The 108,405-nt window shown below is 51.1% G+C and overlaps 1 protein-coding gene and 1 non-coding gene across 9 annotated transcripts; one reads left to right on the top strand and one right to left on the bottom strand.

Annotated features, from left to right (window-relative positions):
- Positions 1–10,140: 10,140 nt before the first annotated feature.
- Positions 10,141–99,854, top strand: SMARCA4 (SWI/SNF related, matrix associated, actin dependent regulator of chromatin, subfamily a, member 4). 8 transcript variants are annotated; one of them, XM_042928449.1, is made up of 35 exons: positions 10,141–10,300; positions 27,374–27,626; positions 29,717–29,849; positions 30,660–31,064; positions 31,391–31,489; positions 32,624–32,882; positions 35,182–35,308; positions 35,825–35,998; positions 37,506–37,679; positions 38,881–39,048; positions 39,166–39,216; positions 43,933–44,063; positions 44,239–44,296; positions 52,387–52,508; positions 54,047–54,197; positions 54,966–55,129; positions 60,689–60,755; positions 61,751–61,861; positions 63,397–63,639; positions 65,623–65,736; positions 66,419–66,526; positions 67,586–67,672; positions 68,661–68,707; positions 69,803–69,969; positions 72,291–72,454; positions 74,792–75,019; positions 75,273–75,371; positions 75,606–75,683; positions 76,381–76,599; positions 81,199–81,461; positions 95,630–95,738; positions 96,212–96,313; positions 97,519–97,651; positions 97,801–97,943; positions 99,337–99,854. In XM_042928449.1, exons 2-35 carry the CDS (start codon positions 27,405–27,407, stop codon positions 99,367–99,369), a joined length of 4,953 nt encoding a protein of 1,650 aa, XP_042784383.1. In that variant the 5' UTR covers positions 10,141–10,300; positions 27,374–27,404; the 3' UTR covers positions 99,370–99,854. The 8 variants fall into 8 exon arrangements, with proteins under 8 accessions (XP_042784383.1, XP_042784382.1, XP_042784384.1 ...); XM_042928448.1 differs by having other exon boundaries at positions 27,377–27,626; XM_042928450.1 differs by having other exon boundaries at positions 27,377–27,626; positions 95,633–95,738.
- On the bottom strand, positions 50,315–50,430 carry LOC122214737. The gene has a single exon (XR_006200092.1). It is a non-coding gene; the product is annotated as a U5 spliceosomal RNA (small nuclear RNA).
- Positions 99,855–108,405: the final 8,551 nt, after the last annotated feature.

Raw genomic sequence — 108,405 nt, forward strand, 5'->3', positions numbered from 1 at the left:
CAAATAAATAAAATTAAAAAATTAAAATAGTTCACTCCCTTTTATTGCTGAGTAGTATTCTATAGTATGGATTGACCAAGGTCTGTTCAATCATTCACCTGTGTGAAGGACACCTGGGCTGGTTCCAGGTTTTGTCTGTTCCATACAAAGCTACTATGAACATTCACCCTCTCACCCATAGGTTTCTGTGCGAACATGTTTTCATTGCTTTAGGATAAACGCCAGGAGTGCAATTAACCGGGTCATGTGATAGTTGTCTGTGTCCTTCTTTCTGAAGCTGCCAAATTGTTTTCCAGAAAGGCTGCAGCATCTTACATGCCTGCCTGCAGAAGACGTATCAGCCACGTGTATGTTCCACGTGTTTTTGAATGTATTCCAGTTTTTCCATGTCCTCGCCAGCATTTGGTGTTGTTAGTCATTTTCATTTTAGCCATTCTGATAGCTGGTAGTGATTTCTCACTGTGGTTTTAATTTACATTTCCTGAACAGGTAACGATATTAACTAAGCATCTTGTCACGTGTTTATTTGCCATCTGTATATCCTCTATGGTGAAATGTCTATAAATATTTCAAATGTAGCTCAAATTTTATGTTATACACACACACACACACACACACACAAACCTATCATGTGTACACATATGTAAAACTGTAAAACTCATATGTAAAACACATATGTAAAACTCTTGATGGAGGCCTGAACCGCAATAATTCCAAAAAGTTTAACAAAGTCAACCTAAAATAAAACATACTATAGCTAGAATAAAACACCAGTAGGGGCACCTGGGTGGCTCAGTCGGTTGAGGGTTTGACTTTGGCTCGGGTCATGATCTCACGGTTCGTGAGTTCAAGCCCCACATCAGGCTCGCTGCTGCCAGCTCAGAGCCCGCATCAGATCCTCTGTCCTGTCTCTCTCTGCCCCCCTCACCTGTGCTCTCTTTCTCTCTCAAAAATAAATAAAACATTAAAAAAAAAAAACAATAAAATTATGACGAATGTGGGTAGTTAGGTATCCACTGTTAGTGCCATGCTGGTTATTTCCTAAGTTCAGTTAAAAGCTGGGCTGCCTGCTAAAAGAACTCTATTGCCCTGGGTTTGTATTTGGAAGGACTGTTTCCTGTTTTCTATACTAAACATCTCACTGCTTGATCTGGGGAAATTGCTTTCTTGTGAGGCTTATTTTTCAGGGCAGTAGGATATGCTTGAGGAATAAATATGTTTCTTTAATAAATAAACAATTTCAGGGGCGCCTGAGTGGCTTAGTCGGTTAAGCGTCCGACTTCGGCTCAGGTCATGATCTCGCTGTTCATGAGTTCAAGCCCTGCGTCGGGGTCTGTGCTGACAGCTCAGAGCCTGGAGCCTACTTCGGACTCTGTCTCCCTCTCTCTCTGCTCCTCCCCAGCTCATGCTCTATCTCTGTCTCTCAAAAATAAATGTGAAAAAACTAAAAAAAAAAAAAAAAAAAAAGCAATTTCATGTTCCAAGGGAGGTCCGAAGAGGTTACTGAAAAATTATTCACTTTACAATTGCAACTGAAGGAGATGCATTTTACATTTTCACACACTGGACTTTGGTAAGCTTTGTAATTCAAGTCCTACAAGAGGGAGGTCCAGTTTTCTTGGCAACAGTTAATTTTATGTATCAACTTGGCAGGCCATGCCTTCTAGTTGTTTGGTAAAACACTAGCCTAGATGTTGCTGTGGAGGTATTATTTTGGTTGTAATTAACATTTAAAGCAGTCAACTTTGAGTAAAGTGGCTGTGACCCCAGACAATGTAGATGGGCCTCCCTCAGTTGAACGTCTTAAGAGTAAAGATTGAGGTTTCCCCAAGAAGAAATTCTCTTCGAGACTGTTGTATAGAAACCCTCCTTGAATTTCTAGCGTGATGCCCTATAGAATTCTGACTCAAGACCGCAACATCTACTCCTCCCTGAATTTCTGACTTGTTAGCCACATATGTACGTATATGTGTATATAGGTATATGCATACATATACGCTACCATAATATCATATACTATAATTTTGCGAAAGATTACCATTGGGGACTTAAAAAGATACTTGCACACCCATGTTTATAGCAGCATTACTTACAACAGACAAGATGTGGAAGCAACCCAAGTGCCCGTCAACAGATGAATGGGTAATGTGATGTATACACGATAGATTAGATTTTGACTTGTCAGCCCCTACATTTATGTGAACCAAATCCTCCAAATAATTCTTACCCCCTTTCTCTGTCTCTGTTTTATACACACACACACACACACACACACACACACAGGCATACCTTGGAGATGTTGTGGGTTCAGTTCCAGACCATTATAAGGTGAATGTCACAGTAAAGAAAGTCAAATGAATCCTGGGTTCTCCTCGTACATATAAAAGTATGTTTACACTATAGTGTGGTCTGTTAAGTGTGTAATAGCATCATGTCTAAAAAAAAAAAAAAAAATGTACAATGTACATACCTTAATTAATAAATACTTTATTGCAGTGGCTTAGTTGGTTAAGCGTCTGACTTCGGCTCAGGTCATGATCTCGAGGTTTGCGAGCTCGAGCCCCGTGTCAGGCTCTGTGCTGACAGCTCGGAGCCTGGAGCCTGCTTCAGATTCCGTGTCTTGCTCTCTCTTTGCCCCTCCCCTACTCATGCTCTCTCAAAAGTAAATAAACATTAAAATAAACAAATAAATAAATAAATAAATAAATACTTTATTGCTTGAAAATGCTATCATCTGAGCTTTCAGTGAATCATAATCATAGACCACAGAACAAATATAAAAATAACGAAAAAGTTTGAAATATTGTGAGTACCGAAATATATAACATAGAGACAGGAAGTGAGCAAATGCTGTAGGAAAAATTATGCTGATGGACTTGTTCAATGCAGGGTTGCCACAAGCCGTCAATTTATAAAAACGAAGTATTTACAAAGTGCAATAAAATGAGGTATGCCTGTCTGTGTTCATAACAAAAGCAAGAGAACAAACATATATGTACATATATACATGTATATGAACTATCCTCATCTCTGGAAAACTCTAACATATCTGCAGAGGCACGTGAAAAACGTCCACCTAATAAACGACAGATTCATAAAAATGTAGACGTGACCATGCAGACTCCAAGGTTGCTAAAACCCACTGGGAATTTTATTTTTGCCATACAGGGAGTGATGCTGCAAACATTTTCTCATTCTTTTTTTTAAGTTTTATTTTATTATTGTTTATTTAAGTAGGATTCACGCCCAGCGCGGAGCCCAATGTGGGGCTTGAACTCATGACCCTGAGATCAAGAGTCAGATGCAAAACTGACTGAGCCACCCTGGTGCCCCGCCCCCTCTCTTTTTTTGAAATCTATTTTAAAAAATATTTTATTTTTATTGTAATATTTATTTTGGGGAGAGCATAACTGGGGGAGGGGGGAGAGAGGGGGTCAGAGGATTCAACGAGGGCTCTGTGCTGACAGGCTGACAGCATTGAGACCGATGTGGGGCTTGAACTCACAAACTGTGATATCATGACCTGAGCCGAAGGTGGACACTCAACCGACTGAGCCACCCAGGCGCCCCCAAAGATTTTATTTTTAAGTAATCTCTAGGCCCAACATGAGGCTCAAACCCACAACCTGAGATCAACTTTTGGTGTTGTAGGTTTCATGGGTTTGGGCAAACGTATAATGACATGTTATCCACGACTACAGTATCATACAAAGTAGTTCCACTGCCCTAAAAATCCTCTGTGCCCTCCTATTCATCCCGCCTTCCCCTGTAATCCCTCAGATCCAATGACCTTTTCACTGTTTCCAGTTTTTCCTTTTCCAGAATGTCACAGAGTTGGAATCATACAGTATGTAGGCTTTTCAAATTGACTTCTTTAATTTTAGAATATGCATTTGTGGTCCCTCCATGTCTTTTCATAGCCTGAGTACATTTCTTTTTAATGCTATTATCCCATTGTCTGGATGTCCCACAGTTTATATATCTGGTAAAGGACATCTTGGTTGCTTCCAAGTTTGTTTGTTTGTTTTTTTAATTTTTAAATGTTTATTTGAGAGAGAGACAGAGAGAATGAATGAATGAGCGAGGGAGGGGCAGAGAGCGAGGGAGCCACAGAATCCGAAGCAGGCTCCAGGCTCCGAGCTGTCAGCACAGAGCCCGACGCGGGGCTCGAACCCACTAACCAGGAGATCGTGACCTGAGATGAAGTTGGACACTTAACTGACTGAGCCACCCAGGTGTCCCGGTTGCTTCTAAATTTTGATAGCTATGAATAAAGTCACTATAAACATTTATATGCAGGTTTTCGTGCGGACCTAAGTTCTCAGCTCCTTGGAGTAATTATCAAGGTATACAAACGCTGGGTCATATGGAAGACTATGTTTAGTTTTATAAGAAACTGCCAAACCGTCTCCCCAAGTGTCTGCGCTCTTTTCCATTTATACGAACAGTGAAACAGAGTTCCTGTTGCTCCACATCCTCACCAGCATCTGGCGTTTTCCAAGTTGGACTTACACTATTCTAATAAGTGTACAGTCGTATGTCACTGTTGCTTTAATTTGCAATACCCTGAACATCTTTTCATATGCTTATTTACCATCTATAGATCTTTGGTGAGGTGTCTGTCCAGGCTTATCCATTTTTTAGTTGGGTTGTTCATTTTTTTTTAAATTGCTTTTTATTTGTTTTTGAGAGAGAGAGAGAGAGAGAGAGAGAGCGAGCATGTGTGCAATTGGGGGAGGGGCAGAGAGAGAGGGAGACACAGAATCCGAAGCAGGCTCCAGGCTCTGAGCTGTCAGCCCAGAGCCCAACGCGGGGCTCGAACTCACGGACCGTGAGATTGTGACCTGAGCTGAGGTCGGATGCTTAACCGACTGAGCCACCCAGGCGCCCTACAGAATTAGACATTTAAAAAAAATTTTTTTTTTTTTAACGTTTATTTTTGAGACAGAGAGAGACAGAGCATGAACGGGGGAGGGGCAGACAGAGAGGGAGACACAGAATCGGAAGCAGGCTCCAGGCTCTGAGTCATCAGCCCAGAGCCCGACGCGGGGCTCAAACTCACGGACCATGAGATTGTGACCTGAGCTGAAGTCGGATGCTTAACCGACTGAGCCACCCAGGCGCCCTACAGAATTAGACATTTTAAAATGAACAATTCAGGGGCGCCTGGGTAGCTCAGTTGGCTAATTGTTGGACTCTTGATTTCAGCTCAGGTCATGATCTCATGGTTCATGAGTTTGAGCCCTGCATCAGGCTCTGCACTGGTGGTATGGAGCCTGCTGGGGATTCTCTCTCTCTCTGCCCTTCTTCCATTCGCTCTCTCTCTCTCTCTCTCTCTCTCAAAATAAACAAAAAAAAAAAAGAAAAGAAAAGAAAAAGAAAATGAGCAACTCAGTGGTATTTAGTGCATTCACAATGTGTAAGCTCCGCGTCTATCTAGTTCCAAAATATTTTCATCATCCCCAAATAAAACCCTGAACCAATCAAGCAGGTATTCCCTCCCCCTTCTCCCAAGACCCTGGGCAATCTGCTTTCTGTCTGTATGGATTTGCCTATTCTGGGCATTTGCAACAGACTGTCTGATTTCTTTTATTTAGCACGGTTTCAAGGTTCACCCACCTCATAGCATGCATTAGAACTTCATTTCTTTTTGTGGATGAACATTCCATCGAATGTGTACACCACAGTCCATCCATTCATCTGTTAACAGACACTTGGACTGTTTCCAACTTTTAGCTTTGGTGAGTAGTGGCACAGCAATAAATATTTGTTTTCAAGTATTTGTTCAAGTACCTATTTTCTATTCCTTTGGGTTAGATACCTAGGATGTAGATGGTTTCTTACGGTCACAAGACTGGAAGCTAAGGGTGTGAATACAGATAGGGGACCAAGTCCTGGGGTAGTTCGTTACCAAGAGGTGAGTGGGAAGAAGAGGAAGCTACAAGGGAGCCTGGGAAAGAGCAGCTATTGGCATGGGAAGAAACCCAGAAGTGTGTGAAGTGTGCGGTGCGTTGGAAGCCAAGTGAATACAATGTCTTTTTTTTTTTTTTTTAATTTTTAATGTTTATTTAGTTTTGAGAGAGAGAGAGAATCCAAAGCAGTCTGCAGGTTCTGAGCTGTTAGCACAGAGCCCGACGCGGGGCTCGAACTCGTGAACCACTAGATCATGGTCTGAGTTGAAGTCAGACGCTCAACCGACTGAGCCACCCACCCAGGCGCCCCATGAATAGAATGTTCTAAGGAGGTAACGTGTCAACTGTTGCCAGAGGGTCAGGGAAAGTGAAGATGAGAATTGACTCCTGCGTTTAGCAACAGGCAGGTGCCTGTGAGCTTGAAGAGTCATTCTAGTGGAATAGGAAAGGCCTGAAAAGAGCAAATTTAATAGAAGTTAGAGAAGACCTAAATAAACAGATACACCATGTTCATGGATCAGAGGATGTAATATTAAGGTAACAATTCTCCCCAAATTGGCCTACAGATTCAATGCGATCCCACTCAAAATCCCAGCAGTTTTTGGTAGAAATTGACAGGCTGATTCTAAAATTTACACGGAAATGCGAGGACCTAGAGTAACCAAAACAATTTTTAAAAAGGGCAAATTCGGAGGAGTACCTGATTTCAAGACTTATTATAAAGCTACACTTACCAAGACAGTGTGGTCTTAGCATAACGTAGACTTATCGATCAATAACAAAACCTGGGAATCCAGAATCAGACTCATGCTTCAACAGTGAATCGATTTTGACAAAAGTGCCACAGTAATTCAATGTGGGAGCAGACATTTCAGGACTGGGGCTGGGACAATTAGATATCCCTCCAGAAAACAATGAACTTCATTTTAACTCACGCCACACATGAAAATGAACGTAACACGTATCGCAGACCCTGAGCGTTAAAGGCACCAGTTTTATTTACACTGGGATACCAACGTACAGCCACGAAGCACTGGTCTACGAAACTGTTCCCGATAGACATCTTGCCCTTAAAGCAGGACTCTAGCTCCTTCCTTGCCGCCATTCTCATGTCCTCATGGTCTCCCCTGCAGAGAAAGCTGCTCACGCTTTCACCTCTCAGGTCTATTCCTTCAGCTTCTATCCATTCTACCTCCAATTTCCTCCACCTCTCTCTACGTCTACCAACCTCACCCTACCGTAGGCCACCATCCATTCTACCCCGGGCCGTGGCAATGGCCTAAAGGGACTCATCACCTCCCGTCCTTCTTCCCCTTCAGCCCAGACTCCACCCTGCAGCATGAGTAACTATGGGACTCTCTTGATTAAAGCCTTTCGAATACTTCCCCAACGTGGTCAGGGAAAAGCTCAAGAGCCTCACCGTAGGCTACGAGGCCCCGCCCAGCGTAGCTGTCGCTGATCTGCCCTCCTCAGCCAAATGGGCCTTCTTCTGTTCCAACGCTCTCTTCCTCCTCGGGGGCCTGGTACATCTTGTTCCCTCCACCTAGTGCCCTCCTCCTCCCGGCCCTTGCTCATCTTTTGCGACTTGGCATAAGCGCGTCTTTCTCCGAGAGGTCTAGCTGACTTGAGTGCTCAACTCCAGGAGGGTCCCCTGTTATGATCTCTGCGCTGTGGGCCTTTCTTCCGTTGCACTTAACATTTTCCTATCATGTATTAGCTGATCAATATGGGAGACGGTCACCTGAACTCACAGATTGTCCACATCACGACCAGGACACTGTCTGCTCAGCGTACCACTGGAGGCCAGGGACCAGCTCAGTGTTTAGTATGTCAAGGACGTTTAAGAAACACCACCTGAGGGAACGAGACTGAAATTCAGACCCCACTTGCCCATTTCATGTGCATTATTCAACATCATGAGCTAAGGTTCAGAAAACTCCCAGGTGGCCTGCTTCCACAGATTCCTCATAAGGAATCTGTGGAGGGGAGTGTTGTTATTGTTTCCATCGTACAGCTGAAGAAAGGAAAGTGCAGAAGAGTCCAGTAAATGTTTCTGGCAACACCCAGCTACTACCAGTGGAGTCAGGTTTTGGGTCCAGGTCTTTTCGGACTCCAGCATTGAGATCTCACGATCTACCCAATATTGCAAGTGTCGTGGGGAGCAGTATGGTGACCGGGATGGGTGGGGTATGGGCTGCCCCCGTTGCCAGGGCTGGACCAGCCTTGTCCTACTGGCCATGGCTGAAGATTACTGAACGGGGAGGATGAGAGGGGAGCCGGGTCCCCACTCTGAACTAGAGGGACCAGGTCCCTAGCTTCTGCTCCCAGCCTTCAGATACTAGTGCTTAACGTTCCTCAGCTCATTTCAGGTGTCTCCTTACTGTCATCCCACGTAGCCCCCGGGGTGAACATGAATTCAGAGTCTATTTTTCTAAATAAATTGGAAAACCGTACCAAAAAAAAAAAAAAAAAAAGCAGCAATGAGCTAATGCAGCCATGATACACACTTAATTGGCAATCCATCTGCATTATTCTTTCAATTAAAAAATTTAGGGGCACCCATGTGGCTTAGTCGATTCAGTGTCTGACTTCGACTCATGTCATGATCTCCTGATCTCCTGACTCATGAGCTTTGAGCCCTGTGTTGAGCTCTGTGCTGACAGCTCAGAGCCTGAAGCCTGCTTCAGATTCTGTGTCTCCCCCTCTCTCTGCCCCTCCCAAGCTCATGCTCTATCTCTATCAAAAATAAACATTAAAAAAAATTTTTTTTAATTAAAGTATCACATAGGGGGCGGCCGGAACACCACAATGATTTATCTGTATGTAGATGTAAATGCTAGGTATTCAATAGTGACTAAATTGGTAACATCTTTACCATTTATTTTATTTTAAATGTTTATCTTTGAGAGAGGCAGACAGACAGGCAAAGCACAAGCGGGGTAGGAGCAGAGAGAGGAAGACACACAGAATGTGAAGCAAGCAGGCTCCAGGTTCTGAGCTGTCAGCACAGAGCCGGATGCGGGGCTCGAATCCACACACCGTGAGATAATGACCTGAGCTGAAGTCAAGAGTCCCACGCTTAACTGACTGAGCCATCCAGGTGCCCCACATCTTTGCCATTTAAATTGAGGGTAAGAAGGCAGACAATAAAAAGGGCACTCAAACATGAAGGAAAGAAAAAGGAGGCAGTGATCAAAAGGAGGTGAGGCTTGAGGTGATTCTGTCGGCTGAGACCTGAAGATTAAGAGCAGGCTTGAGGGAGGCAGGAACAAGGACAGGCTGTGGGCCCTGACTTAGGGGAGCACTTGACCACTCGGAGAACTGAAACAACTGGAGACCCTTTCAAAACACAGAGAAGAGGCCTAGAGGCTCAGGTCCTTCACACTAAGAACAAGGCTCTTTCATGTTTTGACTCCAACATCTTCCCAGGGACGCCTTCTCTGGCTGCTCCATTTAAAATTTCCACGACTCTCCACGTTTCCGTCCCAACACAATGTATTTTACTTATTTCTCTTGCCTCTCGCTTGCCTTCCTAGTTCCACAACGGTTGAGATCGTCTGTGCGGTGCCACAGCACTTGCGTCCTAGGACTCAGTAGTAGGTCAAAAATTATTTGCCAAACCAACAGTGCTAGGTAAGTTCTTAAAAAAAAAAAAAAAAAAGGCCACGATCGAAGGCCACCTGGCTTTGCTGAACAGACCCCGCCATCCCCCAACCAGAAATAAAAAAAAAGCAGCTCCCAGACCCGCCCTTGGCCCCAGTCTAGCCTGCCCGCCTCCCGACCTTACGCACGGCCTCGGGTCTTCATCTGCGAGTCTCAAAGCCCCTCGGCCAACCCTTCCCTGCAGACCCCGCCGCCATTCCATCCCATCCCATCCCCCAACCCCCCGCCGCAGCCGCGGGAACCAACGCAGCCACCGCCGCAGTGGCGCCGCTCTGCGCATGCTCGGCAGCGTGGGGACGCAGCGTGAGGACGAAGACGCCGGTGCGCATGAGCAAGACCTTCCCGGATTGAGTCGGGGGGGAACATCTGGAGCGCCAGCTTTCTCTGGTCCCGCCTACCTCCGCTAGGCCCCGAGCGGACGCGCACGCGCGCTGGGAGCGGAAGGGCGGACGGGCGCGCGCACGAGGCCGGGCGGGCGGCGGAAGCGAGAGAAGCCGACCGTAGGGGGGAGGGGAGCTGGCGAGTGCGCGCGCAGCGGGGGCGCGGGCGGCGTGGGGGGGCGGCCGAGGCGAGCGGGCGCGCGCGCGAGACTTACCCTCTCTCGGCGGCGGTGGCGGCGGCGGCTTCTTTGTTTCGTGAGGAGAGGCGAGACGCCCACTCTGCCCCCGGCCCCGCGCGGAGGGGCGGGGGCGGCGCCGGGAAGGCGACGGCGCCGGCGGCTCTCGGTAAGGAACGCGGGCCGCGGGGGGAGCGTGGCGCGGGGCTTGGGAGGACGGTTTGAATGGAGCCGGGGCGCCGAGGGGGGAGGGGGCCGCCGGCGCCCACAGCGGGGCTGGGGTACGGCGGCGCCCGAGGGTCAAGAAGCCTGGCCGGCACCGCGCGCGCGGAGAAGGCCACAGTGTAGCGAGGCCGCGGCGGCTACAGCATCCGCGGGCCGTGGGGTGGGGGCCCGGGCCGCGTGGAGGCCGCGCGCGCGCTCTCGCCGGGGTCGCCGGACAAAGCTCTCCGCCTCCTCGGCGGGCCGGTGTCCCGGCCCCCCAGTCGCCGTATCCGTCGCGGCAGCAACAATAGCATGGCGTTGGGGCTTCTCTGGCTACGTTGTAACGGGTCCGACCCAAATGTCTTTTGGGGGAGGTGGCGGCCGGGGCTCAGTAGGAAAAACCCCAAATGAGTCTAGTGTCGCCTGGAAACGAGCATTAGCAGCCCCTTTGGGTTAGCCGACCTAAAATTTTATTTAAGAAAATCACGTAGTCTAGATTTTTCAAGGAAAAGTAAAGAACTCCCCCAACCTCTTGCAAGCGGCGACTTCAAAAATGTTTGCCCTAAAGTGGGGAGTCTAGAGCGAGTGAGGGAGGACGGGTAGAACTGTTTGCTCTTGAAAGCATTGTTTTTGTTTTGCATCCTTTCGCCTTCCTTCCAATTGATTTTCCAGATTAAGGCTTTTATTTAAAACGTGGGCCTTTCGGAGAGTGTTTTGTGCTGGTGTTGAAGACACGAGTCTTGGTTTTTTTTGCCCCCAGTGAATCCTTGGGGGAAAAGTAGGGAATACGTGCAAAAGTCACTTCCTAGGAATTTGAAACAAGTTTTCAATTTGAACTGACAGACCGGATTGGAGTTTGCTTATGGTCGATGTCGGTCACTTAGCTGTGTGATCTTAGATAAATAGCTTAATCTCTCTGAACCTTTTAGTTTCCTCATTTGTGAAATGGGGATAATGCCACAAATAGAGTTGGTGAAAACCTGTAAAATGGTTTCTGATAAGTGGGAAGTGCTGTTGTTAATTGTCAGGCCCAATCTCCTTCATTTTTTTTTTTCCATGTTTGTTTATTTTAAGAGAGAAAAAGTGTGAGTGGGGAAGGGGAGAGAGAAGGAGAATCCCAAGCTGGCTCTGCAGAGCCTGAAGGTGGGGAGAGGGGGTTGGTCTCCACCTCAGCTGAGATGCTTAACAGACTGAGCCAACCCAGGCACCCCCTCCTCCTTCATTGTTGAACAAATATTTGTTGAGTCCCTACTGGGTGTTAGATGGTTGGTGATTGGATGCCCTGAGGAGCCTCTCCAGTCTTGCAGGGGAACAGATGGTAAAGGTGGGAACAGCTCCCTGTGGCCTGTCATGGAATCCTCACTACCCTTCCTGTGCGAGGAACACAGTAGATGCACGGGGGAGCGATGGGGGCCAGAGATCAGCGAGATTGTGTGGAAGAGGGGGCCTTTACTCAGAATCAGGGCCAGTGCATTTGAGCCCTTGGACGGTCGTTGCTGTGCAGTGCTACACTCGCACATCACCTTGATCCTTTCTTGTGTAGCAGTTACCCCAGTTTGTAATTATTCATTCTTCTCTGAGGGCCATCAGAGCAGGGATCATGTCTGCTTGGTCTCCCAGAGTGTCCCCTGGGTCTGGCACATAGTAGGTCCTTAGGGAACATTTGTGGAGTGAATGAGGAGAGCCCCGGGGAGGATGGAGTGGATTTATGTGTGAAATGCTTGACGCAGGACTGGGGGTGGGTTGTAAGCAGTAAGCGTTCGTTGCCCGTGTTGGTTTAACAGGCCATTGTCGCCAGGGAATGAGGGTGTGGGGCGGTGGTCAGGACTGCTAGTTCTGGAATCAGACCTCCTGGATTCACACCTAGCTTTCTAAATCCTAGTTTGACCTCGAGCAAGGCATTTACCAGCAGGTCCCCCCACTTGTGAAACAGGTATGACAGCAATGCTGCCTCAAACAGTTGTCAGGGTTGAGAACATGACATGGGGAGCCGCTTCACACACTGCAGTCACTATAGGGAACACTCACTTCATTGGAGGTAATGTTGTTTGTTGTGTGTACGTGTTTATATATACGTAGACATATATATGTTGACTATCTAAAAAGTGAGCAACATAATTTAGAATCATTCTATATCCCAAGAAGCCCAGGTTTGATGAGCTGGTTATATATATATTGTCGTTTCTTTAAAATTGGTGCATACATACTTATGGCGATCATAAATGCTCCTCTCTGTGCCACATACCTTTGTCACACCTTATGGACCCTCAGAACACTGAGAGGTAGCCCTAGACCAGCCCCTTGTCTTCTCTGTTATGGGATGAGGTGTGTTGGGTGAGAACAGCATTCTGCCGGTGAAGCAACTGACATTTAGGGATATTTCTTCACCAAGGGTTCTAGTCAGCCTTGTGGGTTTGACTCCTGGCTTTGCCACTTTCCCTCTTGGTGCCTCAGAGAAACGGAGGTGACAGTTCCCAGCACTTAGTGAATCCTCAGATGTGCCAGCCAATTTTGGCCTCAGTTATTAAGGCTGCCATCACACAGAGGGACCCATTCACACCCACCATAGACAGAACACAACATGAATGGCGCCCCCTGGAGTTGTGCAAGAAGTTCCCCAGCCTCACATTCCCCATTCGAACAAGTGGGCTTTGACAGCCTGCCACAAGCCAGGCCCTGACGGAGGCTGGGGATTCAGCCAGGAACAGGCAGACAAGGGCCCTGTTCTCATTCAGTCATATCTATCTCCTTGTTTGCAAAGGGAGACAGTAATGGTACCCAGCTACTAGGATTGTTGCAAGGACTAAACAACGACAACTGTATAGTGCTCAGAACAGTGCCTGGCACATAGTGCTAAATAGTTGGTAGCTATTGTCACGTGTTAGGGTTCCTACAACACCCTGGCAGGTTGAGATACAGAATACATTTTTACCCTGTTGTGAGAGTTCTGTATGTTTTCAAAGTGATTCAAAGGAATCAGCTCTTCTGTTTTGTCTTCCATCATTGAAAAATTGTAAGCGTGTGATTTCACCATAATGCGTTGGAAAGAGAGGCGTGTGTTCGGTGGCCGTGGTTTTGGAAGATATCAAGTGTTTGTTTCCCATCTCACATATTTCCTCATGACTTGTAACATTGATTGGAACACTTAAGAGAGAATTGAAGTTAAAAAAAATCAAATCAAAGGGATGTGCAAAACCTCCAATAAAGGGGAGGTAACAGCTGCCAGAATATTGGGGGGAAATGTCTGAGGGGGAGCACATCAGAATCAGGTCTGAGGCTAAATGGAGTTGCCATTGCTGTCACCCTTACAGAGATCATCCCTAAGAAGTATAAGGCTCATTGATATGATTGGTAGTATCTTAGTTGGAGTTTTTTGTTAACTGCATGCTGATGATACTAATTTTTCAGGACATGGATTTGATGGGTATGAGAAATTTGACCTCGAATCATCTTCATGTAAGGGAATTGGCCTTGAGGGTAGTGCCGGGTACCCAGCTGGGTTTGCTGAGCAGTTGGATTGCACAGGGCAGAAAGAACGGAAGGGATGCATCCATTTCCTTACATTTCCCTCAGAGAAGGGGCTTTCTTTAGAAAAGAGGTAAGTGTTAGCAGGGCATAAACCAGCCCAGGCCCCTTCGATGCCTTTGCAGCTAGACTGGTCTCCAGAGCTTTGCCTGGGGACTGTTACTTTGTTAAATGAAGCATGTCTTCATTTTCGCCTGTGGATACTTGTTACTGTCTGGGTTTTGCTCAGTGTGTGAGATAAAGGAGGACGGACCCCATTTTTAGTAGCAATGGGCTTTAAAATGGCTCCTTGGGATGGTTTAAGTTCTCCTTTCGCTGGTAAGTCATGCCCCACTGGCTCAGGAAGCAGGTGGCTGCGTGGCAGTTGCTGCCTTACCTGTTACAGAGGGGACGGGATTTGACGTGTGCCACCTTGATTTGCACCAAAAGTCCCAGTAAAGGGGCACGGTGGGTGGTGTCATTGTCTTAAAGGTGACGATGCAGCACAGGGGTCTGCTTGTTGGGCCCTGAGAGCTACATCTGGCCCTGATGACTGCTGGGTGTGCTTTTGGTCACAGCCTGGTCTGCTGTTGTGCTGAATGCCCGTGCCCACCTCCTGGGAACACGCTGTGGATATTCCTGCCTGTCAGAGTGCTTCCATTTGCCTGCACTTTGCACCCTTCCGGGCTGTCCTGCCTTTTGATACTTAGACTAAATTCGTTACTCAGGCTTTGGAGTCAGACAGACTTGAGGCAGGACTCTACTTCCTGTGTGATGTTGGACCAATGACTTAACCTCTCTGAGCAGAAAACCCTTGGTCCTCCCATAGCCTCCCCAGTTGGCACCTCCAGTCACCAGTATCGAACCAAAGGATGTGAGGTGAAATCCAGCCTGTCTGGGCTTTGCCAAACCTGGCTCAAGGCAGGGGCAGGGGGGGGGGGGGGGGGGGGGTAGGGGGTAGGGGGCGCCTTTTATATTTCAAAAGATATGTGCTGAGACCCTGTTGGTTACCTTGGTCACCACTGACTCCTTTCATTCTTTTACCCTTACATCTGTTCCATCACTGTGTCCAGAGAAATCTTCTAAAACCATCATCAGACCGTGTCACTGCCCTGCCCAGAACATTCCAGAGGGTTTCCCTTGAACCTAGAATAGACTCTTACCTCCTCACTGCTGCCCTTCAGGCCTGCGATCTGCTCTCCCCACTCATCTCTGACTTCGTCTCCTGCCGCATCCCTCCTCTGCTCTAATCCAGCACAGTCCCGTCCCGGGGCCTTTGTACTTGTTGGTGGTCCCTTGCCCACCCACTGGATGGTTGGCCTCCCTTTCCGCTTCAGGTGTCTGCTTAGATGTATCCCCTCACTGAGCCCGTCCCTGGCCACTATGATTGAAAGAGTGATTCCTGCCAGCTTGATGGTTAACCCTGCTTATTTTTTTCACAGTGGAAGTTCATACCACTTCCACCCCCCCCGTAACATCGTGTCATACTTATTTGTGTGCTCGCCTCTGTCACTCTGTTGTCAGTTCCACCAGGAACCGTCAGTTCCAACGAGGCAGGGATTTTGTTGGCTGCTGGATGCCCAGTACCTGGTACTTTGTTCAGCACAGAGTTGGTTCTCAGTCGATATTTGAGGTACCTGGCAGGGTCTGTCACAGGTAGAACTCCACAGGTATGGCCACCATGCCTCCCTGGCCATTCTTGCATTTTGTGTGCCGCTGTTATTGGGGGGACTTCTCTCCTGCCCTCTCCACAAGTTGTGTGTTGTGCTCTGTGTTGACTATACAGCAGGTACCACAAGAGACCCAGCAGCAGGTCATGACATCCACCCAGTGTGACTTGATCAGCCTTAAAAAGAGAAAAAGGAGACAGTCTATCCATGTTTCACAGGGAACGTGGTCAGGACAGATTTGTAAAATTGGTCGGATTTACTTGATGTGTGTTTGCTGGGTCATGTCGTGACCGACGATCGTGGTCAAAAGAGTTTGACAAATGCCCGTCTAGTGGATAGATCGGAAAGTGTTTGTGTTCTCTCAGTGGAGACACTGCATCTTCCTGCTGGATTAGAGCATGAACTCCACAAGGGCAGAGAACCGGCCAGGTTGTCATCATGTCTTCACATCTTCTGGTGTGTTTTATTTTTAAAAAAAATTTTTTTTTAATGTTTTTATTTATTTTTGAGACAGAGAGAGACAGAGCACGAGCAGGGGAGGGGCAGAGAGAGAGGGAGACACAGACTCCGAAGCAGGCTCCAGGCTCTGAGCTGTCAGCACAGAGCCCGACACGGGGCTCGAACTCACGGACCGTGAGATCATGACCCGAGCCAAAGTCAGACGCTGAACCGACTGAGCCACCCAGGTGCCCCTCTTCTGATGTGTTTTTAGATGAGGAGGTGCTCTTCAAAAAAGTTTTTTTTAATGTTTATTTATTTTTGAGAGAGAGTACACGTACGGGGGAGAGTCAGAGAGAGAGAATCCTAAGCAGGCTCCACGCTCAGCGCAGAGCCCCACTCAGGGCTCGGTCTCAAGACCCTGAGATCATGACCTGAGCCAAAATCAGGAGTCAGATGCTCAACCGACTGAGCCACACAGGTGCCCCTGAATGAAAAATTTTTTAAAGGGCAGGAGGTGTGGATTCCAATGAATAAAATGATGCATAATTCCTAGTGTTAAAAATAGTACAGTAGACTCCCATATCCATGAGGCATACGTTCCAAGACACCCCGCCCCCAGTGGTTGCCTGAAACCATGGATAGTACTGAACTCTATCTGTACTGTGTCTTCTTATACGTGTATACTTACGGTAAGGTTTAATTTACAGTCGAGGCACTGTAAGTGATTAGCAACGTGAAAATTAATGACAGGAAACCTCATTTAAAGTGAATGGGGGAGACAGAAGGGGGGGCTCTCAAACCCCAACGCTTGTCATTGGTTGCAGACCCAGCAGGAACACACCTACCTTGCAAGTCAAAGCTTGCAGGTCACAGTACTTGACTACCCCAGCTGAGGAAGAAAGGTTTCTCTTCTGCCCCAGCAACAGCCCAGCCAATGAGAGACTGTCACAACTCAGCCAATGAAACACTACTGCACTTCTACCTGCCCCTTTGCTTCTAGTTTATACCAGCCCTCCTGACGCCCCCCATTCCTTCCATAAAAGAGCGTTCTTCTTTGTTCCCTAGACTTGCTTATGGTTTTGCCATAGTTTGCTTGTCCGGATTGCAATTCCCTGCCACTCCCAAATAAACCCATTTTTGCTGGGAAGTTAACTGACAGTTTTATTTTTAAGGTAAACAACAACAACCGATAATAAAATGGAGCAATTGTGACAATGTACTGTGGTAAAAGTGTGTCAATGTGTTCTTTCTCAAAACACCTTATCATACTGTACTTACTGTTCTTGTGACCATGCGAGGTGATAAAATGCCTGTGTGATGAGATGAAGTGAGGTGAGTAATGTAGGCGTTGTGATGCACCGTTAAGCTACAATTGATTTTCTGGCAAAACCCAGCCCAGCGGGGTCAGGGGGGCGGGGGGTGCAGGGATCATCTGCTTGCAGACCACGATTGACCCTGGGTAACTGAAACTGGAAAGTGAAACCTGGATGGGGGGGTTTGAGGAGAGGAACTACTGTACTTAGTAACATACAGACTTGGTGTGTTTACGTTTTAGGTAGAACTGATAAGACATTGTAATTAATTACCATGACAGAGGTTTTTGTTTGTTTCTGAACTATATTCCTTTTTAAATGTAGGGCAAGGTTTTGCTACTTAATTATATTGCAAGGAAAATGCCCAACAGCCAGCTGTGGAACAGCCAATGTTGAGGAAGCACCGGCTCAGGAATAAGCTATCCATATGTTCCCTGAGACAGCGGATGCCTCGTCCCATACGTCCTTTCAGGTTCACAGACCAGTGCGCCCCACACCATCCGTTCGGGTGTGGACGCTTTGCTTAGTAGAGTATGGGGGGAAACCTCATTTTGTAGTTTTAATGTAACAAATAAAGCTGCTTTTGCTGAAAGGCATCCTGCCCAGCCTCCTTGATGAGTCTGAGAACCCTGCCATGGCTTGACCACAGTGTGTCTGCTGATGAGACACGTAAGGGAACAAATTTCTCTGTGCCCAAAAAGCAACGTAGCAGCTTTCCTGGGGCCAAACTTAAGGACAGTGCTGATTTCCAGGCAAGATGGGAGAAGAAAACCCACATACCATAATCCCAGCAAGCAGAGTTTAGAGGGTCCTTATCGCCTGTTAGCTGCCGTCTGTCTTGCTGCAGTGGGTGGCCACCACCATTCTTTTTACTAATTTTCTTTTTTCAATTTTAATTCCAGTATAGTTAACATACAGTGTTATATTAGTTTCAGGTGTATGACGTAGTGGTTGAAGTGGGGTGCCTGGGTGGCTCTGTCCGTTAAGCATCTGGCTCTTTGGCTCAGGTCATACTGTCACAGTTCGTGGGTTTGAGCCCTGCATCGGGCTCTGTGCTGGCAATGCAGAGCCTGCTTGAGAATCTCTCTCTGCCTCTCCCCAACTCCTGCATTCTCTGTCTCTCTCTCAAAATAAATAAAGTTAAAAAAAACAAGAATTACAAATTACTCAGTGTTGGGGCGCCTGGGTGGCTCAGTCGGTTAAGCGGCCGACTTAGGCTCAGGTCATGATCTCGCGGTCCGTGAGTTCGAGCCCCGCGTCGGGCTCTGTGCTGACAGCTCAGAGCCTGGAGCCTATTTCAGATTCTGTGTCTCCCTCTCTCTGACCCTCCCCCGTGCATGCTCTGTCTCTCTCTGTCTCAAAAATAAATAAACGTTAAAAAAAATTAAAAAAAAAAATTACTCAGTGTTCATCAGGGCAAGTATATTAATCTCCTTCACCTGTCCCACCCATCCCCCCACCCCCCCTCCCCTCGGTAACCACCACTTTGTTCCCTATAGTTAACGAGTCTGTTTTTTGGTTTGTCTCTTTTTCTTCATTTGTTTCGTGTCTTAAATTTCACATACGAGTGCAATCCTATGGTATTTGTCTTTATCTGACTGACTTCACTTAGCATTATACTCTCTAGATCCATCCATGTTGTTGCAACCATGGGTCTTTTTTATAAGAGCAAAGCGAAGGGGGGTATGAAAGAAGAAGACCTACTTCTCAAGCAGTCTGGTTCCGCATTTGAACGTCAATAGATGTTTCTATTTTAAATGATGATTTTGATGAAGTTGAAAGTAGAAAAGAATGCAATCCTCAAATCCTTTCATCTCTTTTATTTCCACAAAGGCACCCCCCTGGCCATCTTCTTCTGGGTATTTATTTCCCAGGTCTTTTTCTGATCTAGGTAGGTTGGTTGGTTGGTTGGTTTTGGTGTTTTTTAAAAAGAACACATAGGATTGCAAAAGTAGTAGAAGGTTATTGTAAAAAAACAACAGCACACCGACACAAAAAACACCAGAGCTCTGTGATGTGGAAAGTGTCAGTTCCCCATCATACGCCTCCTGAGAGAGCTGCCGGCCGCTGCCAACCACAGTTTGGCACGTTTTCTTGGGACCGGTCTCTACGTGCAGATGAGCTCGCGTACGTTCTTCCTCTCAGCAGAGTGGGGCTTGGGCCAAGCACACCTTACGTTGGTGCCCCCTTCTTTCCTCTGCTTCATCGCGGACCTTCCTCCACATCCGTGTGCACGAAGCTACTTCATTCATGTTTGATAGCGTCTTGCTTCTGGGGCGTGGATAGTGTGGGGGTTCTGATTGTTCAGCACTTGGGGTGCTCAGAGAAATCAAGGTGATAAGACCGCGTCACTTCTAGACCCGTTGGCCCTGGGAACCCATTTTTTTTTCATCCTGTAACCTGTCGAATGTCTTAGCTTTCAGGGTTTTGATTCTTGCCCCGGAGTAGTATTATCTGCCATCACATTCCTTTGGGCTGCCTACCCAGATTCCCAGGTTCTGTTCCCTTCTCATGGAGCCCCCAGACGCACTTGACCCACAGGCCACACACACTTAGGCTCCCAGAAATACGTGCTAGTGGTGGTACTGTTTGTCCCCTTGTGCTGCTTAGGTGTGGCTGACTGGTCTGAGATGGATTTCAGTGTTTGTGTTTAATTACCTTCTTTTTTCCAGCCCAGACACCAAGTGACTCATCACAGGGAGACTTGCAGGAGTCTGGTCTGAATGATGGAAGCCACCTGAAACCCTAGGACCATAGGACAACCTTGGGGACCCAAGGAATTTGCTGAAAATGCCAAATCCTCAGTTCACTGTATAGGAAAGGTGGAGGTGTTTGGTGATGAGGGAAGAAGGGGTGGGGAGAGGGCTGGGCTGGTCCTTGCCCTCAGATCCACCTCCCTTCTGAAATTTCTGGCCAAGCTTTCAGGCCCTCCTGAGCGGGCACCACGCTGGATCGCAGTAGTGCCCTGTCCCATATCATACGCAGCTCTCTCGAGGGCCAGGCCCACCCCTGCCCTTTAAGAAGGGTTGGCTGGCCAAAAGGGGCTTGATGGTGGGTAACAACACCGCATTTGTGTCAGCGGGATCCGAGAGGGCAAGGGAGAATTTGCAGCAGCTCAGATCTTGCCTGTCGATTGCCGGGGCGGACCTCATCACTTGGGACAGCCGGTCTTTACACGGGGCCGCACGGCCTTCAGGCAGCCAGTGTTCCTCCTCCGGTTCCGCAAAGCTGCCTTGTGCAACCTCTACTTCCTGGGTTTGTTCCTGAGCACTTCTGGACAGGAGCATCCTTTGAGGTTTGTCCTGCGGGGGAGGCTAAGTTTAGGAAGCACGTTCTCCAGAGCAGATACTTACTCCGTGGCTTGGTTTACTCGTGTCTTTATGAGAAGAGGAGGCCGCTGCTTCTGGGTCAGTAGTGACAAGCAGTAAGCGACCGCTCGGTGAATGTGGAGGCCCTGGATTTCGCCTGCGGTGCGGCATCACTTTCTGCCCGTACGAGCCTTGCTTGCGTTCACTCGAGGGATGCCGGCTGTGACCCCTGAGGGGGGGATTGGCCTCCGCACCAGCCTACGGAGGAGGAAACGGGCTGGTGGAGGTTAAGTCGCCCACCTAGGATCATGTGGTTGGCAAGTGGTAAAGTCCACACGCAGCCCTGCCTCCCCGCTCTGGCTGGGTCATCTTCCCTGTGGCTTCTTTGTGACTGGTAACATCCTCAGCAGTTGTAAATCCCTAGGGAGCAGAGCAAGTCACAGTCTCTCTCGAGTTGAAAATATCCCTTTCCTTCCTCTATCTCCGTGACCTTGAGATTGTAAAGGAAAACCGATTTCCTCTGCTCACAGCACTCTAGCACCAAATGTACGGGTTTTCCACACCGAGCAAGTTTCTGCAGATACCAGCTGAGTGTCCTACACTTCAACTCTGACACTGATTACCCAAAGTTAGTGCAGACCTCAGAGGTTGGGGGCTCAGTCCCACAAGACTGCCCCCCCACTGCAGGCACCGGTCTCAAGGAGTGGGTCCCCAGGTTACCCGCACTTCTGTCCAACTTGGTTACAAATGGGGTTCCCATGACCCTCTTCTCAGGTTTAATTATTTGATATAATAGCTCACCAACCTTGAGCCATTTACCTATGTTTGCCAGTTTATTATAAAGGATATTGTAAAGGATAGGGATGAATAGCCGTATGAAGAAGTAAATAAACTGAGATCTAGAAGGATCCTGATCCCAGGAACTTCTGTCCCCATGGAGTAGGAATGCACCATCCTCCTAGCACATGGATGTGCTCACCAACCCATAAAGCTCTCCTAGCCTCTTAGAGTTTTTATGGATGCTTTATTATGTAGACGTGTATTAATTCACTTTCCAATTCCTCTCCCCTCTTTGGAGGATGGGGCTGAAGCTTCTAGTCATGGTTTGGTCTTTCTGGCAACCAGCCCCCATCCTGAAGCTATCCAGGAGCCACCCAGAGTCCCTTCATTAGAATAAAAGACCCTCCTATCCCTGAGGAAATTACAAGGGTTTTAGTCAAAAACTGAAGGCAGAGACCAAATACATGTTTCTCACGATCTCAGGGAGACAAAAATTTTCTTGAACAGGACGCCAAAACCATTAGCCATGTAAGGACAAACCTGATAAATAAGACGCCATTAAAATAAGAACTTCTCTGGGCACTGGGTGTTGTATGTAAGTGATGAATCATGGGAATCTACCCCCCAAACCAAGAACACACTGTATACGCTGTATGTTAGCCAACTTGACAACAAATTATATTAAAATAAATAAAAAATGAAAAGGCAGAAAATAAACAAAATAAGAACTTCTCTGCGTCCCGAGACACCCTTAGGAGAATGCAAGCAAGGGTGAGCCCCAGACTGGGAGAGGAACCACATATCCCCAAGTGAAGCATTAGTGAGAACAGGGCCTCTGCAGAAGTGAGTATCTCCGTGGCCAGTCAGCATACAGAAAGGGATTCGATGCCATTGGTTGCAAGGGAAATGCCAAAGAAAATTATAAGATACGATTATACACTCACTGGAACAGTTACAAGTTACAGGGACCGACAGTGCCGAGCGCCAGCGTTGACAGAGAGGAGCTGGAACGCATTACTCTCTGCTGCGGGGATGGCGGTGTGTGGGACTGTGGTCCTGATTTGGAAAGCTGGCGATACTTACCAGAGCCAAATTTATGCCTTCCTCTGACTAACGGTTCCACTCCTGGGTCCCCAAGGAAAATGAATGCGTGCGTCTGCCAGATGACGTTGGTAGCAGCTTTAGTCGCGACAGCCCAAACCTGGCCGCACAGGGTCTGCGAATAGGAGAGTGGGCAGATGAAGAAGAACGAAGGACCACCGTCCCAGCAACGTGGGTGCCCCTCGCAGAAGAGTCAGAGGATACCACCGTGGGTTTTTCTTTCTTTTTTTTTCCAGATGCAGTTCAGTAACGGGTGAAACCGAAGAGTGGTAGAGGCAGAGCAGTGTTTCCCTCTGGGGGGGGTGGTCTTCATGGGAGGGGCCCAGATGCCTTCGAGAATGTCGGAAGTGTTCGGTCTGATCTGGGATTCATCCAGCCGTATGCCTAGGTGTGCTGACGCTCCGTGCGAGTGAATCCGATGCTCCCTCTTGACACCCAGGACCAGAGAGCTGCTCCCGTTCCACTTTCCTGTCCTCTCCATCATGATGCTGGGGGCCTGCCGGTACGCGTCTGCGTGCAGACGCCAGCACCCTGATGGGGCGCATCAGGGTTTGGGGGGGCCCACCCCACTGTGCTGCTCAGGAAGGTTTTGCATTGTGTCTGTACTTTTTGGGTTCCTTTTACTGTCACTCCCCACGTGTGTCTGAGCTTTCAGTCCAGAAATGAGTTGGCTGCCGGTGACTCCGTGCACTTACCTGCCTCATCGCAGCCTGACGCTTCAGAGGTGACAGCTTCTGAAGCAAATGCCATTTGTATTATTTTTATTACTTTATTTATTAAGGATCATTTATTTTGAGAGAGAGCGCGTGCATGCGTACACACATGTGGGAGACAGGCAGAGAAAAGAGAGAATCCCAAACAGGCTACGCCGTCAGGACAGAGCTGGACTCGGAAATTGATCTCACAAACCATGACTGCATGACCTGAGCCGAATAAAAGACTCAGACTCTTAACCGATTGAGCCACCCAGGTGCCCTATTTTATTTTTTTAATGTTTTATTTGTTTTTGAGAAAGAGAGAGTATGAGCAGGGGAGGGGCAGAGAGAGAGGGGGAGACACAGAATCTGAAGCAAGCTCCAGGCTCCAAGCTGTCAGCACAGAGCCGACGTGGAGCTCAGACTCACAAACCGTAACCGTGAGATCGTGACCTGAGCTGAAGTTGGACATTTAACCGGTTGGCTGAACCACCCAGGCGCCCCGCAGATGACATTTTTAAAAGCCCGTTGTGGGGGCTCCTGGGTTTCTCAGTTGGTGAAGCGTCTGACTCTTGATTTCGGCTCAGGTTATAATCTTAACGGTTTGTGGGTTTGAGTCCCGCATTGGGCTCTGTGCTGACAGCGCGGAGCCTGCTTGGGATTGTCTCTCTGCCTCTCCCCCCACAAATAAATAGACAAACTTAAAAACTAAAAAAAAAAAAAATTTTTTTTAATATGTATTTTATTTTGAGAGACAGAGTGCGAACGGGGGAGGAACAGAGAGAGAGGGAGATAGAATCCAAAGCAGGCTCCAGGCTCTGAGCTGTCAGCACAGCACGATGCGGGGCTTGAACTCACAAACGGCGAGTTCATGACTTGCGCTGAAGTCGGACGCTTAACTGACTGAGCCACCCAGGTGTCCCTAAAAAAATTTTTTTTTTAGGAATGAAAAAATACAGGGGCACCTGGGTGGCTTGGTCAGTTGAGTGTCCAACTTTGACTTAGGTCATGATCTCATGGTTCGTGGGATTGGTCCCACATCAGGCTCTGCACTCTTGGTCGGGAGCCTGCTTAGGATTCTCGCTCTCTCCTCCTTCTCTCTCTGACCCTCCCTCGCTTGTGCTTTCTCTCTCTCTCAAAGACGGAAACTTAAAAAAACAGATACATTTAAAAAAAAGTTTCTTCTGAAACCCTGTACTTCTCAAAGGTAGATGTTGCCATATTTTGGCACAAAATTATTATCTGATGTCCTCCAGCATCTTCAGCAAACTTCATGTGTCTGCTGATGAAGTTAGTGCTTCTGAGGGTGGAGGTAATTAATTTCTAGAGGTACGCTGCATTTTGATGGGAAGAAGGTCTGACACTAAGTATCAACTACTTTTAGAAGAACCATCATTCCAAAGACACTCCCCAGTGTTTGCTCTTTGGCACATCTGCCTTTAGGTAAGCAGATGACATCATCCCTAGATGACGTTCCCTAGATTTTATTTTGCTGTTGGTTTCAGTTGGCTTGACTTAGAATAGAGACCTTCAGGGGCCCCTGGGTGGCTCAGTCGGTTAAGCGTCTGACTTCAGCTCAGGTCACGATCTCATGGTCCATGAGTTCGAGCCCCGCATCGGGCTCTGTGCTGACAGCTCAGAGCCTGGAGCCTGCTTCGGATTCTGTGTCTCCCTCTCTCTCTCTGCTCCTCCCCCGTTCATGCTCTGTCTCTCTCTGTCTCAAAAATAAATAAACATTAAAAAAAAAAAAAAAAAGAATAGAGACCTTCAGTTGAGAAAGCATCCGTGAGCTCCCAGATGCCACGGGACTCCTTTGAGTATTTTCGGGGCCGCTGTCTCTCTTGTCACCTCGCTGCAGTCTCTCTGGGCCTGAGAGGCCCTGTGGGCGCAAAGGGTCCAGAGGGGCACCCTGAGGAGCCATCTTCCTTGACCCCGGCCGTGGCTATGTTCATGTCACTCAGGTGTCCACCTGTGAAGTATGACTGCAGGTGCGTCTTGCCCTAGACAAACCCTGGGCTGGAGGTTTCAGACGTGAGAATCAGCATTTTAGAAAACGATTGGGATACAGGTCAGCCACGTGGCAGAGCCTGGAGCGGCGTCTGGAGGTAACAGGATCCTAGTTCTGTAGCAGAAGGTAGGACTGTTCACACATGTCTGAATCAGGTCTGATTTTGCTTCTAAATGAATTTGTCTCTATTTAAAAAAAAAATTTTTTTTTTTCTTAACGTTTATTCATTTTTGTGAGACAGAACAGAGCGTGAGCAGGCCAGGTGCAGAGAGAGACGGAGACAGAATCCGAAGCAGGCTCCAGGCTCTGAGCTGTCAGCACAGTGCCCAACGTGAGGCTCGAACTCACTAACCTTGAGATCATGACCTGAGCCGAAGTCGGATTCTTAACTGACTGAGCCACCCAGGCGCTCCACATTTGTCTCTATTTTTTAAAAGTTTGATTCTCCCCGTCTCTGGGCTTACGGGATTTTGGATTTGTGAGGAAGGGATTGTGAGCACTTTCTTGAGCAATTGGGTCTGTTCCTAGTCAGGCTGGTGCGCTGGTCACTGGTCCATGCCCTGCCAAAGTTTCTGATTCTCTCTGCTCTGATTATTTAGCCATGAAACTGGGACAAAGACGTTTTGGCTTTTGATCGATTACCCAGGAAAATATGCCCATCTTTCAAATGAAAACTTTACTTTGTTTTAATCAAGAGAATTAAAAATGTTCTTAGACTTCTTAACAAAACTTATCCTTAGAACCAGAAGAGCCCAGTAAAGTTTTGGGACAAAGAGAGTCACTCCCAACACCAGAAAAGTCTACAGAAACAAAGCACATTTGAGACATGCCAACAAGAGAGGGGCTTTTAAATAACTCAGTATGTGGCAGAATGAGAGAACACAGCAGAAATCCACTAGAAATCCTTTTGAAGACTATTACATGTTAAAGGTGGTCCTGGGTAGAATTCTATGAAGAGAAGCATGCCTAGCATGTGCTGAGTAATACTGTTGCGGATGTGTGCGCCTGCGTGTGGAACAGTCTAGAAGGGAGGCAGTGAAGTGTGGTGGGAGTCCCGGCAGCCACATGAGGGCAGCTGTCTGCCCTGGCCGACTCAGCTCCATCCTTACGGCTCTGGTGGTGGCCCACATCTCTGAGGAAACCCCCAGCCCCTTCTTCCCACCCCCACCCCCCATCACCCTGCCTGGCTCGGATAAGGAGGGCTTTGTTGCTCGTTGCTCCCTGCAGGGCTGGTAAGCACTTCACCTCTGCGTGTCTGGTGTGGTGCTGGGAGATTTTAAGTTCTTGTGATCTTGTGTTTTCTACCTTTCAGCTCTGAAGATGTATTCCTCTATCATCATGAAAGAAGTTCTTAAATTGAAGAGAATTGTATTTAAGGCTATATGTAAATATACAACAGATGAAGGGTTACCTGAACCTAGAACCCTTACTGTAGAAAACCGGATGAAATTTACCAGCTCGTGGCCCTGTCTTAGCAAGCATAATTAATCACCTTACCACCATCATTAGATTTTTTTTTCCCCCTTAGCATATGATTGGATCTCGTCGTGGCTCTGGGACGTAGTTCTGAGCATCAATTTTCAGATTATGGAAACTTTCGATGGACTTTAGACACGTGAATATCACTGTGGAAGTATCTGAGATATCAGAGCGCCTTTATTTGTGTAATACTTTAAATGAACCTACATGCTAAACTTGTATTCATTTAATTTAAAAGGGACTTGGTCTCACCGCCTTAAATGGGAAACCGGCATCACTTGCCATGAATATTTGGTTTTGTTGAGTGTCCCAAGGCCCAGGTGGATACTGTTGCCAACAGAGGCTTTGAGTCTTAGTCTTGCTCTCCCTTTTTGTCAAATCGGAAGATGGCAGGTGTTAGGCGTGAAGGGTGTATCGGCACCACCCTGAGACGTTCTCTTTGCTGTGATCAGAATAACAGCAAGGGAAGTGAATCCCCAGGTGGGGCAGTGGCTGTATACCTCCACCTCCGGAGTCCCATTCCTCGGGGGAGACTGTGATCTGATTTTGTATGCCCGATGTATTATCTCCTCTGAGAAGAAGGGAGGAGAAAGGTCCGGGTGGTGGGGGTTGCCCGTCAAAGGTGACAGCTCCCTGTCAGATTGGTGCTGCTTACGATACTACGTGTGGCCCTCCCTTGCCAGCTCTGACTCTCCCTGGTGGTGGCTACGACCCCAGACTGACCAAGACTTCTTTCTAGCAGGAGACCACTGTCTGCAGCTCCTGTGAAGATGTCCACTCCAGACCCACCGCTGGGCGGAACTCCTCGGCCAGGCCCTTCCCCGGGCCCGGGCCCCTCCCCTGGAGCCATGTTGGGCCCTAGCCCAGGCCCCTCGCCGGGCTCTGCCCACAGCATGATGGGGCCCAGTCCGGGGCCTCCCTCAGCAGGACACCCCATCCCGACCCAGGGGCCTGGAGGGTACCCTCAGGACAACATGCATCAGATGCACAAGGTAGGGAGCCCGGGCCCACTGCCCGATTGGCTGGGTCTGCGTGATCAGCCGTGCATCCTGGCTTCTGCTGCCAGCCCGCAGCCTTCCCACCGTGTGTCTCCCACGCCCAGCATTCCACGTGGGAAACGCGCTAACACTGCTCCAGGGTTGTCTTTCGTTAATGAATAAAAAGTGCCCAGCTCCTTAAAAAGTAGCTGTGTCACTTGGTTTCCCGCACTCACCTGTGTAACTTATGAAGCAGAGCAGTGGGTGCCCCTTGTCCCTACTCGATCCTGCGCTTGGGCGCCACTCACTGTCATAACGACTTACTTGAACTGATCAGGGACTTTTTTGCCAATGGGGTGTAAAAAAAGCCTCCCAACACAAATAGTTTTTCTTTCTCCCTGTGTTCCTGGGTGGTGGTTGGGGAAGCGAGGAAACATCCTCTTATATGTATTAGCATCTAAAGGAAAAGGTGATGTGTTCAAGTCTCAGAAACCACAGGAGACCCTCGCGGAATATGCAGAGTGTGTGGCCTGGAGGTCAGGGTTCTGTGTTGACCCCCATAGCCTCCCTACCAGGGCCATCCATGTGTTTGTACCCCATTCCACTTAATCTCCCCCCACCCCCCGCTGCCCCACCCATTAGGTGTAGGTGGTTATTGTGCCCATTTTACAGATGAGGAAGTAGGCTCTCAGAGAAATGGTCCCTCACTGTGTCCATGGCAGAGCCATCTTGTCCCTCTGGGTCCTCCCTGCCTTCCCCATCTCCTACACGTTTTTTATTTTTATTTTTTTTTAATGTTTATTTATTTTGAGAGGAAGAGACAGTGTGAGCAGGGGAGGGGCAGGGAGAGAGGGAGACATAGAATCCGAAGCAATTCCAGGCTCTGAGATGTCAGCATAGAGCCCGACATGGGGCTCGAACTCATGAACCCCAAGATCATGACTGAGCCAAAGTCGGACGCTCAACCTACTGAGCCACCCAGGTGCCCCTCCCACACATTTCTGGCAACAGTATCTTTCTTGTCACTTCCTGGGAAGCTGTTGGTGAACCAGCCCCCTCCCTCCCCTCACTGATTTAGTCTGGCTTCTCCAGCACAGCCTCCTCTTTCCCTCTCTGCCCATTTTGGTTTTTTTTTCTCTTATCACTGGCACACACCCCACACCTACCATTTGTCCTGCACAGTGTTAGGAGCCAGGGCCCAGGGGTAGCGGGACACTCCTCGTCTGCGGAGAAGTTCGCTTCCCGAGGGCTGCACCCTCTTCCTGCGTATGAAGCTGCTCCTCGTGGTCCCAGCCAAGCACCCTCTCTTCCTCCCATCTTCCTTCTCTCATGGCACACACTGAGTTGTAGTCAGCTGGGCCACCCATTAGACTGTTCCCGGAGACCGGGATATTTGGGCCAGTCAGGGCCTGGCAGTGTCCTGGAAGGGTCCCGGAAGATGTCCCCTTCACCAGCTATTGCAATAGGGGAAGTACTTAGTGCTGAGGGAAAATGGGCATCATCGCTCCACAGAGGACCGATGTGCCTCTCAGGAGGGATGGAACCATGCCACAGACAGCTTTCCTCCCAACTAGTAGGCTGGAGGCTGATCTCAGATCAGCGAGGACACCTAGTGTAGTGTAACCATACTTACAGGCAGAAATTTCTCTTTGTCCCTCTGACTTACAGTCTCCCAAGGAAGAGGGTTCCTGATCCAAAGACTTGTCACCAGGTCTCCTTGTGACAATTAATGGGGAGCTTGGTGTCCCAGTCATAAACAGCTCCTCACCAGGAGCTCATGTCCTTTCCTCATGGGATTTTGGCCATCTGAAACTGTCTCCTGGCGTCCTGATCCATCTGTCCCTTCGCCTCCAGACCTCTAGCCGCCTAAGTGGTCAGCCATCGCTGTGTGACATTGCTTCATGCATCTACTTGGCACTTAGTGTAGGTATCAGGACCGTAGCTTGGACCTAAGCTGCTTGGTCACGTTGGCGATTCAGTATATACCATGGCGACCTTGGGTGGACATTTTCAGTGGCCGTGAACTTCTCTCGGGTGGCCCTTTGCCTCCTGCCTCTTCCTGTTCCCTCTCGCTGATCTTGCCTTTTCATCGTCCCCTCTTACAGCCAATGGAGTCCATGCACGAGAAGGGCATGTCGGATGATCCCCGCTACAACCAGATGAAGGGAATGGGGATGCGGTCGGGGGCCCACGCAGGGATGGGGCCCCCGCCAAGCCCCATGGACCAGCACTCCCAAGGTACCGTTTGATTACTCTTCTTTCCTTGTATGTGTTGTCCCCCTGGGTGCCCTGAGGTCATTTTTCTAGTTGGGTCTCCCGTAGGCACAAACAGGGTAGACCCAGCACAGTTCAGCCCTTGGGAGACTGTTGGGCTTGGGGTTGGGCTTGGCTGGTGCCCGTCTCAGGCCAGTCTGTCTTTGAGCAGCCCCGGGAGCGGGGACGCCAAAGGGGTGGATACATGTGAAGCACTGGAGGTTAGATGGGGGCTGAGCAGAGTGGGCGCCTCGGGCTGGCAGCTCCCAAGCTACCCAGGAGCATATTAAGGATACACCTTCCCGGGCCCCACTTTAGCTTCTGCGGCAGAATCTTGGGGTGGGGGTGGGGCTCTGCTTTAACAAGCCTTCCAGGTGGTTTTTCTGAACAGGGCAGCTTGAGAATTGATGGAGTATGTGATTTCCTCTTATCGGTGGGAAGCTCCTTGCGCCCAGGGGCTCTACATGGGGGTCAGAGGAGCATTCTATCCTAGCTGAGGGGCAGGGGGCGGGCCTGAGGGAGGCCTGGATCTGTGTAACATCCCAGCATTGACCCTTGGCGACTTGCTGAAAGCTGAGCCAACACCAAACCAGTTGTGCCGGCCGCTGGTCAGGCTGCCAGCGCGTGTCCTCTCTCTGGGCACTTGTCATTTGAATCACAGGAGTAGAGTCCCTTGGCCACCCCCGTCTCGAGATAGGAGCTGGTGTCAGCGCAGCCGAAAGGTTGCCGTCTTTGCCTTAGACGTCCTAGGATGTGTGTTGCCGAGTTACCACTTGGATCCACGTGGCCCCACAGGTTACCCCTCCCCTCTGGGTGGCTCCGAGCATGCCTCCAGTCCGGTTCCAGCCAGCGGCCCATCCTCAGGCCCACAGATGTCCTCTGGGCCAGGAGGGGCCCCGCTGGACGGCGCCGATCCCCAGGCTTTGGGACAGCAGAACCGGGGCCCGACTCCGTTTAACCAGAACCAGCTGCATCAGCTCAGAGCCCAGATCATGGCCTACAAGATGCTGGCCAGGGGCCAGCCCCTCCCCGACCACCTGCAGATGGCGGTGCAGGGGAAGCGGCCGATGCCCGGGATGCAGCAGCAGATGCCAACGCTACCTCCACCCTCTGTGTCCGCAACGGGACCCGGCCCCGGCCCTGGCCCCGGCCCCGGGCCAGGTCCAGGACCAGCACCTCCAAATTACAGCCGGCCTCACGGTAAGACCCACCGTCCACAGCGCTCGGGGTAGGGAGGGGACTGAGCGAACCGACCGGGATGGGCACCGGTGTCAGCCGGCCTGGGCCGTGCTGCCCGCGTGCGTCCCCCCAGAGACAGCGCGGCGTCGGCCCTCGGGCAGGCGGGGCTGCCAGCGTGATGCAAGTTCCTCCCGCCGCCTCTCCGCTCTCCTCCCCCCACCCCGACCTCTCGTCCACACTGAGGGGCTGTTGTTGGCTGTGTCCCCTGGAGCCAGGACTGCCCGTGCGGGTGGATGCGGGCATAAACACAGGATGCCTTTTATTCTTTTGTTTCTCCCCGTGTGCAGGTATGGGAGGGCCCAACATGCCCCCCCCAGGACCCTCAGGTGTGCCCCCTGGGATGCCAGGTCAGCCCCCCGGAGGGCCTCCCAAGCCTTGGCCTGAAGGTAAGTTTCCTCTGTCTTGGTGGCGTGCCTGTTCCCTGCTCTTCACGAGCTTGCGCCATGCAGAACCCGAGAGGGGACTGAGAACAAGTCCTTGCCTTTTAGTTTTCTTTGTTTTAAATATATATATTTTTATAGTTTATTTATTTATTTTGAGAGAGAGTGAGCATGAGTGGGGGAGAGACAGAGAGAGAGAGAGAGAAAGAGAGAGAATCCCAAGCCAGCTCCATGCTGACAGCATGTGGGGCTCAAACTCACAAACCGGGAGGTCATGACCTGAGCTGAAGTCAAACACTTAAATCACTGAGCCACCCAGGCGCCCCAAGTCCTTGCTTCTTTCTGCCTTCTTGGGTCTATCTGTCCCTGGTCCGTTCCCAGAGGTTTAAGTTTGGTTCCACTGCATGATTCCCACCCCACCTTGTCCTGTGGGTCGTGGTGATCCTGGGCTGTCTTTACCAAGAAGAGAAGGGTACTGATGAGCGAGTCCATTGTATGACTGCAGCGAGGCTGTGGGGCGGCATTGCTGTAGCCATGAATACCAGCCTTCAGAATTTGGGCCTCCGAGCCTGGAGGCCACGTGTGACCCCCTGGCCTCCTGAGAATATCCCCCAGTGCTGTGGGAGGCAGGCAGGGTGACAGGGTGGCTCAGGGTTCCATTTCTTCTGCGCGCAGTCTCTGTGTTCTGTGTAAAACGTGGTCTTAAGTATTGGAGAGGCACATCTGTTGGGATGAAGCATGGGCAAAACGGACTCATTCCTCATCCTCTCGAAGGACGAGGTTTAGTGATGGGCACTGAAGAGCTAATTGCCTCAGTAGGCTTCCTTTGGCACCGGATGACAGTCCGGAAACTTCTGGTCCTAGGAGGCCATACGCGGCAAGACCAAACCTGTGAGCGGTGCTTGAGCAGGCGTGCCTTCAGGAAGGGGCACATACGCTGAGATCTAGAGGAAGCAGGAGGGAGTGAGACCCCTGAGCAGGAAGCAGCGTGGCAGCCTGCACGGGCTTAGTCAGCCACGGGGACGAGCTTGTCACCGGGGCAGGGAGTGCCCGGCAGGCTCTTCATTTACCCCTGGAATCAAGCCAGAATTCAAAGCTCTGTCATCGCCGCTTGACCCCTCTTTCCCCCACCGCCCCCAGGACCCATGGCGAATGCTGCTGCCCCCACGAGCACACCTCAGAAGCTGATCCCCCCACAGCCCACGGGCCGCCCCTCACCAGCGCCCCCTGCCGTCCCGCCCGCCGCCTCCCCGGTGATGCCGCCCCAGACACAGTCGCCGGGGCAGCCTGCCCAGCCTGCCCCCATGGTGCCCTTGCACCAGAAGCAGAGCCGCATCACCCCCATCCAGAAGCCTCGGGGCCTGGACCCTGTGGAGATCCTGCAGGAGCGGGAGTACAGGTGAGGGAGCGGCTGCCTGGGGCCCCTCACTCGGGGCGGCCCTGATGCGTGTCAGTTTGGCTCACTGTTCTGAAAGCCAGTGAGGTATGTGACCAGAGAGCTGTCACCAGCTGCCTGGTTCTCTGTATAAGTACATATCCTTCCAGAGAAATCCGGTGAAAGCCTGGGCAGCCCTGTGGTCCCAGGTACTCCATGGCGTGCACACCGTTCCTCCGTGGGAGCATAGCTTAGATCATTCTCTGTTTGTACAAAGTGAGCTTTTCTTTTTTTCTCTCTTTTTAAGTTTATTTATTTTGAGAGAGAGTGAGTGTGTGCTTTGTGGGGGGTGGGTGGCAGAGAGAGAGGGAGAGAGAGTCCCAAGCAGGCCCCACACTGTCACTGCAGAGCTTGATGTGGGGCTTGAACTCATGAACTGTGAGATCATGACCTGAGCCAAAATCAAGGGTCAGACACTTAGCCGACTGAGCCTCCAGGTGCCCCAGTGAGGTTTCCTTTTTTGCACACATAGTATCTACCTGGGGGCTATACCATAATTTATTCAGCTGTAATAAGGGATGTCAGGTTGTTTTGAATCCCCGCCCCCAATCTTTTGTTAAAACAGTACTGTATGCACATGTGTCAGAATAAATCCATAAAACGGCCATTGCTTGGGTATGGGGGACACATGCAGGGAAATTTTCCGAGAGTCTGCAAAATGGCCCTCTGCAGAGGCTGTCCCAGTAGGTGTGGGAATGGAAGTGCCCGTTTCTCCTTGCTGATGTTCGGCTCATGAACACTCCACAAGCAACCGGTCAAGCTTTGTGATGGGCCCTTCCCAAACATCACTAGTTGTTGGCTGCTTTGCCAAGGCCTTCTGGGTGCCAGGGGCTGGCTGCGGTGCCAGGCACACAGCAGGTCTGAATCACTCTGTCCCATACTGCTGGGGCACCTCAGATTTGCCTCCTGAGCACCCTGTACCTCCCTCCCCCTTTTTTCCATTGCATTGATAACTTATTCAGGGCTGGCCTCCCTTGACGAATGTAAGCTCCATGAGGGAGGGCTGGGCCTCGTTCGCCGTAATCCCCAGATGTATCAGGAAATCTTTGGCCAATAACAGTCTCCAGAATGCCTCCCCAGCTGTGATGTGCTCCGGAGCTCCCACCCCTGTACCCAGGCACCTCCCCTCCAGCTGCATTTAGACAGCTTAAACGTGGCCTTTCCGGATGTCCTCCTGTCCCTCCCTCCACCGTTTCCTTCCAGTCTCTGTTCCACGCACCCGGCAGCAGCTCATTGGGCCAGACCCTGCAGCCCCTTGACTATCGCTCGCCCTCCCTCACCCTCCGTGTCCTCATCTCAGCTTTCCTCCTCCGTCCCAGGAACTGGTGGCCTTCTTCACACTGTGGACGCAGCCACCTGGTCTGCCCCACCTATACACCCTCAGTGGTGCAGTCTGTTTGCCACACGGCAGCGTGAAGTCTCTTCTGAGTGACTTCTTTAGATCTCTTCCCCAGGTTCAAATCTGCCATTAGTGTCCCATTGCCCATCCAGGAAGCGCCTTTTTGTTTTTAGTCCCTGCCCGAGGCTTTGTCCTTGCCTATTCCACTCTCCCTGTTCCTCTCTCTGTTGAGTAAGTTAGACTCATTACTGCTCCAGGGCCTTTACAGAGGCTGGGCTTGATTCTTTGGCTAATTTAGGCCTAATTGCTGAGGTCACCTGCCCAAAGTGGCCCTGTCCACCTCCCTCACTTCCAGCTCCCTTCTCAGAGTACGTGGTACTCTCTGGAATCAGTGTAAACATTTTTAACTGCTTTATGGCCTGTCTTGTTGATAAGCTTGTGAGCTCTATGAGAATAACAAATATCCCTGTTAGTCTTGTTTAGTGCTAAGGTCTAACACCTGGGTCAGTCCCTGGCACACAGTAGGTGCTTAATAAATATGCGAAACACTGCGAAGGGGGATTATCGCATTTGAACTTTAAGACCAAGCCTGTAGGGTTGCTCTGCGCATTCTCCCTAGGCGAATTAGAGACCCAGGGCTGGGGTAGAGACGCTGGTCTGCCTCCATAAGCCGCTCACACTGCTGGGATGTCAGAAGGCAGGTGTGCCCTGTCGGGTTCTGGTTTCTGTGCCTGTCCTCTTTATGTGTTGTGCGCTGTGGCTGGCATCCTTTATTGAGCTATTTCTTGTCTCATCACTGGGATCTGCCTACCTTGAGAGGTAGGTTCTCCTGAAGCTCCACCTTTAAAGAGAGGGAACAGAGGAGCTCCCGTGAATAGACAAGATCTCTCATCACTGCTCTTTTCTTCTGTCTCTGTATCCCAGGCTGCAGGCTCGAATCGCACACCGAATTCAGGAACTTGAAAACCTTCCCGGGTCCCTGGCCGGGGATTTGCGAACCAAAGCGACCATTGAGCTCAAGGCCCTCAGGCTGCTGAACTTCCAGAGGCAGGTGGGCACAGGTGCAGGCCTGCTGCTTGAGGAAAAGGGCCTTTTCTCCTATTTGCCAGGCAGTTATTAAATGCGCCTTGACGTTGAGAGCAGCAGTGTCCTTGCGTCCTCATTAGCTGGCTGCGCATCTCTCCTCTCGTGCCGTGCACAGCGGTGGGACAGTAGCCGTTCTTGGGATGAGTAGTTGTGCGTCTTCCCTAAGACACCACATCGCATTTTGAAACGGTAGACTTAAAAATGGGCCTGTTTCTGAGGGTGCTTTAATTTTGAATGACCCGTAAGAAGTATGTGGGATTGACGATAGGCGAAGCTGGAGACCTCTGGAGGTGTGAGAGAACCTTCTGCTGGGTGTCCAAAAGCAGTTGTCTCCTGACCTGTGCTTGCGCTACCCATGGGCCCCCTCCAGACGGCATTTAGCAAGGATCCTTCCGGAAATCCAGAGCAGCGTTCTGTCTAGCTTGGGATGTGTAGTTACTCGTGGACCTGACGGAGTTGTGCGCGTCTTGTCTTCCTCAAGCTGCGACAGGAGGTGGTGGTGTGCATGAGGAGGGACACCGCCCTGGAGACGGCCCTCAATGCCAAGGCCTACAAGCGCAGCAAGCGGCAGTCCCTGCGCGAGGCCCGCATCACCGAGAAGCTGGAGAAGCAGCAGAAGATCGAGCAGGAGCGCAAGCGCCGGCAGAAGCACCAGGTGCGGGGGCCCCACCCAGCGCGAGGCTCGGCTGAGCTTGCACGCTTTGGAGTCTCGTTTGGTTTGTGTCTGAGCGTGCTGCCTGTTTGTCTTTTCTGCTCGCCCTAACGGTATTCTGGGCACCGAGAGTATGTCCGTGGACAAAACCAAACGGCAGTGGGAGGACGGGCCATAATCACATATACCACGTTGGGAGGTGGTGGAGTATGAGGAGGCGCAAAGCAGGGGTGGATGGAGGGTGACGGAGGGGCTGTTTACACAGTGTGGATCTGAGTGGAGACCTGAGGGAGGGTAGCCACAGGGACATGTGGGCAAGCAACTTTGCAGATCCAGGAGAAGATGCAAAGGCCCTGGGGCTGGAATGTGCCCTGTGTTCTCTGACCAGCAGGGATCCCAGTGTGGGGAGAAGGGGAGGATGGGGAGGTGACGGGCAGAGCTTCTGGGCCGAGGGCACAACTTGGGCCTTTGCTCTGAGTGAGGGGGGAGCCGTGGAGGGTCCTGAGCAGAGGAGGCCGTGATCTGACTTTACTTTACAAGACCAGTCAGGAAGACCAAATCTGTCTGGAGTAGGATGTGGGGATGATTCTGTTTATTTGCTCATTTCCATTTTTTTTTTTTTTTTTTTTTTGGTAAGTTTTTTAAATTTTATTTTGAGAGAGAGTGAGAGAGAGAGTGGGGGAGGGGCAGAGAAGGAGAGAGAATCCCAAGCAGGCTCCATACTGCCATTGCAGAGTGCAACGCAGGGCCTGAACCCACAAACCACAAGGTCATGACCTGAGCTGAAATCAGGAGTTGGATGCTTAACCGAATGAGCCACCCAGGCGCCCCATTTGCTCATTTACATTTTCTAAAGCTTTTTACTCCCTATCTAATACTGGTAACCACTGTTAGCAAGGGTTTTTGGTATATATCATTCCAGGTAGCTTTCTTGTGCGTGCACAGAATAATCAGAAGTAAAGTAGCCACCTGTAAACAAATACGTACACACGTTCTGTCTTTAAGTATTGTGGAAGCGTGATTTTTAACACGTATGTTGTGTTCCTCAGTGTGTCCAGCATCCAGTAACTTCTGCAACCATTTTCCTGTTCGGGCACAGGTAGCATGTTCTCAACCTTCCAGTGTTAAAGAGAACGCTAAACTGGGCATTCTTGTATTTGAATTCTGTTGGCCAATGTCTGCTCGTTTTCCTTAAAGTAAATTCCTGGCAGTGGAATAATTGGTTGGAGGGTCAGAGCGTTTCGAAGTGGTTACGTTCAGTGCCAGGTGGCTCCAGCAAGGCGGCTTGCCCTGTTGTACACGAGGGAGGGCCCTTCCCACCGGTCACCGGCATGGAGTGTTTCCTTGTCCAGAGAACGCCGAACCGCATAGGCAGACGGTGTCCTGGTACTGTTTTGGTTATGTCCTCTTGGTTTTAAACCAACTGCCTTTAAAGTTTTGTCTCGGCTGGGGCAACACTGTAGTGAGCCTGTGGAATAGCCAGTCCTCTTTTCTGTGTGTGTTCCTGCAGGAATACCTCAACAGCATTCTGCAGCATGCCAAGGATTTCAAAGAATATCACAGATCGGTCACAGGCAAAATCCAGAAACTCACGAAGGCCGTGGCCACGTACCACGCCAACACGGAGAGGGAACAGAAGAAGGAAAACGAAAGGATTGAGAAAGAGAGAATGCGGAGGCTCATGGTAAAGTCCTGCCTTCGTGACGTCGTGTCCCTTTGTGTGTGCTTTGGGTGTGACAGACACCAGGGATCGATGACCCTGTGTTCTGCTGAGGCGGTTGACTGCTCGAGTTAGTGTTGGGACGGAGAGAAAGAACGGGCTTGGGTTTGGGCCTCCAAGAGACCTGGTCTGAGACCTTTGCCTCTTCATTCCACCAGTGATCAGAAGACCTTAGGCTGGCTAGCTTGTAGCTCTGTATTCTGCCCAGAAAAGGGAGGGGGCACCGACTCCAGGTTCGAGAGTGACCGATGTGATCCCTGTCCTCCGTCCCACCCTTTGTGTCTGGCTATTCAGAGGCGATTCTCCAGCTGGGCAGATATTGGCAGGCCCTGCTCTAGGCACATGGCCACAGGAGTAAGAAGCGTGCAGTCCCTACCCTCACGGCTGCCCCCACTGGCCCTAGAGAGGCAGGTGCCCAGGCGGAACCAACTAGATCATTTTGGATGGTGTGAAGTACACTGACAAGAAAGAGGCGGGACGAGGGAGTGGGGGTTTATGGGGTGTGCTGGGAGGGTGGCATGACTCCCTGGACGAAGTGCCTCCCAGGGATAGAGGAACCAAGGTTAAGAGCCTGAAGTGGCAGAAAGCCAAGTGCGAGGCACAGCAGGCAGCCCTTAGAATAGCGTGGTGAGGGCATGAGTGATGCCAGAGTCCCTAGGGCAGTCCTGTTGGGCCTTGCAGGCCATGAGGAAGGCTTTAGATTTAATTCTGAGCATGAGTGGGAGCCACAGGAGGCTATAAACTGGGGGTGACATGATCAGGTTTATTATCAGAAAGCCAGGAGGGGCTTGCTGCACGCGTCTGTGACGGTAAAATGGCCCAGACCAGAAAGAGTGTTGGATTTGGGGTGTATCTGTGGACACAGGGGCCAAGACTTGCTGTTGGCCTTTTCAGATGACCTCTGGCAGAAGCATGTCTGTCTAGCAGGCCCCCTCAGGGTCCGCCCTGGGTAGAGGTTGAGGAAATACTGACGGGGGAGTCGATAGCTACGTGGAGGGTGTGTATGCAGCACGGCCGTGGTGGAGGCCCAACACTCCCTTAGTGCGGGCTGGTGGCCAGTTAGCAACCCCCAGTGGCCTTCTTGACCCCGGGTTCCCTGCCGTGGGCGCTAATGGATGAGCATGTGTCACTTGCAAGCAAACGCCATAACCTTGCCGTTCTGCAGGCTGAAGATGAGGAGGGCTACCGCAAGCTCATCGACCAGAAAAAGGACAAACGCCTGGCCTACCTCTTGCAGCAGACGGACGAGTACGTGGCGAACCTCACAGAGCTGGTGCGGCAGCACAAGGCTGCCCAGGTCGCCAAGGAGAAAAAGAAGAAAAAGAAAAAGAAGGTGTGCTGGGACCCCGCCCCGTGCCTGCCCTCCTGATGGGACCCGAGCAGCCGTCTTGGTGCGGGTGCCGCTGCCTCCCCAGGCAGGGAGTGACCGTGTCTCCCTCTTTACTTCCAGAAGGCAGAAAACGCAGAAGGACAGACGCCTGCAATCGGACCTGATGGCGAGGTGAGGAATCAGGGGCTTCCTGGAAATGCCACCCCAGCCCTGGGAGCTTTGATCTATTTCCTCCTTTACATTTTTATAGCTGTTTAAAGCTCACCAGAGCTCTGTGACAGTGGTAAGAATCCACATCTGTCCCCTGCCACGTCCCACCCCTCCTCAACCCCACCCCCAGGAGGGTACGTGGTTAACTCCTGGGTGTGTTTGCTTCCAGACTTTTTTCCTTTGCACATGCCATTGTTTTTCAGTGTTCACTCTCTCATAATTACAGGCCACAGGATTCCTGCCTACTCCTCACCTGGGTTCCCTGTTTCCACACACCACTTTTTCCAAAACCGTTTGGGAGATGCAGACAGGACAGCCCTTTACCCCCCACTATATTTCCTAAAAACAAGGTCTGTCTTTTCCATGGATGCAATAATACTATGATCAGATCCACAGCTCTTATTAAGGTTTGGCCAGCTGTCCCTTTAGTGTCCTTCACAACGACTCCATGGCCGAGCGTCTCATTCAGTGACGGTCTGTCTGGTCTCCTTTGATCTTGAACAGCTCCTCACTTCTTAGCCTTTTCTGACCTTGGCATTTCTGAAGAGAACAAGCCAAGTATTTCCTATAAAGGCTTTTAGTTTGGGTTTGACTTGCTATTTCTCTTTTGGCTAGATTCAGGTTATGTGTTCTTGGCAACAAGACCCAGAAGTGACGCTGTGTTCTTCTCCGTGCGTCACGTCGAGAGTGCATGGCGTAGACTTCTTCAGTCACTGGTGACATTGACCTTGATCCCTTGGTGTCTGCCAGGGCATCTCGGCTGAAAAGTTACTGTTTCTCATTTTGTGATTATTAAGTACCTTCTGGGGAGGTACTGGAGGCTCTTTAAACATATTTTAACTCCTCAAACTTCTACCCACTAGCTTCTGTATCCATTAATGACCTCCGCCTGTATCCGTTTTTGCCACGATGGGTTACGTTATGGTGATTTCCTGCTCCCCCCATCCACCCTGATTTCTTCTGCATTTTGTAGATGACTTTCTACAGGAAGGAAAAGCTTTTTGTCTTCTTTCCCCTGTGGCTCTTGGAACAGTTTGCCAACCCCTTGTACCAACTCATAGGATTCTGTTTTAGTTTAATCCTTACGGTCATTATCTTGAAGTTCAAATTGTTTGAATTTGGGCCAGTAGGAGCCCCTTCAGATTGGCTCACGTATCTTTTGAGGGCTTCCTTACTTCTTGCACACTGAAATGGCCCAAGTTCATCTTCTGCTTTCTCTGCCCAAACCCTGGAAGTCAGTCATTTCTCCACGGTGCCTTGGTTCTTTTTACCAGAGAAGAATATGTAAAAAAACAAGATCTCTCTTTCTTTCTCTGTCTCCATTTCTGTTTATTCTATACGTAAGTAAGGTAAGTTGGCAAGCCCTACGCCCAAGTGTGGCTTGAACTCACGATCCTGAGATCAAGAGTCGCATGCTCTACTAACTAACTGAGCCAGCTAGGTGGCCATCAAGATCTCTCTTTAGATGTGATTATTGGTACAGGTTGTCATTGCTTCTAGGCCCTCTTATCAAAAAGATCTAGGAAATCAGTTTATATCTGCATCACTAGTTCTATATATTCAGAACCTTCAGTTCACATGGATACTTCTGTGTGTATCCTTCTCTCTTTCCATACCGTAACAACCTGAAACCTGGCTTCCATTAGCCATGCTGTATTTCCTTATTTGCTCAGTCTTAGAACATACAGGAAGTAATTCAGAATTGCTAACTTGCACCCTTCTGCAAAGGAAGCCTCCTGGCTACTTTAGTTTGTGTTTGGAGCTATTCAGCCTGAAATTGTGTGCTTCAAATACTGCATTTGAAAGTTACTTGGAGGGGGCATCTGAGTGGCTTGGTCAGTTGAGCATCAAACTCGATATCGGCTCAGGTCATGATCCCAGGGTCATGAGATCAAGCCCCACGTTGGGCTCCGCATTGGTCTTGGAGCCTGCTTGAGATTCTCTCCCTCCCTCTCTCCTCCTCTCTCCCTCTCTCTCCTGCTCTGCGCCACCCCACCCTGAAAGTTACTTGGATTAGTTTTTCTCTGTGCTCCCATTAGTGTGGGTTCCTCCATCCTTGTTGGTTTTACTTATTTACTCATCATTTATTTCGTATGTAAAACGTGACTAGCCTGCTTCTAAAAGTCAGAACTGGGCAAAGTGGCCCACTCAGGGAGGGGCTGCTGTCCCCACGCACCGTTTTTTCTACCACATTCCTACCCGCCTCCCAAAAGCAGCCATTCTCACTCAGTACTCTCATTTGGGAGAAGGACGTTTCAAAGGGACAGACGTAAATAAGAGGCGTTTCCTTTCCCACCGCCCGCCCCCACGCCCTCCTCACTCCCACCTCCCAGAGGAAAAGTGTGAGTAAGCTTCGGGGTGTTGGCTCTGGGGCCTTTTCTGTATGTGAGCCACCAGATGGTTTTCTTTTTCCAGCTTTGCATTCTGTCTCTGACGTCTTCCCACATTAGCTCACACACGCTCTCCTTATTCTTTGCAGTGTTGCCGAAATGTAGTATTTCTCGCAGAAAATACCTAAATGGTTTGATGAGAAGCGGAAGCCCCTGTGGCACCTGCTCTCAGGAGCCTGCATGTTGAGCCCTGGTTGGTCTTCCCTGCACTTCCAGGAATCTTTATGCCTGTGTCCTTTTTTGGGTTGTTGTAAGACCACTTGGGGCAATCTGGACATTAAGCTAGACTCTTTCCATTTAGCACAGTATCTTGGGCCACTGTCCATATCAGGCCATTCATTCTGTTTTAATTTTATCATTTCGATGTATTGGAATCTCATTCAGCTTTCAGACTGGTAGTTTAGTTCGCTTCCTATTTGTAACTGTCTGGAAGGTCCTGCACTGCTTGTTCTTGATGTACCACCCCCTGCTCCTTCCCTACTGGTGGCTCTTTCCCATGTTCCCTTACTCCTGTGGCACACGCTGTTGTGAAGAGCCTTCTTGTACGGTACCTTCTGATGCTCTCTCCTGGGCAGCTTGGCCTGCCCTTACAAAACACCATGGCCTGGCTGGCTTAAATAGCAGACTTATGTTCTCACAGTTCTAGAGGCTGTAAATCCAAGATCAAAGTGCAGCAAGGTCAGTTCCTGGTGGGGCTCTCTTCCTGGCTTATAGATGGCTGCCTTCTTGCTGTGTCCCCATATGAGGCGAGAGAGCAAGCTTTGCTGTCTCTTACGGGGGCACTGTCCCATCCTGAAGGTCCCACCCTTGTGACCTCAGTGAACCCTCATTACCCCCCAAAGGCCACATCTCCATGTAGAGCCACACTGGAAAGTTGGGGCTTCAGCATTCGAATTCTTGGGGACAAGGTGGAGGGGGGACACCATTCAGTCCATAGCAGATGCATACTTTTTCCTGTAGGCCAGATTCCTGATGGGAGTGACTGGCAATGAACTCAGATACGTATTTACTTCATGAGATTTTTATCTTAAATGTTATATTGAAATTTTGAGAATGTGGGCTGGCATTTTACTACAGCAGAAAGCCTTCGTAAGGCCATGTGGGGCATTCAGGGGAAAAAGTCCTAGGGCAGAAGAGTGCAGTAAAGGGAGTTCTGTTGGGTAACCTGTGGCCGCGCCTCCTATTTGCTTACAGTAGCATCACTCAGTGGTGACCATGACTTGTGCTTGATCTCAGCCAGTGGTTCTCAGCCTCGGCACATGTGAATTGCCTGGGAGCTTTTTAAAAAGGCCCAGAGCAGTTGAATCAGAATTTGGGGGTAGGGAGAAGTGCAGGCGTCAGCCCTGTTAGCCACTCCTGGGGAGCATTTGGGGGGTGAAAGCCACTGATTGGGACTGATGCAGGCAGTCCGCAGAGCCTATTCATGTGACCAGTGGTTACTGTCACCTTCCATGGCGGGCAGCTTTGAGGGGGAGATTGGTCGCAGTCTCTACGTAGGAAGCTCATCTCTACCTAGAGTGTGGGCCATGTTGACGGTGAGTGTGACACTTAGAGGGGCCGAGGGGGCGGGGATCAGTTCCTGGAAGATGCAAACGAAAGTTTAAGCAAGAACCTCCTCCTCCTCTTGGAGGTTTTCTCCAGGAAATTCTAAGGAGCAAATGGAGGGGGGAAATGTTCTTCCAATGTTGACATCTCAAAATGAGAAACTGAGAAATTCCGTATTTGTTGGTAAGAGGAAGGTAGTTGTTTTGTTTTTCAAATATTCTAGTTAGCTGTTTAACAGAAAAGGATGAGGATATTTGAGGAGGTCTACAAAGGTAGTATCAGTTGAAAGAATCAAGGGCCAGAAGAATGCGAATAATGTAGTCATTTGTGTATAAAGGGAGAGAAATGAATCGTTGTGTCTTCTGCACGGAATCCGTCTGTAAGGGTGCATGGGAAACAGACACCGGTAGGCACCTGTGCAGAGAGCTGTCAGATGGGGCCTGGGGGGGAGAATGGGCCGGGGGCGGGTCCGCACCTCGTACCCTTGTGGATTTTGAACTACGTGAATGTATTACGTATCTGAAAATGAAATACCGTGAGGAAGCAGCAGTCATCCGGTGATTCTGTGTTATTACTGGATTATTAATATGTCATTAATCCATTTTCACAACCAGTGGCCATGTTTGGTGCCATTTTGGGGGGCATGGAGTTGGGAGGGCGCTTCCCCAGTTGGCCCTAGTTGGCAGAAGCCTGAGGTACGGATACCACAGAATCTCCGGTTACACATGTGACTCTTTTTCAGCCTCTGGATGAGACCAGCCAAATGAGTGACCTCCCGGTGAAAGTTATCCACGTCGAGAGTGGGAAGATCCTCACGGGCACAGATGCCCCCAAAGCAGGGCAGCTAGAGGCCTGGCTTGAGATGAACCCCGGGTGAGTGGGGCCTCACTTTCAGATGCAGCCAGGGGTCCTGAGCTGGCCTCGTTCCAGGGGCACTGGCAGCTGGGGGGTGATTTGGCTTTCCTTTAGAAACAAGCCAGTTTGTTGAGGAAAGTAAATCCTATGGGTTCTGGGGAGATGTATATTAAATCTTGACTGTTTTTTCTAGGTATGAAGTAGCTCCAAGATCTGATAGTGAAGAAAGTGGCTCAGAAGAAGAGGAGGAGGTAAGAGTCCATTTCCTGGCCGTCGTGGCTCTCGGTGCTTTGTTGTGGTAACTTCCACACCTTGGGCATCCGTCATCCCTTTGCATCGTGATCCTTTCCTGCTCTGGGTGGGCACCGTGTGGAGCAGGAAGCAGGCCCAGGGCAGCTGAGGCCCCAGTCTTGGCTGAAATTTGGGGCTTTAGAGCTGCACTTTCTAGTAGGGTAGCCCCTAGCCACATGTGACTCTTTCAATCTTAAATTAATCAAATTAAATAGAATTTAAAACTCCCCATCCTCAACTGTACCAGCCGCCTTTCAAGTGCTCAACATTTGAAGCTCCGCCCTCCAGAAAGATCCGTGCGAAGTTGTGGTCATTAGATCGTGTACGTTATCGCCCATTATAATTCCTTCTTTGGAAACATAAATGGTTGCATTTATTGTGTGAATTCTCTGAGTCATTTAATTATGCCATGTTGAGGTGATATTTCCTTGGTTGCCAAAGCTGTAAACGGAGAGCCTCATTCCTCTCTCCGTTCCAGATTGCCTCCTTGGGAAGGATAACTCAGGGAACGGTTTCATAAGGGGGCGTCTCCATCATTAGCATCCAGATGGGGGCTCTCTGTCACTCCTCCTTCACTTGTGGCTTAAAGTGTCTTAAAAGGCTTTTTTCAGGGCCTTAAAAAGCTTTGCCACCTTTTCACAGGCGTTTCTTTGATTGCTGTTACAGTGGAGCATTTTGTTCAAGTTAACTAACCGTTCTGATATTTTCTGTGAATGTTTTGCATTGTTTGCCCATTTCTAATCAGTTACGAGTGTTTTTTTTACTGATTTTTAAAGTGCTCTTCAGATATTTCCCCCAACCTGAAATCCGCATAGTATTCACCTATAATCTTTTGTTTTGTCCTGTTTTTACTCTCCTTCTTGCCACTTGAGGTATCTGGGGTTTATTGTGTGTAGGGCCTGGGACGGCGCTCCCTCCCTACCCTTAAGAGGAATGCTGCAATTCAGTGATTTGTAGTAAATTTATAGACTTGTGTATTCACTACCACAGACCAATCTTAGAATGTCCTATAATCCACAAAATCCCCTTCCTCCTGGTTTACAGTTTGTTCTGACTACTTCCTACAGCTCTAGGAAACTGCTGATTGACTTTCTGTCTCTGTAGATTTTGCCTTTTCTGCATATTTCCTATAAATGGAGTCCAGTAACATGTAGCATTTTGTATCTGGCTTCTTTCAGCTAAAATGTTTTTGAGGCTCATCCACGTTGTTTGTGTATCAAGAGGTCATTGCTGCTTATTCCTGAGTTCTGTTCCCTTGTATGGTGAACCCCACTTTATCCACTCACCAACCGATGAGCATTTGTGTTTCCGTTTTTTGCTGTTATGAGTAATGTTGCTATAAACACTTCATACGTTTCCATACGTGTCTTTGTGCGGACATATGGTTTCATTTCTCTTGGTAGATACCTGGGAGTGGGATTGCTGGGTCATATGGTAAGTTTATGTTTGCCTTTCTGAGAAACTGCCAAACTGTTTTCTGAAGTGGTTATACCATTTCACCGGTTCCAGTTTCTCCATATTCTCGTCCACAGTTGGTGTTATCTGTCCTTTCGATTATATCCATCCTGGTGGGTGTATAGCAGTATCTCACTGTGGCCTTAATTTGCATTTTCCTAGTAACTAATAACGTTGAGCATTTTTTCATATGTTTATGCACCATTCATGTATCTTCTTTGGTTGAACGTCTATTCACATTTCTTGCCCGTTATTAATTTGTTGTTTGTTGTCTCATCATTGAGTTGAATTCTTTATAAGAATTCTTTAGGGGCGCCTGGGTGGCTCAGTCGGTTGAGCGGCCGACTTCGGCTCAGGTCATGATCTCGCGGTCCGTGAGTTTGAGCCCTGCGCCGGGCTCTGTGCTGACAGCTCGGAGCCTGGAGCCTGTTTCAGATTCTGTGTCTGTGTCTCCCTCTCTCTGACCCTCCCCTGTTCATGCTCTGTCTCTCCCTGTCTCAAAAATAAATTAAAAAAAAAACAAAAAACGTTAATAAAAAAAAAAATTAAAAAAAATTGTTAAGTAATTCCTAGTTTCACTTTAAAAAAAAAAAAAGAATTCTTTATATATTCTTGGTACATGTTCCTTATCAAATCTGTAATTTACAATATCTTCTGCCAGTTCCCTAGTCAGTTTGCCTTTTTTTTTTTTTTTTTTTTTTTTAAAGTTTATTTGTTTTGAGAGAGACAGAGCGTGAGCAGGGTACGGGCAGAGAGACAGGAGAGAAAGAATCCACTGTCTGCGTAGAGCCTGATGTGGGCTCCAACTCACAAACCGTGAGATCATGACCTGAGCCAAAACCAAGATTGAAATGCTTAACCAAGACTGAGCCACCCAGACACTCCAGTTTGCCTCCCCCCCCCCCAAGTAGTGTTTCTTCAGATGCAAAAATGTTTTAATTTTAATGAAATCCAGTTTATCAAATTTTTTTGTTCATGCATTGGTGTTTTGGTGTTACATCTAAGAACTCTCTGAAGTCACAAAGACTTTTCTTCTATGTTTTCTTCTAAAAGTTTTGTAATTAAGGCTCTTACATTTAAGGTCATGGTTGAATTGACTGCCACCTGTGGTCTGAGATACAGGTCTAGATTTTTTTTTTTTTGCGTATGGATATCCATTTTATCTAGCACCATTTGATGAAAAGACCGCTCTTTTCTTCTTTGGTTAGTCTGTGGGAAATCAGTTGACGATAAATTAAGGGTTTTTCTGCCTCTCATTTCTTTTCTATCAATCTTCATGTCTTTGTGTGACTACCACTTTACCTTGATGATTGTAGCTTATAGTAAGTGTTATTCCTTCACTTTTGTGACTTCGATTGTCTATTCTAGATCCTTTAGGTTCCTATATAAATTTTAGGGTCAACTCATCAGTTACTACAAAAATGCTTGCTAGTTTTTTTGTTTTTTTGTTTTTTTTAATAAAATTATCCTGGATTTTTTAAGTTTGTTTATTTATTATAAGAGAGACAGAGACAGCACAAGTGGAGGAGTAACAGAGAGAAAGGGAGAGAGAATCCCAAGCAGGCTCCACACTGCCAGCGCAGAGCCTGATGTAGGGCTCAATCATGAAGCTGTGAGATCATGACCTGAGCTGAAACCAAGAGTCAGACGTTTAACCAACTGAGCCACCCGGGCACCCAGGGAATTTTTTTTTTTTTTTTTTTTAAGTTTATTTAGTTTGAGAGAGACCATGGACGTGCACGTGACCAGAGGTGGGGCTGAGAGAAAGGGAGAGAGAGAATCCCGAGCAGCAGAGTCCAAAGCAATGCTTAACCCCAGGAACTGTGAGGTTATGAGCTGTCAGCACAGAGCCTTATGGGGGGCTCAAACTCACGAACTGTGAGATCATGATCTGAGCTGAAGTCGGATGCTTAACCAACTGAGCCGCCCAGGCGTGCCCCATTTTGTCTCATATTTTTTAACTTTTAAGTTGATTGTCTGATTTTCGTCTCTTACCTATTAATATGATTTATTATGTAAGTTAATTTTTAGATAGTATACCAACCTTGCTTCCCTAGGATAAGTCCTACTTTGTCCTGTTGTATAATCTTTCCTGTGTATCGCAGTGTGGCTACTATTTTGTTGAGGACTTATGGGTCTATATTCATGTGTGACATTTTTGTCTCGCTTTGTAGTTAACATTGGCCTCAGAATGGATTGAAAAATGTTCTCCTGTACTTTCTGGAAGAGTTCATGAAAGTTTGGTATCCTTAATCTTAACATATTTGGTAGAATCACTGCTGAAGCCATCTGGACTTGGCCTTTTCATTGTGAGAAGATTTTTATTTACTGATACAGTTAGCTATTGAAGATTTTTTTTTTCCCCAAATTTTTCCATTTCTTGACTCAGTTTCAGAAATTTATGTCCTTATCGTATTTCTGTGGTTTCATAGTGATCTCTTTTTCATTGCTCATTTTGGTGATTCAGTAATTTGTCTTTCATTTTTTGGTAGTCAAAGTTTAGTTTACTCATTTGAGACTTGTTTTCCTGGTATACTTGTTTAAAGTTACATTCCCTTTAGGCACTGCTGAAACTACAGCCCGTAAATTTTGATATGTTGTTTCTGTTTTTATTCAGTTCAAAATATTTCCTAATTTCCCTTGTGATTTTTTTTTTAATTTTTTTTAATGTTTTTATTTATTTTTGTGACCGAGAGAGACAGAGCATGAGCAGGGGAGGGGCAGAGAGAGAGGGAGACACAGAATCTGAAGCAGGCTCCAGGCTCTGAACTGTCAGCACAGAGCTGGATGCAGGGCTGGAACTCACGAACCATGAGATCATGACCTGAGCCGAGGTTGGATCCTTAACTGACTGAGCCACTCAGGTGCCGCAAGAGTTTTTCTGTTTTTGTTCTCTAATTTAATTTTCTCGTGGTAGGAGCGCACGCCTGGGTGGTTCAGTCATTTGAGTGTCTGACTCTTGATTTCGGCTCGGGTCATGATCCCAGGGTTGTGGGATCAAGTCCCGTGTCAGACTCCATGCTGAGTGTGGAGCTGCTTAGGATTCTCTCTCCCTCTGCTCCTCTCCCCTGCTTGTGTGCATGCACGAGCCGCGCCCCCACCCCGATAAATACATAATAATAAAATAAAATAATTTTCTCGTGGTGTAAGATTACTTGGTATGATTTTTCTTTCAAATTTACAGAGACTCATTTTATGGCTCAGCATCCTATGGAATGTTTCATGTTCACGTGAAAAAGGATTCTGCATTTTTTTGGGTGTAGTGCTCCGTAAATGAGAGTTCAGTTGGTGGATAGTGTTGTTCAGGTCCCGTATATCCTTGCTGACTTTTGTTTAGTTGTTACGATGTTTTTGAGGACGAAATGGGAAAATCTCTGTTTTTGTTGAATTGTTCTCCTTTAAATTCTGTCAGATTTGCTTCATGTATTTTCATGTTCTATTGATAGATATACTTAGTTGTTCTGTCTTCCTGATATATGTGATATTTTATCATTATTGAATATCTGTCCTTGTCCCCAGTAATATTTGTTTTGAAGTCTGTTTTGTCCAATGTTAGTATAGTCCCTCCAACTTTCTTATGGTTACTGCTCGTTTGTGTAGTCTATAGTTTTCCATTCTTTTACTTTAAACCTGTCTGTTCATTTGAATCTGAAAGAGCAGGTAGCTAGATCTTGCTTTTTAGATCTAGTGTGACAGTGCCTGCCTTTTGATTGAACCTTAGACTAGTCACATTTAATGTAATTATCAATATGACTGTGTTTACATTTGCCATTTGGCTATTTCTTTTCTTGGTCTTAGGTCTTTTTGTGTTCCTCTGTGCCTCTTTTTGCTGCCTTTTGTGTTCAATATTTTTTATTGTACTGTTTAATTTCTTGTGTAGACTTCAGTTGTCACTGTACCTTTTAGTTATTTGTTTTGTAGTAGCCCTGGGGATTATAATATGCATCTTAATTTATCATAGTATGTTTCAGATTAATACCATCTCCATTCTGGTAAAATAGAGAAATTTACGTTCCAATGTAGCTCTATTTGCTACCCTTCCTTCCTGCTCTGTTGTCACATATGTTACACCTGCATATGCTCTAAACCCTACAATGCAGGCTTCTAATTCATACTGCATAGAATCTTATGATTTGGTCTGAATAAGTTAGTAGAGAAGAAATAAAGGAAAATGTATTTATAGAGTCTTTTTATATTGATCCATGTGTTTACCATTTTTAATGCTCTTTATTTCTTGGGGTTTGAGTTAGAGTCTGTTAGCAACAAGTTCCCTCAGCCTTGGTAGATCTGGGAGTATGATTTCTGAAGCTTTGACTTTGGAAGGATAGTTTAGTTGGACACAGATTTCTTTGTTGACAGCCTTTTTCCTTGTGCATGTGTCATTGCACTGCTTTCTGGTCTCTGTCTCAAATGAGAATTTAACCACTAATTGTAATGACGCTCCTCTGTACTTGATGGTTCATTTTTCTCTTTCTTGCTTTCAGTATTGTTTGTCTTTGGCTTTTTTTTAGCAGATTGATGGTGAACTCTCTTTATATTTATTCTCCTTAGTGTTTGTTCAGCTTCTTGGCTGGGTAGTTTCCACGGAAATCTTTAGTAAAAGGCGAAAGATTTATACAGTCTGAGAGAAACCAGAGTATTGGCTGGGTAGTTTCGTGTTTTTCATCAAATTTGGGGCTTGCTGTCTTTTATTGAGATTCTGTATTTGTTGACTTATTGTGCTTAAAGATGGTTTCCCATGGTTCTTTGAACATATTTGTAATAATAATTGCTTCACAGATTATATGCTAAATTCAACATCTGGGGAAAGAGACAGGTTCATTTGCTTTTTCACTGAATACTGTAATCACCCTTTCCTCTTTTGCTTGTCTTCTAATGTTTAGTGGAAACCTATGTTTAGCTACGCTGTATTCTGACTCCCACCCCTGGGTGGTGGTTTTTGGTGGTGGTGTTTGTTTAGTAACTTACTTGGGCTAAATCTGTGAAATTCTTGCTCTGGTGGCGTGTGCTACCTTTGGTGTCTCTGCTCAGTTTATTTTTTTGTTTTCTCATTTTCATTTTTAATTCTGGCTTTCTAGGAATAGGCCATGTTTCTTTGTAACTTAGTAGTTATCCAGTGATTGGGCAGTGATTGTGCTCGGACCTCTTGAGCCAATAATACAGCTTCTGTCTCTGGCAGATGGATAGAATGTATAAAGGAACACATTCCAGGTTCAGGCCGTTTTCAGGTCCACCCTGGCTTTTACTTTCTGTGAGGTCCTTTTGCATTTTCTGTGTACCTGGTCACGGGCTCAGCCCGTGATGCGCTTTCCCAACCAAAGTAGAAAAGCTGGCAAACAACCCCACTTTATTTCAGCAGTGCCAGTGGCTGGTAGGGGCAGTGCCCACTGCTACGAAATGACCGCGTCCCCATCAGACTCAGCTGCCGGTGCTGTTGGCCTGGCCGCCCTGGCAGAACCTTCAACGTGGAGCCGGGGGACGGAGAGATGGAAGCGGACCCAAGTGAGAATGCTACCGTCTCCCACTCTTCTTACCCGACGTTCAGCGGTTTCTCAAGCATTAATACTTCTCAGGCCCCCAGAGCTCCGAAATGGTTGCTCTTGCCAATTTTGTTCGGCTTTGAAGATGGTTTTCCAGGAGCGAATTTGTAGACTCCCTCCCTGAGACTTAGCTGGAGGTCCCACCCCATTTTAATTCCAGACATAGTATGTCAGCTAGGAAAAGTCTGTACCAATTATGATTTTTTTTTTTTTACCCAAAATGTTTGTGCTGTTATCACCTGTTCATTATTCCGAGTGATTTATAAAGTTATTTTGCATTCTCCAGGGGACATCCCATGGGATTTTGATTGGAATTAATTAGTAGTTTCATCACAGATACCTTTTAGTTTTATCGCAGTCCCATTGTACATCAAGACAATTATCTACTGGCACTTTGTCTGATTTACCAGGGAATACAAGAATGGTTTCACATGGGGAAGTACATTCGTGTGTGTTTTGTCACTATGTCACACAAAATCCCTTTATCACGTCCTCCGTAAAGGCTGAAAAATCCCAGTAATGAAGAGTAACTGATTTATTATTATACCTAACTTACAAGTTCATAGAAAACCGCTTGGTAAACTAGGATGCCTATTATCAACAGCGTTATTTGACCGAGCGCAGACGTTTTAGCCATGTCGATAAAGCCTAAAGTAAGTCAGGAGCAATAATGTCGAAAATTTGCTATCGAGTGTTTAATACTTAGAAAAATCCAAGAGAAGCAAATCAGAAATGGCTTTGAGTATCAGGTCGGGCAAGGAATAAGCTTGGTAGTATGCATTTTGTGATGGGAAGGCACGGTGCAGGAGGAATCTACTCTACTAGTAACAAGAATCCAGAGTCCCTTGAGGTAGCCTTAAAGAGAAGTGTCTGTATTCTGCTAGGAAAACTGAAAATCATAGCACTGAGGAGAAGAGCAAAGAGGAGGCACGACACATTCTGGGATAGTAAGAGGGCATGGAAACAGCGCCTGCTCCCAAAGCATTCTCCCCCTGGGAGCCCTCTGCCTGTCCCTGTGGGGTGGCCTGAGGTGACGTGGGCTTGTGTCTTGGTAGGAGGAGGAAGAGGAACAGCCGCAGCCAGCACAGCCTCCCACCCTGCCTGTTGAGGAGAAGAAGAAGATTCCAGATCCAGACAGCGATGACGTCTCGGAGGTAGACGCCCGGCACATCATCGAGTAAGGCATCCCTCCCCAGCCTCCTACTCTGCCAGCCCCCTTTTCAGGGCGGCAGCAGAGGGCTGTCAGGACTCCCGCCTCTCTACGGACGGCCCTCCCTGCTGTCCAGCCCGCAGACAGCAGACGTTAGGGACTGTAAACAGACCAAGCAGATTTACTTCGGATTTCAGTCACTTTCATAGGCGTTGACTAGCCAGTCTGTCCGTTGACATGGTTCATCTTGTGCCTAAGAGGTAGTTAGTTATACAACAACAGCCACCTCAGGCTGGGTCCCCAGGCCGCCCTCCCCACCCCACCCCACCCCCTCCCTGGAGGAGACTGTTGCCAGCGTCGTGTGTCTTCGGAGACAGTTCGTGCAGCAGCAAGCAAAATGTGTGCGTGTGTTTCTTTTTACTGGTACACGTGTATCTATCCAGGCCCGCTTTTCTGCCCCTGGCTTTTTTCACCGAAAGTTTTCTCTCGGAGGTGACGCAGTGTCTGTACGCAGTGTCGTCAGTGACGTTGTGTGTTACATCTTCGTGTGTTAGCCCGTCCCTAGTGGCGCGCATTCATGTTATTTCTCATCTTTTGCCTTTAGAGGCACAAGTACAGCTAATATATCAATGTAGTTGTTGCTTATGGTACGCAATTAATGGATGCTTTTGAAAAGAAACTGAGAACTGAGAGTTGTGTACGCTCTAAATATGACAGACATTCATCTAGAGCAAACATGCAGTCCTTTGAAATCCTTAGAGAAGTAGGGAAAAGCCCACTAAGCTCACTGACAGATTCTTAAGGAGATAGAAAACCAGAAACCACAGCACACTATAAAACAGTGTGACAGAAGTCGGATCACGTGTGTCTGTCACATTCATAAAATGTAATAGTTTAAAGTCACTTTTTAGGAGCATCTGGGTGGCTCAGTCGATTAAGCGTCTGACTCTTGATTTTGGCTCAGGTCATGATCTCACGGTTTGTGAGTTCGAGCCCCGCGATGGACTCCGCGCTGACCATGCGGAGCCTGATTGGGATTCACTGTCTCCCCCTCTCTCTCCCCCTCTCTCCCCCTCTCTCCCCCTCTCTCCCCCTCTCTCTGCTCTTCCCCCGCACATGCGTGTGCTTACGTGCACTCTCTTGCCCTCTCTAAATAAAAAATAAAGTCACTTTTTTAAAAGAATTCCAGGTTAGATCATAAAACAGCCACAGTGTAAATGATTCTGGTCTTGTGTGAGGCTGTTCAGTGTGCGCTTTCATTTTAGCCTCACGAGCGCTCAGTAGAGAGAATGGGCTGGAGGACGGGCCTCTGGCTGAATGATGCACTCTTTCTGTGATGTGGCAGTGACTTGATTCCTGTTCCGGGAATGTGGGGTCGGGACCCACGGCCCCTGAGCCCAGTCTTGGGCCCCCCTGGATTAGTAGTTGCTGCCTGGCCCTCCCTCAGACTGTCTGGCTGCACTTGGGCTTATGTGATGGCTGTCAGGCCGTGGGTCTTTGGGCAGGAAGCATGTCGTCACAGGTGGGAATGTGTGTCCTCACGGTGTTTCCATCTTAACTCCCAGGAATGCCAAGCAAGATGTTGATGACGAGTACGGTGTGTCCCAGGCCCTGGCACGGGGTCTGCAGTCCTATTACGCCGTGGCCCATGCTGTCACCGAGAGAGTGGATAAGCAGTCGGCGCTCATGGTCAATGGTGTCCTTAAACAGTACCAGGTAAGGTCGGAGGGGCACATCCACACGGCACTCCTGGGGTTTCCAGGGTGTGGGTGGCTGCCGAAGTCACATTCCAGTCTTTGTCTCTGGACATTCGCTCTTCCCCTCTGAACCTCCGTTTTCCTGATCTGTTAGCCTAGCCTCCAGAAGGAGTTGAAATTGTGCAATAAATCTGGATCTGCTGGGTGCTTAATGTATGCCGGGCAGAACAGGAGGCTGCTATCTGTTCTCTTCTAAGCGCTAAACAACCCTATTTAGTGCATGCTTCCATCTCCGCATTTGGCGGACGTGGGGGGCAACCGAAGAACAGAGAGGTGAAGTGATTCTGCAGAATCACACAACTCGGGAGTGGCCAAGCCAGGACGGGCCCAGGCGTGGGCGCACGGGTGCTCAGTGCGTGTTCCCCGGAGCCCTGCAGTGAGGCAGTGAGGGCAGGGAGCTTCAGTGTCAGGAGCCGGTAGCTCTGCTTTCTGTTGGCCGTTCCAGGTAGGAACTTACCTGTTCGGATGTGGACCAGAAAAAGAAATTTTATAGACACATATCACCGGCAGGGCAACCCTGTGATTTTGCAGGAGTGATTGCTGAGGATAAGGATAAGTAAGAAAGGACTGGGCTGATTGACAGCGAAATACCAAAAATCCCGATGACCACGGGTGGTTCGTGGCCAGGACAGACTTGTGCCTGGCCGTGCTGAGTCTCTGAAGCGCGGGGAATGCTCTCGTACCCGACTCGGGCTTCAGTCCCGGCCACTTGCCTCTCTCCATGCAGATCAAAGGCCTGGAGTGGCTGGTGTCTCTGTACAACAACAATCTGAACGGCATCCTGGCTGACGAGATGGGCCTGGGGAAGACCATCCAGACCATCGCCCTCATCACGTACCTCATGGAGCACAAGCGGATCAATGGGCCCTTTCTCATCATAGTACCTCTCTCGTAAGTGCTCTCGTCCTTGGGGGGTCTGGGAGGGTCCAGCGGGAAGGCCACGCGGCTCGGGTTCACGTCACCTCATGGCTTCTTGAAAGACCCCGTCTCCAAATACAGACCCATTCTGAGGGGACTTGGGGGGTGGGGCACACAACTTAGCACCCGGCATCCTTCTTCTGGTTTCCAGGGGCAGGATGGGAGAAGGGTGGGTGATGGAGGGCCCACCTGTCATCCCTATCGGGGCAGCTCTCACAAGATGACCTTGGAGTGCTCTTCAAGTCCACCAACCAGCACATTGCACACAAGGTGTTGCGGGAGCCAGACCGGCTCCCGCTAGCAGAGCGGAGGAGAGCCATTTGAGGAAATATCACTACCTCTTTCTCCCTGGGGCACGGGGCCCTCTGGTCCACCTCCCTTCCTGGCTGTGGCAACCCCGGCACTTAGTGTGGTAGGCTCTGGGTCCTCCAACTGAGTCCCGAAAAGGCTCTTACTCACCACCTCTTGGCACTGCTGACCTCCTCCTCCCGGCAGGCAGCCATGTGGGGCCAAGATTCACCAGCTGCCCTGGGCATCCGTCTTCCTAGGTCAGCACTGCCACAGCGTGGTTCACCTGCCCCAGAGCTTTTCGAGAAGTCCTGGGGCTGGTTCTCATTGACCCCAGCTCCGGTTTCGTGTCCTGCACCAAACCAGTCCCAGGCCAGGGGACGGTCCACCCTGATGTGGCCAGGCCTCTGTGTACGCGCTTGGCCTGGCCCTGGAGGGAAACCCCCTGCCTTCCGCCAGCACTCAGCAGTGACCGCTTCGTCCTCGAATCGGCCGTCCGGGCTGAGCGCTCGGGCCGATCCCACAGGAGATACCCTCCCGCTTTGAAGGTGGCCAGGCTGCCAGAGGCCACGCAGCCACGGCTGGGGGTCCCAGAACTCTCCCAGCATCTGCTTGGGCAGGTTTATTTCTTCCTCCTGCTTTCCCTTCCTCGTCCTCGTGTGAATTTGGCTGTGCTGCTGGAACAGAGCTGCGCAGAAGGAGAACTGTTCGCGGCGGCAGAAGGGCCCAGGCTGAGGACGGATGGCCTTGCCTCCCCCTCCCCCGCGGTCAGACCCAACCTCTCAGCTTTCTGTTGCATTTCTCCATGTGCCGTCTCTCGGCCCACCAGGGACTGAAGTCCCCCCTTTTTGGGCCCCTCCCCCCAAGGGGTAAGGTGTGAGCTCATCTCTACCAGAGTGGTTCACCCCCGCGTGCTGGCCTATAACGTGGGTGTTTCGTTTTCATTTTAAAATTACTTCATTTATAAATAGTCGCAAAATCAGAGTAAAGATTTTCTGTATGCCTTTCACCCAGCTTCCCAAATCTTTGCGGCTCCAGGGCAGTTCTAAAGGCAGCACTGGTCACGAATCTAGAGACCTCATTCACGTGTTGTCTAATGTCCCCACCGACGGCCCCTTTCTGGTCCAGGCTCCTACTTTTGTTGTCGTGTCTCCGCGACGTGTCAGTGACACTTCTGCGGTCCGTCTTCATCCTCGATGATGTCGACACTTGAATTCTGCTTGGGCGTTAGTAGGCTGTCCCTCAGACTTTGTTTGTGTTGCATGCCTGGCCCCGAAAGTCTGGTAAGAATCCCCGAGAAGGGATGCTGTGCCCTTCCAGGGGCCATGTTTCAGGAGGCACGAGAGATTGAGAGGCCCGGTCAAGGGAGAGGATAACTTTGGTCTCTGTTATGTGGTGCCTGCTGGTTTCCCCGTGTGATCCTAGGAGTTTTCCTTTGTAATTCAGAAGTCCCTGGTGGGGAGGCATTTAGAGTCCATGGAAGTGTCCCATTTCTCATCACACTTTGCCCAGAGATTTCTGCATCCATCAGATGAGTCTGGCTTGAGACACCTACCCCAGCAGGAAGGGCTGATGGTGGTTTTCTTTCCAGTGCACCTCCCACACTGTGGGAGATCCACCGTAAGGAAGAACTGTACCTTCTCCATGTACTTACTGATGTGTATAACTTTTTTTTTTAATTTTTTAAAATGTTTATTTATTTTTGAGAGATAGAACGTGAGCAGGGGAGGGGCAGAAAGAGAGGGAGACACAGAATCTGAAGCAGGCTCCAGGCTCTGAGCTGTCCATACAGAGCCCAATACCGGGCTCAAACTCAAGAACCACGAGATTGTGACCTGAGCCGGCCACTTAACCAACTAAGCCACCCAGGCGCCCCTGTTTTCTGTAACTCTTACCTGAAACTGGCAGAATGGAGACTTTATTTTCTTGGTCAGATTATTCCAGATTTGGCCTGTGGAGACCCTTCAGGTTGGTTCCCGTTTCCTTCCGACATGTCCCGGTCACTGTGTCATGCTTGGTATTGGCTTGAGAATCGTTTTAGCTTTCGAGAAAAGTTGTAGAGGTACTACTGAGAGCTCTGCGTGCCCTCCCCCAGTTACCCTGTTGTGAATAACATCTCACGTGACTGGTACGTTTGTCACAACTCAGGAGCTGGCACTGGCACATTACTGTTAACTCCAGCGTTTACGCCCCTCTCTCTACTTTTCTCCTGGCATCTGGCTGCTGTTCTAGGACCCCACACTGCAGTCAGCCTTCTCAGAGCCTTGGCCTTCTGTGGCCAGCAGGCACTTCTCACATTCCATGTTTCTGTTCGTCTTGACGGTTTCAAGGAGGACAAGCCTGGTGTTTTGTAGGATGTCCCTGAATCTGTCTGTCTGGTGATTTTTTTCATGCTTGGACAGGATGCTCGGTTTGGGGGCTAAAGAACACAGGGGTAAAGTGCCCCTGTTGTGACATCATATCAGGGGCAGTTACTGTCACTGTGCCTTGTCACTGGTGATGTTGACCTTGACCACCAGGTTGAGGTCCTGTTTGTCATGTGTCGACACTGTGAAGTTACACTTCCTTCCCCCTTCCATATTGTATTCTGGAATAGTCACTGAGCTCAGTGCCCATATAAACGAGCAATTAAGCTCCACCTCTTTGAGGGAGAAATAGTTCTGTAAATTCTTTAGAATTCTTATGTACAGAGGAAGTATTTCTTCTCCCCATTTAGTTTATTTAATCATTTTAACCACTTTTTTTTTTTTTTTTTTTTAGCATTATTTATTTATTTTGAGAGAGAGAGCGGCAGAGCGGCAGAGCGGCAGAGGGGCAGAGAGCGAGAGGGAGAGAAAAAATCCCAAGCAGGCTCTGCACTGTTAGCACCAAGCCCAACGTGGGGCACTATCTCACAGACTGAAATCATGATCTGAGCAGAGATCAGGTGTCAGATGCTTGACCGACTGAGCCACCCGGGGGCCCCTATTTAATCGTTTTACATCAGTGTGGACTCATGGGTACCGAGTTTAGACCTTGGTCTATACAGCAGTAGTAGTATATTTTGTGGCTCGGATCATTCCAGCTTTGACCGCGGGGAGCTTTCAGTTGGGGCTACTGTGTCCCTTTGATAGGCCCCCATCACTGGGGGGTATCGAGGCACCTAGTTGTTTTTGGTACCCAAAGGTGCCCCCAGCTCAACTTGTATACTTCCTGCCTAAGGCCTAGAATCGGCCATTTTTTCTAAGAGGCCCCGGTTTCTCTTCTTAGAGGTCAGTATTAGAGACGAAGAGCTGGGTGCTGGGTGTGCCTGGTGCCCCCGAAGTGTCGTCGTCGCTAGCGGGCCCTGTCAGCGCACAGCTCTGGGCGATAAATATACGCGTTTATCTAACGTGATTTCTGTGTCTGGTCACGTCCAACGGCTGTCTCTGCCTCAGCCACAGAGCTCTTTCTGGGCTTTCTTACTTGCTCATCTGCAGTGTACGTGGATGGCTGTGTGTGCACGTACAGCAGTTTCCAGGTAGTTCATCTGTGCGAAGCAGCTTTACCGATTGGAGTACCGTGTTTAGATCCAGTTCCTTTTGTCTTGCGGCACAGTTTCCTGTCAAAATAACTTTTCCCAAGGTTCTTTAAGTTGGCTTCAGCGAAGGGACGCTGTGTGTTGATCTTCAGGCTTTTTACACCCACGTCCCACCCAGACAAGTGCCTGGTCGTTGGAATGACCTCTCCTCTGGGCCAGAAGAGCTCCTTTTGCCCTAGGGAGCTGTTTTAGACATTGAGCGTCCAGCTGTCACATCTACCCACTGAGACAAACGAGTTTCCTCGTCCTGCCTCCCTCTCGATCTCTGTCTCCCAGCCTGTCTCCTCAGTCTTCCCTGCCCCCAGCTCTCTTGGGTCTTCCCCCCCCCCACTGCACACGTTCCCCACACCTCAAGTTTTGGCCCTCAGCTTCTTTCTTGGTGCCTTGACTGTACACCATTGCTCCATACAGTAGAATCCAGACTTGAGAGACTGGACCAGGGCAGTCTTGCTGATCCTCGGTAAGGGGTAACCTAGAGCCAAGCCATCTGAGGCAGGCCCAGTGGCCCCAAGATGCCAGGACCCACGCTTTGACAGTTTTTTTTGCTCAGGACTTTTGCTTCTAGCCTTCTTACCTCGTGGTTGCAAAATGGCTGCACTGCCTCTGTCATTTCATATGGGTTCCCAGGGTGGTGGACAGGGCAAAGGGCAGCTGACTGTCCCCCGCCCCCCCCCCCCCCCCCCCCCCCCGCTTCTCCTCCCTCCTTTGAGTACTTTCCCCAACAGAATCTTGAACTTCATCTCATTGGCTCCAACTAGGTCCTCCCTGTTGGCCCTAGTTGCTGAGGAGCCTGGGAGCTAGGGGTTTACGATGAAGACGGTACCCCCCTCAGTGGAGCTTCTTGCAGTGGAGAGCTGGCTGAGCCACAAGCAGTCTCTGCCACTCGGCCTCTGAGTCCTGTCTTTACAAACTAACCAGACTAGACTTTCTGAGTAAATTCCCTTTCTCGCCGGAAATTGTATATCCCAGTGTTTCCCAGGGAACCCACCCACCCCCTATGAACTTGGCTTTATTATTGTCGTCACCCTCCTGAGGCTCTGTCTCACAGTTCCTGGTGAATCGTGCCTCCTCATCTACCCGCCAGCCACCCCCATGCCTGCTCACGGCTGCTTCCTCTCTCTCCCCACTCTTCCTGGCCTTGCTCCTCCCATGAAGGAGCAGACGAGAGTCTGTGTTGCTGCCCTGCACCCAGCCCTTCACCCGAGGCCGGCACACTCTCCCCATCTCCGTTGTCTCCTACTGGGCAGGAACCTGCAGGGGCCGCCATTTTCATTTCAAGGTGCACAAAGAACGTGTGGTGTCTCCCGTGCTCCCCGGTGTCCGGAACACACTCTCCAGCACGGCTCTGAGCCTGAAATGAGCCACTGTGGGTCTGCAGTTTTCCTGGGAGCCGGCTCACGACGCGTGGCATGTTCTCCTAGGGGCCTGGGACCCCACAGCAGTGACAGGACTGGTTCCCAGGTTCAACTCCTGGGTCTGGCCTCCTGCAGCCACTGGTTCCAGCCCGGGGCCGCTCTAGGCTCCTCCTACCCAGGGCATCACCCCCTCGTCCCCCACGCTGTCGGTTACTTGGCCAGCTTGAGCATCACGGCCAAGTCGGCCTCGTGCCCCAGCGAACAGTGGCTTAGACGGGAGCTGTTGATGAATGAATTAGCACCTGACTGCCCCTTCCTTATTTCCATCAGCACATTGTCAAACTGGGCATACGAATTTGACAAGTGGGCCCCCTCCGTGGTGAAGGTGTCCTACAAGGTACGTCACAGCCTGAAGAGATGGACGTGGATGAGGGCAGCGGAGGGGTGGGAAGGGCAGGGGAGGGGTGGGGAGGGCAGGGGAGGGCAATCCACTTGCATGACTCACAGGGTGCGTATGCCCACGTTTTCCTGTGCTGTACACACGGGACCATGCTATTCGTGAGAGGTTTGGATCGTCTATTTCACGGTGATGCTTCTTTTTAAGTGATGCCGTGGACTCAACATGTGGCATCCGGTGACATCAGCGCATTCACTGCAAGATTTTGTTCTTGTCACCCTGGCTTTGGTTAAAACCCATTCACGTAGAAAGACCCAATGAGTGTACTGTGGTCTGTGGGACATGGGACTTGTTCACCCCGCGAGGAAGACACTCATTGTGCCTGTTGTGTCAGTGGGGAAACTGAAGCAGAGAGGGCAGCCCGGTTGTGTCCTTGGCTGCCAGGCTCCTAGGTCCAGGCTCTTCACCCTGTGCTGGGAGGCTCTGGGCCACATGATGTGGAGGAGGGGGTCCCGACACCGGGAACAGTGTGGGCAGGGGGAACTTGGTGCATTTAAGGAGCTAAGAATCGTTCTGCTGGCAAGAACTTCTGGGACCCAACAAAGCTCCGTCAACCTGGAACGTGAGCCTGGAGAAAGCACCGTGTCTACATCCTGGGGCCCTGGTCACAGGCTCAGTTTGGAGTTTGGAGCTGGGGAGGGGCAGGGCAGGTTTGCTAACCGGGGAAAGGGCTGGAGCTATGTGTCTGGGAGTGCTCATGGCGCCCGCACGAGCACAAAAGGCCCTGGTTTCCAGCTTCAAGGCCTCAGAGGAGGCCTGGGAAGAGGAGGGAGCTGATGGGCCACTGAGCAGGGGGCAGGTATAGCGCAGGTGACAAGTTGGAGGACAGGCCCCACAGCCTTGCCCGGCGCCCTTCTGTGGCAGCCCCGGCGAGGTAGGTGTCGGCCGCCGTGGCCTCAGGAGGCTGAGACGTGCGTGCCTTCTCTCCCTCGCAGGGTTCTCCAGCAGCCAGGCGTGCTTTCGTCCCCCAGCTCCGAAGTGGCAAGTTCAACGTCTTGCTGACGACTTACGAGTACATCATTAAAGACAAGCACATCCTTGCAAAGGTAGTATGTCCTTGTGTAAAACACACCAAGCCCCAGACAGTCATGTGATGTCAGGGAGCACCTGATCCAGGGTTGTCGTGTGTGTGTCATGCAAACTAGCTTCTAAGAACTTCTGCCCAAAGAGCTTACTCACATAGGGTATCTCCTGACCCGTCACCAGTCCTGTCCTCATTGTGCCTGGCAGGGTAAGGGTGAGGCCAGCCTTGTCTCTGCCTGGGTCTGGTGGCCGTGGCCTTCCATCCCGGGTGGCTATGCCACCCCCACCGTGGCCCTCAGGACCCCAGCCCACAAAGCAACTATGATTTTGGCATTCAGGGCTGAGGACTCGTGCTCCGTCGGTCTCGGGCTGGCACGCGTTTGCTGGGGGTTGTGCAGGACTGGAAGCCTCTTGAGTGACACTGTTGTGAAGGCAGCTGTAGTCAGGCCATCGGTGGATCACTGAGACCATACCTTGACCCGGGTATAAAACACACATGGTCCCTTGCCTACAAAAAGGTCACTTTTCCTGGTTTGGAGGCTGAAGATGATGCAGGTGTTCTGACCACTAACCATCCAGCACAGGTTAGGTCGAATGATCGAATTTTTGACTCAGGGATGGAGGTGTTCACAGGTCACCTGTCGGGACTTTGTCGCTGTGACGATTCGGGTGCTCCATACCCATCTCCGGTGTACAGATGAGGGGACTGGGGTCCATGAGCAGGCTCTTCCCCTCGTGCCTGTGGTGCAGGCCACCCCTTCCAACCCTGCAAAGCCTGGCCCGTCCCAAGCCTGAGAAAGTCCTTACCTGGCAGCGGCATTAATGGATGTCAAGGCCAAGTGACGGGGACTCCTCCTAGGAGACGGCTCCCTTTCCCCTGCCCCTGTCAGCTCTGCCCTGTTCAGTCCGGTCACCTCACACGCATCGCCTGTCTCAGGCGTCACTGTGTCCACGGGAGGGCGGAGCTGAAGCACGGAGCAGTTGGGAGTCTCGTCACGGTGTCCTGCAGACTCAGGCTCACCGTGAGGCTGGACACCGAGCCAGTGTCTGTCGGTCCTGTGGTCACCAGCAGGCTCTGGGAGCTCCCATTCTGAACTTACCTGTACTAGTACTGCCTTGAGAGGCACAGCCTGGTGGTTGGAAAATGTACCCACTTCTGAGCCACATCCCCTGTAGACCCCCCCCCCACCCCCAGCCCAGGGCCCTCTAATCGGCGAGAGGTGTGTTATTTGTAGTATTTTTCTGTGCTGCATCCAAGCATATGTAATCTGGGGGGAAACCAGAGTACTTTCCTGCAAAGTGCGTCGTTTGCCCGACAGCAGGTCATGGGCATGTCTTCTGTGTGTCTGCACCGCCTGCTTCACGGAGGCCCTGTTACGTGGCTGTCGCTTGTCAGGGGAACTTGTTACGCCCATGTTCTTCACTTAAATCTGCTGTTCTGGCTGGAGGCTTGCCTGAGAGTTGGGACATTCTTGCTAAGCTAGGGGCGACCCTGCTGCTTCCCATCCCCCGCCCCCCCCCCCACCACCACACAACCTCCTACTCTGGGGCCCCACAGATCCGTTGGAAGTACATGATCGTTGATGAAGGCCACCGCATGAAGAACCACCACTGCAAGCTGACGCAGGTCCTCAACACACACTACGTGGCCCCCCGCCGCCTGCTGCTGACGGGCACGCCGCTGCAGAACAAGCTGCCGGAGCTCTGGGCGCTCCTCAACTTCCTGCTGCCCACCATCTTCAAGAGCTGCAGCACCTTCGAGCAGTGGTTCAACGCGCCCTTTGCCATGACTGGGGAAAAGGTGTGTGTGTGTAGTTGGCTCCGTGCTGGCGGTAGGTAAGGCAGGGAGGGGGGCCGTGGTCATGGGAACTTTGCCCAAGTGGACAGTCCCGGGCTCGGCTGGCTTCTCTCACGTGTCCACTGAGTGCCCACAGCGGGCCAGGCTTGCGCTGGATGCCAGGGTGGGAGGCCATGTCTTCATGGGGCAAAGCGGCCCCGGTGCCGAAACTGAAGGGCGGAGATCGTGAGAGTGAACTCTGGGGAGTCGCTTGGGGATTTCCTGACCCTGTGCCTCAGGTCCAGGGTGGGGACAGCAAGGAATATGGCCCTGGGGTAGCTGTGGCGCTGGGTCCACGTCCCAGGGGTCCTGTTGGTCCTTCTAGAGAGTTCAGATTTCACCCCAAGTGTAGCAGCAGGCTCAGAAGATTTTAGTTAAAACAGCAACACAGACAGATTCTGTATACTTTGTTTTTAACAAGCGCTGTGATTAACGTCTCTCGATGTCTGTATGGCTGGGGATGGCATTGTCAGCCTGAAGACCAGACATTGGCCCAAGGAGCCAGGTGTTTATTGCTTGATGAAGTCTCCAAGCCGGCTCCCAGTGCAAGCCTCCTGTGCTGTTGGGGTTTGAGGGGGGCTTATGGGCAGGTCATGTTTTCTGTCGAATGAGGCTGCATGGCTAGAACCTGGTGACTGAGGAATGGGACACAATTGCAGAGGTTGGAGGTTAATGAGGAGTGTTACTGCCCTCGGTGGCTGGGCTCCCTGGGGCCACCAGTGTTTCTGGCCCGCCAGCTGGTTCCCAGTCCTGAGGGTCTCCATGGGCAGGTCCAGGTCAGCTGGGGCCACCTTACTGTCATCCACGAGGCCCCCTCTCCCTGGCTCCAGTGGAGACAGAAGCCCTTCTGAAGGAGAGACTGTGGCTTTTCCAGGAGGAGCCCCCAGTTTTCAGACCCCCAGGACCCTCATTCCAAGCATATGGCTCTTGTTTCATTTATTTTCAAGGTTAGCAGCAGTTCTAGAACTCTACCATGAGGTTATCAGGGGGCCCAAGAAAGATAACTTTAAGTCTGGTCTATTTGACTTTTTTATTTTTATTTTTTATGTTTATTATTTTTGAGAGCATGCTCGCGCATGAGTTGGGGAGGCAGAGAGAGAGGGAAACACAGAATCCGAAGCAGGCTACAGGCTCTGAGCTGTCGGCACAGAGCCTGATGCAGGGCTCAAACTCACAAGTTGTAAGATCATGACCTGAGCTGAAGTTGGGCACTTAACCCACTCAGCCACCCAGGTGCCCCTTTTAAAAAAAAAATTTTTTTAACATTTATTTATTTTTGAGAGACAAAGAGAGACAGCACGAGTGGGGAAGGGGCAGAGAGAGAAGGAGACAGAGAATCTGAAGCAGGCTCCAAGCTGCGCAGGGCTCAAACTCATGAACCATGAGATCATGACTTGAGCCGAAGTCAGATGCTTAACCAACTGAGCCAGCCAATTTTTGAGAGTTGAATTTGTTAGCATCGTAGCAGACACCTTGGGAGAGCAGCGTTTCTTTACCTCCGTCCCTGCTATGCTGAAATAAGAGAGGATTTAGGGCTTGCAGCAACAGAGCCCCCCCAAGAGGATCATTCGTTTTACAGCAAATGTTCTGTAAATGTGGTTCTGTCCCACTTTCCTTGGGATATGTTGGCGGGTCTCCAGACACATGAGTTTCTATTTGTGGGGAAGCAGCCTGGTGTGCTGTGTGTTTCTTTTCCTAGTAAGGCCTATGGGGTGTGGTTCCCTGGAGCCTTGGTTTCTACACACTAGGAATTCCGTGGAAGGTCCCAGATCCTGACACTTTTCTAAAGGAAGGGGGTGCCCCACCACGCCCCTTAAAGCATAAGGCATCCTGAAACAGGTGCTGAGGGCAAGGTGACTCTAGATGGCCCTGTGCACCCCCCTCACCCCATCCCCACCCCTTTCCTTTGGAGGTAACCTCGGTTTGCTTGTCTCATGGGGGTGCCAGGTGGACCTGAACGAGGAGGAAACCATTCTCATCATCCGTCGTCTCCACAAAGTGCTGCGGCCCTTCCTGCTCCGGCGGCTCAAGAAGGAAGTCGAGGCCCAGTTGCCCGAAAAGGTAACAGATAGTTTTGAGTGGACAGAGCCATGGTGCAGTGTCGTGCCAGGGGTTTTTCGGCGTAGGACCGGTCAGGTGGCACTCAGGTGATCATGGCCCTGGTCTCGCTTCGGCATTGTAGTGTCCATGGGGTGTGAGGACAGCCACTCACTCACACATGCTGGGTCTGCAGAGTGGAGGCGGGTGTGGATCAGAGCGGGGAGGCCGCCTGGCATCTGTGGATCAGACGCCTGGGCAGGTCCTGTCCCATCACATCCTGCGGTGCTTAGAGGCTGTGGGCTGCTCATGAACCCGCTCACCCCGCAGGATGGCTCTGGCTTCTTGCTCAGGGTCCCAGTCCCCCAGCTGTCCCCCTAGACACCCTCTCCTCCCCCCCGGTGGGACATGCATTACTTGCCCTTGGTTTTCTGGTGGACTGGAGAGAAGCTTTGGGAAAGTAGTCAAGTTGCCCCTTCTGGGTCAGCACGTCCTGTGTTTCTCTGTCCCGCTGTACCTACCACAGCCTGTCTCTCCTTGTTCCCCAGCTGTGGGGACTCCTCACCGTCATCCACTTATGCCCTCATTTGAGCACGTATCCTGGGGCCAGGTTGTCTCTGAGAGGTTCAGAGGCCAGTGATGGGCTCAGGCTGGGCGTTAGGCTCAGAGGTTCTGAGCTCTGACTGGTGACGTGTGTCCCCTGCAGGTGGAATACGTCATCAAGTGTGACATGTCTGCGCTCCAGCGTGTGCTCTACCGGCACATGCAGGCCAAAGGGGTGCTGCTCACCGATGGCTCCGAGAAGGACAAGAAGGTTAGCCATGGGCCCCTCCCCTTCCCCACCTGGAAGCCCAAGGCAGGTGGGTTGGGGCCAGGCCAGGTGTTTGGGGCTTGAGCACATTGTCACCACCTGAGCCTTCTGTCTCCTTGGAGTTTACCACTGAGATCAAGACCTTGTCTGGTGGGGATCTGAAGGGCGTCAGATAGCTGCAGTTTAAATCATACCTGGTGGGAACAGGCATGCTCAGTAAGGCCCAATGGCCCATTTCCAGGGATTCCCCCAAGACCCTCCCAGTGTGTCACTATCTGATGTCCTCTGCTTATGAAATGCCGGCCTGCCGCAGATACATCTGTCAACAGGGTGGAGCCCCGTGCTAGTTAGACTGTTCCAGTGAGCCTCCCCTTTCCAGCTGGGAAAGAACTAGCTTAACAGCCATGGCCACTGAGCCCCTTCACCTTGGCAGTAAAAGCATTTGGGGTGATGTGAAGTTTGAAGTGGATGGGGTCTGGGCGAGCTGCTACCTTCTGGGACCCCACCCGCCCCAGCTCCCCTCATAAGGACAGAAATTCCCTCCTGGGTCCCTTGATTCTGCTCCCGATGCCTCCCCATTGGCCTACCTCCCCATTTCTTCCTTTCCATGTTTTCTTTGGGCCCTTTCTCACCTGAGCAGTTGCAGCAGATACCCAAGCCCTGCATCCTTCTCTCTGTAGCACGGGTCTTCCCAGGTCGTCAGGGCCCATCTGGCTGCAGCCCCTTAGAGATTCCCCTCGAGTCCCCCAACCAAGAAAAATGTTTGTCATTCAGCCTCAGCTCTTTGCCAGTCTTCCTTCCCTTCCGTCCTCCCAGCCTCTCCAGTGTTTCAGGCAATCTCTTCCCCTGGCGCTGGCTCTGGGCCCTCTGTGCCTCCCCGGGAGCTAGCCCCCTGCTCCCTCCCGACTGCTCCGCCACAAGCCATACCTCCCCTAAAGTGCCCCCTTCTGGAGTCCTTCTCCCCCCCACCCCACCCACCCCACCCACCCCACCCCACCTCCGTCCCCGCAATCTGCTCCAGGGACAAGGCCCAACATGGGAGCTTCTCTTCTGCCTTCCCAGGGCAAAGGTGGCACCAAGACCCTGATGAACACCATCATGCAGCTCAGGAAGATCTGCAACCACCCGTACATGTTCCAGCACATCGAGGTGAGGCCCTTCTCCAGGGATGGCAGGCCTTCCGTTCTCCAAGCCGCATCTGTCTGGGCTGAGCCCCTCCGCACACAGAGTTAGCCTTAATGTTTATTTATTGTTGAAAGAGAGACTGAGAGTGTGTGAGTTGGGGAGGAGCAGAGAGAGGGAGACACAGAATCCAAAGCAGGCTCCAGGCTCTGAGTTGTTGGCACAGAGCCCGACTTGGGGCTCAAATCACGAACCGTGAGGTCATGACCTGACTGGAAGTCAGACACTGAACCGACTGAGCCACCCAGGTGCCCCTCCCTGAAGCTTTTTAAAAGATACTTTATAATACTTTGAGTAGGTAATGCCTGTACTTACCTTGCTGTTGATTTTCTGTGTGTAAGTGCTTATTGTAAACAATCCAAACAACGTAGGAAAATGTGATAGAAATGAAAGCTCCAGAAAGCCTAACCCCAGATAGCTGCAGAAAGCATTCAGAGACTCATCTTTGTGGTTACTTTCCCAAATAATCCTGGTAGGGTCCCTCTGCCTCTGCTGGTTGGCATACTAGCTTTTGCCGCTCAGTGATGTGGGAGGGGCCATTCCTGTTTGGAACGTTGAGAGCAGCCTCCCTTTTCGTGAAGTCTCTGGGTCAGAACTTTTTGGGGCCACGGTACCCTTTGAGAGTCTGGATTCTTCTGAATTGCACACGTGTGTCTGTACTCACTGGCATAAGGTCTCAGGATCTTTGCAAACCCCCTGATGCCCCTGGGATTCCATTTCTCTGCTCCAAGAATGGTCTCAGGCGTACATTTTGGTGGTTAACGGTGCTGTCCTGTGACTTACTTTTCTTTGGAGGAGCCTGAGGAAAGGGATGTTGGTGGGATGCAAAAGCAGTGTACAGCGTCTGGATGTGGCCTCAGAGCCACTGTGGGTGACCTCTGTGCACCAGTGTGAGGGCTCGGAGGTGTGGGGCCTCTTCCTGCCCTGCCCTGACCTATCTCTCATTCTGTTGCAGGAGTCCTTCTCCGAGCACTTGGGGTTTACCGGTGGCATCGTGCAAGGGTGAGAAGCTTCCCAGTGAAGGGGGTGGGCACACGGTCCACATGCGGGTCTTTTGCACTTCTTTGGTTGGCTTTATCGCTCCTGTGACCTTTGTCCAATTTCAGAGGCACCGTGTTCGTGGCAGTAAATTTAGGAAATGTAGACAAGCCCAAAGAAGGGGCTGAAAATCCTCCATACCTTGAGAGTAGGTCACCATTAATCGTATGAGGTAGAGCTGGCTTCCCGGGCCCACCGTGCCACATCCGGGCTCTGGGACCCTTGACAGCCTTATTAACCACTCTGAGCCTACGCTCCGTCTGCTAAGAGAAATGGTATTTGATCCACCTTGTCATGGGAGTGTTTTCTCCAGCGTTGTTCATGAAGTCCAACCCAGGCTTCGTTAAGCCCAGGTGTGGCTGTGGGTTCTACGTCTGGATCTCAACGTTGCAAATAGCTTTGCTGTGGAGCTAAAGCCACCATCATTTCTCTGGGCTAGTAAACTGCTGTGAAGAACAAAGGCATCAAAATAAAAGATGAAAACGTTCTTTAGCTATGTGTCTTTTGTACCAAATTGCATAATTGGGGTGTCACAGAGTTGACTTCAGGTCCTGGCCCTGGCATATCCTCAGCCATGTCTCGCTGTCCCCCTGGCCTCAGTCTGCACAGCTGTAGACCAGGGGTTGTTGGCTGGAGTGAATGAGAAAAGCGGCATTGGCCCTGAACCCTGCATGGGGTGTGGTGTGGGCACTCTCCAGTGTGAGCCTTTGCTCTTGGAGGTTCTCTCAAGGAATGGGGAGGAGGCCTGGCTTCCTGCTGTCCCAGCACGATTGCTGATCGCATCTCTTCTCATTCTTAAAAGTGTCTGAGTTGGACGACAGTCATGTGCTCACCCTTGATCAAGTCTGGCCTGAGCATATTTTAGTTGGGTTGAAATGGCTTTGTGGAAACTCCACAGGGGTGAGTGGGTCTGCCTAGGAAGCCACTTCTGTGCCCATGATCGTGATGACCAGCCTGCCTAGGCGCTCAGGTCAGCCTGAAGATGGGAGCCGTCTCCTGTCCGCAAAGCACCGCTGTTAACATTATGTGCGTTCTTTCCCCGCTCCCTCCGCTCCCCAGGCTGGACCTGTACCGCGCCTCGGGGAAGTTTGAGCTTCTTGATAGGATTCTTCCCAAACTCCGTGCCACCAACCACAAAGTGCTGCTGTTCTGTCAGATGACCTCCCTCATGACGATCATGGAAGATTATTTTGCATATCGCGGCTTTAAATACCTCAGGCTCGACGGTAAGTGTGACCGAGAGAGACGCTTTTTGAGGGGACTCATTATCTGCAGCTGCCAAAGCTTCTGGCTTGTACCCCGTCCCTTACAAGGCAGAGCAGGGCCTGGAGCTTGGGTCTAGCATCAGGAGTGAGCCTACCACGTTCAGTGGTGCAGGCCTGTGGGACTGGTTGGCCGAGGAGGTTGGCCAGCCTGGGTCTGACACCCCGTTCTCCCGAACACGAGGCTCCTGCTCTGCGCACTACACATCTGGGTCCGGTGTTCACAGGGTTTTACGCAACAGCCGTGTTTTGGTTAGAAGCAGCAGAAATCCGTATCCCGTGGGCATGAGGAAGAAGTATTCGGGGGTTATGCTTGCTTCGGGCACGGCTGGACCCACGTGTCTAGAAGATACTGATGAGCTTTTCTCAGGCTCTTGGCTCCACTGTCCTCCATCTTGGCTTCCTGCTCAGGCATCCTGTCCAGGCTCCCCTGATGCTCTTTCAGCAAAGTCCTCAATGGTCCCCAACAAAGGGTGCAGCCCATCTTTTCCCTCAGAGGTCCAGGGGCTGGCTCTCATTAGGTTGTTGTGAGCCACATGCCCCTCTCTCCAGTGCCACGTGGTTGTAGAGCTGTCACCGGTCAGGCCTGGAGCCCACGCCGGAGCCACGTGCACTGAGAGTAGCAGGCGAGGGAGAGCGGGAAGCTGGGGATGCAGGATGACAGCAAGTTCTTCTGGGAATAGTGCTTGTCTGAGACCCTTGTGCTCTCATGGCCTTTATCCCAGCCCACGGGAGCTCCAGAGCGGGGTTGGGTGCTCAGTGAGATGGTGACAGCGTGCTGGACGTGTGGTCTGACGCTTGTCAGGTGGCCAGGAAGGCCCCGGTCTCTGTGCGACGGCGGGAGCACTCGGACTCCTGAGAAAAGTGAGCTTGGGGAGCCGCTGGGTGGAACACAGGCAGGTTGCTTCTCTCCCACAGCTTCTCGGAGCTTGTATTGAAGCTCATTGCCAGGTGCGTCTGCCTGACAGGATGCCCCAAACTTCTGGGCCTTCATTTTGTCTGTTGCCGTGCAGCTGGTGGAACTGTGGTTTCACACACCACAGACCTGTGGTCGCTGGCCGGTCGCCCGTCGGTCTCTGCCCTCCCCGCCCCCACGCACGGCCTGCCTTTCACACCTGTCATGCCTTCCTTCAGTCTGGTCTTGGGAGTTCCGTCCAGGGCCACCTTTACAAACACAAATGACAGCATGTCTCCCTGTGCCCCTGACAACAGGACAGCCCGGCCTCTCCAGCCGCCTCACCCGTCCTTCACGGGCCAGGCCTTTGTGAACCCTGGTCCCTGTCTGTGTTGCTAAGTCAACCCTCAGAGGAGGGGCTGTAGGTAGAGAGCATATTCCCACCCGCCACGGCATCTGTTCATTTGCTCCGTTTCTTTCCTTCCCCGTGGTGAGGAGGGGACTTTTGTCTGTCGGCCACAACTGCACAGTACCCACGTGGTCACGGACAGAAGCTCTGGCAAAGAACAGATAAGAGGTGGGGGCTCAGCAACACGTTGTGAGATGGAGTCTTCCACCGTCAGCGGTGAGAGTGAAGGTGCCGGGGAGGCCCTTCTGCCGTGGGGCCTGCCCCGTCCCTGCTCCAGGCCTTGCCTGTTCCCCCGGAAAAGGGCAGCTGGGGGCACGTCTGGAGCCCAGGCTCCTGTGGGCATCGGGCCTCCGTGCTATGTGTCGTGATGTGTAGGTAAGCAGCTAGAAGCACTGAATATTCATTTCATCACCGAAAATGACTCCTGATTTTGCCACGGGCCCCTTGGCTCTGAGCTGGCAGCAGGCCAAGCAATTTCGGTGCCCCTGTGCTATTCATGGTGCTGAGGATCGTGTCTTGGCTGGTCACACCTGAGTCCCTAGGGCTCCGTGAAGAGGGAAAGCCATTCCCGCCTGGAGGGAAGAAGCCCTGTTATGAGGCACCTGTGTGCTTGCCTGTAGCAGGTTCTCCTTGTGAACAGAGAAGCCCCTCGTAGTGAGATCGAGGCGGGCGCCAGCCCTCTGGCCGGTCACCCGTTCCAGGCTCTGTGCTTCGGCACCCACCTGGTTCAGTGCTCATACTGGGCTCATTTTACTCCCAGGTGACACAGCAACCCATTGGTGCTCACTTTCCCGAACCTCTCGCTAATCACACTGATGCCTATGTGTTGAGCAATTACGGCGCTGACCCAGGAGGCCTCTGGGGGACGTGCGCAGGCACTATCCCTGCGCTCCAAAGCAGGTGTCTCCCCTGTCTCCTCTCCATCACTTCCCTTCCCCGCGCGGTCGCCCCTGCTGACCCCATTCTCCCCGTGCCCTGCAGGAACGACGAAAGCAGAGGACCGGGGCATGCTGCTGAAAACCTTCAACGAGCCGGGCTCCGAGTACTTCATCTTCCTGCTCAGCACGCGGGCCGGGGGGCTCGGGCTGAACCTCCAGTCAGCTGACACTGTGATCATTTTCGACAGTGACTGGAACCCTCACCAGGTACGAGTGGGCTAGCGCCCCGGCAGGGAGGGGACTCGAGGCTGCACGGAGACCCTGCTTGCCGCGAGTGGCTGCGGCCCCCACAGCTCCTGAGGCTTTTTTACAGAAACTCAGAGGGTATTTTTCTCTGTTTCTCAAAACATAGAAATTTCTTTGATTTTGGAAAAAACGTACTCCGTTGCAGTTAAAAAAAAAATCCTGAATTTTTGGAAATACGTAAAGAAAGCAGAAAATAAACCCAGTCTTATCAGCTGTCGGTAATTGCTGCTTTTTTAGTGATGCAAGCCTTCCAGGCTGCGTTCTGTGTGAAGTCTCACACAGTTGTGCTCTTAAAAACATTTGGGGCCTATGTGTATGCTGCTGATTTTCTTTCTTTTTTTTTTAATTTTTTTTAACGTGTATTTATTTTTGAGAGACAGAACATGAATGGGGGAGGAGCAGAGAGAGAGACACACACACACACACACACACACACACACACACACACACACAATCCAAAACAGGCTCCAGGCTCCAGGCTCCGAGCTGTCAGCACAGAGCCTGACGCGGGGCTCAAACCCGCAAACTGTGAGATCACCTCCTGAGCTGAAGCTGGATGCTTAACTGACTGAGCCGCCCAGGCGCCCCTCTTCTTTCTTATCCATATGCCCTCTACGGGGCTCCACGACACCAGCTACAGAGAAACAGGGTGTTACAGATAACAGCAGTTTTTAATTTTTCCCAATGTTTCATTATAAAAGTGATCATTTTTTAATGCAGATATCAATAACGTGAAATAACAGTCCTTTTTTCCTCCTCCCACCAGTCTCAGCCTATGCCAACATGTACCCGTATGCACACAGGCACGTTCGGCTTTTGACACAAAACACAGCATGTTCTAGCACGTGCTTTAGCAGCTGGTGTGTTCTCCTCTCGGTGCGAGCACACTGGGAGGCCACACAGCCGTGTGCTCAGCTGCCAGGTGTCCGGCCATATGGTGGCCCTGAGACTTTACTCAGACCGCACTTGGCAGGTGTCTGGGTGTTTCTCAGCGTGACCACTTAGGGAGCCCTGTTGTCCCTCTCCTGGAGTATTTGTATGAGGACTCACTGGCCAGTCCACCCTCAGTGGTGGGATTGCTTGGCCCGTGGCCATGATCTCTTTATCTTCTATTCACTTGTGCCACAGTGGCCTCCAGAAGGCTGCCCTAGGTTTCTCCGGTCCCCTCCTCCCCCCACAGGGTACGAGCGTGTCCTTCCCCACAGCCTAGGGGCACTAGTCAGCAGTGTGGGAATTCTAGCCCATCTGATGGGCCGATGCTCTGGTTGGTTACTAGCGACCCTTTCTACCATCAGCCTGGGGCGTACTTCTCACCAAGACCTCAGCGACCAGCCAATTTCCTGAGAGGTGGTTGGGGCGTGTGCTGCCCCCATCAGCAGGCAGATAGTGGGCAGAGGTCCCCCTGGAGCCCTGTCCTCTGCCACACTAGGGGCATCAGAAGCCACTAAACTTCCTACAGGGCCTAGGGCACATGATCCAGTGCTTACCCTGCGGGGAAGCATACTGGCCGAGCCAGGGGCATTCCTGTCTGCCCCACCCCCCACCCCCGGGCCAGGCGTGGCCTCCGTCAACCCCATGGGGTATGATTCTTGACCGTAGGCCCACATCCCTCTGGCCCAGATGCAGGACTTCACGGGAACCCTCCTGATTTGGGGCTGGGGGTGATGATACAGAAGTGTTGGCAGCCACGGCTACCACTTGATCACAGCTTCACTGTGCGTCACGCTCTGGGCTGAGCGCCCAGTGCCATTTAGCTCCTCTCCCCACACGACAGCCAGGAGAAGGGCCTGTGTCAGCAGAGTGAGTCCTGAGGCTCATAGAGGTGGGGCCTCGGCCTGGGCTGCCCATAAGGGAAGTAGCAGGGCCCGCAGCCAAACCAGGCACTGCCAAGATGCTGTCCTGCTTCGGTCATGTCCTGTGCATGGTGTCGTTAATGCATACGGCCATACCATGCACGGGGCCCTCCCGGGGTAGGTGAGGGGTCCTGTGTCAGCTGTGACATGAGCTGCTTGGGAACATGACCATCCAGGACTTGTCCTCCAATTGGCGCCTTCCACCTGAAGACCCGTAGAGTCCCAGTAAGGTGGGTAGGGGCGATCCCGGGGTGACGTCATCCCGGCCCAGTCTTCACGTTGCGTTCCTGGGCTCCCAGCTCGAGAAGCTGCTGGTTGGGGCAGGCAGGCAGGAGAAGGCAGGCACATGAGAACCGGAAAGCCTTTCCCGGTGGCTCCGCGAGGGTGACTTCCTCTTAAAACGGCGTATAGCTGGATCGGGACTGACCCGCGTCTCATCCTCTAGGACCTGCAAGCCCAGGACCGCGCCCACCGCATCGGGCAGCAGAACGAGGTGCGAGTGCTCCGTCTCTGCACGGTCAACAGCGTGGAAGAGAAGATTCTGGCCGCTGCCAAATACAAGCTCAATGTCGACCAGAAGGTGATCCAGGCCGGCATGTTTGACCAGAAGTCCTCCAGCCATGAGAGGCGCGCCTTCCTGCAGGCCATCCTGGAGCACGAGGAGCAGGACGAGGTGAGGGCAGCGCCGGCCCCGACCCCCTCCCCGGCGTGAGTGGTGGACGCATGAGCGGCTTTCATTTTTGTTTTTTTACCTTTTTTGCACTCTTTTTTTTTTTTTTGCATCCCTTTGGAGTAAAGGGAGTGTGGGCTGAAAGGAAAGAGGATGAGTACTTGCTTTTTCTTTGAAGTGGTTTTTTTTTCTAAACTACTGGTGAAAGGCGCCGGATTGACAGCCCTGGAGCCTGAAGTCCTCTATTTATCCACAGAGCAGACACTGCAGCACGGGCAGCGGCAGTGCCAGCTTCGCCCACACTGCCCCTCCGCCAGCGGGCGTCAACCCCGACCTGGAGGAGCCACCTCTAAAGGTGAGAGGGGTAGTTCAGTCTCCACGCCCATCCGGTCCTCGGCTTCCCGGCTGAGACGGCCAGCAAGGGCCCTGACCCCACGGAGCGTGCGTGTGCGTGTGCGTGTGTGCCTCTCGCTGCCGCGTGGGTCCCCATCCACCGCAGCCGGACCGGGACCGCCAGCTCGTTGCCCGTGGCCTGCCGCCGCCCAGCCCGGCCTCTCCGCACCCGAACTAAATGTGTGCCACCTTCTAGGAAGAAGACGAGGTGCCCGACGACGAGACGGTGAACCAGATGATTGCCCGGCACGAGGAGGAGTTTGACCTGTTCATGGTAAGCACCGCGCAGAGGCAGAGGCACTGTTCCCGCCTCACGGGCTCACAGGGTGCCCTGCGGCTTCACGCGCCCCACCCTGTCAACACGAGATCGAGCAAAACGTCTCGGTGACGGTGGTGTCCTGCGGGTAACGGAGCCAGGGGCGTTTCACGAGGTGGCCGCACACTGCCTCCTAAATGACCCATTTTTCTTCTGTGGCTTCCAAGGAGTGTTGCAGCAGTGGTGGTGCGCGCGCACACATGCGCGCGCACACACACACACACACACACACACACACACACACAGGGTCCCCTTTGGATCCTCAGTACTGCAGAATGCGTGTTCTCCTGAGTCCTTTGCCCTTGAGGCTCCCTTTCAGAGGGAGTTGACACTGTCCCAGGCCAGTGGTCAGTCACAGGTGCTCCTGAGCCCTGGGTAGAGAGCACTGGTCAGCATGGAATCAGAGTGTGGGCCCTCAGCCTCTCTTCTGCCGTCTGTTCTGGAATTTTCTGCCTCAAGCCGGAGCTCCTAGCAAGGGTCTACTGTCAGCACCGGGGCGGCCTGGCCGTTGCAAACTCCAGAGCCTCTGTTGAGCTGCCTTGTAGCATCTGTGTCAGGCAGAGAGGCCTCCCCTGGCCACGTGCCCTTTGTATGCGCGCAGCTCTCCTCATGCTCACGCCTCTCTCCCTCTGCCCCCTTGCCCCGCGTCCCCCAGCGCATGGACCTGGACCGCAGGCGTGAGGAGGCCCGAAACCCCAAGCGGAAGCCGCGCCTGATGGAGGAGGATGAGCTCCCCTCGTGGATCATCAAGGACGATGCCGAGGTAGAGCGTCTGACCTGCGAGGAGGAAGAGGAGAAAATGTTTGGCCGAGGCTCCCGCCACCGCAAGGAGGTGGACTACAGCGACTCGCTGACCGAGAAGCAGTGGCTCAAGGTACATGCTGGAGAGGGCCAGCTGGGGACGGGGTCGGGGGAGCAGAGGCTAGCTGCTGTACCGTGGGCCTCATCCAGAACCCGAGTGGGCTCCCTTCCGGCCCCTCTTGGTTTTCATTAGTGACAGTGATGCCTCTGGTGTGGGGTCAGCTCATTCGGTTCCTCCAGACCCGCACAGGAGAGAGCGCCCACGTGGCCCCGAGGCAGCTCGGGACTCACCACTTAGGCGTAACTGGCCTCGGCTCTGCGTGGTCTTCAGGGGTCACTCCCCCATCAGTGGGAAAGGCAGCGACGAGTTAGTGATCGAAATGCCCTGCCACACGGTAGGGAGTGCCAGCCGGGATCAGACAACCTCACTCTGGGCACTTTGCCTCCCAGAGCTGGACTCCTCACCCGGCTGTGGTGGGGGGAGGAAGCAGGTCCCTACCCAGGCTCAGCATCACAGCTGCTCACAAGTGACATGGTCATGGTTTTCAGCAGACGCGCCTGGGTCCCTGGCAGCAGCAGGTGTAGGCGGCTGAGTCGGGGCCTCAGGGGTCTGGTCGGCCCACTGTGCCAGCACAGGTGGCAACGGAGTTGTGGTGACAGGTCAGGCCTTTCCCCAGGCTCGGGGCTCTGAGTGCAGAAGTGATGGCTGGGAATCTGGCCATGGAGTTTGACAAAAATGCCCATGAAGCAACACTTTCCAGGAAAGCAGGTGGGGGGCGTTCAGGTTGCCTTGTTGATTGGCACACCCCGGGATAAATGATACTGCCTTGCCAAGTCTCCAGTTGCACTCCCTGGGGTTCCTCCTGGTTAACTATGGGCCCCAGTGGTTCCTCAGTGCATGACGTCCAGCAGCCCTGGCCCCATCCAAGAAGCTCAGAACCACCCAGACTAGTGAGCTTGCCCGCTGAGCTGTGCTCAAGAGGGGACCACTGAAACATGCTGGGGAACCAGGCGACCCTCGGGTGGGGCAGGTGGCTTGTCCTGCTCCTCACCCTTCAGCCCCGAGCTCCAGGGACGAGAAGAGAACCCCAGTTGATGGAGCATAGGCCCAAACACAGACCTGTACGACTCCCATGGTCGTACACTCCCACGGTTGAGACACGGGTGCCCTTTAAAAAACAGTTGCCCGTGGGCTAGTATCATTTTTTTTTAACGTTTATTTATTCTTGAGAGACAGAGACAGGGTGTGAGTGGGGGAGGGGCAGAAAGAGGGAGACCCAGAATCCCAAGCAGGCTCCAGGCTTTGAGCTGCCAGCACAGAGCCCGATGTGGGGCTCAAACTACAAACTGAGATCATGACCTGAGCCAAAATCAGATGCTTAACCGACTGAGCCACCCAGGCGCCCCTATTGATTCACTTCTTTTTTTTTTTAATGTTTGTTTTTGAAAGAGAGAGAGACAGAGACAGAGCATGAGTGGGGGAGGGGCAGAGAGAGAGAGAGGAAGACAGAATCCGAAGCAGGCTCCAGGCTCTGAGCTGTTAACACGGAGCCTGACATAGGGCTCGAACTCATGGACTGTGAGATCACGACCTGAGTCGAAGTCAGACACTTAACCGACTGAGCCACCCAGGTGCCCCTTTTTTTGTTTTTTTGAAAATAGAATTCATATACCACTAAGCTCACTTAAGCTGTACAAGTCAGCAGTTTTAGTATATTCCAAGTTGTGCAGTGGTCACCACAGGTCAGCTTAAGAACATTCTTGTCACCTCAGAAAGAAGCCCCATCCTCTTCAGCTACCCTTCTGTCCCTTTATTCCCACTAGCTGTTGCTCTGGACGTTTCGTATAAATGGAGCAACGTGCTATCCTTTGGCGTCTGGCTTCTTCCAGCACGCAGACTCTTTCCGAGGTTTATCCATGCGGTAGCAAGTATCATTCCTTTCCAAGGCCGAGCAGCATTCTGTTGGACAGATAGGCCACACGGTGGTGATGTCTCTGTTCGTGCAGACACTTGGCCTGTTTCCACCCCTTGGCTATCGTGAACAACGCTGCTGTGAACGTTGGTGGACAAGACTTTGTGAGGAAACACGTTGTGATTTCTCTCACATAGATATCTAGAAATAGAATCGCTGAGTCAGATGGTAATTTTGTGTTTAGTCTTTTGAGGAGCTGTCAGACTGTTTTCCAAAGCGGCTGAGCCATTTTGCTTTCCCACCGGCAGCATGTGACAGATCCAGTTTCTGCATAACCCTACCTATATTTGTCACCTGCCCTTTTGATTGCAGTCATTCTGGTGGTTCTGAAGTGGTAACTTCGTTGTGGTCTTTATTTGCATTTTCTTAGTGCCCAGTGGGGTAGGACATCTCCTGATGTGCTTGTGGGCCATTTGCGGATCTTCTTCAAAAGTCATTTCATCAGATGTATGGTTTGCAGGTATTTTTTCCTATTCTGCGGTTTATTGTTTCACTTTCTCGATGGCGTCCTTTGAAGCACAAATGTTTTTAATTCTGACGACGTCCAGCGTATCTATTTTTCTCCTGCTTGTGCTGCGGTATGGTGTCTAAGAGTCCACTGAGAAATGCAGGAGCACAAAGATTCACCCCTGTGTTTTATTTCAAGGGGTTTTAGAATTTCAGCTTTTACACGTGGGCCCATGGCCCTTTCCGAGCAGTTCTTGTTTAGGGTGTGAGGTAGGGATCCGACTCCATTCTTTTACAAGTGGACGGCCAATTGTTCCAGCCCCATTTGTCGAGAAGGTGATGCTTTCCCTACAAAGCGTGTGCCTTTTTGTATGTCATACCCGTTAAGAATTTGCATTAATAAAACAAAAAGCAAAACACATTTGCCCAAAACAAGTACTCTCTTTTCTTAGTGCTGGCCCTTTAACTGGCCTCACTTTTCTGGCAGCCGCTCTGGTGCCACATGTACCAAAACTCTTGAGAATGTTGCTGGCATGTGCCCTTCTGACCTGCGTGTCCGGGCCTCAGGACCAGAGACCCTAGTCTTGCGTCCCTAGGGTGGCTGCGACAGTGACCACAAACTGGGTCACTTAAAACTACAGCAGTGTATTCTCTGACGGTTCTGGAGGCTTAGAGACTGAAGTCAAGGTGTCAGTAAGACCCTTTTTCCTCTGAAGGTTCTAGGGGAGGCCCCTTCCTTGCCTCCTCCAGCTTGCTGTGGCTCCTTGGCCTGTGGCCCCATCGTTCAAGTCCGCCATCTTCCGTGGCCTCTCCCCCGTGTGTCTTTGTGTCCTTTCCTGTCTCTCTCGGGGACATTCTCATTGGAGTTGTGGGCCCACCCTGACACAGGATGATTTCATTCTGCTCTTTAAGTAATTACATCTTTAAACATCCTATTTCAACATAAGATCACGTTCTGAAGTTGGACACGGACATGAACTTCGGGGAACACTGTTCCACCCTCCGCACCCACCCTGGGCTCCCAGGACATGCCCTCCCCCGTGCCAACCTTGCAGTGGCTCCTGCCTGCCACGCGCTCTTCCAGCTGTTCCTTTGGCCTGGATGCCTTTCCCACCCCCTCTCTTCAGATCTCAGCCTGGTGCTACCTCCTCTGAGGTGCGCCCTTGACCCCCGACCTGGGCACGTCTGCCCCACCATCAGAGCACCACTCACCCTCCTTCTTGGCAATCGACACGCTTTGTGCCACGCTTGCAAGATATTTGTCTGCTTACGCTCTCTCCTCTGTGAGGGGTTTTTTCCCCGCTGTGTCCTCAGCTCATGGTCCTGTGTCCTGCTCACGGTCACAGCTGACACGTGTGAGGGGACGACCAGCACATCCCTGTGAGTCCCGCCCCCACTCCCTTTCCTGATTCCGGGCTCCCCTGGAAACGTGGCTTCTTAGTTCTTTACTTGCGGGGATAAAATGTGCAAGTTGATTATTACCTTTGAGAAGTATGAAGTTGGTATTGTTTGAAAATTAATATCGTTCAGATACAGCCTCTTCTGCTCAGCACTTCCACTTCCACGAATCCATGTACAAGCCACACAGCTGTCAGTCGTGGCATTGGTTACACTGGCACCCCTCCCCCAAACAGAAACCCCCTAAACGCCCAAGAACAGGGGATGTTTAAACGAGGGTGTGTCGTACAATGGAATAAGCAGACATTGAAAATTACGTTGCAGAAAAACGGCAGGAAATACACCCAGGATCTAGTAAGGAAAAACATGAGTCCCGTTGTGGTATGTGGATGTGACCGTAGCTCTGTCCCCAGTCCCGCACGTGTTCGTGGGAAGAGCCGGGAGCATCCTGAAGGCGGCTGGCAACGCTGGCTGCACGCAGCGTGAATGTACCTGATGCCAGTGAACCGCACGCTTAAAAATAGTTACAGCGGTCAGTTTTCTGTTCTGTATGTTTTGCCAGATTTTGAGAAAAATGCAGAGGGTCTAGTGCCACTGTGGGTGGAGGGATTCCAGGGTTCAAGTCTTCAGTCTCCATTCAGTGAGGATATGCCTCTAATTGCTAAAGAAATGCGACTGTCTGTTTGTTAAGGACAGGCGGGCGCCAGGGCACACGGAGGCACACAGGCCTGCCCTGGTCCCCCGGGGCCCGTCGAGAGCCCCTGTGAGCGTCCCGCCCAGCTGTGCCCCGCGGGTCTGCGCCGCGGCCTTTGCCTGTCGACCTCGGTGCTGGCTGTCCTATTTTACCACTATTGACCCTGAAGGCCATCGAGGAAGGCACGCTGGAGGAGATCGAAGAGGAGGTCCGGCAGAAGAAATCCTCTCGGAAGCGCAAGCGGGACGGCGACGCCGGCTCCTCCACCCCGACCACCAGCACCCGCAGCCGCGACAAGGACGATGACAGCAAGAAGCAGAAGAAGCGCGGGCGGCCACCCGCCGAGAAGCTCTCCCCCAACCCTCCCAACCTCACCAAGAAGATGAAGAAGATCGTAGATGCCGTGATCAAGTACAAGGACAGGTAAGTCGGGGAGCATGGCGGGCGGGCCTTGGGGGTCCTCGGAGGTCCTCGGAGGTGCCTCCAAGCCGGTCGTCGGGTCAGTCCCTCCACGAGCACTGGCTGCCTGTCCTTGTCCCGGGACCCTGCCCTCCTGAAATATACTGTCTGCAAGAGGGAAGCGCACGGCGTCAGCTGTGGTGACAGGAAGAGAGAGCGTGGTGGGGAGGTAGAGACGGGGTGCTCTTTTCAGGGAAGGTGACATTTGAGGGCAGCCCTGAGGAAGGGAGGTCTGGGATGAGTGCTCCAACAGAGGCAAGAGCCGGTGGAGAGGCCTCAAGAGGCCAGGGGTGAGCGAGGTGGAGAGGCAGGGGTCTGTGCTGTGATGGGCACCGATCGCACGGATGCCGGACGATGGCGAGGAGGTCCGCGGGGCGAGAGCACGGAACAGGCAGCTTTGTTTCTCTAGACTTTCCACCGTCTCCCCACACTTGTGTGACCAGCAATTCTGGTTTTCGTTCTGGCCCTCTTGGTCTGGGCCGTCACGGGTGGGCTGCACGTTGAGAAGACAGACCGGGTTCCACTCGAGGAACACACACACACCAGATTCAAGACTGCGGCAGATCGATTTGTGGATCACAAGTACCATATAAATAGCAAAATAACGTCCTCCCAGGCCCTTCAAGGGAACAGGTGCACATTCTGCCAGCTCGAGGCAGGTCGTGTGGACTGACAAGAGGTGGCTACAGGTACGAGGCCTGTGCCTTGCTCAGGACTCAGGTGGTTCTGCTCCCCTTTCTGGTCCATACCGGCCAGTACGGCTGTTCCAGTAACGGGAAGGTTGTCCAGCTTGACTTTATAGTAACACTTGGCACTTAGTCGTTACGCGAAGTAAGGATAAGCTGTAATCTGTAGGAGGGAAAAGTGTCAGGGTGTAAGCCGTCAGCATATCATTTGGAGAGGCTCTTACCAAGTGTGAAATTTTGGGGGGTGGTGATGTTATAATACCCAAACAAAAGATACAAGTTGCCTTTCAAAAAAGAGTCTTTTAGGGGCTCCTGGGTGGCTCCGTCAGTTAAGCGTCCGACTCTTGATTTTGGCTCAGGTCATGATGTCCCATTTCGTGCGCTCAAGCTCCGCATTGGGCTTTGCACTGTCAGCGTGGAGCCTGCTTGGGATTTTCTCTCTCCCTCTCTCACTGCCCCTCTCCTGCTGGTGTGCACGCACACGCTCTCCCTTAAAATAAGTAAGATAAACTTTAAATAAATAATAAGAATAAAAAAGAATTCTTTATTATTAAGAGGAACAAATGGCTGAGAAAGGCCTATTGAAGTTCAGCCACCCATTCTCAAAACATAGCTGCAGTATTGAGAAGAAAATGCTGAGCTAATTTGCAGGCTTCACCTTTGAGGCAAATGCCACACAAAAAACATAGAAGACTCACAATTATTTAAAATATGGAATATGCAGGGGTCACCTGGGCTCAGTTGGTTGAGTGTCCACCTCTTGATTTCGGCTCGGGTCATGATCCCAAGGTCGTGGGATCCAGCCCCACGATAAAACATGGAGTGTGCGAAAATCAGTGAAAATTACAGACCCCAGTGTTTTCTTCCCAATGATCTTCTTGCGAGGGAGTCTTAAAATTGTCAAAATGAAGAAGACCCTTGAAGGTTAGGGGGCAAGGATGGACTTCTGAGAAAGTCCTGCTGATCTTTTGGATATCCAAATGGAGAAGATGAACTTTGACCCTGCCCCACACTTTACCCGTATGTTAACTTGAAATGGATACCAGACGTGAACGTGAAAGGGAAAACAGTTCTCGAGGAAGGCGCGGATGAACGTCTTCCCGGCCTCGACGTAGGCGTAGACTTCCTGAACGGACACAGGCACTGCTGTCCGTAGAAGACTCATAAATTCGGCTTCACTGAAACTAAGAACATTGGTTCATCCGAGGACGCCCTCACAAAGTCAGTGGGTGCTCCCGCAGGCTGAAATCTTAAAATGGGCAAGAGTCGCAGACGGACTCCTGGAAGAAGACATCCCAGTGACCCGTCAGCGTGTGAAAAGGTGGTCGGGGTCAGTGCACAATGTCGAGGGAGCACACGGGAAAACCAGAGGCGCTTCTTTCTGTAGGCCCACCAGAATGGCCAGAACCGCGTTAAGAGCCGGCAAGGACGTGGAGTAGTTGTACCTACGTGCCGCTTCGGGGTGGACGGCGCTTTGGCCGTAAACCTTCTCACCCAGAGATCGTTGAGCCGTGCATGTCACCAAAAGACACATACAAGCACGTGTGCGTAGCAGCCTGGATCGTGACCGCCTCAAACAAAACAGCCTGGTGTCCATCCGTAGGAAAACTCTCTCAGTGGTGGCCTAATCAAAGAGCAGAATTCCAAAACCCCCAGACAGACATTCTGACGCTCCCTGGGAGAATCTTCTAGTCATTTTGTTTGAGTGAAAGAAGCCAGATGCCGACCGGTACCTACTGTATGCTTCCAGTTATGGGAAGTTCAGAAGCTGACCCATGGTGATGGGTATCGAACAGTGGTCACCTCAAGACGTGAAAACATTACACGTTCAAGATAGGTGTGCTTTCCTGTATTGTGTCACGCCTCGGTTTAAAAGAAAAAAAAAAAAGATACTTGGAAGCGGCCAAAAACGTGTCCGTTTTTTCAGTCATCCTGTGACCTTCTGAGCATCATTCTTCGTTGTGTATCATGTGAGAAAAGAGGAAGTGGTTCCCCTGGCTGCTGCCAACAGTTGTCTTTCCACATCTGCAAGAGTTTTTCTTGCACGTGCGAGATTGAGTGATTAGTCAGCCATCACACTAAACCCGGCTCTGAGGGCTTCAGTGATCCCTTGTTGAGACTGTTCTCTTGCAGGCGGCTGAGATCCTGGTGGGGACTCCGGGATCCAGTTTGATGAAAGGCCCCGGCTCTGGAATCCCAGAGCTGCACTCCCAGTCGACCTGATACCCGCGTGGCAGGGCGCCCCGGTGGAGGCCTTGGTGCGGGGTTCACATTTAACCCCGCGTCTTCCCGCAGCAGATGGCGTCACAGGACTGGGAAGAGACGTGGGGGAGTTGCAAGTGAACTGGTACACATGGTGGGTAAAGGAATCCTCCCCGTGCTGACATTGAGAAACCTTTGGTTCACGATTGGAGCACGTCCATCGACCTGCTGCTTTGCTGTGGTCACACAGAAGATCAAGCAGGGCACTCGGAGACTCGGGAAAATAGTCTCATTTTCCTGCTGAAAAAGTTACTTCATCGCAAATACTTTCAAAGATGATGTTTGGGTAAAAGGCTGACCTGTTTGATGGATGTTTTTGACGTTCATTAACACAGAGTTTGAAACCCTGGGGAAAACAACAGTATGGTTTCCCCGCGTTGAGACAATTGGGTGAGAAGTGAGACCACTCTCACCCCGGACACCAGCCGCGGAGCTCAGGGATCCAGGACCACCCTGAGGCTGGCCAACTCTCTAGGCGGACCCTGAACTCTCTGAAAGCTGTTAAACTCACAGATTCAGTTTGTTACAGTGAAAGGACAAAGATTGACATGGGGGCCAGAGTCCCAGAGAGTTCTGTGTACGGGTTTTCCAGCCACCCTCTCCCCCGAGAGTCGCTGACAGCAGATTTCTCCTGGCGGCATTAAGAGACAAGACACGCAGGGCGCTGCCAGCCAAGGAACCCTTAACGTCTAGAGTTTTTATTGGAACTTGTTCACAGACACGACTGACCACCCACGTGACTGGCCTCAGGCTCCAGGCCCTCTGTGGTTTGAGCTGACACCACACTGACCCATCGCCACTACCCTAAATCACATTCTTAGACTCTCTGGGCCCGAGGACCCCAGGTAAACAAAGGCAGCCCATCAGGCAGGACATTTCAAGGGCTGAGAGTTCACCTCCCAGGAGCCTAGGGCAAAAACCAGGCCTCTCTTCGGACCAGGTGAAATTCTTAGGGCACGCTTGCCAGGCACCTGGAAGGTTCTGAGGGACCAGCTACTGTGCCACACCAAAAAGAATAAGAACGGAATAAATTTGGAAGTAGCCTAACACACGCTTTCTTGTCTCAGACTGCCAACATAACTCCTTTCCAGAAGGGACCATGAAAGATTTGTATTAAAAATTATTTTTTATTTATTTTATTTTTTTTTACTTTCCAGAACTTTTTCATTAGCTAAATTCTGTACTTGAGTTAAACACGAAGCCTGAGGACAGAACGAATCGTTAACAGCTTGGTTCCTCCCTGGCACCAAAGAATAATTACAGGACGTTGTCAGCCTTTGGATTCGCCGTGTCCCGAGTCTGCCTCGGCGGGCAGGAGGCCCTGGTGCTGCGGTTTCCCCCCCAGCGCCTGTGGGAGCCGGGGCCGCGTCTCCACGCACTCATGTGACAGCAGCGGTTCTTCTGCACCTCTGCTGCTGTGTGTGAGCAGGGTCGCCCTTCTGTTCGTTGGCGTCACTCCAGATGTTGCTTTTGATTACCTACTTCGAGGTCTCCCCCAGGTGTATTTAAACACCAGTGCGATCACATTTGACATTACCTTGTGCTTCTGCCCTCATCTACCAAAGGTAACCTCCTGATCGAGAAACTTTCGGTCCCTTCGCACCTGTTTCCGTTAGGGCTGCCACACCCGTTCCTCCCAAGGCCCCTGTGTCCAGTGTGGCCTGAAGAGGTGTGCCACAGAAGCAGAGCCTGAAGATACGTAGGGGCCTGCACCTCTTCCAGGGGAAGAGGAAGAAAAGAGTGTCCTAGGCAAAGGGGACAGGAGACAGCATACACAGGAGTCCTGAGGCCAAGGGCATGGGCATCCTATGTCTAGAGGAAGCCAAGGAAGGCAAGGGAGCTATAATGGGCCGCTCCCATGTTCAGGACCCCACAGGGTCCCTTCTCCTTGGTGCTTGGAAATCTCAAACTGCATCAGGGAACCCTGTAATTAACAGCCAGAATTGGAACCAGAATTAAGAACGTAAGTTGGAGGGGCACCCGCGTGGCTCAGTCTGTTGAGCGTCCAGCTTCAGCTCAGGTCATGATCTCACGGTTTGTGAGTTCGAGCCCCACATCAGGCTCACTGCTCTCAGCACAGGTCCTGCTTCAGTTCCTCTATCCCGTCTCTCTCTACCTCCTCACCTGTGCTGTCTCTCTCTCAAAAATAAACAAACGTTAAAAAAAGAACGTTGGAGGTAGCGGTTTTCGCTCTAAAATCCAAACATGCAGGGGCACCTGGGTGGCTCAGTTTGTTGAGCGTTCGACTTCGGCTCAGGTCATGATCTTGCGGTTTTGTGAGTTTGAGCCCCTCATCAGGCTCCGTGCTGACAGTTCAGAGTCTGGAGCCTGCTTCAGATTCTGTGTCTCTCTCTCTGCCCCCCTCCCCAGTCACACTGTCTCTTTCAGAAATAATAAAAACATTAGAAAATGTTTGCAAAAAATAAGATCAAATAAGAACAGATGAGCTAGGCACAGGTTCCCGGTCAGGTTGGGACCTTGTCGTGGGGCTCGTGTGCTGCCAGTTGATGTCTCCATCCCTTAATCCTTCAGAGGGCATCAGCAGAAGCGAGCCAGGGTATCTGGGCACTGTCTCCAAATGCTGGTCAGCAGGTGTGTGCTCTGAAATGTGTACTTGGTGCCTTGGGGGAGGTTTTAGAGAACTGCATCTGCCGGAAGGAGCCATTTAAGCAGGCAGGCTCCAGAGGACCCTCCATAGAACCTGTGCTCTCCACGGGGGTTTTGAGCTTGACCTTTACCAGCGATAGGGCAGAGTCACAGCTGCTGTAAAGATCACATGCCAAGCAGCAGAGGTGTCCGTGCCAGGTTTCCTGAACTTGACCGTACTGATGTCACAGAAGAGAACATCTTTGTTCTTAGGAGATCCTTGCAAGTTACTCACGATGGCTCAGAAAGATGGTGCATGTCTAGAGGCTTCCCCAGCTGAACCTCCCATGGCTGAACCCCGCTGAGCAGCCCCTCTGGGCCCCCTTCCCCCTCTACCCTGCCAAGAGGCAGCAACCCTAAACGGGCCAGAGGGCTTGAAGGTCACAGAGATCTGGGTTCCTCATCCATGTCCATGTCTCCATTTCTGAGTCCACAGCACAGAAGGAGAATCCCCTAAATGGGATTATAGAGACCCCGAGAGAGACGTCGCGGGCCAGGCATGCCGCCCGTAGACCAGCCCCGAATCCATGTCCATGGTGAAGGGCCCCGGCCAGAGCCGGGGCAGCAGCAGCCTCAGCCTGGGCCTGGCAGCCACTGCGCAAAACCTGCAGTCACGTCCCCCGTGCCCTCGCAGGAGCCCTGCACCTCCCTGATTAGAATCAAAGAGAAGATGGCTTTCAGAGTTGAAAGGTTTGTACCTTTGATTTGCAAGAAAACCGGGCAGTGTAACAAGCCCCAGAGAAGTTTGTCACCCACGAAGCGTCCCCCCAGGAGAGGTGACTGCAGGTGGCAGCAAGCCCCTCAAGATAGTCCCCTTGTGGCAGAAGAGAGGGTAGCAGACAGCCCTTTGTCTGGAGTCCAAGCTCAGAATGGGTGTGCCCCAGGAGAAGCCAGCCCTCTGCCCATGGGTCCAAGTCTGGGGTCAGCACTTCTTTCTGGCCCCCAGCCCAGAGCCTGTCGTGAGAAACGCTGAGGTGAGATGTCTTCCGAAAAGTACTGATCCCCATCATCAGGGCCCAGGCCAGGCTGCGGGCCCAGTGGGGGCTCTGAGCCACGGGAGGATCAGCCCAGGCAGCCCTGCCGCGTTGTGCCGAGTCTGCCGCGTGCAGTTGCACCTGCCCCATTTGTCATCCTGCCGATTCCATCTGAGGCTTCACTTCCTGCTGGTGAGTGGTCAGAAATGGAGCACACCAAAGAAAAGAAAACGGCGCAGCGGTCTTAGAAGGCTCTTAAAACTAGAATTACAGGCGCGCCTGGGTGGCTCAGTCGGTTAAACGTCTGACTCTTGATGTCAGCTCCGGCCATGATCTCTCAACAGTGAGATCAAGCCCCAAGTCAGGCTCTGTGCTGAGCACGGAGACTGCTCGGAATTCTCTCTTTCTCTCTGTCTCTGTCCTATGTGGCTCGCATGTGTGCACGCATACATCGGTCTCTCTTTCTGTCTGAAAATAAACTTAAAAAAAAAAGTAGAGAGGCGCCTGGGTGGCTCAGTTGGTTAAGCGTCTGACTCTTCGTATTGGCTCAGGTCATGATCTTAGTTTGTGGGATTGAGCCCCACGTCAGGCTCCACTCTGACAGTGTGGAGCCTGCTTGGGATCCTCTCTCTCCCTCCCCGCCCCTCCCCCACGTGCGCACACACCACTCTCTCTCGGCACAAATAAACATTAAAATATTTAAAAAAAAAAAAAACAACTAGAATTACATATAAGCTCAAAAAAGGACAGGTACACTGGACTCCAGAAATAAGTAGATCGGGGTGAACCAGTCCCACCCTCTGCTTCCCTCAGAATCCCGTGTCAGATCCTTCTTTCTTTTTTTTCTTTTTTTTTTTTTAAGTTTATCAGAGCAAGCTGAGGAAGAGCAGAGAGAGGGAGCGAGGGAGAATCCCAGGCAGGCTCCACACTGTCAGTATGGAGCCTGATGTGGGGCCTGTGTGAGATCCTTCTAAAGTGCTCATGCATTTCAGCAATGTGCTCCTTCTCTATGCAAGGAAAATAATAAAGAAATGGTCTTGGGGAGCCTGGGTGGCTCAGTCGGTTAATCAGCTGACTTCAGCTCAGGTCACGATCTCGCGGTTTATGAGTCTGAGCCCCACATCCAGCTCCTTGCAGACAGCTCAGAGCCTGGAGCCCATTCTGTGTCCTCCCCTGCTTGCGCTCTGTCTCTCTCTGTCTCTTAAAAATGAATAGGTGTTAAGAAAAAATTAAAAACATGAGATACAGGTTTCATCAAACTATATTAAGAGACATGTGCCCCCAGGTATGTCGTTGGCTCATTTGAAACTGTGGGCTCATCAGACACTTAATCAGCATCATAACCTACAGCCAGTCTTGGCCTTGGCACGTGCACCCTGAAATAAAGCTTCCCCCGGTTCTGGCTACTGGGAGAGCGTGGAGGGCACAGGACCGATGGCCTGTAGACCATTGTTCTCAGTGGACTCGTTGCTGAACATCATTTCCTTTCGTTGGTGCTGGAATCAGAATCACTTGTGTGCCACGCGGCCCTAAGACCCAACGCTCAGGTTACCCTTTCGGGGGGGTACACGCGGCAAGTGGAGGCTCTTCATAAACTTTTGTAGTGTGGCAACAGACTGAACCTAGAAAGCGACTCGACTGATCAAGTAAATGAATACGTTCAAATCATTCCACTTTCAAATTTTGTTTATGGAATACCTTTTTTTCGCTTAATGTTTATTTATTTATTTTGAAAGAGAGATCGAATTCCATGCAGGCTTCTCCATCCCACGCAGGCTCGACACAGAGCCCAATATGGGGCTCAGTCTGAAGAACCATGAGATACGACCTGAGCCAAAACCAAAAGTCAGACGTTTAACCGACTGAGTCACCCAGGCGTCCCTGTGGAATACCTTCTGAATTGTCTACAATTCAGAATACCCATGAATTGTCAACAGCTAAATCAGTTCTGATTTTTTTTTTTAATTAAAAACTTTTTAAGGTGTATATATTGTGAGAGAAAGAACACTCACGAGCTGGGAAGGGGCAGAGAGAGAGAGAATCCCAAGCAGTCCCCGAGCTGTCTGTGCAGAGCCCAACGTGGGGCTTGAACTCATGAACTGGGAGACCATGGCCTGAGCCAGAAGCAAGAGTCGGACGCTCAAACAGTCACCCAGATGCCCCTGCAGCTAAATCAGTTTTGAAACACCTGAGCTCCTCTTATCCAGGACCTTGTAGGCTTGGTTAATTGATGGAGGGTCCAAAGAGAACATGGTCCCGGGGCTTAAAGATGTCACAGGAAAATGGTCTGAACTTGACTCTGGGAAGGCAGGCAGGGCTGAGGGACAGAGAGGGAGTACTTCCTGGCAGATCAGGACCACTTCTGTACTGGACTAGAAGGATCTACCTTGGGTACCACCTTTGGTTGATTGCTTGTGAAGTCTGGCCCACCAGCTGTATGTGTATCACCTGTGAATTAGGAATGCTATTTTTAGATGATTTGGAAAATTTCAAAAAAGAATATTATTCCATGACATACAATTCTATGAAATTCAAATTTCATCATTCATAACAGAAGTGGTGGTGGAACACAGCCAAAGCTCACTTTTCTGCGTGTTGTCTGTGGCCACTTTTGTGCAACAGTGGCAGGAACTGAGTAGTTGTGACAGAGACGGCATGGCCCACAAAACCTAAAAGATTTATACCCAGTGGGTGGGTTGCAGAAAAAGTTTGCTGACCCATGATTTTGAGCAGCGTATGGGAAAGGGTGGGAGAAGTCCCCGACTTAGTCCGGGGGGGGCGTGTGCCCAAGCCCTGCCTGCCACCAGCTCTCACAGCCTCTCTGGTGTTTCAGTCTGTTAGGGATATGGATGGATGATGTCTCTGATGCAGAGAGGTCGCGGTTCTATCCTTTTGGGGGGCAGTGGGGTTGCCAGTAGTTGCTGCCAGTCTTTTCCGGAACAGGGCGGTGTATAGATGACCGTGTTGGGGCGACGAAACACTCTTATTCCTAGCTGACCTTCGTCATAGCCGAGTTTGAACCCTGCTCCTCGGCCCTGAGGTTTTCACCCCAGTCTGTTTCTTTCATTCGGCTAACATTGAGTTCCTGCTGTGTACCAGGCTTCGTTCCAGGTGCCAGAGATAGAGCAGCAAATAAAACGGCGAGGTCACTGCCCTCATGGCCCGTGTTCTAGTTCAGCGAGGACACAGACACACAGGATCTGGTAGGGTGGAATGACCACTGCTCCGGGTGACTGGCTTCATCTCTAATTCTGTAAAAGGGTTGAATTGTCCGGCGCGCCTGGGCGGCTCAGTCGGTTAAGCGTCTGACTCTTGGTTCGGCTCGGGTCATGATCTTGCAGTTCTGAGTTCGAGCCACACATCGGGCTCTGTGTTGACAGCGCAGAGCCTGCTTGGGATTCTCTCTCTCCCCCTCTCTCTGCCCCTCCCCTGCTCAATCTCTCTGTCTCTCTCAAAATAAATAAACTTTAAAAAAAAAAAGAAGGAAAGAAAGAAAAACATTGAATTGTCAGCGTTTCTAGAAGAAGACGCAATACCTGTGTGACAGGGCAAGAGAAACACCAAGTGCAAAAGGAAGTATTGGTAAGTCGGAATTTGATTGAAAGTTAGGTCCATTCACCAAAAGACACCATCGAGAGAATGAGAAGACACGCCACAGACTGGAAAAGGTGTTTGCGGTGAACCTGTCCAGCAAAGGCCGCTCTGGGGGAGGAGAAAGACGTGAACAGGCAGTGCCGGAGAGAGGTTGCCGGTGACCGTTCCGCCCGTGAAAGAGTGCCCGGCCTCACTGCCCGTCAAGGGACCGTGAGTTAAAACCACAGGGAGATACCGGTTCACAGCCGGGTTGTAGAAGAGCCACGCCGAGGAGGGCTGACCGTGAGCGCAGCAGACGGGATGAGAACAGCCCATCTGCTGCTGAAAAAGGCAGCGGGGGGCCCGTCCCCCCACCCGTATCTCGTGAAGCTGAACGCCCCCTACCCTGCTGTCAGGCACTTCCGGCTCCAGGCGTATTCCCCAAAGAAGTGCAAGGCAGACACTCGGACGTGAGTGTCTGCAGCCACCTGCTTCATGATCCCCAGAACCGCCACCGCCCGGGTCCCGGCCAGCAGCACATAGACAGGCGGACCGTGTGGCAAGTGCCAGAGGGACAAATCTGACAGCGATGAGGGAGGCGGCCAGAACTGGGAGCTTACCATGCGAGATCCCGTAACAGCAAGTGCAAGAAGAGGTCAAGCCCACCCAGGTCCCAAGGGTCTGGCAGCCTGGCACACCTGAAGATCTGTGCCTCTGTCTTACGTCTCCATCATTCTTTTCCTTCTTTTTTTTTTTTTTTTTTTTTTAAGTTTATTTATTTTGGGAGGGAGAGTGGGGGAGGGGTGGAGAGAGAGAATCCAAGCAGGCTCCGCGCTGCCAGCACAGAGCCCCATGCAGGATTCGAACCCACGAACTGCGAGATCATGACCCGAGCTGAAATCAGAGTCGGATGCTTAAACGACTGAGCCACCCAGGCGCCCCTCCGTCATTCTTTTTTATTACACTATGTGAGGGGACCTGGGTGCGGGTCAGAGAACTGAGGGCTGCAGCTGGGTCTCCCTGGGAGCGGTGGCTTTGATGATTCTGAGGAGGTTGAGAGAAAGACGCTGATGTTAGAGGCCACGGACAGCCCACACTGGAGGGACAAGCTGCCACCAGAAGGACTTTGGGTTTTATGCTCGGGGAGGTAGGCAGCCGTGACTTGTCTACCTCTGATGCAGACGTGAGGAAGGCTCTTGGCCCCAAGCCTGCCGCCGCAGTCATGGTGGCAGGGCAGGGGTCTCCAGAGGACTCCTGAGGATAAAAAATGACATCTCGGGGCTTTGTGGATTTCCAAAAGGTCTTTACTATTCGAGAGAGGGTGGCTTTAAAAGTCCCCCGTCGTCCTGGTGCGCTGTCCCTCTGTCACATGCTCCCAATCCCAGGCCATCCGCACTCAGAGCTCACTGCACCAGAGAAACGTTAGGCAGGGTGGCCAAGCGGACCTTTATCCTCAGTGACGCCATTATTCTAGAGGTTTGTAAGACGGCCCCGTTGCTCGCTATCCTTTCCTTTCTCCAGCAGTTTCTTAGCCCAGCGGAGGAGAGAGGGTTTTATTACAAAACTTTTTTGCACTGTATTCCAGCGCTAGAGTCCTGCTTCGTGAGCTCCTTTGAGGGCCGCGCGCGTGTCAAGGCTCAGCCACCATCCTGGATGCCACCAGTGAGCACGTGTGGCCGACGGAGCCCAGCCCTCACGCCCCGTGCGGCACAGTCTCCACACCCAGTAGCGCGCTGCAGAGTGAATCTTGCGGGTCAATTGGCGTCTCTAAAAAGTGAAATGGAGAAAACCTCAGTCTGTCTCACTGAGGAAGGGAGTCCCTTGTGCGAGAGAAATGCCGTTAGTGTGTCTGACCGTTCTGTCAGCATGAGGAGGAGGAGCTCTTGGGAGGTTACGGGGGAGATCGCGGGATGCGTGCAGGTTGGTGGGCGGTGGGCTGCGGCTCAGGTCTGCCTGGCCCAAGGAGAGCGCCCGGGGCCTCCTGATACCTCCTGGCGTTTTTGGAGTTGATGCAAACAAGCTCCCGTTCTCTGTGGCCAAACCACCCCCGGCCATTTCCAGGAGAGGGGAAGCCTGCGACTCCAGGCAGGGGCCCACGGCCTGGGAACGACGGCCCGCGGGTGGCTTGCCCTCCCCTATCTGTGACCCGCTGGACCCAGTATGGGGCAGGACGTGGCTAAACGCTCAGCCCGGAAGGAAGGGGGAGGCTGGCACTCGCTGAGCGCAGGCATCCCCGCTTGGCACAACCTGAAGGACGGGCTGGAAGGCGGAGGCCCGAGGCGGGCTGCGTCTGGGCACGGCTTGCCGAACCTCCCACCTCCACGTGCTCGTTGCAGCAGTTGGAATAACAGTTTAGGGAGAACGTGTATGTCAAGTGCCCAGCCCAGAGCAAGGACCAAATGTCCGGTGTCTAGAGTACAAAAGGTGCAGGGACTGGATTCCAGCTCATGTCTGTCGGGCCTGCACCTCGGGAGACCTCAGCCGCGGGAGGTGGGCCAGGGCACTCATGAGGCACAGGAACCCCAAATGGGCAAAAAGCTTCCAGAATCCCGGCCTCAGGGAGGCTGTCTTGGCAAAGCTGCTGCTTTTCTTTTTTTTTTAACGTTAGATTTATTTTTGAGCGAGAGAGCCAGAGTGTGGGTGGGGGAGGGGCAGAGAGGAGACACAGAGTCTGAAGCAGGCTTCAGGTTCTGAGTTGTCAGCACAGAGCCCGACGCGGGGCTCGAACTCACAGACTGCGAGATCATGACCTGAGCTGAAGTCGGACGTCCAACCGACTGAGTCCCCCAGGCACCCCAAACAAAGCCACTGCTCAACGCAGTTGTGATGTTGGGAGCATCCAGCAGCAAAACTCAAAACACAATTGTGCTGGTACTACTGACTTCCAGAATAGTAAACAAAAAGGAGAACGGGGTGCGTTCAGTATGTGCAGACAGCAGGCTGGAGAGGGTGGGCTGCTCTGTCCTTCTAGAACTCTCTTGAAAAGAAGAGAGGAAGTGCTCATGAGGAGGCCACAGTTGCCAGGAGCCAAAGGGCCTCAGCCTGCCGGCAGCACTGAGACCCGGTCGTCCATCTCACAGAGGTGACTTTGAAAAAGCCAAGTTGCTAAGCAGTTGGAAAGGAGCCCAGGCCAGGGGCCAGACGCTTGGGCTGTGGGACCCAGATGAAACCACAGCCAGCGTGTGTGGGGTCCTAGGTGATGAGAGAGGACCTGCAGAGCAGGGCCTCGACCAGGTCACCGGCTCCCTGGGTCCCACGAGGCAGGGTCCCTGTCCTCCAGGGCTGACAGAGCAGAAGGGGAGACTGAGCTCCTGAGAGTTGACTTCTCCCATCTGCCAGTCCTTGACGTGCCTGCTCCCTTCCTCCTCAGGCAGGCCCCAGGAGTGCTGTCCCTCCGAGCTCCTGTCCCCAGACAGAGCCAGGCGTGGGCATGGCACAGCCTGGTGGCCGAGTGCATGGCTCCCCCAAAGGCGAGGCCCAGGAGACCAGTGTGAGACCCCACCACGCCTCAGGGCCGCTCGGGACGCGGCTTTCCTCTGCTCCCCTGTGGAAAACCAGCGCTTTCCCAATAGCAAGCACCAGTAAACTGCTTTTGTCTTCTGTTAGCGTCTTTCCAGGGGGCATCTTTCTCTTCCACGGGTTTTTGCTAAATTCTCTGAAGTTCACTGCAACATAAGCAGATTTTTGTATCATACATAATTATAATTGTGATTCTGCCTCTTTCGAGTGCCAAGGCTTTTACGGTATTTGGCGACATTCCCTCCAGGGGCAGGGAGGATTGGGGTGAGGGCAGAGGCTGGATTCAGATGCATCCCCGGCCTCTCTGTGCATGGTCGCCTCTCGAGAGAATGTTTCAGAACTCACAGGAAATCACTCCTGCACGCATCGACTCTCTCACCCTTTTTGTCCTCAAACAATGGGCGCTGGCCAAGTGGGGGCTCTCCCAGCAGGCGGGGCCTGTGAGTGACGCCCGCTGTGTCCCGCTTTGCAGTAGTAGTGGACGTCAGCTCAGCGAGGTGTTCATCCAGCTGCCGTCCCGCAAGGAACTGCCCGAGTACTACGAGCTCATCCGCAAGCCTGTGGACTTCAAGAAGATAAAGGTAACCCTGGCGTGGGATGTGGGAACTGGGGTTTCTCTGCAGGGATGTGCCTACATTAGTGTTTGGGGTCTGACCCGGTACCTTCCATGGGCACCCCCCTCTGGGAGCTACGAGGAGTGTGTGAGACATGACCAGGAGCAAACTGGGCAGCACCCAGACCGTCTGACCCGGGACCCAGTCACGGGCTCTTGGGGTTCCTCGTGGCCTCAAGAGACCTGTAGTGCAGGTTGGGGGAGAGGGTCCCACGGTCGTGTCGGTGGGCAGCCAGCGTTTGAGGCTCCTTCGGGATCACCCACGGCCTGGGCTTTGGCCAGGCAGCTCTTGTGTTCAGTGGGCCTGAGCGTCCAAGTCTAAACAGAGTCACCCGGAAGACTGGGCCGTGACCGCGTGAGGCAGAGGGACTCCCGGCCCCAGGGTCCCTGGGCACAAGGCAGATTCCCAAGGTAAGGCTGCTTCTCGAACCCTGCCCGCAGGAGCGCATCCGCAACCACAAGTATCGCAGCCTCAATGACCTGGAGAAGGACGTCATGCTGCTGTGCCAGAACGCTCAGACCTTCAACCTGGAGGGCTCCCTGGTGAGGAGGCGCCTGGGGCTGAGGGCAGCCGCTCCTAGCTTTGGCCACCTTCACAGCTAGGCCCCAAGCCAGCCTGCCCCTCACTCCATTTTGAATTGACTGATTTAAAAAAAAAAAAAAAAAAAAAAAAATTCCTGGGGAGCCTGGGTGGGTCAGTCAGTTAAACGTCCGACTCTTGATCTGGGCTCAGGTCTTGATCTCACAGTTTGTGAGTAAGAGCCCCACATTGGGCTCTGTGCTGACAGCATGGAGACTGCTTGGTATTCTCTTTCTCCCTCTTTCTCTGCCCTTCTTTGACTTGTGCTCGTGAGCGCTCTCTCTCTCTCTCTCTCTCTCTCTCTCTCTCTCTCTCTCTTGCTCTCAAAATAAATAAAAACTTTTAAAAAATTCCCAACAACTTTGAATATTTTGCCAATTATAAAAGCAATGTAGGGGTGCCTGGGTGGCTCAATCATTTAAGCGTCCAACTCTGGATTTTGGCTCAGGTCACGATCTCATAGTTTTTGAGTTCGAGCCCCAAGTCGGGCTCTGCCCTGACAGTGTGGAGCCTACTTATGATTCATTCTCTCTCTCTCTCTCTCTCTCTCTGCCCCTCCCCTGCTCTTGCACTCTCTCTCTCTCAAAATAAATAAACGTTAAAAAAAAAAAAAAAAGGCAATGTATTCCTTACTAAAAGGGGCAAAGAGAATAACAAGCAGATCGGAGGAAATAAACTCAGTCCCATCCATCCAGGATGACCCTATGAGCGATCCAGTGTACATGTTAAATTTTATTTTGAATTCGCTAGGGACTCCCTCGAAAGGAATTGTGTAGATACGTTCTTTCCTGCAATGAGATTAGCATACACATACAACCTCACGTTAGCAAACTGTTCCTAAGTGTGTCTAGGGTAGATGCCTCCTGGAAAAGGGATTTTACACTCCTCTAAGTTTGGGGGAAACACTGCCTTAGACAAGGGACATGTGTTTCCAGCGACTTGAAAAGCAAATGCTCTCTGGGATTCTTCAGAGGGAGGAAGGAACCCGTAGCCGTTCCTAAACTAACACACCCACCCTGTTCTCCGGGGCCATTTCATAAGCCTCCTGTTCTCTCAGGAACTGATTGGGAAAGGGTTACTGAGATGACACTCTACCCTGTACAGGCTGTCCTTGCCAGAGGGCAGGGCCCGTGGCCCCAGCTCACTCAAACCCCACGTCTCCTTCCAGATCTACGAAGATTCCATCGTCCTACAGTCGGTGTTCACCAGTGTGCGGCAGAAAATTGAAAAAGAGGACGACAGCGAGGGCGAGGAGAGCGAGGAGGAGGAGGAGGGCGAGGAGGAGGGCTCCGAGTCTGAGTGTGAGTCCCCGCGGTGGGTGCTGTGGCAAGCCCACGTCACAGCCAGGCAGCCCCCGGCCGCCCCTGGCTCGGCTCGCCGTTCTCTCCCCAGCTCACGTCTGTCTTTCTTTTCCCCCCCGCTTTCTGGTCCCCCCCCCCCCCCCCCCCAGCCCGCTCTGTCAAAGTGAAGATCAAGCTCGGCCGGAAGGAGAAGGCACAGGATAGGCTGAAGGGCGGCCGACGGCGACCGAGCCGCGGATCCCGGGCCAAGCCGGTGGTGAGCGATGATGACAGTGAAGAGGAGCAGGAGGAGGTGAGCCCCCGGAGCCCCGGCCTGAGCAGGAGCAGGTAGCCAGTGGCAGTTGGGTCTTGGGAGATGCGTCCCCATGCCAGATCCAAGACCTCTGGCACGGCCTTGGGAGGGTCAGTGCTCTAATAGCCCTCCCCACGGATGGGAAGGCTGAGGCTTAGGATCGTACATGGCACATAGCTCGAGACCCAAGTCTGTGCGACTTGGGCAGCGTTGCCTCTCCAGGACACCGGGGCCGCCATGCTGAGGCCAGCGGTGCCGGGTTTGTATCGGGGGCGGGGTCAGGAGACGCTGGGGTTGAAGATGCCACCAGACTGTCCCCCGTCTGTCTCTCTGAGCAGACACAGCACCCTCGGTAGCGGAGGCTTTCGGCAGGCCCTTGCCCTGTGTAATCTATGGGGAACACCCCGAGGCCTCCGCTCGTGGCTCCGTTCCGGCCTATGTAGGATGATCTCCCAAGAATGGTAGTGGATAAAAACAAAAACAAAAATGCCATGATCTGAAATTACAAGACCCGTGAGCGCTGCCGCGAGTGGAATGTCGGTGCCGCGTTCCCTCTGCATTGGGGAGAAGCTACGGGAGCATCCAGCCCACGGTGGGCATTTTTGTGGGCATGGGGGGGTGGCAGACCCACCCGCTGGGTTCAGATACGCTTTGCCCTCTGGCTGTGGCCGGGATGTTCGGCCCTTCCCCGCACTGGGACCTGGGATGTTCGCTTCACTTTTGAGCCTCAGTTTCCACTTTCACAAAGCAGGGAGGTCAGGAGGATTACGTGGTGCTTGGCCCAGCGAAACCGCCTCAGGGCCCTTTTCATCGTTGCTATTTTTGTCATGCCATTTTCAAGGATAGCAGCAAAAACTGCTACCTCGGAGTAAATCTGACTGTAGACATACATGATGACCTTATGAGGAGGACATTAGTGGTGTCCTGAACATGGAGGGCTGGCCTGTGTTTCTGGAGAAGAGGGTCTGGGCTGTGAAGCTCCCCATCTGCCCAGCCGGATCCAGCAAAGCGTTTTGTGGCCCTTGCCAAGCTGTTTAAACCATTCACACAGAAGAGCAGACCTCTTACGTAACCAAGGTGGTTTTGATGCCACAGGTCGGGGGCACAGGGATAGGCACACGGTGGTGGGAGGAAGCAGAGAAGGCCCAGCGAGCCTCCCAGATCTCGAGGAAGAGTCGATGGAGGCGCGGGGGCCAGTCCTTGGGAGCAAATGACATTGAGATTTGGCCGTGGCGGTGGGGGTGAAGCCAAAGGCTGCCCCGCCTCTGGCCTCACACCCAGCCAAGGCTGTTCAGTTCCCGAACGTGCTTAGAGCCCAGGTAGGCCCCGGGGAGGGGACGGGTGCCCTCGGCTGCAGGGCTGACTTGTGCTCTCTCCTCCTGTCCCCCTCCAGGACCGCTCAGGAAGTGGCAGCGAGGAAGACTGAGTCCCAACATTCCAGAGTCTCGACCCCGGGCCCCTGGTTCCAGAGCCGAGGCGGCGTAGCCCTTAGCAGTAACGGGTAGCAGCAGATGTAGTTTCAGACTTGGGGGAAACTGTATAAACGAAAATCTTCCATATTTATACGGCAGAGAAGATGTAGGACTGTTTGTGTCTGGCCCCGTCCCGGCATCAGTAGCGTTTGTAACAGCATTAACTGTTTAAAACAAGAAAAAAAAAAAAAAGAATCATGAATTGGGGAACACGCGACACCTGGTTGTCTTTCCTTTCCCGGCAGTACTGTTGCGGCCGCAGTTTGGAATCACTGTAGTTTAAGCCGTGGATGCATGTTTTTGTAGCCGTCCACTCCTTGTACTGTATTTTATCGGACAGGTCAGACTCGCCGGGGCCGGGGTCCGCAGGCCCGGCGGGGGTATGTCAGTGTCACTGGATGTCAAACAGTAATAAATTAAACAGATGAGAAAACTCACAGCCTTGCCTTCCGGTGGACTCATTCCCTGCTCCCTGCATGGTGGCGAATGCCTTGGGGGCGTGGGGGGGGTGGGAGGGCGCCTCGCCTCGGCCAGGGCCCTGTCCTCCCATCACCAGATCCCACAGGACCCACTCCACAGGGAGGACACCGAGGCCCAAGCGGAGGAGAAGGACTTGCGCAGTCCTCATACCATCAGATCTGCAGCTCAGGCTCCCGGAGCAGACAGCTCAGGGCCTTCCCTCCCTGCCTGCAGCCAAGGTGGGGCCGGCAAGACAGCCATGTAAACGGGCAGGTGCCACACAGAGGCCCGGGCTGTTACCTGGGAAGTCCAGGGCATTGTGGGAGCCCAGATCATCAAAGAGAGCTCCCAAGTCCAGAACTTACGTTGTTCTTTTCTATGCTTTTTGTCTCTTGATTAAGATCCTCTCTTCATGAGTCATTGCCATCGCATTTGCCTCTCGTTCTTCAAACACTGTTCCCTTCAGTTCCTTGAACATGTTTATAATGGCCGCTTTGAAGCCCAACATCTGGACGCCCTCAGAGAAACGTTCTGTTGACCATTTTCCTCAGTGTAAGTCATGCGATTTTTTTGTTGTTGTTGTTCAAAATGGACATTTTATTTGTACTTATTTTTTGTTTTTAAAATTTTTTTTAATGTTTGTTTTGAGAGACAGAGTGTGAGCGGGGGAAGGGCAGGGAGAGAGGGAGACACAGAATCTGAAGCAGGCTCCAGGCTCTGAGCTGTGGGCACGGAGCCCTACGCAGGGTTCAAACCCACCAACGGTGAGATCATGATCCGAGCAGAAGTCGGACACTTAACCGACTGAGCCACCCAGGTGCCCCCAAAATGGACGTTTTAAATAATATATTGTTAACAATTCGGAGTCATTCCCTCTTCCCCCATGAAGAATTTCGGTGGTGACGGCTCTACTTTCTTTGTTCAGTGATTAACTGATCTAACCCTGGAGAGTGTTTCCCCCACATCGTGTAGCTGCTGATGTATCTGCTCAGGTTTGGGTTTTGGTTTTGAAGCAGGTTTCCTCTAGGAGGCGCCCCTGGTTCGGCCTCGCTTCCAGATTAGCCAGAGACAGCCACCTGAGAGTCACTGAGGCTCCGTGCTGGTGGCCCTGTATATATTCGGCAGCTTGCAGGCTGGACCTGCTTTGGCTTCCTGCCGCGCTCTCTTAGGGTCTCTCAGCGCATGCGCGCCGCCTCCCCCTGAGCAGGTTGCATGGAACCGCGGGGCGCGCGCCACGTCTCTCAGCGCATGCGCGCAGCCTCGCACCTGCAGGCAGCTTTCTGGACCCTTGCAGTATGTGGAGCCGTCACTGGCTGCCTCATTCACCAGGCCGCTCAACCGCTGCCCAGTTTGCCAGTCTGTGGCAACCACGATCCCAACCTCAGGCTGGTTAGGAGAACTTGGCCTTTCCCATTCATCCCACAAGGAGAATCCTACCTATTTCCAATCTGCTGCTGTTCATTTCCAAGGCCAGGTGGTGACTTTCAGGTCCTGGCCTGGCTGGCAGGAAGCAGCCGCAGGCAAAAAGTATCCCAGCCTCCCACCGCTCTCACCTGCCATTCCGATTTTCCTGAATAAACACTTTTTTTTAAAGACAATTTTTTAAAGTTTATTTATTTTGAGAGAGAGCAAGCATGAATGGGGGAGGGGCAGCGAGAAAATCCGAAGCAGGCTCTTTGCACTGTCAGCACAGAGCCCGACACGGAGCTCAGTCCCATGACTTGCAAGATCATGACCGAAGCCGAAATCAAGAAGAGTCTGACGCTTCACCGACTAAACTACTCAGGCACCCCAATAAACACTTTTTAATTTGTTGAATGCGTTTGATCAATCTCAAGGATCCTGAAATGGTTGTCTGTGCGAACCCTGTCTAGTTTCATTGTTGCTTTTAGGGCGTGCATTTGCCAGGATCTTCCCTCCCCATCGGTTTGGAAGTCCACATTTTTTTCGTTTGTTGTAATGACTTTGCCTTTATTTCAATAGATGCGAATTTACTTTAGTGCTTGCAGAAAGTCACCTCACCACACTCTCGATTTCAGGATATTCAGGATGAGGCCAGTTTAAAAATGAGTCCTCTGAGGAGAGCAAAAAGTACAAGTGGAACTTTGGTATGACAAAATGTCATATGATCCATGAATTGGTATAATATAACTTGTTGGTGAAAGACACCAAGATGCAAAATAATACTGAATTACTGGGCACAAGTGTATACATCTCGTGCAGAGTCTAGAGTTGGGGCCTCACAGTGTTGGAAAACCCATCCACCTGTGTTGTTCCTCTAGCAACAACCAGACATACGTCCAAGGTCACCTCGTGGCCCAAGATGGCTGCTGGTACTCCATCTATCCATTCCACCTTCCAGCCACCAGTAAGGAAGCAAGGGGAAAGAGAAGGCCCCACCCCGCCCCTTAGAGACCCAGTTTGGAAACTGACATATCACTCTCTTATGCCCTTTGGCCACAACATAGTCATGTGGCCACACAAAGCCACACAGTAAGCTGAGAAATGCAGCCTTGCTTCTGGTACCTACGTGCCCAGCTAAAGTTAAGGACACACAGTTTGCTCACTGCCTGCTGGATGGTGGTTATGCCCAGGTTTCAGATGAGAAAACAGGCACAGAGAAGGGAAGTACGTATTTGCCCCGAGGCTGCACTGCCAGCCCTGGAAGCAGTGTTGTCAGGCCATACCCCCCTGCCTCCCAGGTCTGATGGTTGTGGGTTTGAATCCTGGCCCTGCCACTCCCAGGCTGTGTGGCCTTGGGCAGCATTCAGCACTTTCTGAGCCCACTGGGAGATAAGAAACCAAAAGGTACTTGGGAGGGTTCTACTTCCTGCTTCAGGCATTCCTCCATTTTCTATGGTGACAACAAAAAGGAAGATAATTTTTTAAGTGAAAAAAGTGGGGGCGCCTGGGTGGCTCAGTGGTTAAGCATCCGACTTCAGTTTAGGTCATGATCTCATAGTTCACGAGTTCGAGCCCCACGTTTGGCTCAGCACTGACCGCTCAGAGCCTGGAGCCTGCTTCGGATTCTGTGTCTCCCTCTCTCTCTGCCCCTCCCCGACTTGTGCTGTTACTCTCTGTCTCAAAAATAAACATTAAAAAAAAGTTTTTGTTTTCTTGTTTTTTTGTTTTTTTGTTTTTAATAGAGAAGAAGAGTATAGACCTGGAGCAGTGTGGCTCTTGATCTCAGGGTCATGAGTTCCAGCACCATATTGGGCATAGTGTTCACTTTTACAAATAATAAAATAAAAAAAAATAAAAAAAAAAAAAGGTGGGATGTAGACTCCCATAGGTGACAGAAGGCCACAAACATCTCCCACCCCACGTGCCCTTCTAGAACCTTGCAACTCCCCCATTCGATTTCATTGGATACGGAGTCTAATTCTCCTCCCCCAGAATTTGGCTTGGGACCTGCTGGTCACCCGCAGAGTGCAACGCAAGTGACACAGGGCACCACAGCTCCGCCCTGTTTGCTGGAAGGCTCCCTCCAAGGTGCCAGCTGCCCGGAGGCTGAGGAAGCCAAAACAAGCTGATGCCGAGAGACCCCCCCTAAGATCTGCACAATGAGGGGCGCCTGGGTGGCTCAATCGGTTGAGCATCCGACTTCGGCTCAGGTCGGGATCTCGCGGTTCGTGAGTTCAGATTCTGTGTCTTCCTCTCTCTGCCCCCTCTCTGCTCACGCTCTGTCTCTCAAAAAGGAATCAACGTTAAAATTTTTTTTTGTTTTAAATAAAAGATCTGCACAACGAGAAGGAAGAGGTGCCTGGCCAACCCCCGAGTTCTCAGGCTCCAGCCCCTAGCTCTGTACGCCTGCCCAGCTGAGCCCTTCCCCCACTCCTGGCACATGGAAACCCTGAGAGAGAATAAAAAGGATTGGGTTTTTTTAGGCACTGAGCTGTGGGGTGATTTCTTAGGCAGCAGCAATAACTGGAACATCCTGAAACAAGTTTTCAGAGGACACGGGTCTAATTAACCCGGACAGATCTTTAGAGCATTCCTCTGAACCGAGTTACTGCCACGTGAATGTTTAGAGAAAGTTCTCTCAGGATGCACCCCAAGCACACGATGTCCGGAACAGCTGTTAACTCCCGGGACCGGGGACAAGAGAATGGAGTTGGGAGCTTCTCCAAGCTGATGAGGTTCTGGACACCTGTCCATTATAAGAACCATTTCTTTCTTTTCTTTTTTTAATGTTTAGTTTTGAGAGAGAGACAGAGCGCACGCAGGGGAGAGGCGGGGGCGGGGGGGGAGGCGGTTACACAGAATCCGAAGCAGGCCCCAGGCTCTGAGCTGTCAGCCCCGAGCCCGACACGGGGTTTGAACCCACGGGTCAAGATCATGACCTGAGCCGAAGTCGGATGCTTAACCGACCGAGCCACCCCGGCGCCCCAAGAACCATGTCTTAATTCCTCACCAATGTTTAACTCAACAGAAGATTTCTAGGTTATGTCATGGTCTCGAAGATTTCTACTGCAACCAGGCCATTCATTTTTGGGGGGAACGTTAATATTTATGAAGTGGCCAAGGCCCACATGATCATGTTCCTCCCACACCTGACTGCCCCCCTTCTCAAGTGGCCCCAGTGGCCCCCATCAGACCATCTCAGCTGTCATCCCTTTCCCTGAGGCTCCACCACCCGGTCAGTGTCCCAGCTCGGGCCATTCTCCTAAGTAACTTCAATCTACTCACCTTGCCCTTTGTCCACCCCCGGCCCCCACCTCGAGCTTCAGCCACCATCACGGGTGTGATCAGCTCCTCCCTGATTCCCTGGCTTCCACTCTCTCCCTGCCAGGCTGTCCTTCCCACATGGCCAGAGGCGTCTAAACTCTCAACTCCTAGGTGCATGTGAGCCCCAGATCCTCTGAGCTGGCAACTCTCCAGCCATAAGCACTTTAAACCTCAGCCACCCTGAAATTTTACACCACACGCTCACTGGTGTTTGCCCAAGCGCTTTCTTCCCATAATGGCCCACCTGGCAAATCTCCTTCCTCTGAGCCTCATCTCAAATGTTGCTTTCCTGCCCCTTCTTGCCTTCCTTGATATCCTGGGAGAGGAAGCAAATAGACCCTCCTGAAGAGAATCCTAAAAATCGTTTCTTTCCCAGAGGGCCCGGGTAGCTCAGTCAGTTAAGCATGACTCTTGGTTTCGGCTCAGGTCATGATCCCACGGTTCGTGGGTTTGACTGTTTGTGGGTTCGAGCCCCATGTCTGGCTCTGCACTGGCAGTGCAGCCTCTGTGCTTGAGATTCTCTCTCTCTCCCCCTCGCTGTCTCTGCCCCTTCCCGGCTTATGCGCACGCACTCTCCCTCTCTCTCTCAGAATAAATTTGAAAAACGTTGGTAAAAAATAAAGATAAAAAACAGTGATGAAATACTTTATTTATTTATTTATTTTCATTATTTGGCCTAGCCAATTGGCAACGATTTGTTAAATGCTAACACACAGCGTTGGCAAGGCAGTGGGCAGGCAGGCTGACATCAGTGCGGCGATACCTGGATACGGCTTTCCGAAAAGCAAGTAGACAAGATGACTCAAAATATTTATACTCCGTTCTCAGGAATTTCCCTTAAGGAAATCATTAGGGATACAGTCCGTAGAGAACAGCTATCCTTTCCATGGGTTTGGTGGGAATAAAAGTGCTCAACAAGGCAGCATCAACACCCATTAGGGTTTATCCAGAAGATACTGAATAGCCATTAAACATATTATGGGCAGGAGAAAGGGCTTATATATGATACAAGGAGGGGGAAATGGGCTATAAATGGTATTGTCCAATAAAATTTGAGTTAGGGGCGCCCGGGTGGCTCGGTCAGTTAAGCGTCCGACCCTTGATTTCAGCTCAGGTCACGATCTCCGGGTCCATGAGATGGAGCCCCGCATCGGGCTCTGTGCTGACAGTGCAGAGCCTGCTTGGAATTCTGTCTCTCCCTCTTTTTCTGCCCCTCCCTCACTCTGTCTCTCAAAATAAATGAATTTGAGGGATAGAGAGAGACAGAGTGTGAGTGGGGGAGGGGCAGGGAGCGAGGGAGACACAGAACCCAAAGCAGGCTCCAGGCTCTGAGCTGTCAGCACAGAGCCTGATGTGAGGCTTGAACTCCCTGACTGTGAGATCATGACCTGAGCTGAAGTCAGATGCTTAATCGACTAAGCCACCCAGGAGGTGCCCCTAAGCATTTTTTTTTTTAAAGAATTTGAGTTAAGTCTATCGTCTTATTAATTGTATTGTACTAATGTTAATGTCCATAGTCAATAAAGTACTATGGTTATGTAAGAATATGTAAGATTATCTACCATTGGGAAAGGCTGGGGGAAAGGTCCATGGGACCTCTCTGTACCGTTTTGCAACTTCTGTGAATCTATCATTATTTGAGAATAAGAGTCTAAAAAATTGTCTCATGATGAAACCTGGTTATATGTTGCTGTAACAAACATTCTCATCGTCTAATTGGGATCTATCAACAAAGGGTGACTTCTTTTCTTTACATACTACAGGGTCGTATAATGGTAGTTACCCAGGGACCCAGAAACCTGGAGGCTCTGACTTGACAGTTGCCTCCATAGTCACCAAGGCAGGAAAATGAAACTTAGAGCATCTCCCTGAAGGTGACACTTCTGCCTAATGTCTTTGGCTGAATCAAGTCATATGGCCACCTATAGCTTCCCTCAGGGACAAAAGGAGCAATCGTTTTGGGTCCTAGAAGAACAAGTTTAGTGAGTACCACAATGTACATAGGAAACCATCTCGGGGCGCCTGGGTGGCTTAGTCGGTTAAGCGTCCGACTTCAGCTCAGGTCATGATCTCACAGTCCCTGAGGTCGAGCCCCACGTTGGGCTCTGTGCTGACAGCTCGGCCCCTGGAGCCTGTTTCAGATTCTGTGTCTCCCTCTCTCTCTGCTCCTTCCCCATTCATGCTATATATCTGTCTCTCAAAAATAAATAAACGTTAAAAAAATTTTTTTAGAAAAACAAAAGAATCTCGGGGGCCTGGGTGGCTCATTTGATTGAGTGTCCAACTCTTGGTTTTGGCTCAAGTCATAATCTCACAGTTCTGAGTTTGAGTCCTGCATCGGGCTCTACTCTGATAAGGCAGAGCCTGCTTGGGATTCTCTCTCCCTCTTTTGCTCTGCCCCTCCCCCACTTGTGCTATCTCTCTCAGGATAAACTTTACAAAAATAAGTAAATACAAAATAAAAAATAATCCCATTTCATAAAGACATACATTACACATATATAAAATAGATTACAGGAATAAATAATACACACGGTGATGATCTTGAGTTGTTTGCGGACGTCTCTTCTTGGTAATTTCTATGTTTTTCTGTTTTCTACTTTCTAAAGTTTTTACATTTAAGCATGTGCTGTAATCCAAGATCATAATGGAAATAAATAAAATTTAGATCAACCTCAGAGAGATAGTCTAAGTAGGAGACAATGAGGATGAGAATTTGAGGAAGTAACTCGGTGGTGGTTTTTCTAGCCCCAGGCGTTTGTTATTCAGTCTGAGTCTCATTGACATTTTATCCAGTGGGATTCTTGTTTACAAATGACATAAACCAGCCTGGGTGGTTTTTGAATCAAAAGGACCATGGGGGCTGGATTCCTAGCCTGGCTCTGGAGTCAAAGTCTTGGGTGTGAGAATAGGATTGGCCGATTCCAGGTCACATGCTCGTGTTCCTGTGCAAGCGATGCTGGGAAAGCTCATAGCTATCCTTTAGAATTTCTTTCTTTTTTTAATTAAATTTTTTTTAATGTTTATTTATTTTTGAGACAGAGAGAGACAGAACATGAACGGGGGAGGGTCAGAGAGAGGGGGAGACACAGAATCTGAAGCAGGCTCCAGGCTCCGAGCTGTCAGCACAGAACCCGACGCGGGGCTCGAACTCACAAACCACGAGATCATGACCTGAGCCGAAGTCAGTTGCTTAACCGACTGAGCCACCCAGGTGCCCCAGAGCATGCGACTCTTGATCTCAGGCTCGTGAGGTTGAGCCCCACATTGGGTGTAAATAAACTTTAAAAATAAAAATAAAAAGGTGATCCTGAAGCTGACCTCTGTTGGCTTTCTTCTCAACCGTTCTCAGTATGTGGCTTTCACCTTCATGCAGGTGAGACAGTGGCTAACACCTCCAGGCACTGCCGTAACATCCAGACAGGAGGAGAAGAAGGCGGAAAAGTCAACAGCCAAAGAAAGCATTTCTCCTTTCAAGGATTGTGTTTTTACAGGAGCAGGCATTTCCACCTGCTTCACTGATTACAACTGGGGCTCAGGGCTACCAGCAACAGCAAGGGAGTCTGGATCAGTATAGCCTGGGTACATCACAGCCTGAAATGGGATTGGGATTTGATAGAAATAAACAAAGGAAAGGGATGTAAAATGGTGCAGCTGCTGCAGAAAACCATATGGAGTTTCTTCAAACAATTAAAAATAGAATAACCGGGTGCCTGGCTGGCTCAGTCAGAAGAGCGTGTGACTCTTGATCTTGGGGTTGTGAGTTCGAGCCCCGCATTGGATGTAGAGATTACTTAAATAAA

This window comes from Panthera leo, chromosome A2 (genome assembly GCF_018350215.1).
Source record: "Panthera leo isolate Ple1 chromosome A2, P.leo_Ple1_pat1.1, whole genome shotgun sequence".
In the NCBI taxonomy this organism is placed as follows: Eukaryota; Metazoa; Chordata; class Mammalia; order Carnivora; family Felidae; genus Panthera; species Panthera leo.

Coding starts and splice junctions, on each gene's coding strand:
- SMARCA4 (XM_042928449.1), top strand. CDS start 27,405: ATGTCCACTCCAGACCCACCGCTGGGCGGAACTCCTCGGCCAGGCCCT. Junction 29,850..30,659: donor CATGGACCAGCACTCCCAAG/GTACCGTTTGAT, acceptor GTGGCCCCACAG/GTTACCCCTCCCCTCTGGGT. Junction 61,862..63,396: donor ACAAGCACATCCTTGCAAAG/GTAGTATGTCCT, acceptor GGGGCCCCACAG/ATCCGTTGGAAGTACATGAT.